Genomic DNA, 114,683 nt, shown 5'->3' on the forward strand with positions numbered 1-114,683 from the left:
TGAAATGTTACGATTAATTTTTTAGAACTAATACAACAATCACTTTAACATTTTTTTTATTGTGTGCAACTTAGTTGAAAGAATTTTATAAAAAGGATCAACTGAAGTATCATCTACCAAATAAAAATTAATTATTAAAGATAAATAAAAACATTAGATATTTATTATTTTTATAAAATGATAGTAAAAAGTGAAAAGAATTGATAAAATATAAAAACAAAATAGAGAGAGTAATCTAGATAAATAAAATACTGATTGTTACTTTTTATTTATAAAAAATCAGTGGTAATATTATTTTTCCATTTGACTTCAATATTTCAAATCATTCTTGAAGGGGGGAAACGAAGAAAGATGAAAACAGTTTTAATCAATGTTTGTTAGTTTACTAGACTAAAAATTTGATTTTCCTTAAAAAAGTTTATTTCTTAAATAAATATATCTAACTTGTCTTAAGTTTAAATGTCACTACTGGATATTTAAGTTCTGAAAAAGAACAAATCTTTTAAAAAAACTAAGAAAAATTAAATCACATCATCTCCAAAATTGTATTGATAAATATATAATTGGTCAAATTTATTTATTTATTTTTTGGTTAAAAGAGAATATTTCAGAATGGAGCATGCACAGAAGTGTTACTATCGGAGTCAGTTCAAATGCAAATTAGTATTACCAAATTACAACATCATTAGTGATTAATTAATTAACTCATACTTCTGTGTGCTGTCGTTTAATCACACATTCAAATAGGGAGAGGAGTCTGTATATTGATTATATGTTGAGCAATAGAAAAAACCTCGAGTAAGTTGACACCTGAACTATATGTCTCTTTGGTGAAGAATAAACAAAATGACACTGAGATGGGATTAATTATTAGATTATTTGAGATCATGTAGTATTAGATATTCACGTTATGTTATGTGTTAATTTTTTCATTATAAATTTAATAATTTATACACAATATAATATGATTAGTTGAGATTATATGATTTTAAATTATACAAGAAAAAAACTTCACTGAAAATGATATGAGGGTATTAATCACTTTAATATTAGAAAGTGAGTACAGACTTGATAGATGAGTATGAACATATTTGCAAAAACAATAAAATAACTTAAATATAAAGAAGTCCTCTAGCCAATGAGATTTTTCGCAGTGCGCATTAACCACGAAGAAGATTGAGGGTGCCGTTTCATCGCTGCTGAACGGAGCTATTAGTACTGCAACGACGTCGAATAGATCTGATCAAAGATATCCAATTTCCGATCTCCGTAACCGTATTATCACTTTGGAATTATCACTTAGAATAAACCAAACCAATTATCAAGTTCGGGTTATGTATTACGAATTACGAAGGAAGAGATGAAGAAGAAAACGTTGGTTTTCAAATTATGGAAATGACTCTGTCTTTTTCTCTACGCGTGAATTTCGATGTATAATCATAAATTGCGTTACCAATTTTTTATTTTGTTTCGTTGGTTTGAGTCTTTCATCGAAGGACCCAATTTTCTTGTTTCTTTTTTCTTAATTTGAGACGCAAAAGAGAAGTTGGAGAATTTAATGATAGAACGGGGGTCAAGAGGAAGGGGTAAATTTGGTAGACATATTGGAAAAGTTCTCAACAATTCCACATCTTACTTTTTTATGAATTTTTCACTTGTTACTGGTGTCTCAGCCTTGTGGCGGGTATTTCAATGGTGGGGGAAGATAGTTGATGTTTTCATACCTCAAAAGAGTGATAAACTAGGACATCGTTTTGGTTTTGTGCGTTTTGTGGATGTGGCGGATGCCAAGAGTTTGGAGGCTAAACTTAGATCTATTGTCATTGGCAGAATACGCTTGTCTAGCAACTTGACAAGGCATGCAAGGGAGAAAACTGTGGGTACAAAGGTGTCTGCGGAGAGTAGTGAAACGAGGCACTTTTTTGTCACAGGAGCTACAAAGACGTCAGGGAATACGTATGCGGACAAGCTTAAAGCACCCCGTCTAGTTGAGACACACATAGGGCAGAAGTGGGTGAAAAAGAAAAACATTGGGCTCACCTTGAGTTTGAGGTGGATGAAGGGCGAATTGAGGAGTGTAGAGGTACTATGGTCGAACGCCTTTATAGAAAACAAGATTTGAAAAATATGCAAGGGGCTCTCCTACGAGAAAGTATGTTGGATATTAATCTCACGACCATGGGTGGTGATATGGTGTTAGTGGAATCTGATGTGGGATAGATTTAAAGGATACAGTATCGCTCAACAAATTGTGGTGGGAGAAATGGTTCTATGATCTATGAGAGTGGCACCCAAGTATGGTTATTGCACGAAAGGTGACTTGGGTACGTTATTATAGGGTTCCTTTGCATGCTTGGAGTGAATTATTCTTCTGTAAGTTAGTTTTTTTGCTTGGTGATTTTATCCAGATAGACCATGTCACAGCAAAAAAATGACGATTGGATTATGGGAAGATACAATTAGGTACTATCATTGCTGAGCTTATCCAGTAAAACATTATAATGAAAGTTAATGATCATTTTTACTTAATAGTCATGTTTGAAGAGCATGCCTGTGACGTAGTAGCCGCAACAAAGGAAGACGTGGCTAACTCTTCTGAGGATGGCAATGACTCATCTGAGATTGGTTCAATAGAGTTGGAAGCATTAGATAACTATTCTAGTGAGGAGAAGGGTGTGTTGCAAGGTAATATCAAAAGTAAGGGTTGTTTGGTTGATTCTGTGATTAGGGGTGAAGGTCAGCAAAAGGGTCCTTGGTGGATGAGGGTTGTGGATGCTATGGATCCGACGATGGCTATTTGTGATGCTGTGAATGAGCCTTCTGAAAATGTGAAGAAGGAGTCCCAATAGCAAGAGATAGGTTGAATTTACCAGACCTGTTTGTATTAGATGCATTGATTTGGAAAAATCCAGAATCACGATATATGAAGACAATTGGGACAGCGCAAATTGACCCCTTTCAATCCAAAATTGAGAAAGAGAGGGTCAATATGCGTGAATCCCTTCGAAGGGCACGCTTTGTGAAAGGTAGTCAAGGTAATGAAGGAGGGAAGAGACATAAAAGCGCAGTTTCCATAGAACTCCCTCAAAAAAACCTTAGGAATCACAATAAAGAAGCGTCAATTCCATCGCAACTTAGAAGACAGGTATCGCTAACTGATGAAATCTCAGCTAATGCTTCCAAGAACTCCTACAACTCGCATCCTTCCAATCCTTCAGTGGAGGTGGAGGAGCGAATGACTGCTACAGATTGTGATGATGAGGTAATGACGTCAAGGTTACTAGACATTGGCAAGAAGGTTGGTTTGGTTGTACATTGAAACGATGAGCAGGTTCGAGAGAAATTGATTAAGATGGAGGTACGTGATAGAACGATTCTGAAAGAACATGAGGGTCGCTTTGATTCTAAATGAAAATTGACTCATTTAATTATCGAGGGCTGGGGAGCGAGGTAAAGCAAAAGAAGGTGTGTGAGATTGTTCGCTCTGAAGGTCTGAAGTTCTTAGCGATTCAAGAAACTAAACTTCAGACATGTAATAGTAATTTAGGTGTGTGTCTATGGGGTTCTGTGGATTTTAATTGCTATGCCTTGCCCTCCATTAGCAGAAGCGGGGGTATGCTTTCACTTTGGGATACTTCCAAAGGTAAAATACTTTTCTCCTTTTCTGGTACTGGATTCCTGGGTGTTTGCTTGTAGGTATTGGCTACTGGAAACCTATGTGTTGTGGTGAATATCTATGCATCGTGTAGACTAAGTGAGAAGAGAAAGTTATGGAATGATTTGCTCATGATAAGAAGGGGTTTTGGCAAATTTATGTGGCGTATATTGGGTGACTTGAATGCTGTGAAACAAGTGCAAGAGAGGAAGGGTTGTCAGGTAGACCATGGTATCTCTAAAATGAATGGCTTCAATTCTTTCATTTAAGAAATAGAACTTGTAGATCTTCCACTTGTGGGTAAAAAATTTACATAGATAAAAAAGGATGCTTCTATGATGAGTAGGCTAGATAGAGTCCTTATTTCTAGTTCCTGCCTTGATTACTGGGGAGATGGTTTCATTCAGGTTCTAAGCAGAGATGTGTCTGATCATTGTCCCATTATTCTTAAGCACAAAGTGGTTAACTGGGGTCTGAAGCCATTTTGATTTAACAATTATTGACTGACTCATAAAGGAGTTGTGGAGGTGGTGGAGGAAGCGTGGAAAAGAGATATTACCCTTTCATGGGCTGCCTAGAGAGCTAGCCAGAGGTTGAGGAATGTTAAGATTGCATTGAAAAATGGAATATTGAGGTATTTGGAAATTTTGATAATGTGATCTTTGATTTGACAACCGAGTTGAGCTTGATTGATGATAAAAATTCTATGATGAAACTTTTCGATGTGGAGAAGAAGCGTCAACAGATATTGGTGGGTGATATTTGAAAAGCTAGGAAGAATAAGGAGAGTTGCATAGCCCAAAAAGCTCGGGTGAGATGGGGAAGGAGGATGAGTTAAATACAAAGTTCTTTCATTTGTGTGTTAATGGGAGGAGGCAACGAAATAATATACATGCGCTTCAAATTAGGAAGAGATGTGTAGAAGAGGTTGATGAGATTAAAGCATGTGTGGTGTCCTATTTTGCGGCTCATTTTACTAGTAGAGGTTGGCTTCGACCTACTATTAATGTTAATGATTTATCGAGAGTCTTTGTTCTACAGAATAAGGGGCTTGTTAATGCTTTTTCGAGGAGGAAGTGGGAATGATGATTTTGGAGTGTGAGGGGGATAAATGTTCAGAACCTAATGGTTTCAATTTTGTGTCCCTTAAGAGGTTTTGGGGAGTGATCAAGGAAAAAGTAATGGGTATGCTTACTGAATTTTGTAGAAATGGGAGACTACCTAGGTCTTTGTTATCTTACTTTGTAGCACTTGTGCCAAAAGTGTCTTGTCCACAACAAATATCTGATTTTCGGCCTATCTCATTATTAGGTTGTCTTTATAAGATTGTTTCCAAGTTTTTAGCAAATAGGTTGAAAAGGGTTTTGGATTCACTAATTTCATAAGAACAATCAACCTTTATCCCGGGAAGGAACATGTTAGATAGTGTGCTTGTGACTAATGAAACAGTTGATTATGTGCGGAGGTATAACAAGAGGTGTTTTGTGTTAAAGCTTGATTATGAGAAGGCTTATGATTCGGTGGAGTGGAGATATCTTTTGTTTATGTTACGTAGCTTTGGATTTTCAAAAAAATGGATCAGTTGGATAGAAGTTTGTGTATGTGGGAGTAGCCTATCAGCTTTGATTAATGGTTGTCCTACATTAGAGATTCATATTGAGCGGGGCCTAAAACAGGGGGATCCTCTCGCCCCTTTTCTTTTTCTTGTGGCAACGGAAGGGTTAGGAGTTCTTATGCGGAAGGCAGTGGCTTGTGGGTTGTTCTCTAGTGTGAAGATTGGGGTAGGGAAACCGAATATTTCTTATGGGAGAGGCTTCGGTTCAAAACTTATAGACTTTGAAAGCAGTATTGCGTAGCTTTGAATTAATGTCAGGTATGAAAATTAATCTCATAAAAGTTGTGTATTGGAGATTAACACTGGTGATGACTTTGAAAACTTGGTTGCGGAGTTCTTACATTATAAGATTGGTAGTTTCCCATTAAAGTATCTCGAGTTACAGATAAATGTTAACCCGAGAAAGTCTAGTGCATGGAAGGGTGTGATAGAGACTCTTAAAAAGAGGTTAACATCATGGAAGTATAGGTATTTATCTATTGGAGGTACAATGACTTTGATTAATGTCGTTCTTAATTCTATATCATTGCACTCGTTATCTTTTTTTAAGGTGCTGAAGTCGGTGATAAAGGAGATTGTCACTATCAAACGAAATTTTTTATGGGAGGGTGTTAAGGATGGATCTAAAATTGCTTGGGTGAAATGGTAAACGGTATGTAGAGCGCGGAAGAATGGTGGCTTGGGCATTAGAAATGTGCAGTGGTTTAACTGAGCGCTTCTTGGTGAATGGTTATGACAAGGTGTTAATTGTTCTAGTTCATTGTGGGTGCGGGTGTTGGAATCTAGGTATGAAAGATTAGCTTCTTCTATTCAGCGTTCATTAGTCCACAAAAAATGTTCTTTGTGGTGACGTAATTTACTGGAGGTTATTCATCAAGAAAATTCATGGCTGGATAAGAAGTTTGATAGGAGTGTGGGTGTAGGTTTACACACTCTTTTCTGTAGAGATAAGTAGGTAAGCGATGTGCAATTGTGTGAGGCATTTCTGTGATTTTTTGTGGTGGCGAGGAATGTTGAATCATGTGTATTTGAGGACTCTTTTAACATGAGATCTCAAGCTTTAATCTTTTGTTGGAGCTTGTGAATGGGGTTTCTATTAAGTTACTACAAGAAGATAAATGGGTATGGAGGGCAGATTCTTCAAGTTGTTATTCAATGCAATCTGGGTATTCATGGCTGTTTGAACTTTTTGGTAGTCCTAATAGTATAGATCAGTGTACGGCAGATGCCTTGCAAAGGCTATAGAGAGGCAAGGTGCCTCTTAAGTGTCTGGTATTTTCTTGGCAATTGTTGTTGAATACACTTCCTTGTAAAGGTTTGCTGATTGATTGTGGTTTTCAAATTGATGATATAACTTGTTGCTTTTGTCATGATTTGGAGGAACTTCCAACTCATTTATTTTTAACGTGTTCAATTTCATCTCAAATCTGGTACTTTACTGCGCGTTGGCTTGGATTTTCACTGGTTTTGCCTACCTCACTTGCTTTCTTAGATTGATGTTGGTTGTAGCAAAAGAGAAGAGATATATTTATTAATTGTTTGGATAAGTACAGTGTGGTCTTTATGGTTACATAGAAATAGAATTGTGTTTTCCAATGGTGTTTTGGATGAGAGAGAAGTCATAGATTCTATTATTCTGAGGTCCTGAAAATAACTATCACTTGTAAGTAAGAGAGAAGCTATTTTGTTAGATGACTGATATTTGAACCCACGAAATTGCATCCGTCTTAACTTTGTATAAATATATTTTTGCTTTTTATTTCTCTGAATAAGTAATTTTTTTCTGTGTATATAAGTTCTGAATTTCTCTTGAACTCTCTCTAATAATATATATTTTGCCTATAAAAAAGACAATATTCTTCCAAGAGAAAACTTCATTATTATTAGTTAATTTCACTCGAACAATTTAATACGCTGATTAGAAAGTACGAGCACAAAGTAAGGTATGAATATAATATGATTTGGATAAAAAATATAAAAAAAATCTAAAAATATATATGACAAGATATGTCTATAATATATAACTTGTAAAGAGAAATATAATTAATACAATACATAAATTTCAAATCATCAAAAGGAAACTTGATGGGTCTAACTTAGATGGTGAGTTCTTTAATGAGTGGGGATAAAGGAAATGGTTTGACTTGGATCATAAGTTCTTTAATGGCTGAAAATGACGGTGGTGATCAAACTTAAATGGTGAGAGTGCATTGATGGGTTGAGATGGTGGAGAAGATGTTGATGGGAGTGATGGATTTTGATCGTGGTCCAGTCTATATCCTTCTTTCTCTCTTCTTCTTAGGCATTTTGGTGTTGTGATATTTGAAATCCATTGTTGTTAATCAAATTTGGGTTAAATTTAATTAAAATTTCTTGTTACTATTTTCTTTTGTAATTTTGAAATCAAGGACTAAGGTTGGGTTTGTAAATTTTGCAATGTTGGAGAAAGAAAGAATAATAAGAAGAGAGTGGAGATTAAAATTCTAATTAAACATTAGAACGAAATAATATAAAACTGTTTTTATATGCCATGAGAGAAAATAAAACTTAAAAACATTAAATTGAACAAAAAAAAATTAAAAAAATAAACTAAAATTTAAATTAAAGGGTAAAATATTAATTTTGTTAATATATATAGCATAATATTTAAATGTTAAAAATTTTCAAAATATTTTTTCACTTATTAAACAAAACATTAATCTCTCCATAATCAAGCGCTAAAAACAACTCTTTCCAATGATATTTTTGTACAAAATTTATAATTTAAAAATAATTTATGTTTAAAAAATAATACTTTTCTATTTGACGTACACAAAATATTAATAAAATATAAATTTATCAAACTCATAGTTTATATTACTCTCATTTTACTTTGTTATTTTATTCATTTTTATTCTAGGACCATTAAAACTAGCCTGAAGTGTAAACCACAAGCTCATATCTATATATATATATATATATATAACACGAACTATAATTAGAACACAACTACTATTTTAGTGTATTTCCCAAATGACGAAATTCAGGTCAATTACAATTACCTTCACCAATCACTACCTCAGAATAGGGTACTATGCTTTTTCAGCCACCATGTCCCACAAAAAGGACAACAGGGCATGACAAGGCTACATATTATATATTTTATGGTTTGTAGTGGTTAAGAATCTGCCAGCATATTCGGTAGTTCATCCTATGGCTATCTCTTGAGAAATAAAAAATACAATAAATAAAAGGATGTAAAAGTAAAACAAAAGATGAAAAAAAATTAAAAATACTATATAAATGTATGAATATTGAATATTATAATTCCACTCCCACCCACCCAAAAAATATAATGTCTTCATTTTGTTTCAATTACTTTTTAAACAAACAGATTACTAACTTTCATGCTTGATACATTCAGATAACAACTACTACGGGGAAAAGTGTAAACTACATCTCCATGCAAAACAAATTCCCCAAAATTTTATTCCTTCTCACCTTAGTAACTCAACAAGGCACCACCATATATTATATACAAGGAAGTCCTATTTTCTTGGATAAAAGAGAATTGAAACCATTACCATGCATGTTGAAAAAGTATGTCTTTCCCTCATATTTAACAAATGACACAGTCATTAGGATTCTCTTCTATGCTTTGAACATAGTAGTGTGTGGTCATTTGGGGATTATATGCCCTATAAGCTTTGACCAGTTCCAAAACAGGATCTGGTGGTGCCTCTTTCTTTTTCTCCTCTTCTTTCTTTGGTTCTTCTTTTTTGCCCTCTTCGTTCTTTTGCTCTTCTTTATTTTCTCCCTCTTTCTTGGCTTCTTCTTTCTTAGGATCCTCTTTCTTCTCAGGCTCCTTGGCAGGTCCTACAGCTACTATGTCTGTTTGCCAATATTTGCGCAATTTGCTCACCACACTTACTGGATCCACTGTTCCTATCACTGTTAATTTCTTCTCTTTCATATTCATAGAGATAGCATCAATACCTGATAAGATGTTGCATAAACTTATTATTAGGACTTTATTTTTTCCTTTGAAAAGAAAAATCCTTAAGGAGAACCAATCCAATCAACCAAATTATCAAACAAGCCCATGAATTCACTTGAAGAGTTTATTCAAATCCAAATATCAAATTAGATATGTATAAATTATAGTGTAAATTATTTGGTGCAAGTATATATACAACTGCTGAATTGCGGTTCTATTAACATGTACAATAAGAAGCTTGATACAACAAAACCATATTCTCTAACAAACACCAAAAGCCATTTCAATTTCTTTTTATATAAGCATTGGAGAATTTTTTAACATTCTAACACATGCCTTTATCAGATTTAAAATAAGAGCCTAATTGACAGTTTCAAACATAGGAAAGCTAGAAGAGGAAAAAACAACTAATCAGCTAATAACTATTTAAGCTCACTTTAGCCAAATTTCTAGCTAAGTGTTTATGAAAAAAAGAAGAAAACAAAGAATAAAAATAAATAAAACTTCTTTATAAATTAAAATTAATTTATACATCTTAAATTTTAAAAGAATTGTACAAAAAAAAAAAACATAAATGGATTTTATTTTATAAAAAAATTATTTTATTTTTTCTCATAAATACTTGTTAAAAAATTGGTCCAGCCTAGACCTTAGACTAGTGTAGCGTGTTAAGTACGCCTTGGCCTAAAAGGGGAAAACTTGAGGGATCATGTTGGACTTTCAAGGAGAGATTTAAACAGAGGGGTAAAGTACTCGCTCTTAGGTTTTAAATTTAGGTAAAATTAATTTAAAATTGTTAAAACATAATTTAGTTACGTGTTCAAATAAATATTAATTAAACATTTCATTAAAAAATATATTTTTTGTTAAAAAATTCACAAATTATTCTTTAATAATAAACCAAACTGACACTAATACAAGATATCCCAATATTCATACTTAATCTAAGATAATTAGAATATAAATAAATATACATGAGAAACTTATGAATGTAGAGTTCTTTACATATTGTTACCTAACATTCCCTCAATTTGAGCATTCAAAACCAAGAAAAATAGATATGCAAGTATCTTAGTCAAAAATATGAAAAGAGTGCTGAATCTAAAGAACCCCCAAAGGGAACAATAAAAAGATTTGGTACCTCACCTGAAAGAGTTGAGACTATTTTCAGGGCCTTCTGTTTATCCTTGTCATCATGCAAATCTAACTTGAGTACAAACTTCTGTAAGCAAAATCATTAACTGTTTAATCCATATTCTAAATAATAAATCTTAGGTAACCTTAACTTGTGAAAGAATATTCAAAGAAATAATTTTTAAAAAAAAGTGATAGACACACTCGGAAAATTTGAAAAGTAAACCATTATACATCTTTAAATCAGAAGTTGAAATCAAATCCAAAACCATGATTCTGATGAAGGGAACATCAAAATTCAGTTCATGCAGCAGATCCTTAAATCAGGAGGAAAAACGGAGAAAACAGGGGATATAAGAAGAGAAAGTTAAAAGGGGGAACATAAAGGTCATGGAGAATCAACAAGGAATCGAAGTTCCGAGTCAAAGTTAAGAAGAAAATAATCCATTTCTAGAAAAGGAATGAACAATTAAATAACAATAGAGAAGGATCAACATTAGCAAGTGTGACCATACCTTCATTTTTTTATTTTTTTTATATATATTTGCAATTATATGCAGATCAAAGGAAGAGAGGTGAGAAAGTGTTGAAGAGAAGGAGAAAAAAGGGGTTGCAGCAGAAAGGATGAAGAGGAAATCAAATAATGGTGTGTTGAAAAAGATTGAAAGGTTGGTTTGTAGAAGGAAGTGTCAGAGAACGTAAGTTTGAAACTATATAAATATTTATATGATTATGTGTTGGTCATAAATTGACACGTTGAAAACTTTTCAGTTTCAATATTAATATATATCCATCAATTTAATCATCAATATTAAGAATTAAATTGATTGTTGTTTAACTAAATTTTTAAAAAATTAACCAACTTGTTAATGATAAATACCAGATTAGCTGATAATTTTGATTTTGAAATTAAATTAATTAATGATTGCTATAGTAAAAAATTCAATATTTTTATAATACTAATAATTAAAATAATAATCAACAGTCTCAAGTTAGAAATTTTTTATATTAAATATTTTAAATAAAAATTTGTTAATCGTAACGATTTTATCTAACTCAAGTATACAAGACATTTAAAAAAATCCTTATTTAATGTTGACAAAATAAATAAATGGAAAACTTTTATAACAAAGTTATTTGAAATAGGAACCAGAAAAAATTGATTCATATAAAAAGGTGAAGAGACGCATGAAGCAATACCAAAGAAGCATCGTTCCCTGAGCGCAACCCCACAAAAGCATATGAGATTTTGACTGGCTGGTTAAGGCTGCTAGCTAGGCCACTACCACACGAAGTTTAACTAATTAAGGATTATCCATTAATTAATTGCTTAAATTAAGTTTTACCTTGCAGGTGCTTATATTAAATAAATATTTATTTTAAAATATTATAATTTAGTTTGTGAGTATTATCATATAGCGCAAAAACACACTGATAAAATTCTATTTGTGAACCTTTTTTGCTTTTTTCCGGATTATAATATTATGATTATTTTATAAGACTTACCATTACACGCCTGTCTTCGATAGAAACATTCCAAAATAAATAAGGTTTTCTTAATAAAAAGAAAAATTATTCGACTACTCATCTTACATTCCAAGAACATTAGCTAAAAGGCTTTTGAATAGCCCAAGCCTTATTTATAAAATTTTATTTTCCAAAAAAAAACTAAAAAAAAAAAAAGAGAATGTCATAAATTCTAGAAGACTAAGCAGCTTGTTTGTTTGAAATTTTCTTTGAAAACTTTCTCTTCTACGTGTCACACAGTAACTGATATAACTTTTGTGGTTGTGATTTAAAGAAACCCCAATGCCAAGAGCTTGGTTAAAAGAAAACAAATACTTCCTTTTTATGCAATTTTGGTGTCCGTATTATTGTACACGAATTAATATTCTTTTTATTAGACTTTTTATGATTTTGTCACATAGTAAAAATTCCGTGTTCGTATATATTATAAAATACCGGTGTATAAGTGAGATTTTTATCAATAAATGCGAAAATTCATGAAAAGGAAGATAATTACACAATTTAATATAATAAAATTAAGGCTTAATTTGAGTACTTTTTTTAATCAATATTTACAAGAGTAAAAAAAAAAAATTAAACTATCCTCATGAATTAAAATCATTAAGCTTCTCTAAAATTTAATAAATATTTTATTTTTTATTTTTTATAAGCATTTATTTAAGAGTTTATTCAGATAATACCAAATAAAAAATTGTACATACGCTTAAGAATCGAATCTTTGATTGTATTTAGTTTTCAACTAACTGTTAATTTGATTTTGTATCACATATTAACATGATCCAACTTGCAAGCAAAAGAGAAGAGGCAGAGACTATAGTAATGTCAACATATTTGTTTTGGTACATAATGTAAACATGTCAATGACTATATGGTATGTTATTAGCTTTTGGGGTGAACTTGCATGAACATATTTTGAGCCAGATAACCATGCTATACCAAACTAAACAAAATTAAATTAACTTAATACACTTTCCAAATGATGCTAGGTAGAATCTTCATGCTAGCTAAAACCATGAAATGTGATGTCTGGTGCCCCAAAAGCTTGAGATTGACCATCTTCTATATAATAAGGACATTAGGCAAAATATCTCTTTTATACATAATATTTTACATATTTATCAAATTATAAATTTTTAATTATTATATATCAAGTAGATAATAAATTAAAGCACATACTTATATTTTATATCACTACCTATTTATATCTATGTCTATATATCTATGTAAAATTGACTGCACCTATTTATTACTAGATATATTAAATTTTGAAATATAAAAAATTATTTCTATATATATAACTTTATTTACTTATTACTCTATACATTAAAATTTAGAATGTATAAAGTCACTCGCATTGACTATACTTATTTATTACTTTGTGCATTAAAATTCGAAATGCATAACTTACAAATTAAAATTATATTTTATTCATACTTATTATGTTTGAATTGTATTTAAAAAAGGTTTATTAATATTGATGGTTATATTATGTTACAAATGGCAACATAAATATTTATATTATAAATTAACTTAAATTACTGTTATTAAAATTAGTTATAATATTTTTCATAATTTTTGAATTAAAATTATTACTATATTTTAATATAATATATATTTTATTATATACTTCAAACATTAAAATATATTTTAAATTAAAAAATTAAACTTACAAAATTATTAGTTTATATTATAAATTGTTAAATTAAATTTATAATAAAAGACAAATTTACATATTTAAATTGTTTTATTAATTAGTTTAACATAATCTATATTTCAATATATATTTCAAATACTAAAATGTAATTTGAATAAAAAATACATTTATAAAATTACTTGTTTATATTATATATTGTTAAATTAAATTTCTAATAAAAATATAAGTTTATATATTTAAATTATTATATAAATTATTTTAATATAATTTATATTTCAATATTTATTAACAATACGAAAATGTAATTTGAATTAAAAATACTTCATTTATAAAATTATTAGTTAATAATATATACTATTAAATTAAATTTTTAATAAAAAAACAAGTTTACAAATTTAAATTATTTTATTAATTATTTTAATATAATATATAGTTTAATATATATCTTAAAAACTAAATTTTACTTTAAAGTTTAAAAAAAATTATACTTATATAATTATTAGTTTATATTATATATTATTAAATTAAATTTCTAATAAAAAGACAAGATAAAATCAAATAAGATAATTTAAAATCACTTTAATAAATTACATAATTTAAGAATTATAATCATAATTAATTCATACTTATTATCTTTAAATTATATTTAAAAAATTATCAGAATTGATAATTATATAATGTTAAAAATAACAATAACAAAACTACTGCAAATGATATTTATAAAAAATTATTAAAATTTATTATAAATAATTTAAACGAATTTCAAATTTTTTTATGTTAAATGTCTTTTAATTATAAATAAAAATGTATCTTTACTTTTAATTTCTATTTAATATTTAAATGTTAATTATTGTTTTATATTATATATTATTAAATTAAATTTTCAATGGAAAGACAAGTAAACTATAATACAGATAGAAAGACAACTTTTATTATATTAATTTTTTATTTTCTAACATTTCATATATCACCAAGTGCACTTCATCTCTACTTATATAAATTATATTTACACAATTTTTGAAAACTTGCTCACAATTCTTTTTATTGTCATTTTTTTTTTATATTTTGCAATCATATCAGCTGTCAAAACTTATCTACCCACATAAGTACATGTATTTTCAAGTTTGATATTTTTTTTTTATTTCACTAAATTGTGTGATATATTTTAATTTAATTTTTTGAGTAAGTATAAAGCTGTATTTTTTAAATGATATTATGTATTGAATTTTATTTTTAGCTGATTAATTTGTATCAAATTTATCATTATTTTTCATACTTTTATAGGAGAACAACAAGTTACAATAAAAATAAATGGACTTTTCTTAACTATCTGAATTTAACAACATATGATTGTATCAAACCTATATATCCAACCGTGAAAATACTAAATTTACCAAAAAGAAGGAAAAAATTAATGTATAAATTTATAATATATTGTTCAAATTTCTTATATCATACAGTAATTTATATTTGATATTTTCTTTTAGATCGTAATTTAAGGAATATGAAGCAAAAAATGGTGAACAAGAGACAACAATGGAAGATTTAGAAGATTAAACTATTTTTATTGCAATATTGTATAAATACTTTTAATATTATGTAGAATTTGAAAAGTAAAATGTCATCAAATTTATAATGTATTGTTCAAATTTCTTATATCATACAGTAATTTATATTTGATATTTTCTTTTATATCGCAGCTTAAGGAAAATGAAGCACAAAATGGTGAACAAAAGGCAACAATGTAAGATTTAGAATATTGAACTATTTTTATTGCAATATTGTATAAATACTTTTAATATTATATAAAATTTAAAAAGTAAAATGTCATCAAACATTTAAGTCTTTTATAATTTTATTATTTTATTATATACATCTCTCTTACTTTATTATTATATATATTATGTATTGACTTGTTCTTAACATAAAATTTGTCTAGATTTTATATATGACTCATAAATTTTATATTATATCAACTTCTGTAATTTTAACTAATATAAAGATTAACTTTTGTATTAAATAAAATCATTCTTCTCTTTTAGTTTCTACCTAAATCTTAATTAAAAGAATTTTAACTACTATTTTTTTTCTCTTCTTCTATTATTTTAATTTTTTTTTAAAGTAATAGGAATTGATATATCATAATTATGTATAACATATTAATGTAGACAATATTTTTAAAATTTCAGAAAAGTCTCGAGCGCCACTAGGGTTTTTTCTCCAAGAAGCGATCTTTCCTTTCCTAGAGGGTGGGTGAGCGCCGCTAGGGTTCTCACCCTAGTTACTCAATCAAATCAAATTTTGATGCCGTCTAGTAAAGGAACAAAGAGCTTAACGGTGGTGCGGACTGGGATTCAATCTCTGTCATCATCAACATCGAATGATGGAGATGATTGAAGGAGAGAAGAGGTTGAAAGAAAAGGTAGATTTGATGGATCGAAGTACCAAGAAGATAAATTTTGCTTCCACTAATTTGATCAATTCGACATAGGGATGCATGCAAAAAGACCTCAGATCTGAAGAGCTAGTGCCATATGTTCTCTAACCTTAAACTTTCTAATTCTTGTTTGTACAAGGATAAAGTATTAGGTGTGAATGACTTTGATTTAGTTTTTAATGATTCTAAAATTTTTAAATTAGTATTAGATGATTTTAACCTAATCTCTAAACCAGAAGATAATGATGAAATACAATACTCGGCTCAAAATCTATGCCCTGACATTAAGATTTCCCTTGAGGATTATAAGTGGTGTGCCTCTTGGAAATTTACATTAATTGCGAAACTTCTGAGTAAATCAGTTAGTTTTAATTACCTAAATTAGAAAATGAGTTGTATTTGGGAGGAAAATGGTTCTCTGAAAATCTTAGACTTAAATAATAAATTTTTTTAATAAAATTTGATAGCATAGAGGGTTATAAGCTGAGCCTGTTTAAAGGGCCCTGGTTAGTCTTGGACCATTTTGTTTATCAATTACACTATGGAGTAAAATTTGGACCATTAGGTCTTTAAACACTGAAATATACTTTGAATTAAAAAAATTACACTTACAAAATTATTAATTTATATTATATATTGTTAAATTAAATTTCTAAAAAAAAGACAAGTTTACGTATAAATTTGAAAATACTATATATAAGATAAGATAATTTAAAACTATATTAAATTAAAAATTATTGAAATTAATTATACTCATTTACATAATTTAAGAATTATAATTATAATTAATTCATACTTATTACCTTTGAATTGTATTTAAAATTTTTTTATTAAAATTGATAGTTATATCATGTTAAAAATGACAGTAACAAAACTATTATGAATGATATTTAATAAAAATAGAAAAAATAATATTGATTAAATTGTTCAAAAATATTTTTTAAAAAAATTGATGAAGTTATCGAGTTACTTTTTAATTAAATATAAAAATATATCTTTATTTTAAGTTCTATTCAACATTTGAATGTTTATTATTATTTTATATTATATATATTATATATTATTAAATTAAATTTTCAATAAAAAGGTAAGTAAACTATAATACAAATGAAAAAATAACTTTTATTATATTGATTTACTATTTTTTGACTTTTAATATATCTCTAAATAAGACTTCATCTCCACTTATATAAGTCATGTTTATCTTTATCTATTAAATGACTCATTTGTGTATCAAGCATAAAAAAAAATCCTATTAAAGGCATACAATTGATAAGAAAGTAAGCCAACAATGTCCCTTTATAGTTACTTTTATGTGAGCTAGTCAAAGTTTCAGTTAGAGTTAAATATAAAGTTTTTTCTAAGCATTTCTGATACGAGCGAATACTCATTTTCTATAAGAGGTATAATAGACAAGGTATAAAGTGTGTTTCCCTCCTAGATCTTTAAGTTGGAATTTGTTCCAGTGACTTACTGTTCTTTCTATTGTCTTTTTTTTTTTGTATTTTGTAATCATGTAAGTATATATGTTTTTGAGGTTAATATTTTTTATTTTGTTTTACTAAATTGTGTTATATATTTCAATTTAATTTTTTGTGTAAGCATAAAGGTTTATTATTTTTAAATGATATCATGTATTGAATTTTATTTTTAACTGATTAATTTATATAAAATCTATCATTATTTTCTTTAATACATCATAAGTAATTATTTACTTTTATGTTTTTCATGCTTTTGTAGAGAATAACAAGTTCTAATAAAGATAAATGGATCACGATTATGAGATATACTAAATATATATCGCAAAAAAAAGTTAATTAGTACTAATACGGTACTAATTGATGAAAAGGTATTAATATTAGAATTTTCTTGATTAAAAATTTATTATTTTTAATAAATTATAATTACGTTGTCTTTTATATGTTGTTATATAATAATTAACTAACTAAGTTTATTTTTAAATTTTCTAATTGATTAATTTTTTCTTTCTATAGAGCAATTACATACATGCTTCTATAGTACGGAGTATTTCTTATCGGTTGAAAGGTATATATTAAAAGAAGAAAAAATATACTTCATAACAACTTTTTCATTGGCAAAAAACAAAGATAGATTTTTCTACTATTAAAAATAATTCTTTTATGTTGCAATTCTATGCCACTAACTATTATTAAGGAATTAAATAATGATAACATAATTTTTTACCATATCTTTAAGTTTGTGAACTTTGAAGATTTGAAAAGTTCCTGTGAAAATAATGTCTTAACAAGTATTTCGCTATAAAACTTTACTAAAATTGTTATATTATTTGTATTTAATTTATCAATTAGTTTCCTAAATTTATTTATTTTATGAATAGATATGATTAGAGTGGTCATGCACAAAGTTTTATTGAAGAAAAAATAATTGTTCAAGGCAAAATAAAAGAAAGAAGAAATTAATGTATAAATTATAAATTTGTAATATATTGTTCAAATTTCGTAGATCATAAAATAATTTATATTTAATATTTTTTATTAAGTTGCAACTTGAGGAAGATAAAATAAAAAATGGTGAATAAAAGGCAACAATGAAAGATTTAAAAGATTGAACAATTTTTATTACAATATTGTATAAATATTTTTAATCTTATATAGAATTTGAAAAGTAAAATGTCACCAAACATTTCTGTTTTTTAAAAAATAATTTTGTTATTTAATATATATATATATATATATGTATATATATATCTTATTTTATTTATATTATGTATTGACTTTATTCTTAACATAAAATTTGTTTAAATTTTATATGTGATTCATAAATTTTATATTATATCAACATCTGTAATTTTAATTGATATAAAAATTAATTTTTATATTAAATAAAATTATTATTCTCTTTTAGTTTCTACCTAAATCTTAATTGAATATTTTTTAACAACTTTTGTTTTTCTCTACTTCTATTATTTTAAATTTTTTAAAAATAATTTCATAGGAATTGACTTATCATAATTATGTATAACCAATTAATGTAGATAATATTTTATTTATATTTTATGAAAAATTTAATTTTTTTAAATTAAAAAATTAACAATATTTTTACTAAATGATTTTTTTGCAATTTTTTTAATAAAATATTATGATGATGGTGATAAATTCAAAACTCTTAAAGTAAAACTAATTAATTATAATAATTGAAATAAATTAAATATTATTAAATATCATAATAATGAAAATAAATATTATTAAATATTTAAATCTTTATGTAACCGTTCGTTTTGTATATTTAATAATTTTATATTGTAATGAATGAATATGTAAAGAAAACATAACATTTTAACTTTAAATTAAGTTCAAATTTTAGATTTAATTTCTATATATATCATTTGTTTCAAAAGTTAATAAATATTTCCTTTTTACGTACTTTTAAAATTTTATGAGTATGAAGTTTAAATCTTCACAACTATCAAAAGACTTTACAATCCAAAAAAGATAGAGGTTTGTGTTTAAAATATTATAAAAATATTATTTATATTAACATATCAAATTTTATTTATTTATTAGAATTCTATATTCTCACTATATGATTATTCAAAATTTTTAGATTTGAATACAAGTTCTAATATTTTAAAAAAAAATTCTAAAAGTATTCAATTACAATCGCAGAAAACCATGCTTTATAATGGAAAAAATTCAGTCATTTTGTGTACTTAAAGTTAGTTCTCAGAATATAAATTAAAATACAGGTATTATACATAAAAATATTAATTTAATACAAATATTTTTTATTAATATAATTATTTAATATGCTATATTCTTAAAATTATATATTTTTTAATTTTAAAAAATATCTAAATCAGGTTCACTAAATATTGATTTATTTTTTTTTATATAATCATGTGATATATCAAATATTATATTAAAGAGATAGACACATGAATATCACACAAAAATTATATTTGAAAGTAATCATCAAATCTCAAATACATCAGATCTACGTCAAAATTGTTAGAACACGTATATTTCTTTAATGACGGTATAATATTTTAATTTGTTTATATTAAAGTTATATTTATATTTTTAAAAAAAAATTACAAACTTAATAAATATTTTTTTGACGGTATAATGTATATATATATAAATTAAAATTTCATTTATTTATTTATTAGTCTTTTTCAAGATGTAACATATTATTAAATCTATTATTATCTTAATAAATATTATCTTAATTTTATTAATTCTAATTATTACATTAATAAATAATTATTTAAAATTATTTCATATTTTAAAATTAATTTACTTCTTTATTTTAATTAGAGAATAATTATAATAATTTATTGATGCATGTATTGGTATTAATATTATAAACTGTGATGATATTTACTTATTTATTTATTAATATAATTCAATTATACACAATAATTAATATTTCATCATACAAATCATAAATTAAAATTATGCTTACTTATTTATTAATATTTTTTTAAAAATTGTAGGTGATAAATCAAATCAAATCATTAAACAAGAACTTATGTATCCCATAAAATTCTTGAATACTTTAAATTTTAATAAATTTCTTGTCCATTGCTTGCAACTCAAAGAAAGAAGGTCAATTATGCTACCTAAGAACATCAATCCCACATTAGGAATGTGAAATAGAACAAAACTCCTTATTAAAGACAATTATTAAATTAAACTGAATTATATTTGACAAAATTTATATTTAATTATGGTCAATTATATGTTGTATTGTCTAAAATAATATTAACAAAAAAAATAAAAATACTTATTATTAAAGAAGATAATAAATATATAAAATATACAAAAAATATTATATATAAAATAGTATTTCATAATTTTCTTCAGTGTAATTATATTTAATATAATAATTTTTTTTATCATATTTATATATTTTTATTTTTAAATTATATATTTTATATTTTAAAATAAATTAATTTAATAAAAATAAAATAAACCCGTGCAAAAGATGATACAGATTCTCCGGTTTCTGTGTAGAGTTGCTTGCCACATTTTATAAAACCTGAGTTGCTCTCAGATGAAAATGCATGGCATTGTGGGAACTGTTCAAAAGTTCTCCAGCGTCAAAAGATGGAAGAAAAAACACAGACTAGAACTGTATCCGATGGAAATGGGATAGGAAGTCATGATGAACCATGGCATGCACCTAACTCTTGTGTTAAAACCAAAAGCATTGGAAATGGGGACATAAAAAATGACAAAAATATAGAAACTTCTGTTTCACATGTTAAACATGGCACAGAGCTTGAAAATGGTCAAAGAGATAACTTGAATTTAATTGTTAATGAAAGGGATCATGGGGCATTTGAAATAGAAGATAAACATAATGATGAATTACAGTCTTCAGGTTTTCGTGAAGCTTGCAATGAAGAAAGGTGCAATCTTTCAGCTGCTGATTCTTGTATTACCGAAAATGTCCAAAGAAGAGATTCTCTGGTTTTAGGCAGTGATAACCATGACTCAGAAGAGACTGACTCAAGAAGTGTGAAAGTGAAGAGGGATGCAACTAAGAGAGTCCTCATTTATAAAGCTCTGCCTGTCTTGACCATTGATCTGAAGAGATTTAGCCAAGATGCCCGTGGTCGCTTAAGTAAATTAAATGGCCATGTCAATTTCAAAGAAGTAATGGATATTAGACCATATATTGATCCCAGGTATTGATATTTGTGTCATGTTTACCCCCATTATCCTTTTTTTTTAAGTGTTAAGGGTTATCATATTAATTTAATCACCAAAAATGTTTTGGCAATGGTTTCAATTCATTACAATAGCAAACAGTTTGGATTTGTAAATGCAGTTTAGACTGTAGATATTTAGTCTGTCTCTTTTAATATACTTTATTGATCTACTAGCATGTAATTCACCCCCAATTCTGTTCAAACAGGTTCATTAATGAAGGCACATATGAATACCATTTAGTTGGTGTAGTGGAGCACTTGGAAACTATGAGAGGGGGTCACTATGTTGCCTATGTGAGAGGGAGCCAGAGGAACAGAGGGAAGGGTGATCGAGTGAATGAGGGTTCCACATGGTATCAGGCAAGTGATGCATATGTACGTGAAGATTCCCTTGATGAAGTTCTTCGCTGTGAGGCATACATTTTATTCTATGAAAAAAAATTTGAATGGATCGTCTATTTTTTAGGTTTTATATTTGAGGGAGGGATAGGGAGGTTTACTAAATTGATGAGAGGGAGATAAATCATTGCAGGTGAGTGTAAAAGCAATTACCGTATATTGTATACCATTTTTTCAACATGTAATGAGATCTTGAATGTACAATGCGATATCGTAAAATCAAAAGTCAATTTTTCCCCTTAACTTTTTTTTGGTGCCAACTGTCAAGCAAGCTTAAGATATTTTGCTGTTTAAAATTGTGGGATAGGATTATCTAGTATGCACTCTGATCAAGTTCGCTGTATAAATGGTAATATTTTAGTTAGTAATATTGGAGTATCAGTGATACTTTTATCAAGTTATGCAACCAAAATTTACACCACCATCGCATATAAAAATGAAAATGGACTTTTAAAATGGCAATGTTTTTGTGTGTGTACTGAAAAGATTGAGATTTTCCTTATTTGGTTTGGGGGAAGCACCAAATACAGGTTTGGAAAACGGTGGGTTACGTGTGAGCATCGACACTAGTGTTTGAAACAGTGACATTTATCATTCGAACCAAAAATGAATTGAAAGCCATCGATTTATTAATAGAGTAAATGAATGGTATACATCCTCAATCTCTTGCAACCTGAGAAGCTTTTAGATGCCTAGTTGCCAACAACGATTCCCCATCAAAGCCTCCTAAAAAATAATGAATATCAGGGATCTAAATGAAGCAAGCATAACAGTTGTTTTGGCAACTGTATTCTCCAATCTGTTAACAATCATTAAATGCGGATTATAACAGTGTAGTGCAATCTCTGGTATTCTGAATTTTCAATTTTTACCATCATCAGAATGGTCAGTAAAAATAAAGCAATACCGATGTAGGAGAGAGCTTTATCTTATATGATATTAAAAGTACGCAATGAATGCAACCCAAGATTCCGATATTACTTTAAAAGCATTATATAGACTTAAATATGTATATCACAATAAAAATATCGCTAATCATCTCCAGCCTAAATAGATTACAATCATACACATTCCTTGGGCCTGTACATGTGATAATATTTGAGTGTTAGCAGGGTATATTGTTCTGATATTATGTAGTTGCGTTTAGCCATGTGACGCTTTTACTACGCTCCCTATTCAGGACATATACCTTGTTTTAGGTATGTCAATTAGATCAGATTCAACATATTTCCGAAAAAAATATTCATAATGGGTAGAAAAAGTATCCGTTAAATGCTAAATGAGAATTTTCTCCTTTACACCGCAATAGATAGAAAATTAGCCAATAAAATAGGTATAAAGAACTGAGCAAATAAAAAGAAGTTAAAAGTAAGAAATTTCTTACTTTAAAATTCCGTCAGCCAACTTATTTCTTTGCTCATTCTTTTCATCATTTAAATTTTTATATCCCAATCTTATGCTTTACATATTATTTGTTTGAATTTTCTTTCAAAGAAAAGAGACATAGATCACGCACACAAAAAAGAAAAGTATATTTATAAAGTATAAAATAAAAATATGCTATATAGAATTAGAACAGTTTCTCGTTTCATTCATTCACTCACATTCAATTTAACGATTGATCAAAAGATAATTAAAAAAATTACATTTTTATTACTCAAATTTTAATATTTTTATGCAATAATTCAGTTTAACGAATTGATTTAAATTTTGTATATCCATGTGAGATAATAATAAAAGGATATATATATATACCCAAATGTGTGTGTGAAGGAAGGGTATAAGCAAAGAAAGCATTGTATTATTAATATAAACAGTAATCAACATTAAAATCAAATAAAAAAATAATGTCCTCAATCTAAACCAGAGTTGAGGGAATTGAGTTCCACAAAATTGTTAAAAAATAATAAAAAAGAATGAAATTGTAGTGAAAAAATGAAATTTATTCTAAAATTTTTAAGAAAGAATAGTGTTATCAAATAAAAATTGTAATGAAATTGTTAATTTTTTAATCAATGGTTGTACGTGCACTTTATTCTCTAAATTTTTTCTGCATATATTCTCAAATTAATTATTTCCAAAAATTTTAATTTAGTCCCGTTTCCCAAAAATCTAAACTATTTATATTTTTCTACTTATTTAATGAATTATTTAAACATATATCTCTTAATTATAATATTGGAATTTTTATTTTTTTATTTTACTTAAAATAAAAGTTACCTTTACGTAGAATACAAAAAAAGAATTGCTAATGGAGCAGAAACGAATTGATGATCGTACCAACAACTGCATAAAGGATAGATTACTATTTTATTTGGAGGGAAGGCTAATAAGTTATAGCCTTGCATGCACACAAACATTAAACGTTTCGACAATTTAAACTTAAATTTAGAGTTTCTCTGTTATAGTTTTAGTAGAAAGCAATAATGACAGACTGCACAGCATGGATGGTTTTCACAGTGTATTTGCTAAATCCTGCCATTTGAATGACATATTCCCACTCTTTGAGGGTACGCTCCTTGCCAAAATTAGTATGCGCCATCATTACCATGTCCAGCATCAATCCTACATCCTTCAACCCATCATGCTTTCCACCTTCAATCACTGCCTCCACAATAACAACCCTTCCATTTTCCTTAGGAACAGCTTCCCTGCATTTCTTCAAGATCTCGATGCACTCTTCGTCTCTCCAGTCGTGCAAAACCCACTGAAATTGAGTAACAAATTAATGAATCTGTCTTAACCATACAATATAATAATCAAATTGACGACACATATACCTTAAGAAAAGCAGCATCAGCTTTGGGAACGCTTTGAAACATGTCGCCTGCAACATGTTCCACCCCATCACACTTTGGAGCCTCAGCAATGACATGAGGAAGATCAAAATTGATTCCTCGAATCCAAGGGCAAGCCTTAACAAGGACGCTCGTGGTGGTGCCGTTGCCCCCACCCACATCCACCAAGGAGTTGAGACCATCAAATGCCTCGCTGCAACTTTCAATGATAATAGGCATAACAAGCTTAGAATCACATGCCATTGCTTCATTGAAGAGATTGCTGTGATCAAGATTTGTCGCAGCATAGCGCCACAAATCTTCACCGTGAGCCTTTTCAAATGAGGGATTGCCATTGGCCAAGACCTGAGCACTTAGGCAATGCCACGGTGCTAGCATTACAGGACTACTCTCCAGCAAAATAAGAGCTGCCATGCTATGTTGTCCCGTTCTCATCAAACGCCGAGACAAAGGTGTTTGAGCATAGCCCGGGTAGCCATGGCTGGTGGGTATGGCTTTGAATATCTTTCGGTGTGTGAGGAACCTAATGATGCGGTTCAGAAGTGAAGGATCACAGCCTAGAGTTGTTGATATCTCCGACAGTGTCATGGGTCTTCCATGAGCTTCTATGGCTTCAGCTATGCCCAGTTCTATGGCACATTTCACCACTGCCAGTTCCACAAACCCAAATATGTACCTCCAAATATCCACTTGGGCTTGTGCTTCTTCCTCTTCTTCTTCTTCCTTCTCCCGCTCTAACATTGCTTCTCTTTCTATATCTCCCATCTCTCTCTGGCGTAACTTCTCAACTTGAAAGCTTCATTTATAGATACATGTCAGTAACTAAAAAATTTTAGTTAATAAATAAAAATATATTAAAAAACCTATAAAAGAATACTTTATTAATATCAAATAGTTAAATTTAAATTTTGAGTTTAATTCATATTAATAATTTTAAAGTTTAAATTTGACTAATTAGTTTATTTATAATTCTTTTATTAGTTTTAAATAATTTTTACTAGTTTATTATTTAATAAAAATTTCATACTTAAAATAAAGTAAAATAATAATAAAATATGATTTTTATTTGCATCAATATGACTTCAGTTGAAATATTTAAATAATTGATTTTAATTTTAAATTTGAATTTATTTAAATAAATAAATAAATAAGGTTGATAAAATTTAACGACCATATTTATTAAAATGTGGGCCTCATAATTCATTCTATTTTTATCACACCTACTATTCTTATATTTCTTTACCCTTTCCACGTCCAAAAATATCAATACTGTTAGACTATAGTATTTTAATAAATTTAATTGATGAAAAGTATTAAATTAAAATACATTTCTGCAAAGAGTATGCAGAAATATTCCTTGTAATGAATGTTTAAAAAAAATGTTTATATTTGAAAACAATCAGGCTAAGAGAATTAGAATAGATGGGGCTTGGTGCCACTGAACTAAAATAAATTTCCGACAGAGGTAGACCTCTCTTTAAATAAAATAGATTGCCTTTAGTGGAATAGATTCGCCGAATCATGCAATAGATTTGGGATAGATTTGTTATCTGCATTTAGAAACTGGTCCCTTTGATTCATGATAGGGTGTATAATTGTGATTGGAACCTTTTTTTCTTTCATCCGTTCAGGTCCTTGAATATCTTATCTTTTACTTGCGGATGATATCATTCTAAAGCTGATAATTATTATACTAAGATTATTAATTTTATTTTAAATTTATTTTATTCAATTTTTAGTTTATCTATCAATAAAGAGAAGTTATTTATTTATTTTTTAAAAAATTATTATTTTTCTTTAATTCAGCGCATAAGTCTTATTTTAAGTTTTAGAAAGTCTCTAATTTGATAAATATTTAAGTATTTTTATTAGTCATCTCAAATTTTTAAAACATGAATTTGTATTTTTTATTGATAAAATTAAAAAAATTCAATCTAGAAAATAAATTCTCTATTCTTTGCTAAAAGATTGACTTAGCTTAATCTTGTATCATAAATATCATGAATATTTGCAAAATATTTATTTAGTGGTCTTTAAATTGTAGGAAATGTCATTTGATAGGTTGAGAGAAAATTTATAAACTTAAAAATGATGGTGGCTTAGGTTTTAAAAATACTAATCTTATGAACCAGACTTTTGTTATGAAACTATTGGAGGTTTATTAATTCTCCAAATAAAAAAATCCTTCCCCATATAATAATAAAATTCCTTCCCTTTATGAAAGAATAAGGTTTCAGTTTGAGACTGTTTTTATAATGATTTAAGTTGAATTTTAGGTGATGGTATGTCTATTCGATTTTGAAAAAATAGTTGGATCTTATCCAATCAAAATCTCTTAAGTTCTGCTTCTTAAGCCATCTTGATAGTATTTTGAATGATCCAATGGCCCTTTTTGCCAATCATGGAGGTTGGGATTGGCAAAAAAATTAGAAAGTTTCTTTCTACAGTTTTGTGATTTGATTACCCAAATCAATCCCTCTAATTACTGATAGTCAAGATAAGGTGTTTTAGAAGTTGTCTAATGGAAATTTCTCAATGAAATATGCTTATAATTTAATTACTGATGTTAAGTAGCTAGTTCTGAAAATAATAATTTATTTAAACTTGTTTGGGATTGGAAGGACCCTCCAAAATTTATGTTTTTCATGGAAAATTGCTCATGACAAAATTTTAACTAATGTTGAAAAATCTAACCGTAATTTGACTTATTCCCTTGATTGTTTCAGATGTCAGAAAGTCCCTAAGTTCTCCTAGATTGTTGGGCGACTAAAGCTATTTGGAAGCAAATCTTTCCTCCCTTATAATTGGTCCCCTTTTTTAAGTCTTGGCCTTTCCAACTGGTTGACTTATAATTTGTCTAAATTGAATTTTCCTCTGTACCTATTTAGAACAAGTTATTTGGTGTTCTTGTTTGAAACTTGTAGAAGAATAAAAATTGTGTCCTTTCTTAAAATAGCTCTATGCAACTCTGCTTCATAAAATTCTGTTTAACTTTAAATATTTTCTTTATTGTGGTAGAGATAAACAGAGAAAGAATAGTTTTGTGAAATGACAGTCCCCTCTTGAAAAATAGTTTAAGTTTAATATAGATGGTTCAATTTTTCAATCTCTGGAATTAATTAACTGTGGTGGGCTTATCTGTGACAATCAAGGCAGATTTATAGTTAGTTATTAATAAATGATATTATTTTTAAGACACGTTAATCAATTATGTGATTTGTATGTTTAACAAGTTTGTTAAACTAGTCTCTAAATTGTTAATTATTATATCAAATGAAATCTTAAAAGAATACTTAAACATTATTAACAGAACACATGTTACATATATATTTTCATAAATAATAAAAAGTTGTAATAATATAAATTAATTTAAATAAAAAATATTATACATTAGGTCTAAATATAATATTTCTTTAATTCAGAAACTAATTTGATAAATGTAATAAATGTTAATAATAAGATTAACGATGATGATTTGAGTTCCGAAAGGTTTGCGATTTTCTTTATGTTTTGATACGACTCAATAATACAAGTTCCGGGATTATAATTATCATCGTTATTTCATGTAATATTCTAGCAAACTTGAGAATTTGCAATTATAGAAAAAAAAAAGAAAAAAGTATAGCACCTTTATTTACGACAAAATGAAATCATTATGTTCACACTGCATAAGCTTGGAAGAAAACATAAATTTGTCTTATTTTGTATATATAGAATTAAGTGATGATAATTTTTACGGTTTTCTATAAAATTTTAAGATATTAGATAATAAATTTAATAATTTATTTAAAAATATATAAATACTCTGATTTTTTAAATATTAAAAATCATAATTATTAATTTTAAAAAAATATACAGCATCTACTCAAATTTGGCTTTTTTTTAAATATTGTAAACTTAAAAATAATTTCTTAAATTATAGGTTTTTTAAAACTATTTCCCTGTCTAAAGTGATTTGGTTGACGTGGACTGTTTCTCTAAAATAACTGGCAAAAATATTAAATTTTTTTAAAATAACAAATTTTACTAAAAAAAATGCGAAATAACAAGATCATTACACGTGTAAGTATTTAGATAATTTTGTAATATTAATGACAAAATTAACAAGCAGTTTAGTCATTAAAAGTAAAAAACTCGTATATGGTGACATGTATCACAATTTTAATAAATTTTACCATAACAATTACACAACTTACAGAAATATAACAAATGTCACGATCTTGACCCATTACACAAATTAAATATAAATTATTTTAATTTATTATAAAATTATAATAACATCATAATTAAATAAAATTTTAACAAAATTAACTAACACTATACCTAAAAATATTTTTTATATTTACATAATTAAGCATAATAGTTTTTATCAGCAGATATTAATTATAATTATATTAAAAAATAAATTACTAACATAATAACAACAAATATTTTTTATATTTACATACAAATTACTAATATAATAACAATACATAATTTACTTTCATTAATTTTAATAATATAAACAAACAAAATCTAATTTAAATTTACATACAAATCATAATCACATTCAAAATAAAAATAAAATTATTAACATAATACTATAAAATATTTTTTTATTTACATATAAATTTAAATTATATCTTAATTAAAAAATAAAATTATTAATATAATTAATCATAATAGTTTTTATCAGTTAATATTAATTATAGTTATATTGAAACTAAAAAAATAAATTACTAACATAATATTAAAAAATATTTCTTATATTTATATTTAAATTACTAACGTAATTACAATATATAATTTATTTTTATTAATTTTAATAACATAATCAAACAAAATATAATTTAAATTTACATAAAAATTATGATCACCATTCAAAATAAAAATAAAATAACTAACATAATACTATAAAATATTTTTTTATTTATATATTTTTTTAAATTATATTTAAATAAAAAAGCCTTCAAATTTACGCACAGCATGAAAAATTAAGAAATTGGCAGCATATTTTTCCCCAACAAATGCAAAGACATTTTGTGAGATGCACGCTAGGTTGGGACCCACAAGCAGGACCAGAACTGGTTGTTGGGTCATTCTGAGTGGCACACTGTACCGTATACAATTGTACGGCACGGTCAAGTTGAGAGTAATATACTAGCAATATATTTTCAACATAACTTCTCATATTCATTTGCTTAAAAAATTAATATTGAATAAAAAATATTTTAAATTTATAAAAAGATATATTAAGAAAATTTAATACTATCGTTAATTTTTTATGTTGAGTGATTGTGTGTTATCTTTAGGATGTATGCAAGATTAACGGTTTGTTTGGATGATTTTATAAAATAGAGTGAAAAGGTAAAGAAAAAGTGAATGAATAAGGGACAAAGTAAAAATAATTTATGCATGTGAATTAAAATAATAAAAAAATTATTTAAATGTAAAAAAAGAGTAAAAGAATAAATATATTGTATAAAAATTATAATAATATAATAAAAAATTAATTCTTATTTATTTGTATTACAATAACAATATTTAACATTAAATAAATAAATAAAAGAATTCACTGTTTCTTTTAGGCAAATTAAAAAAGAAGAAAAAACTTCCCTTCTCTTTTTTACATAGAATTATAGTTCTCAATTTTTGTCTCATAAACTCATCTTATCCGAACAAAGTTTAAGAGTGTTTAACAGAAAATTTCTTTTAAAATTTTCAAAAGAATATAACCTATAAATGCTACACTTTTTTTAAGTTGCTTTCAAGAAATTAACATTCGGATGAGTTTTGAATTTGTTAGTTATATTTTTCTCAACAAAATATTTTATATTTTTAAGCTACGTTCCAAGCCACTTTAATTATGTCAAAATTATTTAAAAAATAAAATTGAATTGCATTCTATTTTTATGATTATAAAAAATAATTATTTCATAAGAATTAATTCAATCCAATCTCCAAACATCTTTATTATTTACCTGTTATCATTTAAATAGACTGAATATATAATAGTTAATAATCCATTCTCATGAACTGATAAAGTTTGGTATACTTGATAGACAATTAGATCTTTTGAGTACATTGACAGCGATCTAGTATTGCTTATGTACATACTTTTAAATTATTTCTTTTATATTTCTATTTTATAAAAAAATTATTTTTTCCTCAAAATTCACCTTCGAACTTCTCTTCTATGCAGCAAATTAAAGGACACTCTGCTAAACGTAACGTAGCATTTTAGTTTGTTATCCATTAAACAATAATATATATAAAGTCATTCTTCACTTTTATTTAAAAGATAATTGTCTGTATACTTATGTCGAATTATATTTTACTCACTGTACGTGATAAAAAAATTCATATTTTGATATTATATAAAAAGGCAATAAATTAATCCCTACCATTTATTAAATGAATAATAATATTAGCAGTTAATTGTATGATAAAATTATTGAATTATTCAATTTATGTAATTTAAAATAAAAAACAAAGAAAATATTATTAAATAACATGATTTATGGTTTTTTTAGGTTAAGGTTCTTCATATGGTTTTGTCATTTTTTGTCAAGCTTCACATGGCTAGATAAGAGTAATTAGAAAGGTAGAGAGATTATTAAGATATTTCTTTTTGTAAAAAGATTATAACTATAAAGGTAGTGTTGGACTAAAAAAAATTAACAAACTTAAGTGGCTTAACATCTCTTACTTTATATCCATCAACTTACGATACAACTGCACTGCTTACAACAATTTTTTATCAAATAAAATTATAAACTTTTTAACATACAATTTTTATTTAAACAAAGTTGTAAATTTTTGCTTCACACGTATCTGCTCAAGTCTCAAATATATAAATTTTTTTTTATTGTTATTGGACCAAGCCCATTAATTATTCATTTAATCTGAATGAATTGGGCTTATGCACGGTCCATATTCTTATTAGGCCCAATGCTACATTACGAGCAAAGCAAATGGGTATGTTAAAGTCCAATTGAGCGTTAAAATTGGCTGCCAACTCATATGGGGGCTGGAGCGAGTTTTTGTGGTGATAATTATGATGAGAACTATCGGGACATGCATCAATACATGGATATGATTTACATGCACCATATAATATTTAGAGAAACTAAATAAAAAATCAAACACTAAACAAAAACCCATCTAATAGTAAACATATTTTATAATAATTTATTTAAAAATTAAAATACAAAAACAATTTTGAAAAATTTATATAGCACTAAAAGAGTCAAATATTATTAAAAAATGCAAGTCTTTTATTAAATTAATTTTTTTTATTATATTGAATATTTTTTAAAAAATTTACAAGTCACGTTAGTATTAGTGATGGCTAGAGTGAATTAGTGTATTAGATAATTCATAAATAAGTTAATTAGATGACTTATTATAACATGTTTTAAAAGTTATAATATTTATAATTTAATTCTTAATAAAAGTTGTAGATTAAAATTTTGAAAATATTATATATTTAAAATAAGTTATTTAATTTTTTTAAATAACTATCTTTTAAAAACATAATTGTAATAATTATAAAAAGAAGTTTAAAATTTTCATTCACATAAAATTTTATTTTATTTTCTCAGATTCATTCTCTTTTATTATTTTTTAAGTTAATTTAATTTTTTTATGTTTCTAACAATTAGTTTGATAAATTTAATTATTGTAGTTGAAATTTAAAAGATAAAAATTTGAAAAAAATATTTAAAAAAAGAAATTAAACAAAGATTTTATATATTATTCAAAACAAAAATTACTTAATTATGTTCAAACTCTTATCTTAAATATTTATTTCAAACTTTTATTTTTTAACTATTGAAATTATTGAATTTATTAAACTGATTATTAAAAATATTACAAAAATACTTAAAATAACTTAGAAATAAAAATGAAAGAGAGTAAATTTTATGTAAATAAAAAAAGGTTATAATTATGTTTTGTAAAATATTTGTTTTAAAAGAAAAATATTTTTAAAAAATCTGTTTTAAATATTTAATACTTAAAAGATTTTTAATTTGTAAAATTTATTAAAATTAAAATTATAAAATTTAAAATCTATTATAACGGTAATTGTTAATTTTAAACTAAAAAAATTAAAAATTCTTATTGATCAGAGTGGTCAAAATCCTTTGTGAACATTTCCTAGAATAAATATGTATTAAGAGAGAGAGAGAGAGAGAGAGAGAGAGAGAAAGAGAGAGAGAGAGCGCTACCCCAGCCCTAACTAGTAGCAGTTACAGTCTTATTTGTTGAAAGCAGAAAACAAAACAGAGGAGAGTATGACGGTGACTGCAAGAAAAACCGCCTCTCTCTCTCTCTCTCCGTTCTCAATTTCTCATATCCCTTTGTTTTCTTTTGACTTCTTCCAATAATATCTCTTTCCCTTTCCCTATTTTTACCTTTTACAAATCAATTTATCAAAATAAAACAAATCAAAACCCAATTTTTTCTTGTTTTCCCCGAAATACAAACACGCCCTTCCTTTCTCTTTCTCCTTCGTCTAAACGCCGTAGTTAAACCCCCTTTTTTTCCGCACCTCCTTTCTCTCTTCTCATTACCTAACGCATTTCACCAAACAATCCCCAACCCAGATTTCTACTTCCCCTCTCACAATTCACAAATTCCCCATTTTTTTTCTTCCCTCTTCTCAATCCCAATTAACAAATTTCACATTCCTTTATTTGTTCTTAAAGGGAAATTGGATCCGTATATGGATCAACAAGACGAAGCGATTTCGAAAACTTCGAACTCGTTGACCTTCCCTTCGTTGACCCATTCGGCGTGCCTCGAAATCAGACTCTTCTACGTTCGAATCTCACCCTGCGTCGTCAACAGCGTCCCCGATCACCTCACCCTCTGCCACCCCCACCGTCAAATCGGCGTTTCCTTCGTCATCAATGGTTCTCCGGTGCCGGCGTCGGAGCCAGCACCGATCCCTCTCCGGCGAGACCGCGTTGACCGTGACGCCGCCGAGGTCACCTACGTCGCCACCGACAGCGTGCGTCTGAGCGGCAGCGCCGACTTCGAGGTGTATGAGAACGAGGGATTGTTCCTATGCGGGTCGTTGGAGCGGTTGGACTCCGAGTGGGGAAACGGGTCGGGTTGGAGCATGGATTGTCATGTGGGCCTGGAGTCCATTGGGTCGGGGTGTTCGGCCTTTTTCAGGCCCAAACTTGGGGTTTCGGCGCCGTCGATTGAGGTTTATGTTGCGGGGTGTTGCTCCGGCGTGCCGGTGATTCTGAGCAAGACGATTCAGATGAGTCCCCGGAGGAGAGTTCCCAGGCATGCCACGTTGGATGCTATTCCTGAAGATGAGGAAATGATGGAGAAGAACCGCACTGGTGTCAACGGTTTCATTCATCATCGGAAATTGCAGGTATTTGATTTTTACCTGAAAATTATGATTTCGCATTTTGAAAACACTGATTAATTAAGCCCTCCTTCAACAAGGAGGCGTTCGAAAGAGCTTATTGGACAAGGCTTAATTAAATTGTGTTTTCAAATGTATTCCAAGTTCTTTTTATACTAACGCTTATGCCATAAATTTGACCATAAAATTTGTTAAAATAAGTGGAAAAAAGCTTATTTTACTAAGTTATACTCAAAAGCTTATTGATATAAGTTAGAAATAACATGGGAATTATAGCTTATTTTTATAAGCTCTTTTAAACGCCTTCCATAGTCCATATACATTTTCGATGCTGGAGTAATATTAAATATGTGGGTCCGTTTATTTGAATATGCTTACTTTGTGAAAGAATGGAAATTTGATTTTTCATTTTTGATAAGCTGTATACAGCAAGAAAGTTTAGAAAAGAGGCATGAATGAGAGCATTCTTTTGTCTGTATCATAATCAGAACCACTGAAGTGGAAGTTATTTGGATTTGATTTTCATCCATTATCAGTTTTCAACACTTTTTTATGCTGCTATATTACCATGGATTGCCAATCATGATAAATGTTTGATTATTGGAAGTTGGAATCGCACTACCAAGGGAGTACCTTACTAAACACAAGTTTTTTTTAACGAACCTCAACGGATGCAAGATGAGGCTAGCAATAACACTTGGAGCTTGTTTATACTTTGTATTACTAATGTAACAGAGTTAGTGCACTTTATAAGGCATGTCTAGTGAGAGCAGAAAAATTTCACTGCAGTGCAATGAAGGTGCAAACGTGGTAACAAACAGACTCTTATTGTGTGAACTTGGTTACCCCTTGGTTAATGAGGAACTCTTAATTGGTTGTTAGATATTAAGCTGATAAGTGATGAAAGTTAAGTTCTCCATTGCTGATAAACTCAGTCACATAACTTCCATGTCAATTATTGTCTGCTGAACTGGTTCCCAGTTCCCATCTACTCTGTTTCCTACTTGAACCATTATGGTTGAATGTTCAGAAATTATAGCCTCACTATCTGTTATTTCTTATGGTTGAACATAGACTTCCTATCTGACTTGCTCCATGCAGTTATATTGTAATGCTTATACCTATCCCACTTTTTCATAAAATAATTGAACTTCCTAGTTTTTATTGGTCTCCAAATGCAGTGACTTTTTTTAATACATTTGGTCAAGATATGGGTAGTAGAGGTCTAGCTTCGCTGTCTCTTCCCTGTACCTTACGATTTCTGAAATATCAATTATTTCATATCGATGATACTGTGCAGCTAACGGGGTCTGAAGTTGATGATTATGATTCTGATGAGAAGATGGGGAATGGTTTCTACTCTCAAGAGATGTATCCTGACGACGACGGACAACTCTCATGGTTCAATGCTGGTGTTAGAGTTGGCGTTGGAATTGGCCTTGGGATGTGTGTTGGGATTGGAATCGGTGTTGGATTGCTCATGCGTTCATATCAAACGACAACCAGAAATTTCAGGAGGAGATTTTTCTAAGCAGTGATAAGGAATTCACTACTCTAGCAGTAATAAGGAGTTCACTACTCTAGTCTAACGACAGGAGCGAGAAAACATACTGGAGTTCAATCAAAGGTGGGACATTCCTGGAGGAGGAACCTCTGAATTGAAATTTCAACAAGTTGAATGCATGAAGCGCAAGTTTTGTAGATGAGTGGAGGTTACTAGTGCATCGTTTTGTTTTGTAGCTTTCCTCATGATACCTTCATGTATCATGTAGACTTGCAGATTTCCATTTCATGTAAATTGTATCTGATCCTCCCACAACAATAGATATCAATAAAAGAGCAATACAACAGCTTTGAGGATGTGGTGTGCCAGCAGAATCTGGTGTTCAGTGACCAGCATAAGGTCCAGAGGTTTTGAGTTTTGACTATGAGCATGTACCGAGGTGTTACTGTTTGTTGGCTTGTAGATATATATTGTCATTTGATACAAATTTTGATAAGTATAAATATATATTTCTGTTCCAATGGTGAATGGATTTTTTTAGCACTATTTTCCCTTTCCAGAAAGATTATTTCTAATTTGTTTCAACAATTGTAAGTTTTATACGTTTATTCTGGAAATTTTAAGCTTCTGTCACGAGTCACGACCATAGAACGCTGATAATTTGATGAAACTTCCCTGGTAAAAAAACATGGCTCAACAAGATGAAACAGGTTCGCGTGTATTTGTTTTCATGGTCAATAAATTATAATATATTTACTCTAAAGTTCATAAATAAATTTATTTTATAAGCTTTATGTCAAGATGAAATGTATTTAATGCATGGGATGGATTCCGAGGCCGCTGTTCTATGATAAAACGTAAAAGTTTATTTATTGTTGATTTAAATTAAAATATTTTGTAAATATAATTAATTTTAAATTAACAAAATAATTGTTTTTTTTTTCACTTTAAAGAAGTTAATTTTGTGGCTTAAAATGGTGCCACCAGAAAGATTATCAACAGAAACACACGTGTATCTAAACAGGGGTTGGCAGTGCAAGCTAGAGGGTGGAGCATGTCAAGCAAGAGTGTGCGTTTGATGCTTAGTGATTACATTACATGCAAGTGTTCAGTCTCAGAGGTGCCTATTTGAAGTGTTCTGTTCTTGATGTCTAGTCACTGTAAAAGACGTGTGTTCTTGTTGCCAAGTATTCAGTGAAACAAAACGAGTAAAGGGCTAACTTTGGTCAAACGAAAACAGAAATTAATCATTTAATACTTCATGATTATAAACGTGGAGCATTATAATTCATTAATCATTTCCTTTTTATTTTTGCACATGATTAGTCCTCAAAATTATGCTTTGTATCCTAATTTAGTCCTTGACAATTATTAGTGATCCAAATTAGTTTTTTGAAGTGTTTACTGGAGCAAATGAAAAGACTTGAGCATTTACTTAAATTAAAATATTCTTATATGGTAAAGTATTGATAATCAGATAAAAATTAATATTATGTAATTATGCTATATATCATGAAAAAACATATATATGGATTAATATATCTAAGTAAAGACTAATAGATGTGTTGACTGACTAGCCAATTGTACCCTGGCAAATGATTATGGATACCTTTAGCTGAATTCTCCTCCAAATGACGTGATTCTCACGATGCATTCTGATTTCTTTGGGGCCTATTTGCAACGATTTGTTATGGCCGTGTATTTTAGTTTCCTTGTTTTCATCTTCTTTGTTACCTCTTATGTTGACAAGTAACATATGCTGTCATGTTAAGGGAAACAACACATTTTTAATTGATAGAATATACATATTAAAAAAATGATGTATTGACAATATTAAATATCATAATTTTTAATAAAAAATTATTCTTTATTATTATTTTTATTCTGTGTTTTCAAATACACGTTACATAAACTGTTTTATCAAATAAGAGCCCATAAAAGAGGAGAATGAAGTGAAAAGGCCAGATAGAAGCATGCAAGCCAAAAGTCTAAATAAAAGCTGAAGATCCTTCTGCATTGGAGAAACATAGTATAGATAAAAAGAAAAAAAAAATACTGCTATGAGTGGCACTGATCAAGCTTTAAGCAATGGCTCTTATATTAACGTGCTTCCTCAGAAAATTCAAAAACTAGAAAACACCAATTGAATCTATGCAAGAATAAATTACATATAAAGGCAATAGTACTAGGAATCCGTTGGTAAGTTCTTTTTGTTATCTTTACATATTTCTGTTCCATTCCATAATTTGCACGTCTAGTTGAGACTCAAATAGTTTCGTGTCCATTGGGTAACTGGTTGTGAGACATAAAGGTAGCTCGTTGCTTATGGTGTTGAGACTTTGCTAGAGTGGTTTCAGAGCCATGTTTCTTCACTATTTTACTGTACACGTTTGTTTTGGCTTTTTGCAGGAAAAAGAATCGTTTATTTTTTTAAAAGTTTTATTTAAAAATTGATAAAAACAAGCAAGAATTTGTTTTGATAAGTTGAATTAATATGGAATAAATTTATTTTTTACTTTCTTTGGAGTTTTAGGCTAGAGATACTTACATATTTATTATATTTTCATTTTTTTCATGGTGATAAATAATAAGATATAAAATATTTTGAGTAAGCTTATTAATAAGTCTTTCTAAATAATATATAAAAAATAAATAAAACTTAATTTATGAAAAAAATGTATTTAATTTTTATATTATTTTTTTACAAAGACTTATATACAAACTCACTCAAACTAGACCATAATTAATATATTAAAAAGAGAAAGACCGATAAAAATTATAATTTAATTAATTATAAGTTTTATTAATTAAAATTAATAAAAATTATATTTTTTCTACCTAATATAACTAGGCATGGAAATAAGTTAGGCTAGACTAGGCCTATAACATAATTTTTGGACTTGACCTATTATCTGTTAAAGATCTTATTTTTGATATGATCTAGTATGACATATTTGGATGGTCTAGCTTAACTTGAAACCTATTAACAAAGTCTATTATAAAAAATAACTTTTATTAGACTATTAGGCTTAGGTCAATAACAAGCTTAAACAGACTTAAACTAGCAAACATGTAATAAATAGACTATAAATAAAGAGTGAATCTTAAATATATAGAAAACTGTCAAATTTAACAAGTTTTGTAAATAGTTTAAACTTAACTTATTTATTTAAATAAAATTTTAAAAGAATTTAAGATTTATTTATTTATTAAGGAAATCAAGCTATAGACCCTTATTAGGTTGTTTCACCTGTTTATATCCCTAACCATAATCTTGTCTTGTTATTCAAACATAAAATTATTCAAATCCTAGTTTATAAGGATAAGCTTGTAAATCATTCTTGTCAAAATATAACTTTATGGAATTAAGATGAAAGACTATTTAAAAGGTTTCTTTATGGAAGATTATGGTATTTTCATTGGTGCCGAAGCAAATTCAACTTTATTTTTCATCATTAGCTTTTTTTAGGATCTTGCCTCACTCCTCCTCGACAAATGGTTTAAGTTTGAATTGTTCTTTCTAATTTCATTTCTAATAATGTCACTAATGTATTTTTCAAGTTGAATCAATGATGTTTTCATGTTGTATGGCATTCATTCTATTCTCTAACACATTCATTTTACGTCAACAGAACAAGACATTGTCATATGTGTCATGTTAAAATCAAATTATCAATGAGATTTGAGCGTGTTGATTGCAAAAACCGTCCTCAACATGCGGTAACGTGTGTTAAATCATACTCATTTTTTTAAAGTCAAATTAGATTATAAACATCTTTAGATCAAAAGCAATAATAACTTATAAAGGTACTTGTTTGTGGGAAACATTGCTTGATCTCAAAGAATGAACCAGAGAAAGGCGTAATAATGAAGCATGTGCATGTGGCTGTGGAATTTATGTTTATGGGCCGTCCAAAGTAATTGATCTGACTGCTGAGGGGGCTTTGGACCAAAATATCATGTGCTTCACCTAAACTTGAAGCCATTGGGGTCCCATGCAACCTTTAGGTTAATGCTTAAAGGATTCAAACTCTTAATTATTTATCTACCTTTTAATATTTATTTATTAATTATATTCAATTGACATCAAATAAGTGAATAAAATTAATTTTGTAAATCATTTTAAGATTCAACACATCTAATTCTTATGGGTTTTCTTAAATATTTTATTTTTAAAACTTCATACTTAAACATTGTTTATGTTATTATGGGATTGTTTGTTTTCCCTTTAAAATCATTTTCTTTTACTATGTATGCGTTCTAATGTAAAATCTGTAACTTAGGTTAACTTTGACACACTTTTCAATTGTTTTTAATAGTTTAAAATTATTTTTTCTAACTTTAAAATAAATGGATACTATATCATTATAATACATATCATTTTGATTATAATAGTTAATTATTATTAATATATAGATTTTATTAATTCATTATTATTGACAAACCCAAAGACTTAATTAAATAAAAATCAAGATTTGTCATTTGGTTTTACCCTTTTACTACTCACTTTCATAATTTCATTACAATCTCCGATAATGCTTAAAAAAACAAAATGAATTTTTCAGGTAAATTAGAATTAATTTCTTACAGTTAATGATTTTTAATATATTCTTTCAAACATTTTTTTATTTTATGTGACTAAACTGTTTCATGTTTGTCTTAAAGTAAATTATTATTAAAATCAATGAATTTTATTTAGTTTAACTGAGTATTCAAGTTTATTTATTATGATTAAAATCGTGGGCACGACAATTTTTACTATAACCCCAACCCTAAAGCGTAATTTACAACTTTTAGATGTGACTAACTGTATTTTTTGAATTGATAAAGTAAGATATTTAAAAATATCTCTTTTATGAATAAGATATATTTTTAGAACATAAAACAATAATAACAACATAATATTAATTTAGTGATCAATCATAAAATAAGTGTTTTTATTTCAAGGCTATAGGCATGATAATACTTGTCTTTGTTGGCTTGGTGAGTCCTCTTCTGGATCAAGCTAGAACTTGAATTTTCCCACGTAAAGTAACCTAGTTCGGTAACACAGGTAGGGAATAGGGATAAAATGGTAATTTACACTCACTCCATTTGGCGTCCCATAATTTGCGTTTGTTTTAATATGGTTTTCTGTGATCATCGCTGGATCCATTTCACCGACCATAATCGCTCATATTTCAAGACTTCAAAACTAAACTTACTGTTTGCAATTTTAATGGACTTTCTTTTTGTACTATCATCTTTGTAATTCCAAACTTGCGACGTTTCGATTCCAAGAGAACCTAAAATTGCCTTTTTTATATGATGTTTATACCAAGTTGTTTAAAAAACGGAATGGTAACTTAATTATATAATAACTATCACTCACTGCAACAACATACACTGTTTCTAATGACATAAAATAAGTTGTTTTTTTAAGCAAAGAATTACAGAGTCCAAGTTAATCCCTCTCAAAAGCTAATGTGCCACTACCTCTTGTATTTTACCCTAAGTTTCAATGATTGTCGCAATTTTCTATTAATTCCCCACCCTTCCATCTTATCACTTTAGATTTTGTAAGGACCAAAGGAGACATCATTTTCTCATAAAGGTCAACATAGGACCTTTGAAGCTACGCTTCTGTTCTTTTTCCCCTTAGTTCTACAGTCACTTTTGCATTTAAATTTATGGGTATTAAATTATCATATAATTTCATTGCACATTTCCTTGCGAGAGCTTTGTCTTCTGTTTTTTTAATCTATTTCAAGTTATAACATGTAACTTAAAATATCTAACTTTAATTAAGTTGATTGAGTGGATTAAGATAAGTACTGAATTATAATTAAAAAATAAAGTTAGAAAAAAACAATTCACTTCATAAAACAAATTACAACCTAATTAGAAGAGTGCTAGAAGCACACTCCTACTTACTAGAAAAATACGAAGTTATGAGAGAGACTCAGGAAAAAAAATATGATTATATAATTTTTAATGAATTTTAACCAATAATTTAGTGTGTTAAAAATTATGTTGTTAACATCTTTATAAATTAGTAAAAATAATTTTGTTAATTTTATTTTTAAGATTAAATTTAAATATTAAAAATTTATTGAATTAAAAATATAAAAAATCTAAACAAATAAAATAAAATAAGGAATAATCTGTATCCAGAAAAAAGAGGGCGCAAAGCAGGATATTCACTTAACCGCCATGGTGACTAACTGACTTGTCGCTAAGGTGCTGAAGAGGTCCAAGGACAGCAAGGTAATTTCAAGAGCTTCTGGATTTCTATATAAAAGGTTGGTGGCGTTTAAGATTACGAAACAGAAAATCGCAAGGACGAACAAGAAGAACGACACAGAGTGACAGAAACAAAGGTTGTTGGAAAACCCAGAAGCAGAAGCAGAAGCAAAGTAGGGAACAACAAACACTAGCAGAATCGATCGAGGTTCGGTTACGCTTTTGGTCTTGATGGTGTCGGTGAACCCTAATCCAGCTCAAGGCTTTTACTTCTTCGATCCTTCCAATATGGCACTTCCCGGCGTCAATCCCCTTCCTCCGCCACTACCGCCACCTCCTGCTCCCGCCGCCGCATCCTCCGCCGCTGAGGATCCGACTAAGAAGATCCGAAAACCCTACACGATTACTAAGTCCAGGGAGAGCTGGACCGAGCAGGAGCACGACAAGTTTCTAGAAGCTCTTCAATTGTGAGTTCCTTATTTTTTTTATTTTGTATATATATTTTTTTCTATCGTTTTCGTGGAATTGAAATTCCCGTGTTCTGAATTTGGTGCTGGTGAGGGATTAGTTGATAAGTGATAACTTTGATATTTTTGGGGCAATTTCCCAGTTTTTTTTTTTTTTCTAGACAATCATTGGTGATTCATTAATTGTGAGTCAGGGTTTTTAATCAATCAAGTACTTAGTATAGAATAAATGACTGTAGCGTAAAGCCTCAGAGGTTATCTTTTATACTCGTTTTTTAATTGGGGTTTTCGAAATTCTGTGCTATTTTAAAATTTTTGATAGTTTGATTGCTGTTATTTTATTAATGTGCTTTTGATTTTTTACTTTCGAGTAAGATAAAGGTTGAATCCTGGAATTATTGTGGGATGGGAGAATTAAAATTTCGTTATGCGGTTTTTCATTAATGACTGTAAGATTAACCTTAGTTCAATTCTGGTGAGGTGTGAACTAGTTAACGATTTGAATGTAGGGTGTGGATATAAGTATCATAGCGAGAAGCAATTCAATTCTCACTACTTTTGACATTTTGTGTTTGGTCATGCTGAGAACACACAATTAAACCCGACTAACTGAAATCCTGAAAGAGCGTCATGCATGTACATATCAGAGAAGACAGCGCTCTGTTTTAAGATATTACTTTTATGATTTCATGAGTTAATGGTTTATTTACAGCATATTTTGTTTAAACTTTTCAACAATAGTTTGCCCTTCCGATGAAAGGAACAAGCAGCAAAGTGCGGATACTGTAATGAAATGTTTTTTAGAACGAAGTGGATAGATCATTAAACATTTAGTTGATAATCAGTACATTAATGGTGTTGTGGGGAACACCTTATCTAGGCAAATCCATTAACTCAAGAAAAGTATCAGAAAACATCATGGTCATTGATGAGTTTAGAACTTAAGGCCAAGCCATATAGTTGGTGCGCATTTTTCAAGCGTATATTGTGCTTGCCATGAAATTCAATCCCATACTTTCTGGATAACATCACATATGCACCTAAAACAAGTTTTTATTTCTTCTTCCACTGATTGCATGCCAAAACTAGTATATGTAATGTTAATGGTGGCTTCTGGTTTATTTGTTTAATTTTGCTCATTTCTTCTGTTGTTTTTTTTTTTTTACTGATTTCAGATTTGATCGTGACTGGAAAAAGATTGAAGCGTTTGTTGGTTCAAAAACAGTTATCCAGGTAATTATTATAAAAGTCAAGGAAACAAAGAACAAGTTACTTGTGCATTAGATTGTTTTGACATCTTTTGAAACAGTGAAAAATGAAAATAATAAATTTGTTCACGATTTCACATTATTCTTGAATTTGGAATTCCATACTATCTATTTGGTGAAATCTATTAAGTGTCATTACTGAATATCATATCATATGTGACGATGGGTAAATGTTGACTTGGTTTCCAAAAGACTGTCATTTGAGGCCCCAGACCTGTGTTTATTTCTTCTAATAGTTTTTGTGCTCTTTTTATGTTTGCTCTTACTAGCTAACCAATTTTATTTTTTGTTCATCAAATCAATAAAGTACATATTTTGGTCTAGATTTTGTCGCATCATAATAAAATGCAATTTCTTCTCCTATGTTTTTTTCTCTTAATTTAAGGCTTGATGATAGGATTGAGAACGTAGTCTGTTTTTTTTTTTTGTTGCATGGTTAATTAGGTAGCAAAAAGAGGACATACCTTTATTTTTAACTCCTCCGGATTATAAATGTATATAGTGTTTATTTCATCAATTTTCTCTCAGTAAATTTCTGAACATTCATTACATGTTCCTCAACTATCCTTTATTTACTTTTATATGTAAATTCCTTCTTGTAAGATACGAAGTCATGCACAGAAGTATTTTCTTAAAGTTCAGAAGAATGGAACAAGCGAACATGTACCTCCTCCGAGGCCAAAAAGAAAAGCTGCTCACCCGTACCCTCAAAAAGCTCCTAAGAGTGGTTAGTATAGCCAAAGCCAACCACATTAAGTGGTTTTTGTCTGTTGTATCAAATTTTGAATAACACTGGTTTTTATTTTTGCATTTTATCAGCTCATACTGTTTCACAAGCTACGGGCTCATTGCAATCTTCATCTGCTTTCATTGAACCTGCATACATATATAGCCCCGATTCTTCATCTGTGCTCGGAACACCAGTTACTACCATGCCGTTATCATCTTGGAATTATAGTGCTCCACCACCTGTCAATGTGCCACAAGTGACTCGAGGTTTTATTTGTCTTGTACTCACAGTGCTTGCTTTACATTTTTTTTGTTATTCAAATATGTATTTTTCAGAGTATATTCTTTGATGAATCTATGAGAAAGGATGTGCTAACTTGGAGAGTTTTTTGTTTTTTTTTTAGATGACATGGGATTGACTGGAGCTGGACAAGCTGTTCCTCATAATTGTTGCTATAGCAGTAGTAATGAGAGCACCCCTCCGGCTTGGCCAAGTAACAAAAGAATTAATCAAGGTGACCAGGCCAAGCCAATTAAAGGTTGGGAATGCTTTATTATCTCTTAATGTGAAATTAATTCAGCTTGAAATTTACATAATGGCATAATCACAATATAACAATCAGATCTTGTAATAGAACTTAGAGAATTTAGTTTGTGATAGTGGTACTCTTCTAGAGTTTTGATTCAAGCCAAGCCAGAAAAACTGAAAAAGAAGTCCCAAAACTCTTGGATCTGATTTTGGCATTGCCTGATAGTCCCCCGTGTCATATGCAGTTATTGGTGGTGTTGTAGAATTCTACATGGGAATCAAATGGTAAAAAAACAAAGATTTTGATTCATTAGGTTATTGAGCTGGAAGAAGAAATTATCAGGTTCTTATTCATTAGACTAGGCTTATTTCACCTAAATTATATAATACCTGTGCTGAACTGCTGCTATGCTTGGATAAAGAAGCTGCCATGATTTTGAATTTCCAATCTTACTGAATAAAATGTTAATTGTGAAGAGACATATAACATAGCAGGATGGACATAGTGCGATAGAAGTTTAGTGACTATAATTACGTTGGACTGAACTTGAAAAAATGTATCTAAGATCAACAGAACATGAAAATTTAATGTTGAATTAAGTTTTTGAATTGGTTTTGGTAAAGTTAACAGGAACCATACATAAGGAATAACATGGCGTTCCTTAAAGCTTTCAGTTCAAGGAAGAAAAACACATGCTAAAATAACGTGTTTCTTTAGTATGTTTTCATACAAGCAGAGCCAGAGAATAAAACCCTAGAGAATTGTTCAAAAAGAATAAAAGAAACAAATTGTAAAACCCTAGAGAAGCTACATCATAGGGACAACAGGAGTAACAGTAAAATTCTAACTTTTGTGGGCCAGGATCTCTGCTAGATATGATGATATACTTGAATAAGAGTTGGTTTAGGGGCTGACTACTCAGTAGTTGAGACGGCTTTTAATTCAACATATGCGGCTGGGCAAGAATATGTTAATTCTACACATCTAGGCCTTATAAAATGAAGAGTACTACTTGTTCTCTATTCTGAATTTACTTTCTGGAGTGAGTAGTGCATACAAATACCTGAATAATTTTTGCCCATTTTCCTAACATTAATACGATAGTTTGTTTTATTCATTTACATCATCCTTTAACTCATACAGCATCTAATTTGTGTCTAAATAGTAATGTTTATGAATAGTATTAATATTATTCAGTTTGTTATGTTGTGGGATGCTATATGTCTGATGTTATGATTGTTAAGCATATGTTAATAAGTTATGTTGTGCCATGCCATGCTCTTGTTGATAAGTTAACCTTCTCTATGCAGTAATGCCAGATTTTGCACAAGTCTACAGCTTCATTGGCAGTGTATTTGATCCAAATTCAAGTAATCACCTGCAGAGACTAAGATTGATGGACCCAATAAATGTGGAAACGGTAATTATATTCAAGTTCTTTCTTTTTTTTGCCTGTATCATTCCTTTTTTACAGAGCTCTTTGGGTTGAAAACGGAGTCTAATGTTTCTGGTTTAAATTCATAGCTTATCTGCCTGAGTAATGGTTTTTGACCTGTTTTGCAGGTATTGTTGTTGGTTAGAAATCTCTCCATCAATTTAATGAGTCCTGAATTTGAGGATCATGTAAGTTTGTTTTCAAATAGATAGCACTTTTTCTCTTGGCATGTTTCCAACAAACAAAGTTACTGTGTGCATTAATTTAGTTTGATGTCAAAGTCATCTTTTAATCCTCTATTGCTTTAATTATGCAACATGACAAAAGATTAGTAAACCGATTCATTTTGCTATATTGTTATTTTGTTGCTGGAAGCCTCATAAAATGCTCATAATTTAGTGCTTGCACTATTATTTGAAGATGTAAGAAATAAAATAGGCCCATTTCTAATTCCTATTTTTGAAGTGATAAAATTTAGGTTAAATTATATATTTAGTCTTAAAAAAGTTACTTTTTGGTCCCTATATGAATTTTTTTACGTTTTAGTCCTCACTATTAATAATTCATCGGTAAGGACTAAAACGAAACAAAGTACTTGTGAAGGAACTAAAATATAAGTTTGTTTAAGTGTAAGGACTATTTCATAAACAAACCTTAATTATAAGGATCAAAAATATATTTTAAATAAAAGGAAGATTTTGAGTCAACTTTTGTAAAAATTAAAAATGAGCTACTAAATAAAAGAATTATGAATTTAAAAAATACTGAAAATTCATATATTTAAGTTAAATATCATTTATAATTTAAGATCATATATATTTATGATAAAACTTATTGATTTGATAATACATAAATAAATAAAATAATATAATAATTATAGTTAATATAATACTGAGAATAATTCACATATAATAAAAAGTTATTACAATTAAAACAATATTTAGTATTTTTTAGCCTATATAATAGGACAAAAAATAAATTAGATATGTCTAAATATTTTTTTATCTAAAATTGAGTCAATATATTAAGAATTGTTTATTTATATTATATTAAAAAATTTACAAATTCATTTATGTAATGAAGTTGATCCTCTAAAATTTTGAGTAATAGTACAAGTTTACATCTCAAATATAATAAATATCTTATTTTTATTAAAGGATTTTTCAAAGATATGGAAATTTATATCATATAAGTTTAATTAAATGGTTGATCTTTACAAAAGTTGCACAAATGCCTAGTTAAGATACTTAAACTCAAATTGTACAATTTTTTTAAAATTATATTTAGTTAAAATATATATTTAATTTCTATATTTAAAATATTTACAAATTAGTCTCAATACTTAACAAAAAACTTACAATTTAATTCCTATACTTCAAATAATTAATTATAATTTGGTCTCTTCTATTGTTAACATCGTCATAAACATCGTCATATCAGAAGGGATCAAAACATAAAGCACAAGGACCAAAACATAATAAAACACGAGATCAAAATATAACTTTTTTAAGTATAAGAACTAATCTGTAAATGTGTACATTATAAAGACTAAATGTACAATTTAACTTATCTCAACACCTCAACGATGTTTAGAAATTAGAACTGTTGGATATTATGACTATTTCCACACACATGTAGAATAGAAAAGTTACCCGCACATTAAGAGTAGGATGGATTATTTTATTCGTATTCATTTTGAATGGGATGTATCGTTCTTCAGCTGTCCTCTTTTCTTATATTCTAATAAGAGAGAGATCAACTCCCACGTTTAGTGTAATGTATCTTCCATCCTAGCACTGCAAGTATTGTCTTGTTATTCTGCTTGACAAAATCCGATCATCAATTTATTTTCATTTTACTTCTCATAACATGGACTGCATCACAGTCTAATGACTGATTATTTTCTTGCTTTGCCTTTATAAATGCAGAAGAAGCTGCTTTCGTCCTATGTTGCTGACTCCGATAAGTCAAAGTTTGCCAATATTAGCAGCAAATCCCTCACTGATAAATCTGAGAGTGCTGTTCTGTCTGCATAGGATGAAAGATCTCAACATATTTTCTGAATGCTCATAAAGTGGGAGCAAGCAAGAGAAAGGACAAAGGGTTTTTTTGCTAAAAGAAAATGTAGCTTCTAGCTGCTTGCATGTATATAGAACACACACACACACACATATATATATATAAGTATACCTTTTGGATTGAGTTTTTTTTTTTTAGGCACTATTAGATCGTAGATACTGGATATGGTGGTGTTTTGTGTATATCTTTTGAAGATGATTGTCGTTGGAATGCAGGACAATGAGAGTCCTGTTAGGTCACTTCTGGAGGCTATGCTGTACAGTCTGTTGAGTGCTTTTGTGTGTTATGCTGTGAAACTTAGGATAAGTACACAGAGCAGTGTTAGGACTTAGGGGGTGCCGTTTGCGTTGTACATAAATCAATAAAACAGTGTAGATAAGTTTTCTCTTTTTCGTGCATATGTATTATAATTATAAAACCTACTTGCTACCTGATCTCAACATAAACCTCTCCTGATATCGAAGATCAAGCTTCACGCAGTTTTGAACTTAAAATTCATAATTTGCCACTGAAATATTTGTGGTATTGATAAGAACAAGATGAAGAACCACCCCAAAATGAAGTATTATTGATGAAAACCTAATCCCCAATTCTCTAAAATTTATTCAGACTGGGCTAGGCAAGAACAACTAACTAGTACAAAGAATATCCCTTTATAATTCTAGAGTTCCAAGTTCTCTTCAAACTTCTCAAATTACAAATGAGACCCCTTCCTATTATACAGGTGACTATTCAATTCCGAACCCAACAAACAAGAAACAGTTAATTAGAATTTTGTCACAACTAAGTCGGGGTTAGAATCCCCTTCATCTCTCCTATTGCTCCTCATATACACTTTTAATTCCATGGCATTGCATATCACATCCGTCCTTAACTAATGTTCTATAAGATTTTATTTGGAAAGCACTTGACATTATTTTACCTGCCTTTATTTGCAGCATACTAGTTGCCTTCGCTTCGGCCTAAATCTTGTGACCCAATCATTTGAATTTAAGGTTACTTTCGTTTGCTTATTCAGCTTTATGTTGTAGTGAAGATGGGGAAATTGAAAAAAAACAATGATTTCAGTTGTTGTTATATCCCAACACAATACATTGATTCTTTCACACCTGTAAAACAAATAGGTACAAAATAGGACATTGCTATGTGTTTCTTTATATGACATTTCTTTCATTTCACGTGTCTTTTTTCCAGCAGTTTTACTGTAGTCTTGTAGAGTTACGATTTTGGCGTTTTGTTCACTTTTCAATAATTATAAGAATTTAAAATTGAAGTAAATTTAAATTTAATTTATTAGCTAGAAAATTGGTCCCTTCAACTTTTTAAGATTTTGTTGAAGGCTATAAATTAAAATATATATATATATATATGAAAAAAATATTTATTATATTAAAATTATAAAAGTACAATAACGCTTCTCTTTTTAGTAAACGAGGCTAAAAAATTCCATTTTAAAATGGTCATATCAGTCTGATTTGGATTAATCAGAATCTAACGCCGCTTTCGTAAAGTCCATGTGGAGATTATCGAGAACTGTTGCGATTTTGTTGTTTGAACATCTAATGTTGCGTGCTATTTCTTAAAAGAAGAAAAAGAAAAAAGATATTTCGCCCCTTTAATAGACCAGAGTCTAAGGTTTATTTACCAATGAATATTGTTCATCAAGAGTTTTTAGAAATTACTTTAATTTTTAAGAAAATACTAACAGTTTCTTTTAGGGTTTTTGTAAACTGCAAACGTCCTTTAATTTAATTTATTTCTTTAAAAACTTAAATAAATGATTCGTGGTGAATTACGCCTTCGATCTCAACTACTTTTATATCATAGGAAGTGTTTTAATGTATACAAGTTTGTATACGTTCCCAAAACATTTTGAAATGATTTTATTTATATGCGTGTTGCATGGATCTGCATCTTAATATAATATAATAAAAGTTGAAGAGAAAAATTTTGGATTTTGTTTGATGTGGTTTTTATTTATTGAACACAATATTTGGTCTTTGAATAGTTTATTGGCTGTTTAAATTCTTAAACGGTTTATAGCTTGTTTGCGAAAGCTTAAATTATAGGAAATAAACATGATTTAAAAAAAAAATTAGAATGTTTGTAAAGATATCTCTTGCATGATACCATTTGTTTTTATTTATTTGTGTTGAAGATTGGCAGTTTTTACCACAAATTCTATTTATTTTTATAATTTTTTTAGCTTATAGTTATATATATTTAAGAATGTTTTTTTATCTCTAAAAAAATATTAAATATGGGTATAACATATTTTCAAAAGTATAATTCTTATAAACAAATACTAAAAACATTGGTTAAAAATTTAAAACATTTTTTTTTGTTAAAACGTATTATTAACACACTCTTCTCATATTTTTTTAATCTATCTAATATAATTTTAATAGAAAATTATTTATTGATTTTAATGTCCACAACCACAAGGTATTAGTTTGCAAAACTCTTCATTAATTATAATGTTTCAAAAAAATCTTATTTTTTAGAATAAAACAATTCTTTAGAAACAAATGCTACCTAAATACTCACAATTTTGTTAGTCTCATTGTTTTGTTGAGATCTGTGAAGCTGAAATTCATTATTAAATGATTCTTTTCTGAAATGATTTGTCTCCCGTTTTCGACTATTCTTTACCCAAATAGTACGAAAAATGATATGTTCACACACATTTTGAATGTCAGGCGGGTGAAAAAAAGAAAAAGAATAAAAGATGTAATGAATAATATGATCTGATTTGAGCATTCATTGTCGTTTTTTCTTTTCTAATTCTACGTTTTAGATTCTTCTTTAACCTCACAAGCTCTAATGAAATTCACTTCGTTGGAAGCAAAAAAACATCTCCAATGAACTCAAGCTAAACAATTGCAATGAAATAATTAAGTAGCAAAATATTTTTTTTCCAAAAATATCAAGCAAAAACCAGATTAAAAACACTAATTGAACAAATTGCACAAGCAATGCCACATATATAAGAGAAATTATATTCGTTCACGCTACACATGGACTAATATATGTTATTATTTATATGGGAGCAGCTTCCCCCTCAAGATCTTTGATTTTTATTCTTAATGCATGGATTATTTGTATCAACTGTTTGCACTGTTTAGTGATATTACACTTAATGTCACTCAATTAGTTCAATGTTTATTCTCAGTATTTGCTAAGTAGGATGATTATAATTACACAAATTACTTCAATGTCTAACCTCAACCTTTGCAGCTCCCACGACTTAAAACTTTCAGATCTGTCATTGCTCATACATAGATATATACAACAATTTGTATAAGAAATATGAGACAAGTAAACAATACAACGAAGAAAATCAGATAGAGAAAGAAATGTCGCATATAATGTCATATAAATATAATATTTCTGTGTACAAAAGAAACGTTGTTTTGCCCACATGAAATCAGTCGCCACCATAGCTACAGAAATTTAAAAAAGTGCTCAAATTTAATGTATATAACACCATTTTACAATTCACTTCACATCCCCTTTGGTTCTCTGTCTTCTGGGTCTTCTTTCTTGATCACCGTCTTTCCTTTTTTGAACCCTTCGGAGCAATCTTCACCTGCTGGCGCTGCTATCCTACGCTTCACAGTAACAGCAGCAGCCTAAATTTAAATAAATATACACACAGAAATCAGTAACAAAACCAGTTCATAACATTAACATAAAAATATATAACTATTAAAATTTTATTAAATATGACATAATATCACTAAATTTGATATATTAACTTTTACAATTTATAATAAAAAATATATTATTTATTAATTTTTTATCAAGATGCAATTCAGTATAATTAAACACATGCAGTAAAACTTGTTTCAGATTAATTTGTGATATTGAGTTTGATTTTAGTAAACAGCCTTATTAATTACTAAGAAGAAGAACTTTGTTAGCAGTAGTATGGTTAAAAAAATAGTAGTGTTTCATGTGGTGTTCTTGTACCCGTGCAGTTGCAGTTACAGTTACGGTTGCACAGGTGTGAGGACCCACATTAATCTTGGCTTCAGCACTTGCAGTTATGTTCTCAACTCCAACAACATTGGCCAGATGACCAACATCCTCGGAAGAAGTGTTCACTGACACAACGTTATCTTTGACGGAGTCGTTAAGATTGAGGCAACGGTTGAGATTGCTGTTGGAGGCACTGTTCTCTGATTCATCGCCATGGTTATAGTTGGGAAAGAAGCTGTGAAGCACTGGCTCACGATCGCTGTTGTTCATCTTGTTCAGTTCAGTGGTGATGCAAATGAACTACTCAGTCGAAAATAGTTAGGGGAGGGATGCAACATTTAAATAGAGGACCTATAATCGAAACATTATTCTAATTTAATCACGGTAAAGACATTAGTATTAATGTACACTAGTAATTTAATCGTAGTTAAGTTATCATTAATATCACTGATCACCGAAGAGAAGCATAATAAAATATTTTTTTATCAAAATTATAATATTTAATGCCATTAATGTATTAAATTATGTAATATTGTATGATTTATGATAAAAAAAATTATAATATATATATATATATAATACATGCATAAGTAATAATTCTTTTGTTTTCTTTTACGTTTATGGATTTGCATAAGAATTAAAAAAATTGATATATTCTAAATTTTGCAAAAAAGAATTATTCAATGTTCAACCATACTCTTTGTGTATTTCATTGAATATTAATATCTCACTGATTGGGATAAGAAAAATTTTTCAAGTTAAAAAAATCATCTTGAAGGAAGTTGTATTTTGACAAAATTTTGAGGGTCAAAAGGAGCCAAAAAATAGATCTAAACATAAAAGAATATTGAAAGATTATCTAAGACCTTTAGTTTTATTAAAATGGACACATTTCGAGCTATTTTAGGAGATTTTTGTCACATTGTTAATTTTTCTCTAAGCTACTTGAAAGCCAATAAAATATTCTAAGTCCACAAAACTAAAGGCTTTTTTGAGGACTTTTGAGGAATTTTCAAGTCCCTGACACCTAAAACTGCTCGAAAAACAGGATTGACAAGAAAATATTCTAAGTCCACAAAACTAAAAGTTTTTTCGAGGAGTTTTCAAGTCACTAACACTCAAAACTGCTCGAAAAACAGGACTGACAAGAAAATATTCTAAATTCACAAAAACTAATGGCTTTTCGAGGCGTTTTGAGGAGCTTCCAAGTCCCTGACACCCAAAACTGCTCGAAAAACAGGAAGTGGTCAGAAAATATTTTAAGTCCACAAACCTGATTGAGCTCCAAAGTCCCTCCAGAATTGTTCGAGAAACAGAAATGAGCAGAGAAAATATTCTAAGTCCACAAGACCAAAACAAGCTCTTAAAACTCCAGAATTGCTCGAAAAAGAGAAGTCAAGAAGAAATCATTCTAAGGCTATAACACTAAGTGAGTCTCTCAGGTTTCTCCCAGAAATACTCGAAAGATAGATCAAGTCATTGTAAAATCCAAAAGCAGTTACCAACAGTTATTAACATTCATCACTACGCAAAGGAGATCGTGGACGATAGCGGTTACGGAAAAAGCCTCAACTAATAACACGATCACAAGCAATCGTGGGTAATGGACATCAACAGTTGAAGGGAGTTACTAAGAAGTGCCCGCAAAAGAAGGAGAACGGTGGTGGTCTTCATGTCTATAAATACTCCAAAGCGCCATTTTTCAGAGGACGACTTTTTGCACCCAGACGCCGCACCTAAACTCTTTGATACGCTGAAACCCTGCACCGCGCCAGACACCAGCTACAAGGAGACCCACGGTGGCCGCTGTTCACCGTTGTGAAGAGTCGTACGTTTATATTCCAGCAAATTTACATTTTTGCACATTTACCCTTCTGCATTTTAATTCCAGTTTGCTGCTTATTTTGTTTTTGCAATTCATTTCCTATTTCATATTTTTCTGTAACGAATCTCTACGTTGTGATTCAATTTTACGTGTTTCTTATTCACTATTCTTGCCAAATTATTTATTCTGAAACGTCTATTTTACCGTTATGTTAATAACACACTTAAAAGAACCCAAAGAGAACCTAATCCAGTCCCCAGATTGATTTTTAGATTATTTATTTACATATCGTCATTTTTCATCGTAAACACTCACTTATTTATTATTTTTATTAAACAAACATTGATTATAAAGAGTAAAATTATAATAAAAAATTTATTTTTAGAATATAATAACAAATATATAAAATTTTAACATATTTACTAAAATGTGAAAAACGAAGAGAATAATACGTTAGTGTATCCATGCTCTTTAACTTTGTAAAAGACTCAGGTACGTGGAACACGAACGATGATGTTTGGTTACATCTAAAAATAAAAATTGATTTTTTAACTCTTTAAAGTTTAGCCGACGCGCGGTTGAGAAGCCAATAGTTAGAGTCCTGGGTTGCATTGCATCACCAAACCGGTCGGTGTTTCGATTTTAAAAATAATAATTTTATTAAAAAGATAATACTTATTACATTGTTATATTTTACATAATAATTATTTTAATGAATTAAAATTGAAGATAAAATTTTAAATTAATATTTTCATAGGTAATTGTTGAATTATAATAATGTAAGAGGTAAGCAAGGTATCATGGCTTCAAAGTAAAGCTTAAACGCGGTATGATATAAAAATAACCAGGATTTACAATTAACTTATTCTTTTGATAAAGGTGCACAGGGTGGACCAGTAAATTCACTTTTCTAAGCTGTGTCTCGTTTGGTCTTTCCTACTTCAAAGTTTGTTCCTATTGGTTATGGATCAAAATTTAGTAAACGCACGTTAAGGGTCTTTCTTCTTCTTCTTCTTCTCTTTTGTTTGGTCCAAAACCCTTTCTTTTCTTCACAATTAATCCTTCGCTAGCACGTTAGGCACACCGCTGATTCCGCTACATGTCAGACAGACAGTCTAGGACTTGCTTTTCCATGGAATCCCTTTACTTACAGACAAACCCTCAAGGTTAAGGGAGACATGGGAGGAGATTAGAGCTTGTTTGCTTTTTATTTTTAAAAAATTGTTTTCTTAAGTAAAATAATAAAATTTGTTTTTTAATATAAATTTTATTTTCATTTTCTTTTTAAAAATAGTTTTTAAAAATGTAATTTTTAAAAATTAATATTAGAAAATATCACCCGCTTGGGAACTGGGAGAGAAGAAAGACATCAAGTTTTTAATATTTGATGGATTAAAGTATGAAAAATAAAGTTGTTAAGTTACTTAATATTAAATAAATTAGGAAATTTTTAATCAATATCTTTGAATATAATAATTAAAAAAATGAATTTTTTTATAAAAAATATAACAATTAATATATAGCCACCCAATACTGACTAAAGATATAATAAATTGAATTTAACTGAGTACTCGAAGCTTCAAGTTGATTGTAAGAAAATTTGAATATTTAAGTTTGATTTATTTTTTTAAATGTGTTAAATTCAATGTTTGATTAAAAATTTTGAAACTTGTTGTTTATAATTTGTTTATTTTTTCTACAAGCGCTGAATAATTTTTTATTAATTTAATATCTAATAAATATTTTTATACTAGAAAGAAAAGTAAAATAGCAATAAAATATAATTTTATCTATAAAAAATAATATATTTTCTAAAAATATTATGATGGCTTATTTAAAATATAACTCTAATAAAAATAAAAATAAATAAAAAATATATACTTAAAATTTATATTTTTAATTGTTATTATCTTTATATATATATATATATATATATATATATATTGAATTTATAACTTATAAGTCCTTTTTTAAAATTTAGTGACTGCTCTATTTCAAAAATATTAAAAACTATTTTTAATAGAAACAAAGGTAAGAAAGAACAAAAAAAGAAACCCGTGCAAAAAGGTGTCGGTTATTCAGGTACATCCAACTATATGCTAGCATGCACATGTTTTTAATTGAACATATGGTCCTTTTCGTTCGTTTTGAATGCGTGTGTACGACGTATAGACGACATGTGTTTAAGGTCCATCTTTTTCTCCGTCTTAAAAGTGAAGTTAATAAAATTAACCGTATATGATATCAATGACCACACGCTTTCTTTTATACACTCGTGCACAATCAGATTTTAATCATAAATTTAATGTAATATTCAGTTAGTTAGTTAGAATACTATTATTAATTTATTAACTTTTAGTTCTGTTACAGTATATATGTTGCATTGCCTTGCATGAGAATGGTTGAATTTTATTCTTTTTCTTTTTCAGTTTGAATAATATCACATTAAATCTCATTTTAGAGAGATATTAAATGGGCTCTAGAATGGAAAGATTTTAGGGCTTTTCCATGTTTCAGCCCATCTTACTTCATAGTAATATTTTGACAATGAAAAAACTATATACTTATTTTCTTAGAGATATGCTTATATGATATTACAAATAAGTTTGTAATAAATATTTATTAGTTTTTAACTAATATTAATAAACAATGTTATTAATATTAACTTTGAAATTTGTATGTAAATAATTTTTAATAATAAAATTATATTAAAAATATGATTTATTATTATTAATTACTTAAATTTAATTCTTAAACAATCACCTTTTTATTTCCGAAAAAGACGCAGACATAGATCACATTGAAAATGAAGCTGGTCTTTTCCATTATTTTGAAATGCAGTGGTGTATGGTGTGAAGGCAACATGAAAACACAGGTCTGTTGGCAAGTGTCCGTACAACTATGGCCTAGGAAGTGACCTCAACGTTCGATTCAGCGATTATTCTTTTGTCAAAGCCCTTCGTAGCGGCAACCTTTTTATAGAATAATAATTAAATAAATTTAAAATTATATATTTTAAAAAATAATTTTATAGTTTAACTTATTTAAATTTATTATTTTTAAATTAAGATAGTAAGTTTTTAATTTTGCTCTCGTTTATAAACATTTTATTATAAAAAAAAGCTAGTTACTTGATTAAATATTTTCTAAGACATTAAATAAGTTATTTTTAAAATAATAAATATTAATATTTGTTCATTTTATTATCTGTAAAATATTTTTTTTTTCAACGTTAGCTGAATAGCAACTAACTCGCTCCTTTCACTGGCCCCACAATCATTAATAGCTTCATCAAACTAACTAAAAAATGTCAATTTTTTCTTAGTTTCACCAAAATCTCGAGTTGAGAAAAACTTCTCCTTGTCCCTCTCTAAAGAAAATCCTAAAATATCTCTACTTTGGAGTTTTGACCCATAAGTCAAATATTTAGAGCATGCTTGTTTTATATTGTATTTTATTTTTAAAAAAGAAAACAAACATATTTTTAATTTATAAACATTTTAATAATATCTATACTCAATTTTTAATTTTATTATATCACTTATTATATTTATTAAATTTTTATTTTGTTTCTACCTAAGGGTAAATAACCAAAATTTTCCTTAGTGAATTAACACATCAAACGATCGCGAGTTGTTATTCACTAGCACAACATGCCACCCTCTTTTGATCATGCATGTTTCAACCAGTTGCATGTACGTACACTTATGCATTGATATATCCAAGAGTTGTCACTCTCTTTCTTTGTAGTATAACTATACAGATATTATTGAATTTAAAATGATCTTTAATGAAAAATTAAAGTATATTGTATCATTATTTTTTAAATTTGAAAAGATCTAAAGTTTTTATTATTTATAATTTCTATACTGTCTTCCTTTTGATTTAATCTCTTGATCCTTAAGGTTTGAATCTTTTGAGAAATTTTGTTGGGGCAATGATTTATGCAAAGGGTGGAAAGACGATTGTTGAAGCGATCATTCCAAGGCACAACAGACCTAAACCCTACAGTGTACCCAAATTCATAAGAGATGAAATTGAAAATAATTATGAAAACCTTGCTCAGAGAAGCAGTCATTTACAATTTCTAAATATCTAATAACTTAATGGATCCTAACCATTTATTTTAATAAATATATATATCCTACGGTGTTTAATTGGTCTACTACTACTGAGGGACTTCAAACTTGGACTAATGTTGGACAAAGGTTGGTCACAAGATGGAAGCCTAGTGGGCCACTCGCTGGTGAAAACTTTTTCCAAAACCTGAGCACATGGCGCCATGGAGGCAGTGTGGGTGGAAGATCTAAACGCGTTTTGATGGGATTGGTGCCCCTCAGTGGCCTCATCATTTTTTTTAATTTTATATGTAATATTTTAAGATAAATTCACTGTTTTTTAGATTTAATTACTTTTCTAATATATGCTATCTATTTCATTCGGTTAATAACTGGCAATCACTAAACATTGACCCGGGTATTCTGCTTCTTTTAGATTCAGAATTTCAAAAGCTACTGGTTGTTTTTAACTTTTTTCTCTCTTTTTGATTTTGGGTATTTCCCTTTCTAACACCTATTTAATATCTGAAAATGAAATATCAAAATATCATTTTTAAATATATTTAATTAAACACCTACGTAAACAGATGCAACAATTAACTTTCATTCATCCATATCAAAAGAAGAGGACAGCGCTGAAAGTGAATTAAGACACATGAATTCTACTGCTTTCGATCGGTAGTTTGACATTTAAAACAAAAAATCGACCATTCCGTATACAAGGTAGACGAGGTGAAGTGTCGATTGTTAAATGGTTAGTGTTTACTTTACATTCCCTTTATCCCTTATTCATCTGTACCTACAACCATCGCTATTGTTACCAACTCATCAATGGTGTGTCAATTCAATTAACTAAGTTTTGCTAAGTTTGGGACACCCATATCTCAACTCACAGAAGCACTTCTCAAAGCTGACTAAGACTTCATCGGAAATGGAAGGTGGTGTTTGGTTTTATCGTTTTCCTATTTTTACTTTCTACAATGTAATATATATATGTTTGGTTGTTCGTTCTCGTTCTTATTTTTAGAATACAAACTCAGCATTTTGGAAAATTTTGAAAACAAAAATAGGAAACTTTAAATGGTACAGAAGATTACTCATGAAAGCAATTACAGTTACTAATATCCGTATTGTATAGCTTGTTTCAACAAAATAAATAAATAAATAACATTTTCAATGTTTTCTCTCCTGTCCACATCCCATGACTATCAACACCGCAACCAAATTGGAAAAATTTTGGGACGGGTACGAGAGAAGATGAAAATAAAAATAAAACACTTAAACATGTTTATGATTATAAAAAAAAATTGAGAATAGAAATAAATTTTGAAAAAAAAATTCTAAAATTAAAAATTTGTGAATTTCCCAATTCGTTTGAAAATGCAGCTGTAAAACCACTACAAAAACATAATGAACTCATAACTCCAAACTGTCTTATTATTTGACCTAAAATAAAGGGGGAAAGGGAAAGTATGAAGGTTTTCATAACTTTTTTATATTTTATTTAGGAAAAATAAAAAAGAGAACTAAAATTATACTCACTTGATTTCAAATCCCTGCGAAAAATGAGAATTTAAAGAAAAGAAAAGAAATTAAATAAACAATTTTTTAAAATATTATATCTTTAATAATCTTAAATATATAATAACATTTTCTATCTTATAAATCAAGTAAAAAAATAAAATTCGAACATAGATTTTTGTTGTCCTATTTGAACCATTAGAACTCTCTTCTTCCCTCCTTTAACCCATCCTAAAAGTCCCTCTTTCCCCGTAAATAGCTGCAATCAAATATGCAACGAAAGGAATAATTTTTATGAAAAAACTAGAAAGATAGAACGAAAGAGCAAGCAGATCGATCAGAATATTAAATGCTTGACGAAATAAAATTAAGTTTCAATGGCATGACAATGCCACACATTTTGTTGCAGATAAGGAAATCGGCACATAGTCTATAACTGGCAGATAAAAGAACAAAGCCAAAGTAAACCAAATTTGAGAACGAGTTGTCACAAATATTATTTATTATGAATATCAACTTGCAAAAGGGACTAACTGTGGAATAAGCATGGTTCCTCTTTAACAGCCACTAGTCCCTCCTTTCTTCGGACGCTTGGACTTGGAGCATTCACCGCCACCAGATGCACCCGCCAACGGTTCCTTACGCTTCAAAGCAGCGACATCTTCAGGACCCTAAATTAGATCAATATCCACAAATAATTAAAAAAGATAATCACACATAGAGATCGAGTCACATCATTATATGTTTTTCAGATAATAGAATATATCTCATGCGCACGTATTTTGGGACAGGAGTTATGCAACTATTGTACTGTTGTAAGTTGTTATATTTTTCAAAATGTTTAACGAGGAAGATTTCATGTGAGTGCTTTCATTCTTGTAAGATAAATTTATAGATCTGACGTACCTCAACAGTTGCAGTTGCGGATACGACTAAACGACCGCCGTTTAGAGGAGTCAACCCCTCAACCTCGGCAGTAACAGTTAATTTTGGAAGAGGCACAGGGTGGGAGTGATGGTTTGCAGCATCTGAAGGAGTAACAGGGACAGGGTTGTCAGGTGCAGTGTAAGGAATGACAGGGTTCCTCTGCGGAGGAGAATTGCCCAGCCTCAGTTCAAGGTGGGAGGAGGAGGAGGAGGGGTTGATGACGCTGCCACTGCTCTCACACTCCAATTCGTACGAGTTCAAGTTGGGGATCTCCGTCATCTTGTTCTTCTCCATTGTGTTTGCTATCGTGTTCTCAGCTCTCCCCTCCTAAACAGCTTATGTGAAACCCTCTCTGCTACACAGTAGCTTCTGCGTCTCACCTCCAACGCCCCCTTGCGTCTTCTTCGCTGTAACTTATTAGCAACATATGCCTTTATTTTTTTAACTTAAAATTTATTAAAAATTATAAAATTTATTTGTTCTTTTAAATTTTCTCTCTCATTTCTTATTTTTAATAAAGTTTAATTAACAATATAAAAAAATTATATCAAAAAGATTGTTGTTCATTTTTATTTTTCTGTTTATTTATATGTACAATGAGAAAGAGAGAACGAAGATATATAGTCACGCCCCTTATAAGAATGTGTAAAATTCTTTTTAGCAAAATGAGTTGTCGTTGAGCAAATATGTTATTTGTTTTAGTGAAAATATATTTTGTATATATAAATGATAAAAATTAAATAATTTTTAAAGTTATGTGATTCCTTTAAAAAGTTAAGTATATTTTTTTAAATATTCATATAACTTGTGTATTTTAATTATGATTATTTATGATAAAATTTAATAATTAAAATTATCTTTTGCATTCTCAACGGTTTAAAGTTATATGATACTTTAAAAAGTAACATAACTTTTTAAAAACATTGATATAATGTTAATCGTGATTATTCATAACAAAATTTAGCAGTTGAATTAATTATTGGATTCACAGATATTTAAAGATATATTACTTTAAAAGGTAACAATTCTTTCTAAATGTTTTATATAATTTATGTATTTTAATTATGATTATTCGTGATAATATTTGATAGTAGAAGTTAATTCTTTCATTCTCAATTAAGAGCAAAAAATATCATGGGTCAAATTTAAACTTTACATTACTTAATAATTATTTATAAAAGATGAGATGAATTAAGTCAATTGAGTCGACTGTTAGTTTGGTGTTTTTTTTACTTTTAAGTTTTGAAACAATAAATTTAGACTTTACAGCTCTATTTGGATAGTCATAAATTAACCGTCAGTTAATTATCATGTGACTACTTAAAAAAACAACGTATTATTTTCTTAATCCCAATTATGTACAAAAAATTTAATAATCTATATTTATTATTACATTTTTACAATAATTAAATATTTGAATACAAAAGCACACGAATAAAAGTATGTGTTTCTAATATTTTATATATACACGATATTAGAAACAATAAAACAAATTTTAGAACATATTATAATCTTATAATTTAATAATATTCTCAAATTTCAAAATAAAAAAAAATGTAAAAAGAAAGCATAGTATTGCAAGAATTGAAAATAACATGACAAAACAACGAAATGATTAAAATAAATATTTAGAAAACAAAGTAATAACAAAAAAAATGTTATGATATTGTACGAGAAAAATCTAAGAAAAAATGTCAGTTGTCACCAGGTAGCCACCCATTCAATTTCTGCGTCATGGTTTACGTCAAGAAAAGTTAAAAAGAAAAACCGTCCCACTATTTGATCAGAACAAAAGCTAAAACAAAACTGAAGTGATTATTTCAATTATTTGGATTAAGAGCATACAAGGCATACGTGTCATGCTAAGGCCACATTTTTAGTACCAAAAAAATCATAGAAATATTAATGAAATACTATTTCGAATAGCAACAAAAACAAAAAAAGCCACGTCACTAAGTCACGCGCGATTCCTTCTCATTCTCTCACACAGCTAAACACTCTGTTTTTCGGTGTGTTCGAGTCAACAAAGGCGCTTCTTATTAAATTGATAAGAATTGTAAAGTGAAAACTTTGGAAGCTCAATAGGTAGTTAAAAGAACGTTGTATGTTTGGACAAGACCAAGAATTCTCCTAAAAAAACATGATTTTTTCAAAAATAGTAATGTTTTATTGTCTTGTCGAAAAGAAAGTTAATTATATATTAATAAAACCATTTTTACAGTTTAATGTTATAATGTTACTATATCAATATTTACATATCTTTATCAAGACACACTTGCAATGAATCTTAGATCCACATTTTGCAGTTACTCATGAAACAAAGAAGCCACGCCGATAAGCTAGCTTCTTTCTCTTTCCTGGTCTTTGTGTTTAAAGGCAAAGGCGCATGTTAGGAGAATATTCTGTAAATGTAGAAAGGACTAGGCCATTTCAAAACGACAAGTGAATATTTTTTTATTAATTTAAAATCTGTTATACTTATAAAATGTTTAAATTTAAATTAATACATAACTAAGTCATTATTTATTTTTACTTTGTTCGCCGTTATAAAAATTACAAACTTTTATAAAAGAATTGTTAGAGTTGGCAGTGACACCCTTAAATTTGATTGAATGCTTAGAGAATAAAAATAAAAATAAAAGAGAAAGGAAGAGAAAAGAAAAGAAAGTTAAACATATTTTTTAGTTAGATGTTTAATAATAATAAAAAAACTGATAGAGTTTAATTCATTAATTTTTTATTTGTATTTTTTATTTTTTATTTTTTTAAATATAAAGTTAAATATTTTTATTTTTTATAATTTTTTTTTAAAATCCCGCTTTAAAAATTAACGTATTTTTTAAAAAATCTTTGAGATTTAAAAAAATCCTCTATACCTCTTTTCTTCCTACTTAATTAACTTATAAATAGAAGTTAAATCTCACTAACTCTCTTCTTACTCTTTTATTTTCTTTTAAACATAAAATCTAAACACAGCGTAACTGCATGTGTTATGTTTACTGTGCTTATATTACATGTTTACACAATATCGTGAAAAATTAATTTTAAACACAAACTTTACATCTTAAAACAATAACTTTGAAAAATAATAATATTCTATTGCTTGTGTAAAAAGGAAAATCAATTACATATATAATAATAAAAACATTCTTATGGTTTAATATTATAACATTACTGCATCTTAAGATATACTTACGACGGATCTCGTAAAAAATTGTCTATATCGGGATAGAGTTTAAAATTAATTTGAAGAGAAACGAAGAAAAAAAAAACATATTAATGTCTGACTATTTTATCCTTTGTTGCGTGGGTGTGTGTCATGCACATGTTTAACAGTTCTATTGACATGTTTAGTTTAGATTTTAGAAGATGTATTGAGTCTGTGCTTAGGTTTTGTTTTTGTACTAAAAATACGTTTTTTTTTCAAAATTTTTCTTCCAGATATATTCTAAAGGGAGGGATTTACTTTTTAATTGAAATTAAGAGTTATATATTCTATGATTAGGCATGATCAACGGTGACATTTTGAATTACTTTTTTAGCTTATATGATTAGAGTACAAATTTTTTTTACTATACATCATAAATATTTGATAATAAACTTATTATAATAGCTTTTATCTACGAATCAGATGGTAATAAAAAATTGCGATTGAGAATTTTTTGACCTGAATGTTTAGCCTTAAGGTGCTATATGAACTAGGAAGTTTATGGAGAGAGGAAAATATGAGCATTGGCAAAGAAGAGTGAGATAGGCCTTCAATTTACACACAGCTGACCCAATCTGTGATGCGGTCATGTGGAAGCAGACAACATAATTTGGGTCTAAAAAATGGGCTCAGAAGTGCGTAGATGTGGGGTTTTAGGGCTATTCCAGCCACTTAATCCCATGTTAATGGCTGGTCAAGTGGGCTTTTAGTATTCTTGAGAGTAGAGAGTACATTAAAATCTGAAATATAATTTTTAATTGTTAAATTTTGTTATGAATAATTAATAATTAATTTTTTTTAAAATCACCTGCGTTTTTTATTTTAATTATGTTTTTAAGTATTATTGTTATTCATATACAACTGCATGACTCAAATATATTATTTTTATTCTCGTAATGAATGAGGTAGCATTTATTTTGGGTCAACTCGTATGTAATTTAATTAATCTTGTAATTACAGCACACTGTCCTAATCATTTATAAACATTGACCAAAAATATTCAACCATATTAATTATCTTAATCATTCTCTTATACTTTATCAGAAAAATATTAAATAAAATAAATTTTATTAATTTAAAATCATAAGTTATATTAATGTAAAATAATTAAAAAAAATTATTCTTGAACTTTATTCGTTTGCTCACTCTTTTTTCTATAATATAATGTAGGTGTAACTTTTTTACATGTTTTTATCTTATATTTAAACTACAATTAAAGATTATTTTAATAATTTATAATAATACCAAATACCCATTTACATCAAAATTAAACATTGGTATTAATTAAAAAGTTACCTAAAATTTATCCATTTTCTTTATGGAATCCTAGTCTCTCCACTGGCTTTGAACTAACACTGGTAAAGCTAGCTTATAAGATACCAACAAGAATCCATTTTCCTTCCTTCTGTAGTATAATAATCAATAACTCTGTTCCTCTCTCTTATAAAAAACAACTCTCTCTCTCTGTCTCTCTCTCTCTATCAATTTGATTCAAAAAACATATTAATATTATCATCTTTCTGAATTCTCAAAACCTCGCTTTATAATTATTGTTAAACTTAAGAAAGTTTTAAGAAAATAATTATTAATGATAAATGTTTTATTATATTAAATGATACATAAGAGATGAATTTTTTAAAATAAAAAAAAATACTAAAATTAAGATCGAGTTTAAAAGAATACTTAATGCAAGAAAAAAAACATAACATAATAAAAAAAATTAATGTCTACAAATATTTTTATTTTAAATGACCACTTTAAGAATTAAAAATTATATATAATATAGAAATATACTTTAAAATTTATTTACTTAATAAATACTTTTTATAATATTTTAAAAGCCATAAAAATGACATGGATGTTTTATTTTAAAATGCATTATGTTAACAACAGGAAACAAGTAAATCATCCAACAAGTAATTAAATGATTTCAAAACCATTCAAGGTAGCATTATAGAATGTCTTTATATGTATACATACATACATATATATATATATACTAAGATTAATGTGATCACGTTTATATTAATTAAGACATATATAAAATATTATTTTAAACTCAAAATATGAATACAACCAAATTAATATGCATTTTAAAAAAAATTAGTAACCTAAATTTTTTTGAGACAACGAGTATGTAATTTAGGTAAACTTGTAATTATTACAGAGGACCTGATCTTTTGAAAATGATTCACCAAAAAATTGAACCCTCCTAATTATCTTTTTAATAATTTTATAGAATATATATATATATATATACTATTTTTAAAATTTAAAAATATTTAATATTATTTATTTAATAATTAAAATAAATTTGTTCTTAAACTTTTTCTTTGTACTTACTCTCTGTTACATAAAATATAGCTATAATTATTTTACACATTTTAATATTATTTTTAATTACAATTAAAGTTATACTTTTTTATATATTTTTTTAAAATCACAAATATTTTTTTTATTATAGACAAGTTAAACTAAAATAATATCTATAAATTAATTCACGTGGTCATTAATTATTTTAATACTTTATAATAATATTAAATACTCATTTATATTAAAATAAAACTTTACTAGTAATTAAAAATCACACTAAAAATATTTATAGAAAAATACATAAATTTTATCTTCTTTTTTTTCTTCTTCATGGTGTACTACTGTCACTCGATCTTAATTAATTAAAGTAAGCTTTAGCTTCTAACACGGGACAACCTATTTCTTCCATCTACATTCTTACAGACAGTACCCACCGCTACTCTCTCTCTACTCTCTCTCTCTTCTCAATTTGATTCAAAACAAAATATAATAACATTCATCTTTTTCAATTCTCATAATTTTCCTGCAACACTTCACTTCACTTCAACCCAAACAAAACCAATGCAATTCATTTTCTAACACACACACACAAAAAATCATGTCAGTATACGACGCCGCTTTTGTCGATACCGAGCTTTCGAAACGCACTTCCATCTTCGGTCTCCGTCTTTGGGTCGTCATCGGAATCCTCGTTGGATCCCTCATCGTTCTCTCTCTATTCCTCCTATCTCTCTGCCTCACCTCTCGCCGTCGCCGCCACCACAACCGCCACAACGCTGCCAAACTCTGCCACCCCACCCCCCTCGTCTCCAAGGAAATTCAGGAGATCGTTCACCTCCCGCCGCTGCCGGAGATCCACCTCGACGTTCCCAAGGTTCCGGTGCTCTCCAGCGGGGAGAGCAAGGGAACCAATAGCGCGTGCGACACCACGTCGTCGCTGGCGAGTGGGAGTGTGGGGCCTGAAGTGTCGCATCTTGGGTGGGGGAGATGGTACACTCTCAGGGAACTTGAAGTTGCCACTGATGGGTTGCGTGAAGAGAACGTTATTGGTGAAGGTGGCTATGGAATCGTTTATCGTGGCTTGCTCCCTGATGGTACCCAAGTTGCTGTTAAGAATCTTTTGAACAACAAGTATGTACTTTTATTTATTATTATTATAATTATTTTTTTTGGGAAAAATGGTGTTTTTAATTTTATGATCTGTTGTGAGTGTGATATTTTTCTGTTGGGTTTGTGTGTGTTAATGTTGAATTGGTTTCAAGGATAAAAAATTCATGGTGTTTATGTAGCCCCTTCATGTTTATTTATTTGTTTTTGATTTGGGGTTGTGTTGTTTTATTTGGTTTAAGAGAATTTTAGCGAAGTTTTTGTATGAGTTGTGGTGAACTAATGCTTATGTGAGCTTTAGAATACGGCTTTGCTTGTTTCAGGTAAACTAAGGCTTATCATGAGTAGTGATTGATTGGCCTTTTATTGTCTGTATTTTCTTATGTTTTACTCTTGGTACTGTTTTCTACTTTGTATTTGGTTTTCTTTTTCGCGTGTTTTCCTTGTCTTCTGCTGCTAGGTGGTGTGTTGTAAAGTCGCTCACTTGTGTGAAGAAAAGAATCATTTTTCTTTTCGGCCCCTTGTTTGTTACTACTGAATTGATAATGTTGTTACTTATCAAGAGTTTTTGTAATGTTTTATGTCGTTGAGTTTTTTGGGTCACTTTCTTTAATTAATTACTGTTGCTAGCTAGTGAAAGTTTTGTGGTCTTGGTCTTGTGTTTGTATTTTGCTTGGAAGTAAGAACTTGGTTTTTAACTCATTTTCAGGGGCCAAGCTGAGAGAGAATTTAAAGTAGAGGTAGAAGCAATTGGTCGCGTGCGGCACAAAAATCTTGTTAGGTTGCTTGGATACTGTGTTGAGGGGGCATACAGGTATTTAATTGTTTTGAAGGTTGAAGATAAAAATTCTGTTAGTTTGAATAGATGCGAGATTTGAAGTCTGTATATGACTGTTTATATTGCAGGATGCTTGTGTATGAATATGTTGACAATGGCAATCTAGAACAATGGCTGCATGGGGATGTTGGACCTGTAAGCCCTATGACATGGGATATCCGAATGAACATTATATTGGGCACAGCAAAAGGGTACTTTATTTGTGATCTAATATGCACATACTGGTATCAATATTGATGCTTGAAAGATTGCTGAGATTTTTGTGTATCATTTCAGATTGGCTTATCTTCATGAGGGACTTGAACCAAAAGTTGTCCACCGAGATGTAAAATCTAGTAACATACTCCTTGACCGCCATTGGAACCCAAAGGTTTCCGATTTTGGGCTTGCTAAGCTCCTTTATTCTGAGCATAGTTATGTCACCACTCGAGTGATGGGGACATTTGGGTTAGTATGATTTAACTAAGCATTTTCCTGTCTTAGTTTCTTACTAATTATACTTAGTTCTAGTTCTTGTAAGAATGAAATATGTTAGTGGTAATTATTACTCTCATATTTATGTTACAAAGGTAGTGATTCTCTCCCTTTCTCTTTATGCAGTTATGTTGCACCAGAGTATGCCTGCACCGGAATGCTTACTGAGAAGAGTGATGTGTATAGCTTTGGGATACTTATCATGGAAATAATTACAGGAAGAAGTCCTGTTGATTATAGTAGACAACAAGGAGAGGTTAGAAACCATCACCAACAACAGCATCGGTTTTGTGATTATTCTTTTTATTTATCTACTTTACACACAGTTCTCTCTCTCTTTTCCCCTAACTGTGAGAGTTGGATTTATTGCAGGTTAATTTAATAGAATGGTTGAAAACTATGATTGGGAATCGAAAATCCGAGGAAGTAGTTGATCCTAAGCTTTCTGAAAAGCCATCTCCAAAGGCTCTTAAACGTGCTCTGTTGGTTGCTCTTCGATGTGTTGACCCTGATGCAGCAAAGAGGCCTAAAATGGGACGTGTGATTCACATGCTCGAGGCTGATGACCACTTATTCCGTGATGTATGTTCTTTTTCCTTCTCAAACTTTACTTTGTACATAACTGTAACAATAACAAGAAAGTTCAACTTTGGTACAATCTGATACTCATTTTTTTTTCTTTCCCCCTTCATGTCTGCAGGAACGAAGGATTGGGGGAGAATCTTCTATGTCCCATCGTGACTACCAACTAGAGCATAAGGATTCAAGCATAGATAGAAAGCGAATAGGTGGAGAGATCAGTGATCAAAGTGAAGATGATAGTGGTGGTAGATATCATCATCAGCCTACTAGGTGGAGATGATTGTAGTCTTGTAATTGAGAAGCAATGTGCTATATTATTTTTCTTAGTAGTTTGCCAATATTTATAGTAGTTTTGCCAATATTTATTTCTATTTGAATGATGAAAGAAGAAATTAGTTTTTTCCTCCCCTCCTATTTGCATTACTTCCCACTTTGTTACCTACCTCAATTTGGGATTCTTTGTATACTCTCATTCATTACCATAAAAATGAAAATGATTTGTCTTCTGTTTATATGACAAAGTAGTATAAGCATTACATAAAATTGGTACTTTTTCCATGTGTTCAAGATATATCATCAACCACCTTTGTCTCCCACATTTTGTTTTTAGCAATGCATCCTGGTCCCATCATATTGTGGCATTTTGAGTGTAATTGGTGGGGCCAGTTAGATGCTTCTGAGCACTAGGCCTACCATCCAGCTATCTTGATAGAAACAATTTCAATGCATTAACATCATTGCCAACACCATAGTTGGATGCTTGTGGGATATGGACATGCGGGCCTGCTATTCAATATGAAATGTACCTTCAACTTCATGTCATTCACCTTACATTTCCCAAATGGAGCAACAGCCAGTGAAAGCAGGGAATTGTACAGGAATTTGGTCATGGATTAAGGTTTCATTGTCAATGCCAGTGCATGTTTTTTGTATTAGAAAGTAACCGGCACTAATTGGTGCCTGATTGTGAATCTATATTGGGGGTGCCCTTTTTTTTTGTCTCTTGCTACATTCTTCAATGGTTAGTTAGTTTCTTATGACTTTGACTGGGCTCATCTTGAAGTGCTTAACACTCTGTAGACTTAGAAAGTTTTTCATTCGGTTGATTGTCTTTCATTTGTTAATTTCTTTGTACTTTGGAACCTGACATTGACTTGGGTTAGTAATCATGACACCATCCAAGAAAGCTTTGTCAAAATAAGGCATTTGTCAAGCTACATTGAGTATTGACTTTTTGTCGATTGTGGACCCTTTTGAGAATAAACTATCATCTATTTATTTTCGTGTCCTGATATTTCTTGTTTTGTTAACCTTTCAAACATATAATCGGCAATCAGACAATAATGTTAACCTTTCCATTCTCATAAATATCCAATTAAATGTTAGCATCAGAATATAGAGATAAGCACTTTTATTTTTTAAATCTCAGAAGTCGCTCTCTTGCATAAATATCCATTTTATTAAAAATTAATCAGCGGTTGATTGACATGTTAAAATAAGATAAAACAAACACACTTTCGAATTTTATTTCGTGTTTAACATATTTTAAAAGAAAAATAAAATGTGACATGGAATTCACACTTTAGTTTTATTAAAAACAAAAAAGTAGCTCTTCAAAAAGAAAAAAAGCAGCAGCAAAACCAAGTATTTTGATGATTTCTTAGTGATTAAGAACTTGAACATATTTAGAAAGTTGGGGGCTTTAACTCTTTTCACAAGAAAAGAAATAAATAAAAGTTATTAATTAGTTAATAGTAATACTATACGTGAAGATTTTTTTCCTAAAAAAGGGCCTTTCATCTCATCATTTTCTCTCAAAGAACAATGTTAAAACATGAATTTTCCTCCAATGTTTTAAACGTAAAAGTGATTTTAAAACAAATAAAAACTTCTAAAGGTTATAATCATTAATTTTAAACAAAGCAAATCTTTGTCACGAAAATATTTTCTCTTGGATCATGCTCGAGAGAGACAACCCTATTTCAAAATTACTGCTACTATATATACTATAATTTCAATTTCTCGACAGTGCCATGGATTGTGGGTAAAAGTAGCGTGCACTCATGTGATGTTCTTAATGGCTTTTTAGGTAACGAGGTATCTTGCGTCATAAATGGTTTGTTCTTGGAAGTGTGTGATTCATCACTTCTAGTAAATTGAATCAAGGAAAACGATTATTCAGCATATTACAGTATGCACATGAATTTGAACCATTAAAAATTATATAAAACTTACCGTCACTTTTTAAGCATTTTTATGTTATTTAAATAAAATTAAAATTTCCATTAATTAAAAGTTTATTATTGAAGTACAATTTAATTTTTGATTAAAAATAATACAAAAAAATATTTTAGAAACTATACTTAAATTTTATCTTTTAAAAAGGCAAATGTTAATTATAATTTTTACGACACTCATTAAAGAATTAAAAACAAAAAATATAAAAAAATAATTAATGCGTCTCTTTAATAATTTTCATTGCATTCATACTAAATTTTCAATTTTTTTTTATTTTCTACTTTTTAATCATGACTTAAAATAAAGATATTGTGTAGTAAGATCCTTTTAAAAAAAATTGTACCGAAAATTTTCAGAGGTTGTAGAAAACTTTAAATATTGAAGAACAGTTGGTGCTTAGAGATGCTTGAGCATCCATTTTAGTTTGAAAAACCAAATATTTTATTTTATTTACTTTCAGAAATAATGACAAGAGAAAAAATACTTTTTATTTTGTTTTTAAATATTTGTAACTTGTTTTTATATGAATGTTTTTTTTTATACGATTGTTTCTATATAGATGTTTAAAAACAATAAATCAAGTAAAAAAAAAACTGTGATACATTTATTACTATTCTCAGAGCATATGCTTGTGTATGATGAGTACCAAATGAAATGTTCAGATTTTTAGTCTTTTATGTATTTCATACGATTCTAAACTTATGAGAATCTTGCCTGTTTAAACATGAGATTCAGCCATATTTCATAAATTACCAAAATAAAAAGGTTTTTCTATTAGCAGCAGATAAGAATTGAAGTCCAAAATCCACATTCAATCCTATAAATTTATACAATTTAATGAATATTAAACAATCAAGTTGAACTATTTTAGGCTATCAGTGCTCCAACTTGTTCATACACGTGCTCAGCTGCTCATCATATTTATTGGCAGCGAATAATGGGGAGGGGCCAAATTTTATATAGTTTCTAATGAGTTGATTAGAAAGCAGTGTCTCCAAGGAAGCACTATTATTATTATTATTATTATTATTATTATAATAAGTGTTCATTCAGGTTTTTATTTTATATACGATGATTGAGTAAATAATGTACAATAACATGTGTTTATTGAATAAATTACGTAAATATGAGCTTCAAAAATTTCCTAATGATCTTTTTAAAACTACCTATTTTTATATACAAATCGTTAGTGCCAATTTTTAAATAAAAAAATTGTTCACATTTCTATAATTTTCTTTAAATTTCATATTTTTAAGTATATAACATTTTTTTCTCATATGATTTAATCAACATGACATTGAAGAGATAATGTCAAATCCCTGTCATTCTTGACCTATTAGTGCAAATGGATACAAGACTTTATTGTTTGCTCTTTTCTTCTGTGGTCGTTGAACCTTTTTTAAGAAAAAAAAGGAGTGAAAGTTAGTAAGTAGTATGCTTTATTCAGTTCAAAGCCAGCCATAACTTTTATCTTTTCAAGTCATACCACCTTTAACATGAATGTTATGCCGTAAATTGCACAAATTAAAGTGCTTCTTTTCTTTAATAACAAGGAAAAAGCCCTAATAATCAAGGTTTATTTTTTTATTCAAGATATTTAAAAATTATATGTACTAAAATATGATTTTTTTTAAATTACAGAAATATAGTGTTTTTAACGATTTTTTTAAAGATATTAAAAATTAAAAAAAGTTAAAACTTGTCAATAAATTTTTTTAATTTTAAAATAAAATTTTTTAAAAGTATAAAAAAAATTCACTCGGACAAATTTTGGCCAAATATTGTTATTCACGATTTTAAAAATTTTTCATATTTTTGTAATTGTTTTAAAAATACCATATTTTGATTCCCCCCCCCCCCCCAATAATCTAATGCTTACACAGGACCGTGTTTGATGAGAAATTAAGTTAATATGAGTTTTAATATTGTTTCGAAGAAACTTGAAAAGTAAGGGGTCATCAAGAAAATAAAATTCATTTCTATAACGTTTACACTTTTAAAAGAACTAATCTTTAGTTTTCGTCCAAAATATCACTCGTGATATATTGAGTATAGTACATTGGTAAGTAAATTATTTTAATATCTATTTTAATAGTTTACAAATTTTTCATCGTTTATCCGAAACCTATCCATGTAGGACCATCGATGTTCTGGACCATGATGCATACATTTTTTTCTTAAAAGTAGCAGTTTTTCTAATAATGAGTTAATCAGTTATGAATTTTATATTATTATAAAGAAGGAAATAATTTTAAAAATGATTTATTTTATCTTTTTAGTTAAAGTTTTGTACGAATTATGTTTGAAACGTGAGAATATTCAAAATTTATGTTTAATTTTAAATATAGTTAAAGCTGTGTGATTAACCCTCGAGTCAGGAGGGGTAAGTAAAGTGGTGACTTTAGTGGTCGGTTCCCTCGCGCTATAGATAAAATTCATTTTAAGTTACAACATATTTTCATCGCAATCAACTATTGTCGAATGATTGACCAAAACAAGAAAAAAACTATTGTTGGACAACTTTAAATAAGTTTTAAATTCAGTCTTTTGAGTTTTTAATATAGTTAAGTTAAAAATCTTTGAATGAATTCAAGTCTAAAAACTGTTGTAAAAGAAATAGATATAGTTTTGAAATTACTAAACATTAAAAACAAAGATATAATTTTTACATTTCATTTATGGATACCTATCGTTTTGTGATGTAGCTATTAATAATTTTTTACCTAGAGCTTTCACCTACCATAAAATAGATATATCAATATAAAAATTATTTACAAAAGTTTCCTTTCTTGCGACATAAAAATTTTAAATCAATTCACATTAAAAAGTACATTCAAGAAAACATGCTTTAGGCTAGTGGTCCTTCATTAAATTTTTCAATATATGACATAATATTTGCTGCCAAAATGCTGCATCTGCAAATAACTTTATCTGACTTGTACCTTCAAATGTCAAGTGCTAGATCTGATCATTTGCATTGACTATCTAAATAAGAATAGAACAAGTGAGTATTGCAATCTGATAACAAAAATGCTTCACTGATTTCCCTGACAAAATCTCAGATATTGACAAAGATGGTGGTGCAACTTCCTTCGAACATTGGGGACGGCGGATACAGTGACAGTATAAGACCGCAAAAAACATAGGAGAGGGACTTTGACCATCGCTTTTGAAATCAAGTTGGAAGTCCAATCCTTGCTATGGCCTTAAACAAGCAAAACAGCATTTATACAACCATCATTTTCTGGGTTATTGGTAACCTGAGCATATTTACCTGCATTCATGGCAAAAGAAACCCATTGTGTCAGTTTCAGTTGAAAATTTAGCTGATGATGATAAAACCAAAATACAAGTATCGAATAATATTACCCCACACAACTTTTCCTGCAGGTGTGACAAGGCCAAGCTCACTAACATTCACCTGAATTACATTAAGCAAAGAAATAAACAACATATTTTGATGAAAGCTAGCCGGTCATACTAAATTTACATTATACCTCAGTACATATCATTGGGATACAACCGGCAAGTTGTGATCAACTTGGATGCAATGAATTGTGAGTATACAAATAACTATCAATTAGAAGTGGGAATATAAATACCTCAATTATAGTTCCCTTGGTAATGACACCAAGAGAGGTGTACATAGGGCCATTAGGGTTTTTCTTTACCCCAATTAGTTCTAGATTGAATGTGCATTTGAGTTCTGGATGAGTGACATGAGCTTTAGTGAACCGCAATCCTGTTGGACGAATGAAACGCTCATACTTTGGAGGTTTTCTGGTAAAACCAGGTCCAACAAATGTAGCTTTGGTAACCATCCTCTTCCATTGCTTGGCTGCAAAATGGTGAGCCATATACTATCAAGATGTATTTCAGCAATGATCATTATTCATTCTGGCCAATAGCCCTTAAAATGTTTATATTGAATTGTTAGATTGTAGAAACAATGACAGGAAGACACCTTCACAAACAAGATAGAGAATTCTCTGATCATGTAATAAAATCAAAAGACCATGAATCCTCAACCTATTCAAGGAAAGAATCCAGGAACTAGGAATTGTAAACAATCATGGTTTTTAGGTAGATAAAGAAATGACCAAGAAGGTGATATACAATACTTACTCTTTCTTTTACCAGATCGAACCACTTTGAACATTTCATCTTCAGCCACAGGACGTACCTGGAGAAATAAGAAAACATAGATGCATGTAAAACTCAAGAGGAGCACAACCCCACCTCCTTGGGTGTCCTTTCTTTCTAAGAAATACTCACGAAATAGGACCCTATATCTATTCAATTGAGAACTTCTGCTGTCCGCTATTCATTATACTTTTCTATGTAAGACATTGACATGTGAATATTGATTAGTGGTTTTTCATCATCTATAAATGTGGGCAACACTGAAGTGATGTCTATCTCTCCTATTTTTCATTAACTAATTTGAATTTTGAAACCAAACCACCGTCTGCACTGTTTACTTACTATCTACAGTATATTTCATCTGCTCCTGGTTTCCATCTTCCCATCTGTATGTTTGCTTAAAGCCAATGTCAACTGAGACTGGGTGATTAGGCTTTCCAAAGGTCGATTTTCCCTAAACCCTAAACCCTAAAATTTACTTTATGCATGCATGGCTCAAGTATTTTTGATTGCTGGTAAAAATATTTCAAGAGATATCATTTAACATCATCCATGCTCAAAGCATCAAATGCAATCTCACCTTAGGTAGCGGAACATCCCATTTCCCAGCCTTCTCCTTCCTCTTTTGCTTAATGGTGTTACTAAGAACCTAAAAATAGAAATTTGTCACGTTACTTACAAGAAAAGAATCAAGAGTCGAAACTGTTTTTCAATTCTTCATCTGAGACTTGCCTTTGCTCTGGTAGTGTTATCACGGTCCAGAAGATATGCAGGAACTGCCCCATCTTGAACATTATCATCAGCCTTGCGCCTAGATGTTGACTCTTCATGCATGGCCAAACTGTTGATACACAATAGTGAAATCATTATCTCATAAATTTAACAACTACTATGCCAATTACTACTCTTGAATAAATGCGCCACTAAAAAATTTAACAAACCACCACAATTTTATTTTGGCATAAACCCAAAATGCAACACATCAAAAACGAAAATGCCACAAGCTAAGCGACTACAAAAACAAATAGAGAAAAATGATCAACACACGACACATAAATAGGGGAAAAACATCTCACGTCTTCTTCATCTGCGCCTTTTCAGCATAATTTTTCTTCGCAATCATCTTACCCTTAATACCAAGTGCCTGTTCCACTCAAATTAAAAATAAAATAAAATAAAAATCACGACATACAATACAACTACATAACCAGTGTAAAATTAAATGCGACTTAAATTAAAAATTTTCTAATTAAAAAAAAAACGAGAGAAGAGAAACACTGTAACCTTCTGAGCCATTGCAGAGCGTTTGTGAACTTGACGAGCCTCTTTCTTGCGCTTCCGCTCGAAGTGATCGAGGCGGTAGCCATAGTCTCTTCTATGACGTTCTATGTAATCTCCTTGGGGCTACAATGACACAAAAGTGGAATAAGAAAAATGCATGCGAGAGATTCAGAAAAGAAAAAACGCGAAGAAGCTTCAACCGAAGTTGAAGAACGAACCATGGTTACGCCGGCGACACAGTTTGAGAAACGTTCAACGAACAGAGAAGAGGTTTACGAGTTCCTGGGCGGTGAGTTGCTGAGTTGGGTTGAAACGGATATATCATAAAAGTTGGGCTTACAATTGGGCCTCTTAATAATTGGGCCTTTTGTGTCCTAATAATCACATTTTGGGTAAACTAAACACCGTTTACCCAAAAGAAAAAAGAAAAACACCGTGTGGTTGAAAATTCGCAACTTGCATGAGGGTGGGTGGTCCCATATTGCTGACGTTTCATGATCTAAGAACGCGTATGGTCTTCTAATTCGTAACAACCGTTCGATCTGATCCAGTGCTGACAACTAGGTCAAACGGTCAACAGTCACCGCCACCCTTTTATTACTCGTTAACAAACAAATAATTAAATCATTACTGAACTTAAACAAAGTTTAAAGGTAAAATATTTGTTTTCAAAATTGTGAATCACACGTTTGATTCAGAGGGTAAAATACGTGTATTAACAAAACATGAAACTTTAATTTATGTTGGGTTCACGTTTTTTTTTTTTTTGGTCTGAATTCACTTTTATTCTACACTCATAGGAGTAATATACAAGCTTTGAATTTGCATATAATTTCCTTTGTGTAAATTTAAATAGATACTAGAACACGCATTTTTAAAATAATTAATCATGTCATTTAATTTTTTGGACTTATTTGTATTTTAGTTTTTTTTTTTATAATTTATTAGATTGAATTTGATTTATAACTACTTCTATCAGAAATTAACTTTCTTTTATTAAAAAAAAAAAACTAGGAATTGACATTGTATTCACAATAGATGGAAACCGAACGTGCAGTAAAAACATTAGAATAACGTTGATTTTTTATTTTTTATTTTGGGTGGGGAAACAGTAACATTGAATTGGTATGAATCGATGGCAAAAAAAATTGCAAAAAATCACGCGTATAATAAAACAATTGTCTGAAATTAATAAATTAGAAAATAGAAGTTTCTCGGTAGCGAGCTGTTACTTTATTAACGAGTAGAGGTATCCAATAACATGACGGGCCAATAATATAGCCCCACGTGTCTACCTTGACGGAAAAATCAGGCTAGCATAGTAGATTTATCAGTCATCCTCCTCATCAACCACAAAATAAGAACTTCACCCAACCCAAAGTCTGAACCCTCCAAAGAGACGAAAATTCTGTCGGCTGTAGCATCTCTCTGAAACTTTTATCCTCTCTTTGATTCTTCTTTCAGGTAACATCCTTTCCTTCTTGTTCTTCGATTTCTGCAAAAGAATATAAGAAACTATTGATTTCTGTTTCTGGAAAGTAACTTGAATTAGGTTTTTTCATATTTATTTGTGTCTTTTGTGAATTAATTTGCTAATCGGTTATTTTCTTCGGTTTTATTGGTATCTAGTTCGACGATCTAAACGTCTTTGATGAGATTTATATGGTTTGACTTTTTTTTTTCTTTCGATGATTTTTTTTTTTGGAGACTTGCGTGGTCAGTAATTTGCTTCTTGAATTTGCCTGTTCTTGTTTGGAGTTTTATAGGTTTTGATGTTAGATCTGTACATGTTAATGTAAAGATTGAAGGCTGGAAGGAGGATTTTTTTTAATTATGGATCTTGTTTTTATTTTTCGTATTTCATGTTTTGTTTATTTATTTAAGATATATTTTATTCGCTATAGTTTTCCTCGTTCAGGTTTTGGTCCCAATATTTTTTATTTTTCTGATGGATTTCTCTAATTTCATGATAAAAGTTTTGGTTCCTTGGTGGAACCTCATGGACTAAAATTTAATATTAGTTTTTTTTCAAGGGAAAATTTAGTTAGTTAGCTGTTAATTTCTAATATCTTTATGGGTTTTTCATTAGGACTGCACGGTTAGAGCCTTTAAAAAGAACCAAACTGAATTGAATTGAACTGATTGAGATTGTGGTTTCAGAAACCAAACTGTGAAATTGGAGTTTCCATCTTATAGAATGAAGTGGAACCACCTTAAACTGGCATTTGGTTCGGTGAACCAGTTTCTTGTGGTTCAAACTGGAAGATAGCATGTTCAACAGTTAAAAGCAAGTGGAGGAAGTAGGAACCTACACTGCCTCAAACTTTCAATGGGTGATACTGTAAGTGGAAGGTAGAACAAGTAGAATATTGTGGTGATGAAGATGGTGAGACCATTGGTCTCAACAGCTGAAAGTGGTTATTAATCAACAAAGTTAGTTTCACCTTTGATCTGAGAAGTGATGAGTGATGATCCCATGTCTTGCTAAACGTGGCTTCTAGGAAGTAGGAACCCATTGTTTAGTTTGGTTCAATATTGGTCCACCGAACCATTTTCATTAAGTAATAACGGTTTTTATTTGTAGTTTATAATCTGGATTTGATAAAACTGGTTTCTAGAAGTTTGATTATTTTAAGGTTTGGTTCAGTTCAGTTCTTACAGTTTTTTTTTGTGCCCAGTCCTAGTTTGCATTTTTAGTGTTTCTTTAATGATTGTGAACTTTAGACTTTACCTTGATTTACTATCATTCTGAGGCCGTTTAAGATTAATTAGTTCAAAGGATCCTGTACATTGTAACAGCTTGAATGATGAAAGGCAGCTTGATGTTTATAATAATTTTGAAAGAAACAGATGGGTTAAGGGGAAAAATGGTGTTTCTAGTTGTTAAATTTTACCTCAAAAGGCATGTGTGTATTATGCAATGTCATTGCACAAATAACATATAGCATTGTTGTGTGTTGAGATTTTTCAACATATTTGTTCTGTTTGCACAAATATTATCTCTTTTCCATCACCTAGATTTATAATTTTAACTTATCTGTATTTCTGATCTTTGCTTTGTCATAGTTGAACATTAAAATGAGCCGTTCACCAGATCCACACCCACCCCGATCTTTCTTCCCTTTTGGAAATCCTTTTCGGATGATATCACCCAAAGGCTCTCGCATGTCTTCACAACTTCTTGCTGTATTGCAAGCTTTTGAGGCAAGATTGGCAGAGAGGCTGAAAAGGCTTGTGCCCAAAAGCAAGGATGAAATCCTCAACTTGTCTTGGATGACTTTGGCTATGAAGTCACTTTGTGAAACACATAATGACATACGAAACCTTATAACAGAGCTTGAGCTTCCTGTAAGTGATTGGGATGACAAATGGATTGATGTGTACTTGGAGATAAGTGCAAATTTGCTGGATATTTGCAATGCATTTAGCTCTGAGCTTTCACGTCTGAATCAGGGTAATCTTCCTCTCAAGTGTGCACTGCATAATTTAGAATCTGCCTCTTCAAAACAGTTTTCTCGGGCATGTTCATTACTTAATGATTGGGGACAACAAGTTAGTTCAAGGAATCCTAGAATTGAGAAATGTAGCTCCATTTTAGATAATCTTGTGGGATCACTTGATCTTCCCAAGGTTAAAAATTCTGCCAAAGGTAAGGTTTTCATGCAAGCTATGTATGGAGTCAAAGTAGAGACTGTATTTATTTGCAGTGTGTTTGTTGCGGCATTCTCTGGCTCTCCGAAGAAGTTGTTGGATTTGAATGTGGCTGACATGTATTCATGGGCTCCGGCTTTTAGAACTTTACAGAATCTTGTAAATGAGGAAATTAGAGTTAGATTTTCCGGTGGCAAATTTACTGTATTGAATGAATTGGAAACAGTTGATACCTCTGTTAAGGAATTATATCCTACTATCCAGGGTGGTGTAGATAACGTTGAGAAAGAATCGCTTGTGAAGATTGTTGAGGAATTAAGTAGAGCTGCAGAGAAGCTTTCACAAGGAATAGATCTTCTTGCTAAGGGAGTGGATGGATTTTTTCAAGCCGTTCTGACTAGTCGTGATACTTTGCTGACCTCCGTGAGGTTTGATAAATCTGTAAATGATCGTGTCCCAGGCCGTAACATAGGTCAGCAACAGCAAATAGTCCACTGATTTCAATAGCCTAACTGGTAGATAGTGATGGGTTGTGGGGTTTTTCTGTTGTAGTATTATTAGTATTCAGTCTTAGTTGGTTTCCTATATTTTCAGGGTATGTGATAGTATTATTGAGCTGAAATGTATATGTGGGAGTGGGTTGTTATGTATAATGTCAAACAATTAAAAATATATGAAAAGTTTTATTGTGCCTACAGAAGTTTGTTCACTTGCAAGGTGGTATCATACCTCGAGTATCTATCATTTGATATTACACTTCTGATAAATATGTGATTTAGATTAAGCTCGTACTTTGTTTTATTGGTTGGATATATGGTATGTGTTTATCGTCCAATTCTAAGCCGAACATATGAAGTACGCATATTTATCTGTGTCAACATATGCTATATTTTCTGAACTTCAGTTCAAGTTACCGTCTGTGAAATTTCATCATTAATTAAATGACTAATTATCAGTATATTTCTTATTTAATAATAAGCTTAAGTTTAGTTTTCTTGAAACTTTATCTCGTACATTTTACTCCTTGAAAATTTTAAACGTGCGATTTTCTCCTCCGTTTAATCAGACGATATTAAATTCCTTTTCTATATTAAAGTTTTTAACGTTTGAATTGAATCCTACAAATATCAGGGTTTTTTTTCCTTTCTAGTTTTTCATAAATATATTTTATCCAAGACATTTTCATTCAAGATACAATTGGATTTTGTGTCCAGACGTTCCTCTAAATATCACGGATTAAAAAGACATGTTGCCGTAAGAGTAGCATTAACCCATTCAAGATCTAAGAGCAACTTTAACTCAATTTCTTATATTAATTTCTTCAATAGAGAGATTGACACGTTAGAACGGTTGCTTCAATAAACGGCAATTTCTTAAGGGAACAAGTGGAAAAAGAAAAAGAAATGTATAAAATCATTCAATTTTTGTCTCGTTTATACTAACCTTGAGAAAAGAGACACTTTTATCAATAAAATTGCTTTAAAACAAGGTGACGTAAGTTAATTTTGAAATATAATGTAACTAGAAAATATAATCATAAATTTTAAACGGATACTAATTCATAGAACATATACTGCTATTTTTATTATAAAACGGTTTTGTTACAATAATAATAAGTTTTATAAAAATTATTTTTTTTTATCTTTGATGTAATAAATATAAATTTTTAATTAAAAATATATTATTTTAGATATTTAAATTCAGTTCTTAAAATAGAAATTGACGTTATAAATGATAAGGGAAAGAAATTAAACTTGAAAAAAAAAAGCATTGATTCAGTGCGAAATGAAAATCCAAAATATTAATTTATTAAAAATATTTACTAGATTAAAAATAGTTAATATTTTTTATATTTTAATAACAAAATATTATTAACTATTTAAATTCAACAACAATAAAGACCGATTATAACAAAATAGTAAAAATAACGTTCTTAAATTAATACATCAGAAAAATGAAAGTTTCTTGGTGTAAAAGAAAATAAGACAGAGGGAGAGAGAGGGAGAGAGAGAGAGAGAGAGAGAGAGAATAGTGGTAACCGTGGTCCGTTAGCATGAACTCCACGCGTCCTCCCTTGACGGTAAAATCAGGGAAGAGAGTTTTTAGTGATTCCCCTCTCTTTGATTCTTACTTTCAGGTAACATCTTTCATTCTCTGCTTCTTTTCCTTTGCAAGTAAAAAGTCATAATTGTTTTGGCAAATTAACTATAATTAGGGTTTTACTTTTCTTTTTTCTGAGTCTTTTTTTTCAATTAGCCTGTGTTTGGTTTTGCATTAACATCAACGTTTAAGCCATTCGTTTGAGTATATAAACGCTGAAATCTGATAAATCCGTAATTTTGTTTGACTTGATTGGTTTCTAGTTCCACAATCTAACGCTAAAAGTGCTCGATGAGGTTCGGATAATTTGACAAAATTTTTTTGTCGGTAAATTCTTTTAAACTTGCGTGGTTGATAATTCGCTGTTGTTGTTGGAAGTTTTGTAGTTTTTAAGGTTCCTATTATTTCTTATCAAAGTTTTTGGTTCCTCATTTTCCTCTGTATCGTTAATGTTTATAATTAGGCAAGACCAAAAACTGGTCGTGCTTGGTGGGTTGCAATAAGCACTTCTCCATTGAAATGGTGATTCCCTAGGGCTTCAAGATCTTCAATTACACACACATTTAATTGCTTTCCCTTCCCGTTGATTGCAGTCTCATTTTGTTTACCTAGTTGAATCTAAATTGTTGAACTTTGGCTTTCTGAAAAATAATAATGTGTTATTTCAGATTGGCAGGGGTAGTTAGTTGCAATGATAGAAGGTGGTAGAATCCGGCTGAAGACATGGCAGCAGGCGGCTGTGGCGGTGGGTTCGGCGGTGGGGGCATTGTTGGACCCACGAAGAGCGGATTTGATAGCGGCTCTTGGGGAGACAACTGGAAAGCCTGCTTTTGAGAGAGTTCTTCAGAAGATGAAGAGTTCCCCTGAAGGGAGGGTGGGTATTGTGTCAATTGTATTTTGTTCTTTCATTCTTCATTTTTGGTTGATATGAATGTTCTCCTTGTTGCCCATGTTGTGGTTGATGAATTGAGTGCCCTTCATTCATTTTAAATTCACTTTTTTTGTGGATGCTGTGGCAAATCACAATAATGGTTAAGTCCTTTGTTCTTTGGCCTAAAGTGTGTGTTTGGATTTGAGTTTGCAAACTTAATTTTACCAAATTGATTCTGGCTCGAAGTGGGTTTGAATAAAATGATTTATGTTTGAAAACATTTATTTGAACAATGATTTGGACATTTTGAGAGTGTTAATAAAAAATTAGTTTAGATGTGCAATTAATTACTCAAAAAGATATGACCATTTCTTATTGGTATTGTTAGAATAGTAATTAAAATATGGGTCTTGCTAATCAGTGTTCTAGAGGCACTGGTTAAGGAATTTAAAGTATAAAGTTTTCATTGCCAAACAACACATCACAACTTTTGAAGCAAAATACCTCTGCAATACAAAACCAAACACACCCTTAGAGACTTAGATAAATATTATAATTGTTTCTAAGAAATGATACTTATTGGTGTGACTGAAATAGTGGACTTTCTTACTCTGCCTATCTGGACATACTGTTATTTGTCAGAGACCAATACGTTTGTTTTCATAATCCTGTTTAATAGGCAGTACTCTTGGAGCGCCCTCGCGTTTTATCTGCAAATGTAGGACATGCTTGGGACCTTCCAGCAAACACATTTGGTGCCGCCTATGCAAGATTTATGGGATCCAGGAATTTTTCACCAGATGATCGACCTCCTGTGCGGTTCATGGACACGGATGAACTGGCCTATGTGGCCATGCGGGCTCGTGAAGTGCATGACTTCTGGCATACCCTTTTCGACCTTCCTACTAGCTTAATTGGGGAGTCAGCACTGAAGGTAATAGAGTTTGAGCAGATGCACCTTCCTATGTGCCTCCTGTCAGTCATAGGGGGCACAGCAAGATTCAACAAAAAGCAGAGAAATTTATTTTATCAGCACTATTTTCCCTGGGCCATTCGTGCTGGCATGCAGTGCACTGATCTTATGTGTATTTATTATGAGCGTCATTTTCATGAAGACTTGGAAGATGTTCGCAAAAAATTGCAAATTGTTCTTGCCCCTTCTGTTCCTTAACTGTATGTATTCAGATCTGATAAATTGTATTTAGTTTTTATAGCAGCAAGCTAGGGTTTTGCAATCAAAATTTTGGAATAAAATCCAGTGTACAAGCTTTGATTCTGATAGTCAACTAGCTTTGTGAAGGTTGGATTATATTAATGACTTGTATACCATGATCATTAAAATAGACTTACAATCACATGTTCAATTTTTTCAATTTATTCTGTTATTTAGTTTCACCCTCCTTCTGTGCTATAGTTATTCTTCAATCCGTATGATTGTGACTACTGGATTGCTAGGGGTGTGTAAAAACTTGTGAACCAAATGTTGCTGTAAACCATGCCGAATTAAACCTCAAATAACCGAACTCAAAAATCAATTTAATAACTGAACCATTGTTTTCAACACAGTTCAGTAACCCGAACTGATTTACAAATGCAATTTGTTGAACTGTATCCAAACTTCCTATCGAATTACATATTTCTTAATATTCTGAACCTATTGTTTCAAAATTTTCAAACCTTAACCCCAAACTAACCCAAATGGTATATGCAATGCAGTGTAAAATTTTTAATGATTATTTGGGGAAATTATTTTTTTGTTACTGGATGAAAAATGTTGCAAGTTTCTGATGTTGAACTTAACTGCAATTTATTTAATGCCTGAATTTGGGATCATGAAGAGCATCTGATGGGTTTATGCTAATGAAAACCTGATTGTGTGTATACTGTTTGACATTGAAATAGTCAAGCACTCTTTTTGATGTACACCGTTGGTTTACTTATCCACAGTTTGCTTGCATGTTCGTTTTGTGGGTTAATGGCAAACTGCCAATGATGCTTAGATCCTAAATTTCATAGGACTCTTGAAAAGCTTCAGATATTGTAGGAAGCAGGAACTGCTTATAGCTTATGATTTTGCTCACACTATTCCAACTGTAATATTGATATATCATGCAGGTGGGATTGGATGTGTTGAGCATTTCATGATTCAGTAAATGCAAGAATTTTTAGAAAACAAAACTGGATAGTGGGTTATATCATGCAAAATTCTGATTCATGCTTCTCTGATCAACGGAACCTTATCTGCTCTGTATATTACATCATTTTAGATAGAAACAGATGAAGGTTCTTATTTTGTGTTAGATTGACATGTCGATTGACTTGTCAAATCAGTCTGCTCCCTTGATTCTGTAACCTTTTTCCATTATCCTCCGTTCTAAGCCATTCTATAAGATCTGTTTTGCGCTGACTTGTGAATTTATAATTTCCAACAATTGTAGCTTGTGTGGTTTTACTGGTTTTAGAAAAATTATTCAGATGCTATTTTTCAAATTTTATTATGTGTTACTATAATTTTGCTAACAATTAAAGGGATTAGGGGGTAAAAAGGATTACGCTAACAAACTCTGTTTGCATATTGCTTTTCTTTCGTAAAGAAAAGATATGAACCAAAGTAAGGAAAACTAATCTTTTTCAAATTTTTAAGTTGCAATTTTTTTTGTAAAATTTAAAGATTACAAAGGATTGTGCTCCTGTGGCATGTGTAAAGGTATTATTCCATAATTTACAGTGGACTTGAATATGTTTTTGTATCTTAAATTTTTGCCAGATTTTAATTTTGATTAATTTTTTGTTTTAATTTTCAAGATTTTTAAATTCATTACTAATGGTTCCTTTTATTGATGTAGTTTCATTAAAAAAGAAAAGAAAAGAGGAAGTAATACATGATATAATTTATTAATTAGTCACATCATCATTCATAATCAAAAGTGTTAGATAAATATTAAATAAAAAATTAGAACCAAAATCTTACTTAAATATAGAGATAAAGAATATATTTAAGTTTTTACAGTATCATGGAGTAATTTCTTTTCACTACTGTTAGCATATCATTGTTAGATTTTACATTAAATTCTTTACAATAATACTAATCATGGAGTGAATGATACTGCCAATTTGACTGGGCATGCATCGAGAGTATCAAAAGAGCTTGACTAAAGAATATGAGGACTGGCTATATTTCCGAGGCATGTCTGCTGGAATTTGTTTGCATGTATTTTTGGACCACAATCTGGGATGTTTCTATTCGTTTTCAAATTCAATGGCCAAAGATGGAATGAAGGAAGATGAAAGCAAAAGACTAAGAAAGAAACGAAGACTGACTAAATAACATAAGAAAACACACAGATTTTGACAAGGCAAAATGCACATTGACCGAAATATTATATGTATACATGAATGTATACGTATATGTATATATGCATGTATAAAAAGTAAGGTATTTGTTAATTCACTTTTTTTTTCACGTACTATCATATTATTCTTGTTAAATAAAATATATCATTTCTCTTTATTTACATTAAATGTATATTTTATTCTTTAAACTGAGTATATAAATTTATTAACTTTTTACATTTAATTATATATAATAAATTATTATTTAAAATGAAATATTATCTATTTAATTTATTTTAATATATAAAATATATTTTCTCTTTTTTAATTTATAAAATTTTAAAATATACAATATACTTTTAATTTTTTTAATTTAAAAATCATTTTAATTTGATAATAATTGTATATTTTACGAAAAGCTATAATAAAATAGAGCATCTTAAGAGTTAGCTTGTTTCCTCGTTATATCGTGTATTTTGTTCTACATTTAGTTGATTTATTTGTTTAATTGAATCTTAATTTAAAAATTTAATTTTAAAGTTTTTGTAATTTAATAATTTATAAAAATAATTTAATCATTTGGTAGAAATTATTTCTCTTTAATTTATTCATATTTAATAAAATAATGTGTATATTATTGATAATTTAAATATTTATGTTTTAAATGTATATAGTTTATTAAATTTTAAAATAATTATATAATATTTGTAATTTTTATTTTAAAAAATATTTTATTTTAATAGTAGTCGTGCAAAGAAAATTCTTTTCTTTTGCCTAACCTTGTAAATAAGAATGGCTGTTATAAAATCACTAGTTAATACAAAAATGAAAAATATTTTTTAAGAAATTAAAAATATTTTTTATTAAGAATATACAATATATTATTTTTGTAATTTTCTATGTATTTTAATATAGTTTTTTTTTATAAAGATTTACTATTTATTAATTTTTAACTAATATCTTTGAGGCAGGTCAACAGAACCTATAAAATTAAGACTCAACCAATTCCAGTTGCACTATGTTGACGAGGACTTGGAATTTGAGTCTGTTATCACTAATCCTCAAGACTTTTTCGAGTGACTTTGATCAGGACAGGTTCTTTTAGTTCAATATATGGAAATGTGGTAACTCCAAAACGGTGTTTCTTATACAATTTTTGCTGATTAATAACTCTATTTATCACATAATAGTCATTATTTACCAATTATATATAAGCACATTGCTATTTGCCCGGAAAAGAAAATGCATGTAGCTATTATTTTCGATAAAGCAAGAGCAAAACAGAAATTAAAAAGAATCGTTTAAATAGATAGAAAATAATAATAATAATAATGGTGAAGAAACCATTGGAAGTGGAAAATCACAGACAGCACACCACCGTTGTTGAAAAAGAGAACTGAGAAAGAAAGGTCAATTTGTTCACGGGTTCACACAAGCGTGTCCACTGGAAAAGCCTCATACTCATGCATACCCTTCTCTCTCTTACTCTCTCTCTCTCTCTCTACAAAATGAAATGTCAGAACCCTTAAAGTTTGCTCCTTTTGTACTTTGAATCACCCTTTCTATATTGGGTCGTCTTCTTCGTTTTCTTCCCATTTTTGGTTTTGAATTGAGAAGAGGTTGTGGACACAAGACATGTCTTCTGTTGAGTCAGGTGAGCATAACAACATCAGAGGGGTACCCACTCATGGTGGACGCTACATTCAATACAATATCTATGGTAATCTCTTTGAGGTTTCAAGAAAGTATGTCCCTCCTATTCGCCCTGTGGGTAGAGGCGCTTATGGTATTGTTTGGTAAGCAAAAAAGTCCCCCCCTTTTTTTTTGGGGGGGGGGGGGGTTGTATTGGTTTTTTTATTTTTATTTTCTTATTATTATTTTTTTGTTGAATTCATTAACATTTGTTATATTTTTTGTTGCTTTTTGTGTAAAGGGTTGTTTGCTTTGAGCTATGTTGTACTTTCATCATCTGTTTTTGGATTACCTGAGTTAAGAGCAAGGACTAGTTTTTTCTTTTTCTTTTTTTTGCTACTAATCAAGCCCATTTTATTTTATTTTTGTTAATTTAGATTTAAATTGAAGAGGAGTTGTTGCTTCATTTGTGATTGACTATTGTTTATTTTAAAATTTTGTCCCTTTTTTGTTTAATCAAGTAGGTGTTTTGTTTAGTTAATGAGGATTGAATTGGTTATTTTGATGTGATGAGGAGGAAGACCAATTTTGAGCTCAAAGCCTCAAACTGTTGTATTGCATTCTATCTTCGTTGCTTTTAAGATATATGATGCGAATTTTGCCGTGTCTTGGTGGGACTCATGAGCTGAATCATTTTTACGCCTAAGATAATCTTGTTATAGATCTTAAAATGCCAGTCAAGTGTCAGAGGCTTTCATATCTCTTCCAATTTTGGTTCTGTTGTCTAATTAGATGTATTGATACTACGGTTCTGCTTGAGTCAAAGTGGGAAATGAGATGGATCATTCTTCTGGTATATCTGCGTGCTCAGTGATGCTGATACTGTTATTAGCACAGTTTTTGGTATTTTAGAGTACAATGTATATGTTGTGGATGGCTTATTCAAATTTAGGGTCTGACAAGAATTTCACTTTTATCATCCATGTGGCATAGATTTTCTTTTATCAATGATGTGAGGAATAATATTAATTTTTCATTTTCTTCAGTGCTGCTGTAAATGCAGAGACAGGTGAGGAAGTTGCCATTAAGAAGGTTGGCAATGCATTTGACAACAGAATAGATGCCAAAAGGACCTTACGAGAAATTAAGCTTCTTCGGCACATGGATCATGAAAATGTAATTTTGATACTTTTGTACTTGTCTCTGACATCTACACCCTGTTTCCCTCAATGTTATTGTTTATTTTCATCTGTTGCTGTTTGAATTTTCCATTTTGTCCTACTATTGTTTCCTTCCTTTATTTTATTCTGTTTCTTCCCCCAGTTTCTGTTACATCTGTAAAAGCTTTGATCTGTGTCGTTTAATTTTGCTTACTGAACAAACAACACAGTGCAGCATCCTGTTGCATGATGCACAATTATGACTTTTTGTCACTTATTTATCATACCTGACTGAAATTTATCTTCTCTTGATCTGTAGATTTGTGCTCTGTCGAAATTTAACAAGCTAAGCACTCTTGTCAATGGAATATGTCTGATCTTCATATTTTTACAATCTCAATTTAGCACAGTCAAACATGTTTTTGAATGAAGTAAATTAGATCTTGAAGCATATCATTTTGTGCTTGAGTTGGATTTTCTTGATGTCAATGGTCAAATTTTATTCAAATGTTTTGCTTATGCTTAAATGCAGATTGTGATTTGCTTTTGTATGACAAGTTTCCCTCGTGATAGTTGAATTGTGGTAAAATCTTCTGATGGTAGTTTTAGAAAATACTTCAGTCTCTAGCTATATTTTCTCTTTAATTTGTGAAAGGTGCTTGATTGGATTTTCCTCCTTTGATTTTGATTCTAATTAAAAAAATTTCACCAACATTCATTTTCAAAGTAGACTACTTATCAATTATTTCCCAATGCAGATTATGTCTATTAAAGATATTATTCGACCTCCACAGAAGGAAAACTTCAATGATGTGTACATGGTTTCTGAATTAATGGACACAGATCTGCATCAAATAATACGATCCAATCAACCATTGACTGATGATCATTGTCGGGTTAGTATATGATATTTAACCTGCCCAGTTGAAAGAATAAATAGCTAATGGCTTTATTAACATTGTCTCCTTTGGTTGTATTGTTGCAGAAACTTAAGATAAATAGAAATTGAAGTGATTGAGTAGATTTACTTAACATTTATCTTTGTGGTCAGTGTACAATGCTGTACACACGTCATGGGCCCATCCGAGTTTGATTGGGCCTGCCCACTTTCACATTTCCCCGTTGAACTTATACAGTGTTTTATTTACAGTTGTGCAATGTTGTGACAGAAACAATAATGTAATGGGATTGCTTTTACTTTTTGCATAGTATTACTTACAAAATCATGTCAATGGTGAAAATAAATTTGTTTCAGGATGTTTTAAACTTGAATTAAGACATGAACTCCTGCCACTAGTCACTACGAGGATACGTATCTTCTTTCGGTCTGGATTTGAATAATCATTTTTGGTCTGAACATTGGTTTACTGGATTACTCTTTTTTTCTCTTTGCATATAAACTTTATTAGGTAGCCACACTCTAAAGTGTAGGCTGTTTATTAACTTTTATTTGAGCTATTATTTCCAGAAAATTCCCCCCCTTATTCAACCTTTTTTCTGGTCTTGATTCCTGTTACACCATGAATAAACTTCAATCATTAGATAGATTTTTCTTTGGTTTTCATCAGTATTGATATTTGGGATGGCATTTTGTTCTCTGTTGGTTCTATGATTATGTGAAAGTATAATATAAGAATGATTATAATTTTGTTCACTTGTATGAAAAACAATTGAAACTATGTTCAATGTGAATTGGCTTTACAACTTGCTTTAATATGCTAAATTGCCTTTGCCTTTACTTAGTAATTTTATTCTGCTTGTTTTGAATTTAATTTATATATGACATTCATGGTTTTTGTGCAACAACATATAAAATGTAATTATATTAAGGAACATCCTTAAGAACCCGGAACCTTGGAGACCAGATCAAAGCTCAGCCTGTGTACCAGGGGGCATAAGTCTCCTACCTCACTTGTGGGGCCCACATCATCCATTGCACTGTGTGGACTCCATGCAGTCTCCAGGGCTTCAGACACTATAGCATAATTCATATACTTTCTGTCTTACGGCCATTTATAAGATCTTTTTCTTTTTATTTTTCAGTATTTTATGTATCAGTTGTTACGAGGGCTCAAATATGTGCATTCAGCAAATGTTTTGCACCGTGACCTAAAGCCTAGCAATTTGTTATTGAATGCCAATTGTGACCTTAAGATTGCAGACTTTGGTCTTGCTAGAACTACATCTGAAACTGATTTTATGACTGAGTATGTGGTTACTCGATGGTATCGAGCTCCCGAGTTGCTTCTTAATTGTTCAGAATATACAGCAGCCATTGACATATGGTCTGTTGGATGCATACTTGGTGAAATCATAACAAGACAACCCCTCTTTCCTGGCAAAGATTATGTTCATCAGTTGAGACTGGTCACAGAGGTATTAGTTTGATATCTTAAATGGGACTTTCTGCTACAGGCTCTTGAATTGCTGACATAAAAATCTACTGAGACTGATTATGTTCTTTGCATTTCTTTCCTCCCTTTTTAATCTGGATGTTGGATCTACTTGTAAATTAGAGTTCAATAGATCACAATTCAGGAGAGAGAGATGTTGGGTCTCACATTAGCTTATGTCTTCTGGATTTTATAGCTTGCATCACTTTGTTTAAATGGAAAAATATAAAATAGAATCCCAGTTTTGAAGTTGAAAATAATTTAAGTGCTTGTTTTTAATTTATGGGACATGGTATATATTGATCTTACATAACCTTTGTTCCCTTGGTTTCTGTTTTTTTGGGAGCATAAGGAAACAATATACATGAGAAATGAAAGTTGAGTAAATTTAGAATACTTAAATAAGTCAATGTTTTTCAGTTTACTGCCAACACATTTGCAATAGGAGATTTAGATTATATGGTTTCTTGTAGAATGATAATTCCCATGCTTTGATTCTTTTCAGATCTCTCTCTGATTTAAATGAACACTAGAATGACAATTTTCCTTTCTTTTGAAAAGCTGATAGGTTCACCCGATGATGCCAGCCTCGGATTTCTACGAAGTGATAATGCTCGAAGATATGTAAAACAGCTTCCACAAAATCCAAAGCAAAACTTTTCTGCTAGATTCCCCAACATGTCTCCTGGTGCTATTGATTTGCTAGAGAAGATGCTTATCTTTGATCCAAACAGGCGTATTACAGGTAAAATTGATTGCAAAACACTTTTCCAATTTGTTGAATCTATTGCTGCTGAAGTTGTATATGACTCGAAATGATATGGGGACATCTATTGATGTGAAAGTCCAAGCTGTGACAACATTAGCACCAACAAGTACCATAGGAACAGGAAAAGACAATTAAAATCTGAGGGTACCAATTATATCTTTGTTAGAATTTGTTCTAATTTTGTTTTGAAGCCACCCTTGTAAATATTTGCAGTGTTTGCTGACTTCCAATGCTTTTTTAGTTTAGAACAACGACATCAATTAGAAGTTTGTTTTTGGTTTAAGTGGACCCTATGCTCGTTTCTGGTGAAAATTTGTATACTTGATACTGTCTTGAACCTTTTACACTAGGTCATTTTGGCACAGTTTAGGTAAACTTCTAAAGAAATATTTATTGGCAAAAAAAAAAAAGTATAAAAATGAATAAAATTCTCATGAATTAGTAACAACTTATGCATCTTTATTTTTTACGAAGTTCTTTCATTAAAATTTTTTAAAATTTAAGGAAATGAGTTGTTTTTAACTTATGAAAAAAAAAATTATTTAATTTATTTCACTAATAAAGATTTTTCTAGAAGTTTACCCAAATTGAATCTCTCTGTATAATAACTTGTGTATTCCATCTAGTTTTTTTTATTCATTGATGCTCTAAACTCTTCTCATGTTTCTTGACAATATATATACCCAGTAGTGTTATATGAATAACGAGATTCTCTCTGTATTTTGAATAATTGTACCCTACTTCATAATTCTTATCAGTTGATGAGGCATTGTGCCACGCATACATGGCACCTCTTCATGATATCAATGAGGAGCCTGTTTGCACCAGACCTTTCAGTTTTGACTTTGAGCAACCATCGTTCACTGAAGAAGATATCAAGGAGCTCATCTGGAGAGAATCTGTGAAGTTCAATCCTGATCCACCAGTTTACTGAGCTTTTGTATTTACTGTGTATATGCTAGTGAAATATTTGATGACCAAGTTATATACATGTTACAATACTGCTTGGCAAGTTGCAGCTCACAACAGGATATGCAACATGTTTGAGATTCTGAGATTCACTGAGGTTGTGAGCTTTCTTTCATTTCAGTCTCCATAATCATATTGTTGAGATGTGCTGTGGAATGGATCAGAAGATGTGCTGCATCACTAAGGTTTCAGCAGAATATCAAAGAATTCCCTTCTTCTTGTACTATTATCCTTCATTTTAGACTTGGGCACCATAGTTTAGTGAACTGTTTCTGCCAGTTTTTCTATCCTTATACCAAGGAAAATACACAAGAAAACTTCTCATTTGTGGGGACTGACATGATCCAATTGTATGGCATAAAATATAATGGTTTGGTAGTATGCATGGTTTATAAAATTTCCATGTTTGCTGTGTTTTTCCTCAAGTCATATGCAAGTCCTCTCAGCAAAACTTAACTAGCAAGGTTTGATTAATGTATTGCTTACGCTCTTGGAAACATCAAGCCATTTCATAAACTTGTAGAGAAAAAAGAAAAATGTTTCATTACTATAATCTGACCGATAATTCATTTCTCAACTTGAGCAATGATTTCTTGATAATATGACAAAGACTAGCCTTAAATAAATAACTATATGAAACATCTTACTATAAAATTCATGCATGCTTAATCCTGTAAGTACACTTCTTAAGCTCCAACATATCAATTGGTAGACTCTCGGTGGGAAAATCACACGCTTTGATTTTCTCTGGCCCCTGATCAGATAACAAATTGCATGGCTTAGGAGTGACCCCACTTGTGATCCCTTCAATATCAGTGCAGCTCCATGGCTGTTTCTTGGCCTTTGCTGCCATGCTAATTGTGACATTGGCAATGCAAATTCCTGTAAAAGGGTCATTGGAGATTCCTTCCAACCTAGCAGCCATGGTCACATTATCAGCCACCATATCTCTATAGTTGATGCCTGTGATGTCAGGCAATGCATGAGGATCATAGTGGCTATCAGCATGGGAACCATAGTTACCAGTCATCCAAAATGCCCATTTCATGGTATGCATGGTCATTCTCTTGACATATATGTCCTTCACATACCCTCCTCTCCCTACTGCAGTCTTGATTCTGACACCTGATTCTGTGTGGATGGCTGTGATGTCCTCAGCTCTGACATCTTGGATTCCACCTGACATCTCACTTCCCAAGGCAATGGTTGCACTGTATGGAGAAATGCATGTCAACCTTCTTATCACTAATTGCTTTGTGGGCCACCCAAATTTTATGCCATACTCATCCCACCCACTTTTCACTGCCACACAATCATCTCCAGAAACTATGTAGCAGTCTTCAATTCTGGTATTTGTGCAAGAATCTAAAATGCCAAAATAGATAAAAGTATCAATTTATTCAGCCCTTATATACATTTATATATCAACTGAGAGCATTATAAGTAAAAAGGGGTTAATTTAAATTACACAATTATATATGGATAGGAAAATTAATGATTTGAAAAATGCTTATACTACGCTCTTTTTAACAAATTTTATGTGATTAATCGATTTTTAAAAAATAATAAATTTATAAGACAAGTGATTTGATATTTTTAAAAATATCAATCATAAAAAATGTGCTATTAGTTTTTTTTTAATATTCTTATACCTAACGTGTTTGGTTCAGCTTAATTCTATAGAAATAATCACTCATTTTTTAAAAAAAAAATCTTTTAAGTAACTAAAAGAAGAAGAAAGTGATTATTTTTAAAAAATAAGCTTAACCAAATATAAATATTTTAATATTACTCATGATGATCAATATAAGGGTATATAAAAATTTGTAACGTTAATATATTGTTGTAATAATAATATTCAGATGTCTACCTGGATTTATGCCATCAGTGTTTGGAGATGTGACAGGAGCGATGATGGTGATGCCTTTAACAATAATATTGCTGTATAGTGTTGGAAATTTTGTTATAATCTTGAAGATGGAACATTATTTCAGAGGGGTAATAATGCAAGTGTCACAAAGGTCAAATGTAATTTCGAAGGCTTTTAAAACTTTGATTATGACCATATGAAAGAGTAGGATTACCTGCTATAAACAGGATGAACATTCCATGATGGAGAATTTAGGAGCGTTAGATTGGAGATTTGAATTTTGTCTGAGAACATTAATTCAATCAGGTAGGGGCGAGTGTACTTCAACTTTTTCTTGTGAAATTGTTGCCACCAAAATGCACCCTGACCATCTATGGTGCCATTGTCCCCTGTCACCACAATCGTCATATTAAGATTAATCAACAAGCACTAACAATAATAAAATTATTTAATCCATAGTTAATAATTTAACACAACATCAAATTTACAATAAATTTTAAACAATTTTATTATGTCAATTCTTAAAACTAATTTTAATCATATAAAAGTAATAAAATTTTATTAAAAATAAGCATTTATAATAAATATTAACTCTAAGGGTTAATGTTAACATATTTGTTTAAAAGAATATTTTGCCATTTAAGCAATCATAACACGTGACCAAAAAAGCGACGCAGAATAATAATTAGTCATGAAACCAATGATTAATCATTAGTCACATAAATATATATCCAGTTTGCTCTTGAAATAAGTAGCTATTACATTGAATATAAAATATATTAAAAATTTCAAGACTAAAATGAACAATACATAAAATGTAATGACAAGCACAATAGAATATATTCAGAGGGTAAGTGAACTTAGGGAATTGGAATTCAAACTTTTGATGCGTAGCACATGTTTGCTGAAAAGGTTTACCAACCCTTAACCACTAGTTTGATAATTGTCTCCTGCAACTTTTTCCATACCTGTGACAATAACATCAGTGAGGTTTGTTCCAAATACGAGGCTAGTGTACCTTCCAGCTGCTGCATCTCTTCCTCTACCGTACGATGGGAGTGGTTTGATCACAGGCCACTCACTAATATCCTAAAACAATTATATATTAATGAAAAATATTCAGCTCAATCTTAAACATTAGTGATAAAGAACTAAAAATTACAACTTATAAAACAGAATTTATTTGTTACATTAAAAGTATAGAAAAGTAATAAATATTAATTTTTAAAAATTGAGGTTAACAAAATTATAGACTAATTAATATTAATACAAAGAAAAACTTTTGTTACTAGTGTCACACGTGTGTAAAAAATGTGCCACATGAGGAACTATTCACCCTGTGAACAAAAGACAAAAAGCTTAGTGATCCACGTCATGGCACTGACAGAGTTAGTTTCTTGGAGGAATAGTGATGACCAAAAGTGTTAGGATGACCAGATTTTAGGGACTAAATGTTCATTTCCTGTGGAACCCAAATTATCTTTAGACACGTTTATAAAGAGGTTTTAGAGGATCAAAGGCTCAGGAGTTTGTATATTGCTATCACGGGTCACTTAAAAGCATTGCTTTGATAGCCTAGTTTTCTTGTAAAAGTAGGAAGTGGAGAACCTTGTGACACATTTGTATTTTATTAATTGGGCATTTTACCTCATTTGTAACTAAAGTGAATCCCTTTAAAATTGTCTATTTCCATTTTCACGAGTCAGTCATGAGTCTACGACAGTGATAAATAACAGACTACCTTATATATATATATATATATATATATATATATATATATATATATATTTTTTTTTTTTTAAATCACTTGAGAAATTCTAGCCAGAGTTCTAAACCAAAGACATATAATTTCCATCAATAAAGTCCGTTCATAATCTTTTTACCACGTAACTAACGAAAGCATAGAGCATAACTTAATATACTGTTTGTTTTTTCTTTTTGTAAGACATGGGAAATAGTTCTCCCCAAATTCTGCCAAAAAAAGGTGCTAGAAAGGGCAAATGAGGCCAAACGGGTGAAACAACAACATTAGTTCAAACACCACAATCAGTAGAATAAATTTTCTTTTTCCACTACTGTCAAAGGCTATGGAAGAACAATAACACCACTTTCAAATTCAAATGCATGATCGTTAAGTAAGGAATAGTAAAACTTGTGGAAGATTTAAAGTTTATGGTTAATAAAAATCAAAATAACTGAAGATGAACGGTTCTGATTTAAGGTGAAAAGTTTTTTGGGCATGTAGGTTTAATATAAGTAGATTCTGCCTGAGGGAACACAAAAAAAACTGAAATTTGTGGTTATATAATCATCGGTATGAATAACCAGAACTACAAATTGAATGCTAACAAGATCTTGATTCTTGAATCCTATATTTGTGATTACTTTGCCATCAAAGAACGAACAAAAATGAGATACCTGAGAAGCAAGGAGAACAGCATCTTTATTCAGATAAAGTGTGAAGTGGCTGATTAGACTAAAACTCCCAGTGAGCCATTTCCCTGCAGGAACATATAACTGAGCCCCTCCTTCAGAAGCATACTTACTCAGGTGATTGATTGCAGACTCAAAGGCCTTAGTGTTTGATGTCTTTCCATCTCCAACACCACCAAAGTCTGTCAATGAAGCACTATGACCTCTGCAATTTATAGCCTTATACTCAAAGGAAGTTGTGACAGTTTTGGCTCTTCTGCTCTCAACTACCTCTGAACTCAGCAGTGTCACCAAAAAGAGAGCAAAAAACAATCTAATTACCTGTAAAACAAAGCACCCCTTAGGAAAAAAAATGAAGAAATGATTTATATACATGTAGCTCTTCAATCTTGTCATGGAGTTTTAGAGCAATGAAAGTATGTTCAAGAAAAAATTGCATATATTAGACCACCATGCAACTTAGAATAGATAGAATGATAGAGGAGGAAAGAGGGTCTCATTTGTACCATCATGTGAGCTTTCTCCAAGAGCTTCATTCTTAGAAAAAGCACTTTGGTATTTGTTTGAGGTATATGTGAAGAGTGAACCTATGTGAAGTATTTATAGGGGAAGTCTAGTTATGGCTAAGAGGTTCATGAATTCTCAAAATTTAAAAGGTGAATGTTTAGGTATTGTTTAACAAAATAGGCGATCAAAATGAATATTAAATCTCTATATATAAATTGGTAAATATGCCTATAACCTACACTTTAAAGTCCCCAAGTCGGGGAAAAAAGTATATACTAAATACCCTTTTTGGTCGTTCTCAAACACAAAATATTCAAGTCCAAGATTGTTTTAGTTATCTCTAGGAGCCGTGATATACCTGTAGAATGATAGTCGATTTCTTGCGTGCAAGTCTTATCTGCAATTGAAGCTGTTTATTTTTTTTCTCCAAATCCATGAGTGGATGTTTATTTTCTCTCCTTCGAAGGTTTTGCATAATTAGAACCTGATAAGCATGAAGAAATGTTAGAATAAATGGAGAAATGGTTGGCATTGAAGTTGTGGGTTCAAGCATTTATTAAATGAAAGCATATAAAAGAAACTAGTAACTGTTTCACTTGATGTCTTTCTAGGAACATTTGACAAAAATTCGTACTTCATAGTCTCATGCCCAACAAAATCAACAGCAATTTTCTGGTCAGAACCGATTTGAGAAGGGCAAATGAAATAGTAGATATGTTAATTTTGAATGTTAATGGGTTGCTCTGTCGAATTCACGCCCATTTTCATGATTGCTATCTCACATTATTATGAACTTCTAACTGCACATGATCAATCACCGTTTCAAAGGCATTATCTTAATCTCATTTGTGCACACATATGTTCCTATTTCATAACCCAATATCAAGCGTGCATGAAATGTTAAACAACATTTTTTTAATGCGTATTTAAGGATAAACAATAAAAATTTATAAACAATAAATATTATAATTTTATTATTTATTATTGTTTGTCTTTAGATTAATATTAAAAAACTATTTTTTTAATCCATGCAAATAGATTTATGTAACAAATCTGGGGATAGACTTACTATATGCAATGAACAGAAAGTGGGAGGCAAAGGGAAAGTAATTATATATATATATTTTTTGTTGTTATTATGCTTCGTGGGTTTGGGAAGAAACTGAGAAAGGTGGGTAAATGGGTTGGTGTGATTGCTACTTTGGAGCATTGTTTTGTTGGAAAATGGTGAAAGGGTAATGAGTTCTTCGTTTCTATTGGGTCTCATAAGCCTCTCTTCCGCTTCACGCCAACGCTACCCCCACTAATGCCATCACTTCATAGGCACTGAAATGTTTCATAGACATGTCTCTAGAGACATGTCAAAAATAATAAATAGAATAACTAGTGTAAACCATAGACATTCTCATGATCATGAATTGATTTGAAGCAATTAAAAAGTGTTTTTATTTAAAATAAAATATTTATTAGATAAAAATATAATAAATATTATTATTTTTAATAAAAAATTATTAATTTAAATATTTAAGAATAACCTAAAAACTGGAATTGAAAGTACCTAATACTCATGGAATCAAAACAAACTCCAAAAAATGAAAGATCAAATTCATTTCGGATTGGAGGCCTCAATCATTAGAGCCCCAAATCAGTGTTTGTGTCATTTTTAAAATAATGGCTCTCCCTATAAAGAAGCTCCACCCATGGTACCTTCAACATTTCATATCGTAGTGCAAAATTGAGTTTGTGGTTCATCTTTCCAAGCCCCCAATCCATCTCTTTTTAGCATAGTTTGCATTGAAATGTTTATTACTCTTACATTATAACTCATCAGGAAAAAAAAAATGTAGGTTGCAAGAACAACCCAATCAAGCTCATTGACATACTTCTCAAGGATAAGATTAAAATGAATTCATCTAATTTTACTCAAATTAATTATAGTTTAACTTAAATAATTTTAAAATGCCAAAAGATTTAAAAAACTATCTTATATTATTTCAAAAAGAATTTCTCTCTAGAGTTTAAATTATTAGATAAAAGGTTTATCTTCCCTCCTATGAGTCATTTATACCATATCAATAATTGCCTCTTCTCATAGCTAAAGCTAATATTTGTTTTAGATGCAATCCATCGCAATCAATGTTTATCAAATCAAAATATTCTTTTTCTTCGCAAATTATTTGAGCAAGCGTGCCATTTAAAGCAAAGTCACACATTTTACGTGGAACGCCACACCATATTCACCAAAATTTTATTCAAACAAGTAATTAATATTGTGTTTTTATACTCTTATTATTTTTAATGTTAAAATAAAATATTTTATATTAAATAAAAAATAATGTAGACAAAGTAATATTTAAAAAATATAAAATATAATATTGTGTATAAAAAATTAGTGTAATATTAAAGGAATTATTTTATTAAAATAAATAATATACTATTTAAGGAGGTGGTAAATGAAAAAAAAGAAAAGTATGAAGAGTATAAATAAAAAATAATAAATTATACATTTAATTTCTATATTTTAACTTAAGTACAATTTTAATTCATTTACTTTTAATTATTCATATTTAGTCTTCATAGTTTTCAAGTGCTCAAATTAAGTTTATCACTATGAAATTTTATTAAATAATTATTAAAAATAATAATTTAATATATTATTGATTAATACAAATTTACGAAAAATTATATAAAATAACTAAATAAAAAAAATTATTACGCTTTATATATATTTTATTTACTATTTTTATTGAAATATCTAATACGTTTTCCTAATTTATATCATGTCACACCTCTATTATATATTTATTAATGTATTATGTCATGAGATTTTAAGATAAGAGACTTAAATAACATTATTAAGATATGAAGAGAAGTAAATACAAATAATTAAAATTAAAATGGCGAAATCGTATATAAGTTAAAATATAAGAATAAAAAATGTAATTGAACTAAACAGTAAGTTGTAAATTATAAATTTAAAATTTACTTCAAATAGTATTTAAAGAATGCTATAAGTTATAAGCTTATAAGTTAATTAAAATGAATTACCAAATACAGTCAAAATTTGGTAATACCTTTATAAAGAAAACACATCGGAATGAATATAGTTTACATTTTTAGGCTAATTTTAGTTTACATAGAATTTTATATTAGATTACATCCGGTAAACGAAGCACATTAATGCTAATTCAACAAAGAATAATTAAAATGACCAAAAGGTGGAGTGAAATTGATATTACACTGTTTTGCTTTTGCATTAAACATTTTCTGTTGAACTCTCGCGTCACGATTAACCCTCAAATACTGGCCCTTTCGTGAATGTGATTCAAAGAAGACACGTTTTTGCATATAAGAATCATCACGAGCCCAGTTTGTTTAAGATTTTGGAGATGATGCCATTAATTTGTCTCATCCAATGGATCTTTTAGGATTGTATGGTTGAAAGAGTGAAGTTACATTATGTTGAACAAGAAATCTTGGTCGCTAGTGGAACCACCATACTTCCTTTTTGTCCAACCTAGGACACATTTAAGATTATTATTAGTACATTGTGCTTCATAATCTATGAATAAATCATGATTCGGCGCAAAGTGGCACATTGGAGGTGCTAAAAATTAATAAAAAACTATACCAGTTTTCCTATATGTAGAAAACACTATATGTATGTCATAGTGTTTATGATCTTTAGATTTGATAATCACTGATGAAAGTGGGTGACTGAGATTGCCTTCAAACACAAGTCCCAGACTCGCACTAATGTTCTTCAGTGTACTTTCTCGTTCTACAGGTCATTTTCTGGCCCTCAAGAGTACCCCTCTGGAAAAGTCCACTAACTGTTGGCCCATTTAGTGGTGACAAAGTATGTCATAACATTTTAAACTTTTTTATAATAATAATTAAATTTTATCTCATAACAATAACATGATGTAGTTGAACTCGATTAAAAATCAAAATTTTCAAGAATATAATTAAATAATACTTTTTAATAATTTTTTAAAAGTTTTTTTTTTGTCTTTCTCTAATTTTTTTTTATCGGAATGGAAGTCTAAATCTATAAGTAACAATTAATTTATCTAGCTTATGGGCCCTGGTTTTCAGGGTAACATTTCTATGGGATTTTAGAAAATTCAATTGGGCTAGATGATGTTACAACCAAGGGCAAAATAAAAATTAAAAATTTACAAGCTCTTCCACCTGGGTCTAGTGTAAGGAGAAGAGAACCTGATCGTGGATTTTGGGTGATTTTACAATTTGGTCACAGGGTTGTGGTTCTTCCAAATATTATAACTGCTAGGGGGCTGAATGCTGGGTTGTTAATGGTGGAGAGAATGGATCATTCAACTTGCAAGTTGCAAGGATGACACTTCGTGCAGGGCTTTAAGAGGTAAGTATGGTGTTGGAAGAGGAAGGGACTGAGGCCCTATCCAGTAAAGGCTGCAAACGAGTTTGAAGACAGGACAAACCAGCGTCAGAAAAATAGTACATTTTAATATTTTAAAGAAACTAAAAACATTTTATGAGAGAATATATATATATTCAATGTATTAAAAACTTTGCAAATTTATTTAAATAATGCTATTTTTAAAATAAATTTTAAAAATAATTTTTTAAAACATATTTTCTATAGGAATGATTTTTTTGTCAGGTTACCACTTGCATGGCTAATAGATATTTTTTAATAGATTATCGTTCTCCACCGTTCGATACAAGTCTATAAGCTGATACGTAGTGGAGAGAGAGCTAGTATCGTGCAAATAAGAGCGTACTTAAATGATGACACATGTTGCCTAGAGAGGAGTATCGGTTAGTCAAGGGTGATAGGCCTATCCAACTGTTTGGTACGATATATATTGTTTTCTTCTTGCTCTCCTCTCCTGCCAAAATCTGCCATTGCCAATTATTCTCTATATAAAAGAAGCTTCAGAACCATCATTGGTCATACAATATCCAAACCAGATTAGTCTTTTCAACGTTCAAACAACCCAATAGAGATGCATTCCAAGTTGCCACTGCTGAGCAAAATCCAACCTTCGTGTCGCCATTGAACTCTAAATCATGTTGGAACATGTTCCAATCTTTCATCAATAAATACGACCCCATCTTTAATATTCGCTTCTCCTGTGGTCTTCACCATAATTTTATATTTACCTATGGAACTTTCTAAAAACATTGCAAAATCAAAAACTTATTTAGAAAAATTTCATAGCAAGAATGCAGAAATTTCTTCATGCTAGCGTTAATGGAGGGAGGGGAAGAAGAAGCCTCTTCGCGACACCTATTTCGACAAAGTCATGTATCATCACCTCAGCTAGTGTTGCACTGAATAGCCCGATAGGCCTATCGCTCTTGACCAGTCAATACTTCTTTTGTAACACCTTAAATTTAATTATAATTAAATAATGATTTTGCAAATTAGATAGTCAAATTTTTATAAAAGATTTCAAAATAAGTGAAGGGTTACAACTTAATATCAAATAACTGCTACAAGACTAGTTCAATTACAACGTTTTCAAAATAAATTCTAAGTCCTATAGCAGTCCATCTGTCCCTTCACTGAGCCCGGCGCTGATCGTCTTACTTACTTGAAAAATGAATGTAAAAGTGAGTACTCTACACTACCCAAAACACACAATAAACATAGAGTCTCACCTCCAGAACATTCCAATACATTAAACAAATACAATCACAAGCAGCATTTCACATCCACAAGTACAAAACATAAATCCATGCATACGCATACCAGCCACATTCAGTATAGTACTGTGATCACAGATTTACACCATGAATGGTCGCCGGTTACCTCCGCCTCACGAATACCACGTGAGCAGTCACAGGTCGATCAGTAAAGATAGCGGTCAGAGGTCTAGTCAGGAAGAGAGTATGTGGCCTGTGGTGCAACCGTTCTGCAGTCAGTGTCACCACCACTCCCTCTTTCTCAAGGTATTTCTACCGTCCCCATCTTCCACATCCCTAGTGTATCGCTGAACCATTCATAGCACATTACAGCAGCACTACTACGCCCCAGTCATACACATTTCAATATACGACACATAGCCCACATTTAACAGTACACGGCACTAGGCCCATATTTGTTCAACTATATGGCACTAGGCCCACATTTCATTTGCCCACCACACACAGCCCCTAGTCTATTCCCATTCATATTACACGGCCCTCAAGCCCATATTTTCACAATATTCTTTCAGATATACACACATGTATAAACGGCACAAGTGCCCACATCACATATCTCAAAAATTTCCTACCCTCTACTCAGCCACATCACAATATCACACAAAATATCACCAAATCACACATAAAGGAGTAGGGTAGAGTCCCCCTTACCTTGGATTGAAGACTCACGTCCAAACTCAACTATGGAAATGTTCCCCACACGACTTTCGGCCTAAACACATGGAGAAACTCCTTGAGAACCCCAAAAATCACCAAGAACAGAGAAAGGGAAGGAAAACAAAAACCCTAACCATTTAAAACTTACCTCCAAGCGTTCTTCACATGGATTTAACCTTCAATCAAGCTTCCGAACAGCTTTGGAGGCAATTAATCGGTAGAATAGGGCTTTGGGGAATGAGAGGATCGAAGGAAGAGGGAGAAATAACTCTCCCCAAACCCTAACCCCCTTTAAATTCTTTCTGGTCATGACACTCTCGTTACAGCGAAAAAAATAAGAAAAAACAACACTCTGGTTTTTACAGAATCTCGCTACAGCGAGACTGCACTCAAAAATGCACCCCAAACTATCGCTCTCTCGCTATAGCGAGAGAGTGACAGTTTCAGTCTTTCCTCCTAGGGCCCTCTCGCTATAGCGAGAATCTTCTCACTGCAGCGAGAACAGCCCAGTATCTCGCCCTGTACTTAGACACTTAGCCCATTTCAGCTCAACCAGTCATGCATACACACATACATACGTTCATATACTTATTACACACAAAAACATCATTATCAATTAAATCAACACACACACACACACACACACACACATATATATATATATATATATATGCATTTAGATTTATATAAATAACAATAAATAATATTACCAAAATTCGGAGCGTTACACCTTTTTCAGGCGACATGTGTCATTATCCAAACCATTCCTCGTCTGACGCTCTTGTTTGGGCAATACTAGCTCTCTCTCCACCACGTGTCAACTTATAGACTTGTATCGGCCATGCAGGTGCGATACGAGTGGTAATCTAGTTAAAAATCGCCCCAGACAGTGAATATGCACTATTTTTAGAATTTATTTTAAAAATAGTATTATTTAAATAAATTTACCTAAGAACTTAGACACCTCATGCATAAGATAAAAACAATCATTGTATAAAAGATAAATAATCTCATACTAGGGGAATTAATGAAAAGTAAAAAGTTGACAGAATTTTTAATATAATATCTTAATTTCGTTTATCTACTTAAAATGAAGTTATTTATCCCAGGTAACTTAAAAAGGCTCAAATGCACCTATGTAACTTAAATAGGGTTCAAACTAGGCCATTAGATTAAGCTTAAAGGAAAATGGATCCACCACAACTATCAAAGAAAAACTCCCTTAATTAGCATGGATGAAATCAGGCTATTATATACAAATAGGATATCTCAAGTATTTATTTAAAATAATACCTCATCACGTTGTTCTCCCAGTTCTGTAAACATAATTGTATGACCTCCATGAAAATCAATCATCACAAATAATAAGTACTCCGTATTAATGGTTTTGCTTTCATCTTTAAATTAGATTGAAGTCATAGTTTAGTTTTGCGTAAACATTCTAGAGCCACTTTGGTGCCGAGGTAAACCTTCCCTGGCCATGTCACATGATCGCAAAATCAACCACGGTGAGAACTAGAAGCAACAAGCGATAGAATCTTAACAATATATGATGAGATCCAAAGTAAAATATTTCCAAATACGCTTAAGCGACCGACTCAGTTATGGCTCGCTGGCTAGGCTTCCACTTTGAAAAATTAATCCATAGTTTTGCTTAGTAGAATGACAAATTCATTATCCAATTTGCCACTAATTGGGCGTATAGAAAGTCTGAAATTTTTCATGGCAAGATTTAATAATGAAGCCATTGATCAGATATGGAAGTTAAATGTGGCAGGCCATAGACTCCTTCGTTCGGAAGCCACCAACTACAACTTAGATGAGTTCTGAAAATGAGTTACATTAACATGCATGGAGAAAGTGTCCGCAACAAAATGTGCAGAACCAAGGAATCTTTCCATGGAAATTGTTAGTCCTATAATTAAACCACGTAAAAGATAGAACATCTGTTATGGAGATGGTTTCTTTCCGCCTCGATCAGCCAATAAACACACGCTGAAGTGAGATCTAACACTTAATAAAGAATAACGAAGATCCCCGATCACAACATCAGCTTAAGCCAATACATGATTGAAATTATCTTCTAATGGTTTGTTGATCTTGATTTGATGCTGTGATTGAGGAATCTTCATTATTCATTACACACTTAAAAATCATGATATTTGAAATAGCTCATGGCCGTCGTGAGGGCTAGAGTTGCCAACCCACTTGAGGAGTTTGTTTGTTTTCTGTGTGTTGTAATTATGTGATTGGCCATATCGACAGAAGAATGTATTACTCCCCAGTTGAGAGCCGACACATTCAACCAATTAAATTCTAAATAACAACGAAAACAAGGAAAAGCACATTATTGTTTCATAATATATTTATGTACATTTTTGTTGGAATAGATATGGCAGTGATGCAAGTTTAGCAAGAACCAAAATCAAAGATAGCTTAGAAGGTTGTAGCTTACCCTAACATGTGCAATTTGGTTTTCAAGAGACACGTTTTGCCTCCTCTTCCGGGCATGTCTGTCACTTACGCACCATGATCACATGAGACTACCAGAATTAAGCATCTATAGTACCCATTAATTACTCAACAAGAGAAAGCAAGTATCCAACCACACAAAATCAAATGACACAAAAGTGTTATTATATTTCATGTAATACAACCAGAAAGTACATAGTCAACGATATTAATTTGACAGACCAAGGAAACAAACCAAGGACATACTTTAAATTGGACCTCGTCTCTCATCCACTTAAGGAAACAAAGCAACTAATAAGCAATTAAGGAAACCGATGACAGAAAGAGAAAAACATAGTACTTGTATAACAAGCAAAGTAGGTAGAGGGTTTCCTTTATTATGATCATCACTTTTTGTTTTTGCCAAAGAAGATTTGCTGAATAGTTAGTGGTTTTGTCCCCTTGGAACTTGAGCTAGTGCTGGAACTGGAACTGGAACTTGAACTGGAGGATGAAGCACTTCCAGTTCCACCGCTCTGTGGCTTTCGAACAGGTGATAAAATCTGTTGGATGTCCAACTTTGGGGCCATTAGTATTTTGGAAGTGGTAGATCTTACACACGCCTCAGAAAAACTAGAGAAGAACGAATGCAATTGCAATTTTTGCCCTACAACTTGATGATTGTATGCATGAAATAATGCATATTTATAGTACTCGGTCCACTGCACTTGGAACATAATATCCTTCCGTGTTTAATTTACTCCATGAAAATATGAAATCAGTAATTTAACGTTTAATTAAAAAAAAGGGTGATTATGTACCGAATATTGTGGCATAATATTGAAAAAAGAATGTTAGTATAAAAAAAAATTGGGTAAAATTAATTTCTAAGTTCCTATAATTTAACCAAGTCTTTTAAATTAAGTTGCATTAGTTTAATAACTTTTAGCAAAATTCTTATACTCTCTGCTCATTTTTATCTGTCATTTAAAAGTTTAAGAAAATATTTATTACTTTCTTTTATCATACTTTTATCCTTTATAAAATTCTTAATTATTTTATATGTATTTATCATAAGATGCTAATTATTGCAAAGTTAAAATTAAAATATTGAGAGTTAATGAGAATGATTAATAAATAAGAAAAAGTTCATAAATTAAAAAAATGATAAATTTGGAAATCAAATGTGTTTTTAGTATGGTTTTCAATGCATTCTTAATTTGTATTTAGGGGCGTGTTTATTGTACTTATTTTTCTAAAGGAAACATAAGGTGAGATGAGTGAAAATAAAATAAGAAAATGTAGTAAATGTAATTTGCCTGCTGTTAGGTGCTTACGAAATTAAAGGATTGGTAATTGTGATTTTTCTCTGTAGAAGTTCTTAGCCCTTCTTCAATCGGAGAATCTAATCAGTGTCAATTTCGCAATTTGGAAGATACAAAGTCGAAATAGACAAGTGAAATGACAAGAAGGTTCTGTGTCATTTTTTTTTCTTTTTACCAAAAGTTACATGAACATGCAAATAGATCAAATCTTTTAGTTTAATTACTTACATTAATAATAGAAAAAAGTTGTTTAAAAATCAAAATGTGGTGACGAGGACTAGGGGTAAGGTGAAGCTGGGATAATTGGAATAAACGTAGAACCGTTCGAGTAAATTTATAGAGAAATTTTTATAGAAAAAAGAAATTAATGTGTATAAATAAAAAAAATTATAAGTTAAAAATAATTTATTTCTTTAAATTTGTAGAGAAGTTAAATAATAAAATAAACAAACTATTTTTAACTTATAAAATTATTATATTTTATTATAAAAACTTGTCTAAAAATTTATCTGACTTGGCTTATGCAATATGACACTTAGTGGCAGGAATTTTACTAATCCTTAAAATTGTGTTATCATCGTAGGCAGTGATTGTGTGGATATCTTGTGTCTAGGGATATGTAAGAAAATTCACTCTTTATATTAAATTAAAGTACTCTTTTGAATGCCTGTATATCCTTAGATTTACTAATAATATTTTCTTTTAAATTTGAAAATATGGGTAGATGTTGCACTAGTTACTTAGATTTACTTCCTGCCAATTTATTGAGATCCTATATAATCATGGTTCTATCTGTGGAATGAACACAGATGACCCAAAAATTGGTATTTTGCTAGCAAGCTACTCCAGCTTATCATTGTTTTCCTATTTTAACAATTACGTTGTTCAGTACAACAACGTTGAGAGTCTCGTGTTAAATTGGAGAATTCTTACCATAGTTAATAACTTTTTATAAAATATACATTTTATTATTTTATTTTAAAACTTAGTATTTAAGTAAATTAATTTTATAAAATTCTTTACAAAACTAAAATTAATAAATATTTTATTATATTATTTTACATTAAGAATGTTATATTTTGAATAACATACTTATAAATATTAAAATTATGTAAATTTAATATATATATATATATATATATATATATAATTATAAAGATATATAATATAAGATGATTATCAATCTTATGAAAAGTTATTAAAAGACTTAAATATTTAAATCTTAATTATATATATACATTTTTGAAATTATATTACTTTACTTAATAAATTTTTCATAAAACATTGAAAATACATACCTAAATAACTTTATATTCGACCACTCTTTGAGGTTTGCATTGCACTTTTTATTCATGTTATCCTTAACGCCACTTTCTTCTTGGTTCACGTGAATAAGGCAATAGAATAATCAGAAAGGACATGGATCATATATATATATATATATATAGTAATAACTTTGAAATAAATGGCAAAATAATCATTAACACAGGTTAACACTTTAAAACGGATCTAGATTCAGTGCAGTAATTGCACCGTCCTGTTACGTAATTTTTTATTTTTTACTAAAGCTCTTGTATTTTTGTTTAAACAAAAATATAAAATTTTGTCTAAATACATGGTGCAGTTCCTGCACAGAATGCATGAAATCCGAATTCCTTTGAAATTGAATACACAGACATCATATTATGATATTATGTATTATATATTTATATGATAAGAGAGTTTGATGTAAATGCAAATTCGCGAGACAATTTGAAAATGTAACTAATGATTTTGAAATTACAATTTATATTAGTATACCCACCTCGTCCTTTCGAAGATCCGTCCCTACAAAATTATTAGATCTAATAAAGTTGATTGGGTTGGAAAATAGTATCATCTTCTTGGGGATAGCAAATCCTCTTTAGATATCTTGGACCACACTCTTTCAACTTTAATATTAAAGAAGGAAGAACAGCGAATTAATGTAAATCAAATCATTGATAGCAAGAAATTGAAGTCAGTTATGTCACCCCAATGTGTTTTAGATTCACAATGTTATTGCAGCTGTTGGAGAATATATAATTAATACACTAAACAAAATTTTCTCTTTACTCTTATCTTTTTATAATTTTTTCTATGATTAAGAAAGAGAGAAAATTTAAAATATATATAATGAAATATAATATTTATACCATTTAATAATTTTTTAATTTTTATAATTATATATATTAAATTTCATACAATTTAAACATTTATAAATATATTATTTAAAATTTATTATTTACTAATATTTTAAAAATATATTATATATTAAAATAAAGTAATGTGATGGAGTATCTATTCATTTTATTTTTATAAAATTAATTTATTGGTAAAAATCTTTAAAACAATAATTAGATTGATAATATTACATTTTATAAAAAATTATTAAATAGTGAAATTATTTAAAATTTACATTAAAATATTATTAACATAAATTTAAGGAAAATTATAATTAATAATATTAAAATAAATATATTTACGTGGATTTAAAGGTAAATAATATATTAATAGTTTTCTTTTGTCTTGGAGATGGCCACCACTACCACTTGGCTGTGTGGACCAAGACTGTTTGTGTATAGTTATGTAAAGTGTGGTTTTGCTTTTGATGCTTCTAAATCTGTCATATCCTCCAAATAAAGGGAATCATCCCTTTCATCCCTGGGAAAGGGCTCAAAATTAAAGACAACGGCAAAACCTAGGTTGATTGATTGAGATTGGGAAACTGCAGAAGAAGAGTTTTTCAACACAGGGACCCCCAACTCCTCTTTATTATTATGGTTTAACCTTGACTAAGTAAATAGTAGCATATATAATGGCTTGATAAGATCATAATAACAAAGGCAATTGAGAGGACTGCTTAATTATACAAATTAAATATATTGATAATATAAAATATTTTATATTATTATTTAATTATGAAGTGTTATATAAGTGAGAATTATTAATTTTATAATAATTATTTTAAAAATTATATTTTTTAATTAATTAATAGTGTGAAAAAATTATATTAACAATACATTTAGGAGGCATATAATGCACATAATTTTTTTAGTTCTTGAGAATTATGTTTTCTAAAATTTTCGTTTTGAAAATATTAACAACATATGTTTGATATGTGTTAAATATTTTTGAAAATGATATATAATGATTCTTGATATTTTTTGATATTTTGTTTGGTTTAAATATTATTTCTTAAAAATTTGAATATTTTTTTGAAAAATATCCTTATACTTGCTATGATAGTTAATAAAACTTATTTACAGTATTAACTAAATTTGTGTTTATTTAGACATTTAAAAATTAAATTTAAATTTTAAATAAAAAATAACATAAAGAAATTATAATATGAGAATGTGAAAGAAAAATAAAATATATAAAAAAAAAATTCAATTGTTATACGCATGTATGCACACACATGCATATATAATAGTTTAAATAACAATGTCTATACGAGAGGTGAGAATTATAAAATTATAATAATCATAACTTCAAATAATCTTCTATTAAAAAAATAAACTTATATTTGAGAACATTGATAAGAATACTTATATATTTATATTATAAAATATATTTTCTTTTATATAAAATTTAAATTTTCACTTCTCTCGTGAGAATATTTTTATGAAAAACTTTATTAGAAAGAATTATAAAAACATTATTTTTTTTAGATTTTTCTTCATACTAACATTATCAAAATTTTTGAAAAGCATAAAAGAATCTCTCTACGAAATGTGTCTTTAATTTAAGTAATACATATTTAATTTCTTTTAATAAGATCTAGAGTTCAAAAGACTGTGCTATTACTTCGTTTAAAATAAGGTTAGTCATAAATACATTTGAGAGTTGAGTTCGTTTAAAAATTAATGATAATATATGGGAGGCCATGACGCAAAATGATTACCTAATTGTATTTCGGCCACTTTGATGAATGCTAGGTTGAATTAATGAGCAAACCTTGTTTAAACTCTGATATTAATGAGAAGTTCTTGGGCCATAATATTGTGATTAATTACCATTCACTTTTTCTTTTTCTAGTGACTTATGTTATAGTGATGATACTATCACAGATGTGTAGTGCCATAGTGACACATTAAGAGATTGAGTGGGCCATTAGGACATGCATGAGAAATTTGGTTGATAGCATTATGTTACCATAATCTTGACCAAGATAATGTTACCATTTTCTGTGTTCATATTCATTGCTCTAGTTATTGTTGCATTTTTTCCCTAAAGAAAGAAATTTTGCTATATTGACCAAGATGTAAATATTGTCATTGAACTAAACTTCCAATTATTTATATTACTTTTATACTCACTTTTTTTTACTATAAAAATCAAATAAATTTCTTTCACTTACTTTTTTTATTTTTTGGTAAGCTTGAAGTGCCATTGCTACAAATTTTTAATTTTATTTTAATTTTCTTTTTTATACTTATTATTTTAGATTATGAGTTATTTAGATTTTTGCTTTTTAGTGTCAATTTAAATTCTTTATTTTGAAATTAAACAAATTTAATTTTTTTATTTTTTTAGTACAAATTAAGTTAAATAATTACTAAACTTTCACTTTAATCCTTAAGATAGAAAGTGTTAACCATTTTAATCTTTAAAATTTTAAAAATGTCACATTAGTCAATGAATTTTATTTCATCATTTTAATCCTTTAAGTTACACACTATCAATATAAAATTATAAAATATTAACATGTCACTTAATGTGACATTATAATTTATTGCATGACAAAAATAATGTCGTATATGATATGTTCTTTGTTTTCATTTCATTTTAATATTAGAGTTTGTCACTTGTTAAGTATTTTAGTCTCCTGTTCTTAACCATTCATCTATCTATTCTTCTTCTTTATTCTTCTTTTATATTATTATTGTCATATATTGTCTACGTTTTTCATTGACGACTTTGTCATCGCCATCTAACACTTCTTTGATATTTAATACTTTGAACATTTTTTACGCTAACATCATTATTTCTCTTTTAAGACACATTTATTCCAATCTTACCCACATCGATTTTTCTAACAACAAACTTAAAGGAACAATATTCACTTTTATTACCATGCTTGATAGTCTCAAAATCTTGAATCATTCTTCTAATAAACTCAAAGGTGACATACTTTCTTTGATAGGAGATTTAATTTAATTCAAAAATCTTTCTTTAGCTTCAAATTCATTCTTAGGGTTTATTCCATATTCCATTTTTTTCATTCACAATTTGATTCACTTGGATCTATGTTCAAACTAGCTCAATAGAAGTAGGTGATGAGGAGATGAGTGGTTCTTCCAATTCGCAAATTCTAGTGAACTTATTTTATGAAACTTGGGTTTAAGGCGATAACGTTGGGAAAGACATAAATTCTAAGGTGTGGTCATCTAAGTTAACGACATGATTTTTGAGGCATTCTTTATAGGTGACTAAAATTGGGTTGTTAGTAGTGGCCATAGAGTGGTGGTAGTGAATGAGAACAAAGAAAAAGGAAAGAACGTGAGAGTGAAGAATAAGAAGAGAGAAATAGTTTTATAACGATGATGGTGATGGCAAAATTGTCAATATAAACACAAACAATGATATACAGTAATGTCAAAGAAGAACGAAAAATAAAAAATTTTAAGAACTAAAAATTAAACTATCTTAAAGGTTGTTAAAATTTAAAATTTAAATAAAAACATAATATATCATACACTTTATTTTCATCACACAATTAATTATATATATTATTTAACATAATTTGTCGACATTTTATAACTGTTAACAAAACATGACTTAAAAGACTAAAATAATAAACAAAAGACAAAAGTAAAAAATTAATGTAATATTTTAAAATTTTAAAGATTAAATA

At 29.7% G+C, this 114,683-nt stretch overlaps 10 protein-coding genes across 18 annotated transcripts; 6 read left to right on the forward strand and 4 right to left on the reverse strand.

Annotated features, from left to right (window-relative positions):
• Positions 1-8,684: 8,684 nt before the first annotated feature.
• LOC113849941 (heavy metal-associated isoprenylated plant protein 39-like) lies at positions 8,685-11,056 on the reverse strand. Of its 3 annotated transcripts, none has more exons than XM_027480204.1 (3): positions 10,896-11,056; positions 10,393-10,468; positions 8,685-9,245 (listed from the first exon to the last, which is right to left on the reverse strand). In XM_027480204.1, exons 1-3 carry the CDS (start codon positions 10,899-10,901, stop codon positions 8,869-8,871), a joined length of 459 nt encoding a protein of 152 aa, XP_027336005.1. In that variant the 5' UTR covers positions 10,902-11,056; the 3' UTR covers positions 8,685-8,868. The 3 variants fall into 3 exon arrangements, with proteins under 3 accessions (XP_027336005.1, XP_027336006.1, XP_027336007.1); XM_027480205.1 differs by lacking the exon at positions 10,896-11,056 and adding an exon at positions 10,252-10,291 and having other exon boundaries at positions 10,393-10,878; XM_027480206.1 differs by lacking the exon at positions 10,896-11,056 and having other exon boundaries at positions 10,388-10,878.
• A 10,032-nt stretch (positions 11,057-21,088) lies between these two features.
• Positions 21,089-22,665, forward strand: LOC113851096 (ubiquitin carboxyl-terminal hydrolase 2-like). Its single transcript, XM_027481581.1, has 3 exons — positions 21,089-21,672; positions 21,903-22,110; positions 22,582-22,665. The coding sequence occupies exons 1-3, from the start codon at positions 21,089-21,091 to the stop codon at positions 22,663-22,665; spliced, it is 876 nt and encodes a 291-aa protein (XP_027337382.1).
• Positions 22,666-24,350: 1,685 nt separating this feature from the next.
• Positions 24,351-25,665, reverse strand: LOC113851395 (acetylserotonin O-methyltransferase-like). The gene is made up of 2 exons (XM_027481861.1): positions 24,876-25,665; positions 24,351-24,802 (listed from the first exon to the last, which is right to left on the reverse strand). Exons 1-2 carry the CDS (start codon positions 25,656-25,658, stop codon positions 24,506-24,508), a joined length of 1,080 nt encoding a protein of 359 aa, XP_027337662.1. The 5' UTR covers positions 25,659-25,665; the 3' UTR covers positions 24,351-24,505.
• A 7,473-nt stretch (positions 25,666-33,138) lies between these two features.
• Positions 33,139-36,521, forward strand: LOC113849957 (uncharacterized protein At1g01500). The gene is made up of 2 exons (XM_027480238.1): positions 33,139-34,266; positions 35,561-36,521. The coding sequence occupies exons 1-2, from the start codon at positions 33,601-33,603 to the stop codon at positions 35,789-35,791; spliced, it is 897 nt and encodes a 298-aa protein (XP_027336039.1). The 5' UTR covers positions 33,139-33,600; the 3' UTR covers positions 35,792-36,521.
• Positions 36,522-42,067: 5,546 nt separating this feature from the next.
• Positions 42,068-48,954, forward strand: LOC113849404 (protein REVEILLE 5-like). Its single transcript, XM_027479300.1, has 8 exons — positions 42,068-42,453; positions 43,629-43,686; positions 44,325-44,448; positions 44,541-44,717; positions 44,855-44,989; positions 46,291-46,400; positions 46,544-46,603; positions 48,344-48,954. Exons 1-8 carry the CDS (start codon positions 42,218-42,220, stop codon positions 48,449-48,451), a joined length of 1,008 nt encoding a protein of 335 aa, XP_027335101.1. The 5' UTR covers positions 42,068-42,217; the 3' UTR covers positions 48,452-48,954.
• A 17,761-nt stretch (positions 48,955-66,715) lies between these two features.
• Positions 66,716-70,584, forward strand: LOC113849217 (probable serine/threonine-protein kinase At1g01540). The gene is made up of 7 exons (XM_027478955.1): positions 66,716-67,458; positions 68,144-68,248; positions 68,341-68,463; positions 68,549-68,719; positions 68,873-69,002; positions 69,119-69,328; positions 69,447-70,584. The coding sequence occupies exons 1-7, from the start codon at positions 66,926-66,928 to the stop codon at positions 69,606-69,608; spliced, it is 1,434 nt and encodes a 477-aa protein (XP_027334756.1). The 5' UTR covers positions 66,716-66,925; the 3' UTR covers positions 69,609-70,584.
• A 3,739-nt stretch (positions 70,585-74,323) lies between these two features.
• LOC113849220 (ribosome biogenesis protein NSA2 homolog) lies at positions 74,324-77,281 on the reverse strand. Of its 2 annotated transcripts, XM_027478963.1 has the most exons (9): positions 77,209-77,281; positions 76,994-77,113; positions 76,786-76,853; positions 76,442-76,550; positions 76,290-76,358; positions 75,692-75,749; positions 75,169-75,404; positions 74,936-74,987; positions 74,376-74,840 (listed from the first exon to the last, which is right to left on the reverse strand). In XM_027478963.1, exons 1-9 carry the CDS (start codon positions 77,209-77,211, stop codon positions 74,773-74,775), a joined length of 783 nt encoding a protein of 260 aa, XP_027334764.1. In that variant the 5' UTR covers positions 77,212-77,281; the 3' UTR covers positions 74,376-74,772. The 2 variants fall into 2 exon arrangements, with proteins under 2 accessions (XP_027334765.1, XP_027334764.1); XM_027478964.1 differs by lacking the exon at positions 76,786-76,853 and having other exon boundaries at positions 74,324-74,840.
• Positions 77,282-78,335: 1,054 nt separating this feature from the next.
• LOC113849219 (protein BPS1, chloroplastic-like) lies at positions 78,336-82,022 on the forward strand. Of its 3 annotated transcripts, none has more exons than XM_027478960.1 (2): positions 78,336-78,458; positions 80,060-82,022. In XM_027478960.1, exon 2 carries the CDS (start codon positions 80,069-80,071, stop codon positions 81,137-81,139), a length of 1,071 nt encoding a protein of 356 aa, XP_027334761.1. In that variant the 5' UTR covers positions 78,336-78,458; positions 80,060-80,068; the 3' UTR covers positions 81,140-82,022. The 3 variants fall into 3 exon arrangements, with proteins under 3 accessions (XP_027334761.1, XP_027334763.1, XP_027334762.1); XM_027478962.1 differs by having other exon boundaries at positions 78,345-78,454; positions 80,057-82,022; XM_027478961.1 differs by having other exon boundaries at positions 78,381-78,454; positions 79,151-82,022.
• A 586-nt stretch (positions 82,023-82,608) lies between these two features.
• LOC113849218 (mitogen-activated protein kinase homolog MMK2-like) lies at positions 82,609-94,277 on the forward strand. 3 transcript variants are annotated; one of them, XM_027478956.1, is made up of 9 exons: positions 82,998-83,263; positions 83,410-83,615; positions 84,292-84,431; positions 88,619-88,741; positions 89,624-89,753; positions 90,496-90,633; positions 91,781-92,113; positions 92,692-92,875; positions 93,658-94,277. In XM_027478956.1, exons 2-9 carry the CDS (start codon positions 83,433-83,435, stop codon positions 93,831-93,833), a joined length of 1,407 nt encoding a protein of 468 aa, XP_027334757.1. In that variant the 5' UTR covers positions 82,998-83,263; positions 83,410-83,432; the 3' UTR covers positions 93,834-94,277. The 3 variants fall into 3 exon arrangements, with proteins under 3 accessions (XP_027334760.1, XP_027334758.1, XP_027334757.1); XM_027478959.1 differs by lacking the exons at positions 82,998-83,263; positions 88,619-88,741; positions 89,624-89,753; ... (2 more) ...; positions 92,692-92,875; positions 93,658-94,277 and adding an exon at positions 82,609-82,778 and having other exon boundaries at positions 84,292-85,004; XM_027478957.1 differs by lacking the exons at positions 88,619-88,741; positions 89,624-89,753; positions 90,496-90,633; ... (1 more) ...; positions 92,692-92,875; positions 93,658-94,277 and having other exon boundaries at positions 82,922-83,263; positions 84,292-84,963.
• A 189-nt stretch (positions 94,278-94,466) lies between these two features.
• On the reverse strand, positions 94,467-98,729 carry LOC113849215 (probable polygalacturonase). 2 transcript variants are annotated; one of them, XM_027478953.1, is made up of 6 exons: positions 98,678-98,729; positions 98,157-98,492; positions 96,707-96,827; positions 95,953-96,127; positions 95,739-95,809; positions 94,467-95,233 (listed from the first exon to the last, which is right to left on the reverse strand). In XM_027478953.1, the coding sequence occupies exons 1-6, from the start codon at positions 98,705-98,707 to the stop codon at positions 94,524-94,526; spliced, it is 1,443 nt and encodes a 480-aa protein (XP_027334754.1). In that variant the 5' UTR covers positions 98,708-98,729; the 3' UTR covers positions 94,467-94,523. The 2 variants fall into 2 exon arrangements, with proteins under 2 accessions (XP_027334754.1, XP_027334755.1); XM_027478954.1 differs by having other exon boundaries at positions 98,157-98,489; positions 98,669-98,707.
• Between the last annotated feature and the right edge of the window lie 15,954 nt (positions 98,730-114,683).

This window comes from Abrus precatorius, unplaced genomic scaffold, assembly GCF_003935025.1.
Source record: "Abrus precatorius isolate BTA unplaced genomic scaffold, Abrus_2018 Scaffold9, whole genome shotgun sequence".
Lineage (NCBI taxonomy): Eukaryota > Viridiplantae > Streptophyta > Magnoliopsida > Fabales > Fabaceae > Abrus > Abrus precatorius.

Excerpts from the sequence above, each read along its gene's own strand:
- LOC113849941 (XM_027480204.1), bottom strand. Across the intron at positions 9,246-10,392 it reads AATAGTCTCAACTCTTTCAG|GTATTGATGCTATCTCTATG; the intron begins GTGAGGTACCAA and ends ACATCTTATCAG.
- LOC113851096 (XM_027481581.1), top strand. The coding sequence starts at position 21,089 with ATGGAAGAAAAAACACAGACTAGAACTGTATCCGATGGAAATGGGATA. Across the intron at positions 21,673-21,902 it reads AGACCATATATTGATCCCAG|GTTCATTAATGAAGGCACAT; the intron begins GTATTGATATTT and ends CTGTTCAAACAG. Across the intron at positions 22,111-22,581 it reads ATGAAGTTCTTCGCTGTGAG|ATTGAGATTTTCCTTATTTG; the intron begins GCATACATTTTA and ends TGTACTGAAAAG.
- LOC113851395 (XM_027481861.1), bottom strand. The coding sequence starts at position 25,658 with ATGGGAGATATAGAAAGAGAAGCAATGTTAGAGCGGGAGAAGGAAGAA. Across the intron at positions 24,803-24,875 it reads CTGATGCTGCTTTTCTTAAG|TGGGTTTTGCACGACTGGAG; the intron begins GTATATGTGTCG and ends ACTCAATTTCAG.
- LOC113849957 (XM_027480238.1), top strand. The coding sequence starts at position 33,601 with ATGGATCAACAAGACGAAGCGATTTCGAAAACTTCGAACTCGTTGACC. Across the intron at positions 34,267-35,560 it reads TTCATCATCGGAAATTGCAG|CTAACGGGGTCTGAAGTTGA; the intron begins GTATTTGATTTT and ends GATACTGTGCAG.
- LOC113849404 (XM_027479300.1), top strand. The coding sequence starts at position 42,218 with ATGGTGTCGGTGAACCCTAATCCAGCTCAAGGCTTTTACTTCTTCGAT. Across the intron at positions 44,718-44,854 it reads TGTGCCACAAGTGACTCGAG|ATGACATGGGATTGACTGGA; the intron begins GTTTTATTTGTC and ends TTTTTTTTTTAG. Across the intron at positions 44,990-46,290 it reads CCAGGCCAAGCCAATTAAAG|TAATGCCAGATTTTGCACAA; the intron begins GTTGGGAATGCT and ends TTCTCTATGCAG.
- LOC113849217 (XM_027478955.1), top strand. The coding sequence starts at position 66,926 with ATGTCAGTATACGACGCCGCTTTTGTCGATACCGAGCTTTCGAAACGC. Across the intron at positions 68,720-68,872 it reads CGAGTGATGGGGACATTTGG|TTATGTTGCACCAGAGTATG; the intron begins GTTAGTATGATT and ends CTCTTTATGCAG. Across the intron at positions 69,003-69,118 it reads ATAGTAGACAACAAGGAGAG|GTTAATTTAATAGAATGGTT; the intron begins GTTAGAAACCAT and ends GATTTATTGCAG.
- LOC113849220 (XM_027478963.1), bottom strand. Across the intron at positions 74,988-75,168 it reads CCAAGGGAACTATAATTGAG|GTGAATGTTAGTGAGCTTGG; the intron begins GTATTTATATTC and ends AATGTAATTCAG. Across the intron at positions 74,841-74,935 it reads TGCAGGAAAAGTTGTGTGGG|GTAAATATGCTCAGGTTACC; the intron begins GTAATATTATTC and ends CCATGAATGCAG.
- LOC113849219 (XM_027478960.1), top strand. The coding sequence starts at position 80,069 with ATGAGCCGTTCACCAGATCCACACCCACCCCGATCTTTCTTCCCTTTT.
- LOC113849218 (XM_027478956.1), top strand. The coding sequence starts at position 83,433 with ATGATAGAAGGTGGTAGAATCCGGCTGAAGACATGGCAGCAGGCGGCT. Across the intron at positions 83,616-84,291 it reads AGAGTTCCCCTGAAGGGAGG|GCAGTACTCTTGGAGCGCCC; the intron begins GTGGGTATTGTG and ends CCTGTTTAATAG. Across the intron at positions 88,742-89,623 it reads GGCGCTTATGGTATTGTTTG|TGCTGCTGTAAATGCAGAGA; the intron begins GTAAGCAAAAAA and ends CATTTTCTTCAG.
- LOC113849215 (XM_027478954.1), bottom strand. The coding sequence starts at position 98,707 with ATGAAGCTCTTGGAGAAAGCTCACATGATGGTACAAATG. Across the intron at positions 96,828-98,156 it reads CTGTTCTCCTTGCTTCTCAG|GATATTAGTGAGTGGCCTGT; the intron begins GTATCTCATTTT and ends TAATTGTTTTAG. Across the intron at positions 95,234-95,738 it reads CACTGATGGCATAAATCCAG|ATTCTTGCACAAATACCAGA; the intron begins GTAGACATCTGA and ends TTGGCATTTTAG.